The sequence below is a fragment of the Malaclemys terrapin genome, chromosome 3 (genome assembly GCF_027887155.1).
Source record: "Malaclemys terrapin pileata isolate rMalTer1 chromosome 3, rMalTer1.hap1, whole genome shotgun sequence".
NCBI classification, from domain to species: Eukaryota; Metazoa; Chordata; order Testudines; family Emydidae; genus Malaclemys; species Malaclemys terrapin.
In genome coordinates this window covers 108,736,154-108,848,499 of record NC_071507.1, presented here as the reverse complement: position 1 = coordinate 108,848,499, position 112,346 = coordinate 108,736,154, and the positions used below count along the sequence as shown (strand labels likewise).

Sequence of the window (112,346 nt, the reverse complement as noted above, 5' to 3'; positions counted from 1 at the left end):
GACACCCAAAATTGGACACTATACTCCAGCTGAGCCCTCCCCAGTGCAGCTCAGAGTGGGACAATTACCTCCCATACCTTACTGACTCATTTTAATACTCATCAGAATAATACTCCTTTTTTGCAACTGCATCACATTTTTAACTGATATTCAGTTTGTGATCCGCTATAACCCCCAGCTCCTTTAAAGCAGTATTTCCACTTAGCTCGTTATTCCTCATTTTTTTAGTTGTGCCTTTGATTTTTTCTCTCCTAAGTGTAGCACTTTACACCTGTCTTTAATGAATTTAATTTTGTTGATTTCAGACAAATTCTCCAATTTGTCAAGGTCATTTTTAAATTCTAATCCTATCCTCCAAAGTGCTTGCAACCCTTCTCAGCTTGGTGTCACATACACATTTTATAAACACATTCTCCACTTCATTATCCAAGTAATTAATGAAAATAGTGTTAGACCCCAATGGATACGTCCCCATAGTTTGATAGCAAACCCTTAATAACTACTCTGAGTACAGTCTTTCAACCAGTTGTGCACTCACTTTATAGTAATTTAATTTAGACCACATTTCTCTAGTTTGTTTATGAGAATGTCATGTGGGACTGCATCAAAAGTCTTATTGAAATCAAGATACAATGTGTCTACTGCTTCCCTCCTCCCCGCCCCTCCCCAACCCCTCACTAGGCCAGTATCCCATCAAAGAAGGAAATTAGGTTGGTTTGGCATGATTTGTTGTCCAGCTGTACCGAAAGGACAGGCAACACTTGATATGGATTTAATCAGGCGGCAGCTTTATTATTAGATGTCTGGGATTACCTGGCAGATAAAAGTGTACAGTGTAGGCAGTGTCATGTTCATTTAAATAACTACCCAGGGCTTCCACCAGTCCCCCTCCCTTTTATTTTCCATCCAGGTCCCCCAGCCAACCTATGGCTTGGACCTTACCATCCACCCACCTCGTAGGAGGATTAAGGTGGGCTACAAGAAAGGTGGCATTGGTTGGCTCCCTGCCATACCAGTCACAGGAGCCCTGAACCTCTCCTTCCCCCACCCCATTCCTTTAAGGAGCACCTCCTTTTTAAGTCCTTTACCAGGCCATTTTTCCAGTCACTGGCTGCCTTCCCTATGGAGTAGCTGCACTGGACATCTGCCCCACACTTACAAAATGAGTTGCGACGTATGGCCTAACTCCCATTCCTCCTCACCATCATAGGTCCTCCCTGAAACCCCCACTTCACCTAAGCCAATATGGTGGTGAGGTAAAAATTCCCTTCCAGCCCCACTAAAAAGGAGCGACTAGCGCAATGCCCACAGCAGGGGCTAACTAAACCTGATATTCGCCACCTCAAGGGAAGGGAGCGTGGGTGCTGTCTTCCTTGTTGTCTGGAGAAAGGTCTTCTAACACCCAGACTTACAACTTTTAAAACCTTCTGCCCTTATATTCCCAGGGGATGAGTCAGAGTCACCAAGCTGACTCCCACCCATCTCTCTTTCTGGAGAAGGTAGCTGAGTCCAGGGAGTTCTGGCACTTCCAAAATCTGCATTAAAATTGGTAAAAAAAAAATGGCTTTTTTTTAAAACCCAGGGATTTTTCCATAAAAACTAGTTAAAACTGAAAACAAAGGGCCTTAAATATAGTGCAACAGTCCAGTGTGCCAAAGAGCATGAGGGTATGGCACACAGAAGGTCATGGAGAAACTGCGAAAGGAAGGGGCTGTGGTAAGCATGGCGAGTGTTGGACTCATAATAGGAAACACAGGAAGTGAACAGGCCACATATCCTTGGGCAGCATGCTGAGTAGGTTCTATTTCTTGCATTTGTGTGCCTTTCTATCTGGCATTTATTATGCAGGATCAGGCCTGTAGTTATTTTATTTATTAATCCCACAGTTATCTAAAATTATAAAATATGTAATAGTATTTTGATATGCAGTTAACGTCAGGTTCATAATGCTCAGTTTTTTGCATGCTAGAAAAAACAAATTCCAGAAGTCAGTGAGACAAAGGCAACTGCTATTCAACAGTGATAAAAGATAAGTAGTCATAAAATAGTAGTCACAGTTGATTTATTTCTCAATATGCGATAATAATGAAATAGGCTGCTGTATATTTACTAAACAAAGCACAATTATAACAGGAAACAACACATCAGTTATTGTTTAGGTGGATGATGTTTCAGATGTTATTCTGAAATAACAATATCTAGTGTGGTTATGGTGGGTCCTTCTCATACCACCTCCCAAAAAGCGTCACTGTTAAAACTGGTTTAGATGTAGCATTCTGACTGATCAAACGTCCATCACTTAATACCTAGTTGAAGAAGAGGATAATAAAATGACACCATTAACAAAGCAGCAATATTACATGGTGCACAAGTGACATGCATTTATAAGGTAAATGTTAAATAGTTTGAAGAAATAGTTTAATTAAGTAAAGTCTTGGAACCATAACATACAAAGCTAAATTGCTTTCTGAGGTCAATTGCTAAACCGAAAGGGCACCCAATACATGTCCCCCTTCCGCCCCCACTATTGAAAAGTTTGTCTTAGCTTTGTTGCAATATTTTGTTACTTTCCCCTATGAGCCCCCTGAAAAGCTACTTTGAAGCAGCTCAAAGACATTCTCCTACCTGAAATTCGCCAGGCGCCAGCTGAACCCCAGTGAGCAAGACTTCTGGGAAGACGTAACTAGTGCCAAATGTACCACTGAGAGAGAATGTGTCAAACCTGGTGTGAGCAGTAGCCACTGGCTCCCCACAGGTTTTCAAGTCTGTGCTTTTACACTTCAGTAGCGTGCATATCTATGGGAAAGAAAAAAGGAACACATTTAGGAGAATCATTTTACTAATGATAAAATTTGACTTTATTTTCCTCAAGACCAGATGGTACCAATTCAGCTCAATTCTTATGCCAACGATGCACTAAGTTAGTACATCAGAAACAACTTTTTGGATCAAAGAGTTTCCAACTCTCCAGCTCCTCTCCCCAGTATGGCTCTCCATACTGCTCTCCGCTCCCTCAAGTACTGCATACAAAGGCAGCGGTTTCTCTCTACCAGCTGGGTTTGGCCTTGTAGCCTTTCCAGATCCACCCACCCACTGGAAACCTCTGCTCCTACTTGACACTTTGTCCCCTTTCCTTTGTCCTATTCCACCCTAGACTGTTCCAGTTTTCTAGACCTTAGGCACTGACTCTATGGATGCTCCGGGGCTGGAGCACCCACGGAAAAAAATAGTGGGTGCTTCGTACCCACCAGCCACAGCTGTTTGGTGGCTGGGAGATGGACTTGGGGAGGGTGGAGAGCAGTGGGCAGGGAAGGGTCCGGGGAGGGGGCAGAGCAGAGGTGGGAACAGGCAGAGTAAGGGCGGGACCTATGGGGAGGGGACAGAGCAAGGGCAGGGCCTCGGGAGAGGAGGGCAAAGCGGGGGCAGGAAGAGGCAGAGTGAGGGCCAGACCTCGGGGAAAGGGGCGGAGTGGGGGCCGGACCTCGGGGAAGAGGGAAGGTGGAGCACCCCAGGGAAAACTAAAAGTCAGCACCTTTGGCCTGGACCCTTTTTTATGCTCTCCCTAAGAGCCACCTCTAGAGTTTCCACTTGTTCTTCCCACTCCTCCATCGAAAAGTTGACTTTTTACCAATAAAACTAAGACAAGTTCTTTGATGGAAAGCTCAGGCAATCTTATACACATTATTAGCAACAAAATCACTTAGTGGCCTGGCTGGTGGTCTATCAGAAGTTAATTTGGATGTCTCCATCCAATCCTTGGTGGATAGGTGTCTACATAATAAAGCCAGTACCTCAGAAGAGATGCCAAGGTTGGAATAGGTACAGAGACTGACTTAGCCTTTTATTCCCAGAGACAATCCCTCCAGGTTGGGGTTGATGTGTATCAGAGGGTAACGTGAGGCAGCATAAACTGCTGTAGCTTGTTTTATGGAGAAATAAAAGACTTGGTCCACAGCACTGGACATTCGGCAAGAACTAAAATAATTTTATCAGCGGACCAAACATCAAAGTGACTTTTTGAAAATGTATCAAAGGAGATATAGGGTGGCTAAAACATCGAGACACATAATGGGATTATCATCTGTGACAACTGGTAAGGAAAGTGGTTGGTGATAGGTAGACTAAAGTAAATCTAAAAAGGACCTGTCAGTAATTAGCCAATGCAATAGATTTGCTCAAAAAACAAAGGATGGCCCGTATTATGTAATGTGACTAAACAAATTAATATTTCCAGCAAGATAGCATTTAATGGTCAATCACAGTCTTTCCCAAATGTTTGGTTAACAGAGCAAAACCTTGGACATTTCCAATAAAACTTTATGCTTTACATATACTTCATTGACATGACATGGCAAATAAGAAAAAACTCAATCTTTGTGAATTCAACTGAGTAAAATGTCTTGTACAGTTGAATGCAATCAACTGATATTTTAAAAATAATCATCAGATAAAGATCAACTCTGATGAAAGAGACAGAAAAAGATTGTTGCGTTCTAATTTTCAAAGTCTCTAACAGCATCTCAAAGACATCTTTCTGCTACTTACCATCCTGAAGTCTGTCTCTAAGACAACATAGTGAACAATGCAAATGGTGAAGTGAATGGGGGGCGGGGGAGGGAAGAGAGAGAAAGGGGCAGAGAATATAAAGATCCATTATATTGTGGAATAATTTATTACCATACAAGATCAATTCCCTCTTGTCACATGAACTCTGAGTTTGTACCCAGGGCCATTCCAAGACTTGCTACTTTTGGCATGAAGGGCAAGCAGACTCATTAGAAATTACAGGATCAACTCATCACTAGCAACCAAAGGGCTATGCACGGGAACATGAGAAAACACCATTGTCCCTTTTTTCCTCCCAGGAACCAAAAGCATCTCCCATGCAAAGATGTCTCATAAACATATATATGAAGTATTCCACATGTCCCCAAAAATAAGCTTTACCTGTAAATAGTATTCTCCTTCAACAACATGAAGGCCATCAAAAGCACCCAGCACATAAACTTCATCTTCTTGCTTCTCCACCATCCTGTAGCTCAAATGACAGCAAAGATCTTTCTGGCAAACTGTATGATTTCCTTCAGGCTTAGTGAGTTCAGTGAAGGTGAAGTTATCAAAGAAAATGACTCCACTGAAATTACGGTCATCTGGTGAGAATCGTTTGACACTTGTGGCATACGCGCTCCAGTTAACAGTAGAAGGGTAGGTGGGAGAAAGACGAGGTTGTGAACGCAGTTCCGCAACCAAGAGGTGACCGTTCTCTGTTTCCATATTGTAATGATATGCCCTGGGTCCTTCAGGTGCATAGATACCACTCCCTGTGAGTGACAGACAGAATTTTCAGTCCAAAAGAATCAGCTATTTGAATGATATTGTCCTTTTCATTTTTCCCAATGCTGTTTTGTTCTATTATGATGTTTAGAACATTACCAAAAATTAACCTCCCAAATTAAACCTTTAAGAACTCAAGTCTTTTCTTACAATTCCTAGAGAAGGGACAGGGTGCATTAGGGTGACCAGATAGCAAGTGTGAAAAATTGGGACAGGGTTAATAGGTGCCTATACAAGACAAAGCCCCAATATTGGGATTGTCCCTATAAAATTGGGACATCTGGTCATCCTAGGGTGCATGGTTTTCTTATTGAGGGAGGGGGCCAGATTCTCCACTGTGGCTGAGATCTCCTCAGCACAACAGAAGGGGGATGGGCATGGCAGCATGGAATGCTGTCTGGCTCTCTGATTCTCTGCTCAGCTTGACCCCACTGCAGAACAAAGCAGCTTGAGGGCTGCTCTGACCTATGCTAGCTGACAACAGACCCAAAAGGGCCAACCACCAGCCTAGAACAGCCAGAGCCCAAAGCACTCACCCTGCAGCCCTACCCCAGGGCTGGCAGGGGGATGGCATAGGAGCTGGCTATGCTGGCTTTACCCCAGTTGAGAACTCCACATTAGGGGAATCTGGCTGACCAGATAAAGCCAAATCCAGGAGAGAAACTGGACCATTTATTAGAGTATTGGATTCCATGCCACACCTATATACTTTCCTGAAGCTCTTCACCTCTGCCAATCAGAATGGATCATGAGGGACAAAATATCAGATGTTCTCAGCATGACACTCCAGTCAGCACTATGTAAGAGTTTCTATGCAAGGGATGAATCCTATGACAGGCATCCCATATTCATTCATTCATAGAATTTAAGACCAGAAGGCACTATTATTATCACCATCTAGTCTGAGGTCCTTCAAAGCATAGGCCTTAGGACTTCCATTCTTTAATTCCTGCTTCAAGTCCATCAGCTGGGGATGAAGAAGAGCATATCTTCTTGAATCATCCAATCTTGATTTAAAGATTTCCAGTGATGGAGAATCCATCAGAATCCTTGGTAAATTGTTCCAATGGTTAATCACCCTCATGGTTAAAAAACTGTCCTCGTTCCTAGCCTGAATTTGTCAAGCTTCAACTTCCACCCATTGGATCTGGTTACCTTTATCTGCTAGATTGATAAGCCCTCATATCACAGATGAGGGCTAGACTGGGAGACATCCCTTCTATTTCAGACAATGTGAATATGATCAGTGACCCAACCCTGAAATCGTGCAAGCATGAGATCTAATAGGTTTCAAAATGTAAACGTGGCCCTTGGCTAAAAGATCATATTCCATCTGCTTAGTTCTCAGTAAACACAAAGTCACATTGTTTTAAAAGAAGTGGGTGAAGAACAGTGCTCCTGTGACAGCCCTGACAACTTGGTTTGAAGGGTCTGAACATTACTGAATGGTGCTACAAACCTAGTCTTGCATTTGGTTAGTATAAATGGAATCTTGCATGCTGGTTTTCATTTATTACCCAGTGTTACGACTGTATTTTATAGTAATCCAGAATGAGTCTTGTTCTTTAGCTGTTGAAAACTTTGTATGAACTAGCTGAACTAGAGAGCATTTGAGGGTGACTTATTGAGAAAGGAGATTGAAGAGGACTGTTTATCAGCAAAAAGCAAGATTTAATAGTTCAGGGAAGCCAAGCAAAGAAGCTGCAAGATTTTGTTCATGCATAGCAAGTCAGTAAAAAGAACTAAGGAAGTTCCTGAGAAGCTAGGAAGGAGAGAAGAAAAAAAAAAAAAAAAACACAGTGAGTTTTGCTGTGCCCTCATTTGGCATCAGGAATATTGAGGCTAGGAATAAGGCTACCACAGGGGTTTTTGGCTTCAGAAGAAATACATTGTGCAGCATAAAACAATCTCAAAGAAGAGATAGAGACTAAAGATCCAGTATTACAAAGATAATTTACCTTACCCCAAACAGCAAATTACCTGTCATAGCCAGGCTGGTGTTGTGTGTATCAGCCGCAAGGAAATTGACACCCATCCCCATAGCCCAGGCAGAGTGGAATTCAATAGCAGTCAAATGTGGTAGGACATTCATCCAAGCAGTGGGAAACAGCACAGTATCCACATGTAATTTGCTCACCAGAGTCACAGCTGGGTCATGAAAAAGTATGTCAAAGCAAGTGAAAATGCCAAACTTTCCAAAGGATGTGTTGAAAGTGACAATCTCTGGCTCCTTGGGGGAATCAAACTGAGTTTCTGACATAAAGAGATTATACTGACAAAACAAACCATAGGGGAAAAAACTGTTAAAAGGCACCTAATGCAATAGCCTGGAAACATTTTATAAAACTGCTAAAGGCAACCTGCATTATTTAAAAAAAAAAAAAAAAAATCTAAAAGCCTTCATATTGAACATGTAAAAGTACATCTACAATGCAACAAAAAACCCATGGCACCAAGTCTCAAAGGCTGGGTCAGCTGGCTTGGGGTCACGGAGTTTGGGCTGTGGGACAAAAATGGCAGCATAGACATTTGAGCCTGGGCCTGAAACCCCACAAGGGGGTGGATCTCTGAGCCTGATCTGAATGTCTGCAATTTTTGGCCTCACAGCCCGAGTCCGAGTCAGCTGGTTTGGTCCAGCCCTGCGGCCGTGATGCAGGTCTTTTATTGCAGTGTAAACATACCCCAAGTTTCCAAGTCCATCCCAATAACTGGTTGAGTGAAGCCTGATCTAACATTCTACTCAACGGTATTTCTCTGTCTGTTATGCGATAACTTTTGAACACCACACTAGATCCACTCCAAAATTTCAGGGGATGTTCTAAGCATCAGTGGTCAGAACCCTATTGATTTTGCTAAAAATCAGGAAAGCCAGAAGGGGGGTAAAGGGAGATATAGGGTTAGTAAAGCTAGCAGCTTTAACCACGTTTGCAATTGTTTGTAAATCAAAGAACTGGTTGATGACAGCCATTAACACCTTCCAGACTAGCAGCACTCTCCTGCCCCCATCCCATTTCAACTAATCCTCCCAATGCAGTTTAAAAATGAAGTAAAGTTTTTTTACCCACGAAAGTTTATGCCCAAATAAATCTGTTAGTTTTTAAGGTGCCACCGGACTCCTTGTTGTTTTTGTGGATATAGACTAACATGGCTACCCCCTGATATTTAAAAATGTTGATACCTTGCGAGATTTCCCTCCCAGACTGACAGAAAAGAACAGTGTCATGTTATTTCTTACCTTATGGTAGCGTGCCACCAATTTCCCTTCTGAGTCAAAGACAACATTAGTATTGTATTGGTAGTGTCCATTGCTGGGGCACTTGGGATCACTGGAATTACATGGCTTCTTGTCTCCAATATTGGCAACCACATAGATAGAGTTGTTTCTTGCCATGCAGCTGAGCCTTTCCTGCACTGCCGCCGGAGCAAATCTAGTTCATTTTTGGCAAAAGGAAAATACACAAAACAAAAAATAGACCAGATCAAACTAAATTCAAAGCTGAAAAAAAATGAGAAAATAGACTTCAAAGTTATTTTAATGGAACACTGGCGTTTAGAGCAGCAGCTGTTACGGAGCAGCTGAGTACTAGGAGGCCTTTCGACAGATAGTGCTTATTTTTTAATTCTGCAATTGGAGCTGTGCAGGTATGCTATCAGAATTCAGGACAGCTCCTTGACCTCAGTGGACTTCTGCAGGGGTGGAAGGGTCTGCCCTCAACAATCCTATAACAGGATTGAGGCCTTAGAATGTCAGCTGCGTGGAACATGGTGTGCATCTCCCTAGGTATTTGTACAGACAGGGGCTATTACTGTACAGCTGAATGTAGCATGGATTTTTCAGGTCAATTTGAAACAAAATAAATTTTTTCCTAAATTTGTCATCAAATTGAAAAAACTAAAACCAGTTTTCAAATATATTATGTTTTTGATTCATTTTGAATGGACTCAAAATTAATTTTTAATTTTATATTTTGATTCAGACATGTTGGGGTGTTTTCATCGTGTATGCATGTATGTGTGTGTGTGCTTTAAATTGGCCAAATTTTAATTTATTTTGAAATGAAAAGTAGGAATGAAGCATTTTGACTTTATCAAAAAAAAATTTGTTTTTCTTAGCTGTAACTATTTGTCAAGTTTGTGAATAGTTTCAGAGTACCAAAAAATGCATTTTTCAATGAAAAATCTACTTGTAGAAAAAATTTCTCTCAACTTTGTATTACAGTATAAATATTTAACCTTAAGAAATGCATTTTGAATCCCTCTCCTTGATGTGCTTTTTGTTTAATGGGAAGGAATGGAGGAACAGGGCCGGCTTTATTTATTCTTCATGGCTCCCCCAGATAGTGCGTCTCTCTTCACATGTATGATCATAGGCTGGTTTTTACAATGATCTTCAAAACATCAGCAGCAAACTTTACCTGTCACTATAAATATAATGCATTATAAAAAAAACAATTAAAACTATAGCCAAGATGATGGCTCATGGGGCAGAGTTCAAGTGTGTCCAAAATATACTTCATCTCAAACTACTAAAATTGGTTCATCTGTCCCTTTAAATGAAAAAGAATGGAGAGAGACTTCTGTGGTGCTACTTACTAGCAAATTGTTAAACACACACAACATTTTCCCTTTAGAAATTCATGGAAATGTTCAATTACACATTCAAAATTCTAGATACAGATTCATGTGCTACTCTGTGTCAGCAGGGCCAGTAGGAGAGAGCTGTAGTAGTAGCATGAAGAGGCTGATCCTCAGCACAGATGCCCTAGAACTGTGCAAATGCTCTGAGAATTCCTCATGAATCTTGGGACACATGCAGGATTGAAATATCATACCCTTGCCCCTTCAGCAGGCTGACAACAGACTTGAGAGTTCAATATCTGGGAACACGATGATCTATTACTTGGTGTCATTCCAGAGCCTAGGGGATGGCAGAATCCCATATAACCCTCATCTTTAAAAGTCTCGTCTTTCATGCAATGAGGACAGAAATGCATGTAAAATTATACACAAGGGCTATACGGTGCTATAAGGAGCCTATATTTTACAAATTGGATTTAAGTGAGAGCCTATGTAAACTAATACAAACGTTAATCCTTTCACAAATATTCTAATCCATTTAGAGGCATGGCTTACATACCAAAAGGCATACTGTCTGCTCCTACAAACAAAAAAATTAGTTAAAAACCAATTAAAGATAGTTAAGCCCAATACCAGCCATGCAAAACCTTGGAAGCAATGAAAGCTTCATTTAAGGTGTATTTAATATACTATACCCCCCCACCACACAGACAGGACATTCACTGGTAATGTCAATCAGCTGCCAGGGGTACAATCATACCCAACCCCGGCAACGTACGTGGATGGCTAGTATGAGCCACTGCCCATGCCACTGCGGCCACTCTGCTACTTTTAGATCATGAGCTCAAGCCGAGCTTTTGTACATACCTCTAAAGCTCTTCATAGCTTCCCTCCTCCCCAAGCTCCCTATCTGCACTTGTATCTTATGTTATTCCTTTGCCTCTTCTGTTCCACCAACAATGCCAATTTTGATAACACAGGTTATCTACTTCTCCTACAAGCATTTTTCCATGCTGCCTCTAATGCCTAGTACCTTGGCTGAACTAGTTTGTAATGCCACTACCCTGTCTTCTTTGAAATCCCTCTTCAAGACCCTCTTCTACCAGAGTAAAGTGCCAAGAATACCTTTATAAACAAACAAACCCTGAAAATTGTACCTGCAGTTTGCCTATGCAGCCCTGTGTTCCCATCACAATTACAGTTATCCTTCCCCTCCTCCATTCCCTCAGCCTGTTACACACTTGTGCCTTGTCTTAACTTAGGGTGAAAAACCTGTTTGGGGCAGGGACAAGCTCTTACTAGGGGCCCTAATCTGATTGGTGCCTCTAGGTGCTATAAGTAATAATAAAGCTATCAACTCAACTTCCTGCAGCACTCTGATGTTCTTTAGACATCTCCCATCCAGCTACTCCCCACACCGCATCTCCATCATGTGGTAATCTCAGATAAACTCACATATAAATTGTGTTTGGAAAAATATACAAAAAGGAGATTAGAATGGGAATTGGCAAATTCTAGCAGCAGAATCTTCTCCAAACATAATAATGTTGTTATCTCATAACCTTTCACCCAGAGTTGTGAATTGCTGCTCAACTAAGGAGTTCATCTTGATAACTACCTGCATAGGTGCTGACTCTGTGGGTGTTCCATAGAAAAAAAAAATGGTGGGTGAAGCCCTCCATGATCAGCTCCTCCCTCAGCACCTCTTGCCAGCTGGCAGGCCCCACCAATCAGCTGCTTCCCACTCCCCGCCAGCGATCAGCTGTTCAGCGGCATGGAGGAAACACTGGGGGAGGGAGAGGACGAGGGCAGGGTGCACTCAGGGGAGGGGCAGAATAGGGCAGGAATTGGTGGGGTGATGGTGGAGCGGGGAAGGAAGAGGCGGAGTGGGAGGCTAGGGAAAGGGGTGGAGTGGGGGTGGGGCCTGGGGCGGAGCGGGGGTCGAGCACCTCGGGCAACTCAGAAAGATGGTGCCTCTGACTGCCTGGTTGATAAAGTGCTTATCATTAGCTGAATTGCCTGTTCAGTTAGTCAGGACATTTTAGACATTAGGTTATTTAACTGTTGTGTACAATAATGTTGGAGTCAAATTTAAAAGACCTCAAGTCTTTTGCATTTCTCATTAATCCACTCCTCTTCAGACCATTAACACAATATTTTAAAGCTATTTGGAAGACACCGCATAAGGGATACCTTTCAGGGTCAGTGCATGGAATCCAGTTCACCTGTGGATCTGGGATGTCTTCAAGATAGGAGAAAATGGTGTCTCTTTTGAAGACCCAGCCGTAAATGCCATCTTCAGGAGTCACAATGATGTGTGCACCCTGAAACAACAGCTAAATTAAGCACTTGCCACCAGGAACAAAACAAATAACTAAGAAAATCAAGAGTCAATACCTGTTGGGACGCTGCTTTGATGGCCCCTTCCAAAACATCCATATTTTTGTTCATTAGTGTCAAAGCATCCTCAGATGAAACAGGACTCCCAGTGACTTCTGGCAATATAACAGCGTGCTCATACACAGCTGCAATGTAGCTGTCCAAGGCAAAGGTCTGAAGGATTGAGAGTATAAAAACCGTAGCATATATGTAAGGCTGGAACATGATCATTGCTGAAGCTCAGTGGTAAATGGAAAACAGAGCAAGTTTCTGAAGGATAAAGGAGAAAAGAAGACAGGTGGCAAAGTCCAGCTTTCTTCTTAGTTTACTTTGGCAACAATTCTCTGTGAAATTATCTGGGAAAACACAGCATTGTGCAATAAGATTACCACAGCTAAAGAAACATATTGCAACAACAAACCATCTACACAGTTAAACAGGGAAGTGATATTCACTGAATCACTGACATGAGAATAACTGTGCCAAAGGAACACACTAAATGACATCTGTCTAGAAATAGTGGCCCAAATTTTGCTTTGCTATAACTTGCAATTCCATTGACTTCAGTAGACTTGTGCAGAGTAGAATTTGTACCAGGTTTGTACTTTGTGTCCACTCTCACTAAAGCTGATACTAGACAAACTTGTGCAATTCACACAGGTAGTAGTTTGAATTGTATATTGTCTTGTCTTTTGTAGCAGCTGCCCTCAGAATAATCATTAACACACAATTTTGTAAAGTGACAAGGAAGGCCACAGAATGTATCTCAGAACTGATCCAAGAACACAGAGCTGTCAGGAGCCCAAATTAACCAACATTTGGGCAATAATTTATGCTGCTCTTTTAAACATAGCTGGGGAACTTAAATACATCTTGAACCAAATCCAGCTCACCTCGCTCACATTCTCAGTGAGCAAAATGAAGACAGTTTGTCCTCTTTAGTTTTGTTTACACTAGGGCAGCTAAACCTACAGGGAATGACTGCAGAGACCAAAGTTCAGCCTCTACTTTGGCTAGAGCGGGTCAACACATTTTCTGACAAATAGTTTTCCTTTGGAAAATGCTATTTCAACAAAATCCCACTGGAATGTGTTGATTCCACTGAAACTAGCAACAAAATCACTCAGGCAAACTGACTGATTAGCTTGCCCTGCCTGGTTCCTTGATAGCCTGCCTGCCAGCTGGCCAGGCGTCTAGCAGGCTGCTCAATTCCCAGCATCCCCCTTTAATGGGTTGTCTGGGTGGCGAACTCCCTGGCTGGTTTTCTCCCTTCCCAGAATTTAAAAAAAAAAAAAAAAAAAAATATAAGCTCTCCGTACCTTATTCAGAACACTACAAAACCAGCATCGAACATGGTTTTAAAGCAGTGTCGAGCACAGTTTGTCTTTGGCTGTGCTTACAGTTAAAATGTTCAGCACTAATTTAGATACACTATTGTTAACAAGAGGTCTAGAGAAGGATGTCAGCTGTTCAGTTTTTGGCAGCAGATATGATCCTTTAAAAAGGAAGCAAAAAGGAAGCAACTAATATTTCATGACGTTTTTGGTAACTTGGAAGCCTCCCTGAAACGAGTTCATTTTTTTCCATTGGCATGGAAAACTAAGAACCCCAGCTGTAGCTCCTCACACTTGGTCAGGTGACAGGGTGGCCCAGCCTTAGGGCCACAGCAGGTGCAGGAAACCAAGCATCGGAACTAGGGACTAAGGGTGGAACCAGAGTCAGCAGTCAGAAACTAGAGCTGAAGGTCAAAGTGGAGGTGAGGAACTGAAACAAACAGTAACACAGGAGCAGTCACAGTGTTGGGCATGAGCACGGAGCAGGCAGCGAGGAGCTGCTGCTGCTGCTGGATTAAGAGCCAGCCTACTGGCCTCTCCAGCCAATCAGGCAGTCTGCTGCAGGCTGGCTGTACTGATGAGGCTGCCTGGAGACTAGCTGTGTTGTAGTGCCTGATTCCGGACACACATTCATATGTGGCCAAATATGAGTGTTTTAGTTGAACAAAAATAGACAGAATAAAAGGATAAATTGCCAAATATTTATAGAAATGATCATACTTTTCAAACTACTTGGTTACGCATACTGTCATGTTCTGGGGTGCCGTTCAGAGCAGTCAGAAGTTGTGTCACTGCGTGCCCTGCAGCTTTGGGTGCCTCACAATGCTTTGCTGTTGTTGCTTCCAACCAGCCTATGAGCATGCAGGTCACACCCTGAGTTTCTGTCTGTGTGCTAGACAGCTCTGGTTCAGTGGCTCTGAACCAATCATCCTGTCTTCAGTCCCACTGCCCCACTCTGGCTTCTACCAGCCTTGGTTACTACTTGCAGGGTGACCCCAATACACTCCCAATCCTGGACTTCCCCAAAATTGCATGTTCTGCAATGTCCAGTCCTCTCCTGGACAGTTCAGAGAAATACAATAGCTCGTTTGTATTTCTAAAGACACAAGTATCAGAGGGGTAGCCGTGTTAGTCTGTATCCACAAAAACAACAAGGAATCCAGTGGCACCTTAAAGACTAACAGATATATTTGGGCATAAGCTTTCATGGGTAAAAAACTCCTCACTTCTTCAGATGCAGGGAGCCATAACCCTCCCACTTTTTGAAAGTGGATGGGCCTGGCCCAGTCCACTTTTCACCAGAGCAGACCCTGCCCTCTTCCCCTCCTCTTCCGCCAAAGGCCCCACCCCCGGGCAGGTAGAGCGCTTGCTGCGGCTCCCCACAGCTTCTTGCCTGGCTCTTATCATGGCCGGGCTGCGGCTCTGAGGCCCCCTGGATGGAGCTGGGTTGGGGAGAGCTGCGTGGGCAGCTGTGGGGAGCCTGGGTCCCTCCACCTGCCCCAGGCAGGGGGCTGCCTTCACCTCCACCTTGGGTGGGGGCCCCTGGCCCTCCCCACTTTTGGGAGGGCTCCAGCATCTTGCCCTGGAGGGCTCCAGCATCTTGCCCTTGTCCAGCATCTTGCCCCTGCGCTGGGGCTAATGCGGGCCAGCCTACAGCCAGGGACTCCGGACAGCTGGGGGCCATGCTGCCTGCCCACCTAGCATGCTGGGGGCTGTGATCAGCTAGAGACTTCAACACACTTGCCTGCCCACCCATCTGCTGCTCCGGGCCACGCTGCCTGCCCATCTGGCACTCCAGGGCTGGGGGAGGGGTCTCTGGGCTCCGGCGGGGGGGGGAGGGGTGGGGCCCCAGGCAGAAGGGGCAGGCTGGTGGGAGCTAGCCTCCCCAAGCCCGTGGTTCACCCACTGCCCATGCCAGTAAGCCTTCAAAATGAATTATTCTGAAAATTAAAACCCAGACCACGCTTCTCTCTTCTGCTGGGTATACATGCCATGCTGTCTTCTCCCCCACTTGTTAATGTGAGGTTTACCTCCATCCCTTGTTAGCTTGATGAGTTTGTTTAATGCTTATATGTAAATTGAGGTAAACATTACTTTGTTTAGGATAGACCTATTTAACAAGTCCCCCTGCTATACCTGGTTTACACACACTTCAGGCATAATTCCAGCATATATTCATAACTCTTAATGCCCATCACATACATATATCACATGAATTAATGATCAGTGAGTTATTAGTTTTCAAATGATACTTCACAAGGCATATTTTGTACAAAGACCACCACAATAATGTCTAGGGTGTGAATACATAAGTGCCTAGCATCACCCATACTTCAGAAGCAATACACAGCACATACTGCACTGAGAAGAGAAGGACTGTCTTGTCGTTAAGAGATTGGAGTGGGGCTCAAGGATTTTGGTTCAATTCCTTGCTCTCCCATAGATACCCTACGTGATCTTGGGCAAGTCATTTAATATCTCTGCCCTCGGATGTGGAGATTATGACAGGTATCAGACAGTGCTTTTCCCAATTAAGAATGGTGCCTTAAAAGGTTGAGCAGCACATACAGTGCTGAGCTGAGCCCCTTCAAATCCTAGTAAGACAAAAGGGGCTCAGCACCCTGTATAAACTGGGCTTATGGAGTGATACGTTTGAAGATTTCTTCGGCATTGGCCTAAGAGCTTGACACTAATTTAGTTTGATTTAAAGTGAAGCAGGAAAACCTGATTAGTGTGGCATGCTAAGACCTGACTTGTCCTGGGGAAACAGAGGCTGTTGATAGTCTGGTGTCACAGAAAGAAACTGGGTTCAACTAGGCAAATTTCTCAGAGACAGAAGGAATCTTGGAATCCAGAATCACATGTCTTATTCAAGCCTTTCCTTACAGAGGAGGTTTCTTTGTCATGGTATGGGAAATCTCACCCTATCCTAAACTTGATGTTTTCCCCCCTCCCACTGATCCATATATCCTCCATTTTCCCTTTCTTCCTGTGATTTTTTCAAATCACTTATACTCCCATAGTGTGCAGTAACTGAGTTAAAAAGAGTTTTTCCCATTCTCTTTATTATGGCTGCCTTTGGGATTATGTAGGATGGTTGTATTTTAGTGACAACATACAGACTAAAATGTGATTCTATCTTATGATGTTTAACCTGGGTCACATGTGCAATAGTTGAATACCTGATTAAGTACATCTACAAAATAAAAACAGAAGTAAAAATTGCTGAAGACTACAATTTGAATGCAGGGTTTTTTAATCTTAAACAATTGCAGTTAATTATAATAAAAAAAATGGATACTGATATCTTAAATCACTTTGAAAAGTAACCGAATCAAAAACCAAACACCCCGTTTAAATCACTCCAGAAAGAGGAAGTTCACATGTCCTACTTGCAGTAAAGTATAGGCCCCACTCATGTGAACACTTACACATATGAAGTTACACACATGAGTATACCGACTACAACAGAACAACTAAAACAAGTTAAGTATATGTAGGACCCTAAAAAACACAGAACATTCAGCAGAACACACCCAAATCCTTTTTATATTGCTATTTTGATAGTGATGGGTGCATTAGAAATACTGAGGGTACATAGACTTGCATGTACATTATTGCACATTTCCTGGCATTTTCAGGACTTTTTGCATGGGTACAGATCGCTGTTTGAAAACTATAGCACAACTACAGTATTGCCATTTTAAAAATAAGCATATTTACCACATACTTAAAATATGCTCAATGTACAATGCTCAGGGAAAATGCATTGTATATGGAAAACAGAATCATTTGAAACTATAATTTGGTGTGATGGGATAGTCTATTAAAAGGAATGTTTATTTGAAAATGTAACGACATTATCTAATTGAAGGATTTCAATTTTTTCTCTTTTTCAAAATAATTACACTGGTCTACAATTTTTGAGAAGTCATCTGCTTCAGAAATAAAATGTGTTATTTATTATGTATTTTGATGTGCTGAATTCAAATATGACAATTAAACAACTGATTGGCTACTGTTTCTAAGATATTTAAGTTTTTACATTTTATGTCTATGTATATTGTGTAGATAGTAGAGTTTTAATCATAAATTGTAAACCTAGGTCTTTTCATGTGTTTATGGTTGCTTTACATGATAATATTTCACCTGTCCTGTTTATGTAACACTTTAAAAATCAGCAAAAGGGTTATATAAATAAAATTTATTATGAAACAAAAGGCAAAAAACTATTATGTACATAGTTTAGTCCTATTCAGTGTCTACACGACGCTTCTTGGCTTGTCTCTTGTATTCATTAAATGGAGCATCTCTTGTCACTGTCCAGAAATAGTCTGCAAGCATTAATGGGTTTCATTTGCCCTGATTGCAACAATGGAGAAATGCTATGTCCGGTGAAATCACTCGCCGTGCTTGTCGCTCACTGCTCCGCAGTTCAGTGGAAAAAAATCTAGATGAGAGTGCAAAAAATGTATCTTTAGTGACATGTTGCAACCAAGGCTTTTGTATGCCTTGAGGAGGTTTTCCACCAACAACCTGTAGTTGTCTGCCTTGTTGTTTCCGAGAAAATTTATTTCCACTAACTGGAAGGCTTTCCATGCCATCTTTTCCTTGCCACGCAGTGCATGGTCAAATGCATCATCTCGAAGAAGTTCACGAATCTGAGGACCAACAAAGACACCTTCCTTTATCTTAGCTTCACTTAACCTTGGAAATTTTCCACGGAGGTACTTGAAAGCTGCTTGTGTTTTGTCAATGGCCTTGACAAAGTTCTTCATCAGAAGTGTGGTAACAAAATCTTCCTTGATTCAACAAGTGGTGGATGCTGAACACTTTTCCTCCCAGGCTCCAATGACTGTCGGAGTGGCCAATCTTTCTTGATGTAGTGGGAATCTCTTGCACGACTATCCCATTCGCAGAGAAAACAGTAGTACTTTGTGTATCCAGTCTGCAGACCAAGCAAGAGAGCAACAACCTTCAAATCGCCACAAAGCTGCCACTGATGTTGGTCATAGTTTATGCACCTCAAACGTTGTTTCATGTTGTCATAGGTTTCCTTCATATGGACTGCATGACCAACTGGAATTGATGGCAAAACATTGCCATTATGCAGTAAAACAGCTTTAAGACTCGTCTTCGATGAATCAATGAACAGTCTCCACTCATCTGGATTGTGAACGATGTTGAGGGCTGCCATCACACCATCGATGTTGTTGCAGGCTACAAGATCACCTTCCATGAAGAAGAATGGGACAAGATCCTTTTGACGGTCACAGAACATGGAAACCCTAACATCACCTGCCAGGTGATTCCACTGCTGTAGTCTGGAGCCCAACAGCTCTGCCTTACTCTTGGGTAGTTCCAAATCCCTGACAAGGTCATTCAGTTCACCTTGTGTTAGGAGGTGTGGTTCAGAGGAGGAGGATGGGAGAAAATGTGGGTCCTGTGACATTGATGGTTCAGGACCAGAAGTTTCATCCTCTTCCTCGTCTGACTCAAGTGAGAATGATTCTGGTGCATCAGGAACTGGCAGTCCTTCTCCGTGGGGTACTGGGAGTATAGCTGATGGAATGTTTGGATAATGCACAGTCCACTCTTTCTTCTTTGACACACCTTTCCCAACTGGAGGCACCATGCAGAAGTAAGAATTGCTGTTATGATCTGTTGGCTCTCTCCAAATCATTGGCACTGCAAAAGGCATAGATTTCCTTTTCCTGTTCAACCACTAGCGAAGATTTGTTGCACAAGTGTTGCAGCATATGTGTGGGGCCCACCTCTTGTCCTGAGCTCCAATTTTGCAGCCAAAATAAAGGTGATAGGCTTTCTTAACCATAGTGGTTATACTGCGCTTTTGTGATGCAAAAGTCACTTCACCACAAACATAGCAGAAGTTATCTGCACTGTTCACACAAGTACGAGGCATCTCTGCTCACTTTGGCTAAACAGAAATGTGTCCCCTTGCAAAATCAAACACTGGCAAATAAGAGAGCACGACACTGTATGATTTCTAGAGTTGATATAGGGCAATTTGTTCAGCAGAGTGATGTAAGCTTCGTTATGATTGCATCATCCATGACTTCTAGGAATAACATGATGCAATTCATATCATGTATGATGCAATACCAGCTTCAGATTGCATCATTCATTGTTTTGCCTAAAAAGCAAGTACTGTCCAAACCCAGTCATAGATTTATTCATAGATCCAGTCAAAGATGTATTTTAGTCATTTCTGGTTTAAATTGAGATCCCTTCCCTTTATAACTCACTTATCCTCCGCCATTCCCAAGTCAAGGGTCGTATATACTGACCCAATAGCATATCTTGAAAACTAGAGCCAATCAACGATTTTAAGCATCATTTTCATTCTCAGTGACCCAGAATTAGTAAAGTTTGACTACATTTATTTCAGAAGCATTTTGGCTGTAGAGCAGTGTTACAGTACTCATGGAAGGTATTGGATTGACAACTCAGAAGAATGGATCTAATGAATAGTTTACATGAATCTCTGATTTATCAACAGTTTTGTTTAGATGTGGGCCTGAACAAAATCCCAGAGGTGACCTTTACCCCAACTCCTAAAGTAGAAGTTTTAAGGGGATAAAATTCCAGGTTCTAAAGTGAGTTTTGTTGCTCAGGCCAATATCTGCTGATAAAGAGCTGGATCCCGCCATATTAAAGTTAGTGGAAGTTTTTCTATGAGTTTGAACGGCAGCAAAATCAAGCCGGTAGCAAGCAGAGGCTAACAGTTAATAAAGATGCAGAGCTGCTGTCCAATTAATTGGTTTTGTAATGGAATCATGTCAATAATGTAACGTGCACTAACTAGACAGACTATATTTAGATTGCAGAATATGAAAAATAAGATACTAGATAATGACTGTAGTTAACACAGATTAACATCACAGGACGTTCCTATTCTGAGAAAAGCATCAATAGCCACATCATGGGAAAGCCTGTTGTGGGTGTTGGGGGTCCTTTTCATACCACCTTCCAAAGAGTGTCACTGACAGGACTGCTTTAGAAGTGCCATTCTGGTTTATCAGACGTCCATCACTTAATACCTAGTTTGAGAGAAGAAAGATAAATAGTACTATTAACCGAGCAGTGTGTGGGCAACATTAATATGTTCAAGTATTTCAGTTTAGCTTGGAAAAGGCATGCAATGTACAACCCAATCTCTGATTCAAGCCAATTACCAAGAGCAGAAGGCCTCTGAACATACCCAAGTTGTCACAGTTGGACAATTTTTATGTTTAGCACTGGCCTTTGTCATCTTAGAATAGGATCCTTCGAAATGCAAGTCTGAAACATCCTCTTACCTGAAATTCACCAGGCGCCAGCTGAACCCCAGTGAGCAAGACTTCTGGAAAGATGTAGCTAGTGCCAAATGTGCCACTGAGAGAGAATGTGTCAAAGCTGGTGTGAGCAGTGGCCACTGGCTCCCCACAGGTTTTCAAGTCTGTGCTTTTACACTTCAGTAGTGTGCATATCTATGGGGAAGAAACAGAGGGGATATATTTGGAGAGCTTACAGTAAACAAGAGCCAGGCTTAGACAGCAGGAAAAACCTCTCATTGTCAAGGCATTATAAAAATATTTACTCATATAATTAAGTCAGACCCATGGATGCTCTGATGCCTTATAATTCAACAGAATGCTTCACCTGTGCCACTGTGTGTGTGTGTGTGTGTGTGTGTGTGTGTGTGTGCCCACTCAATTATAGCTCTGCAATTGACACGATTTGTGGCCTGAACAAATCATTTAAGCTCTCTCTCAGTTTCGCAGTCAGTGAAATGGGGATATTTGCCTGTCCTACACAGAAGGATCCGTTTAGGCTTACACAATGCTGTAGAAATGGTACTACACTGGAAATAAGAACAAACTCAAAAGCTGTGTGAAAAGAGTGGATTATATCCCTGTTTCTTAGATACATTAGCTTGCAATCCCAGTAATACATTAAAGAGTCCTATCAGCATGAGCATCGCTTCAACCTGATGCTAAATGTTCAAAGTTGAAACAAGCTGTCCCACAGGATAAAGCATCTCTGCTGAGTCAGCAAGTGCTGCAACAGGCTGTCCTCCTAAAGTTAGTATTTCTAGGGAGGGCTGTGTGCCTTCCCTTCCAGATACAGACACCAACTTCTCTGAACCCTTATAATCAAAGATAAACCCAGACCTTAGGCTGGGAAAAGACATCACAGACCTCTGATCACTTACATCACAGACAGAACAGGAAGCATCAAGATCCTAAACTGGGTAAAGAAGACCTGTGGGGTTAATAGCATCCTATTTCTCAAACATTTGTTTTAAGAAAGCACTTTGTGATGAAGTATCTAACTATCCCTTGGGGCAGATGTGAAGGGCTCCAAATGGAAAAGGGATGTTCCAGCCCTCTGCCACCCTACCCCATCAGAAATAAAGAGAAAAAGCTTTACCTGCAAATAGTATTCTCCTTCAACAACATGAAGGCCATCAAAAGCACCTAGCACATATATTTCATCTTCTTGCTTCTCCACCATCCTGTAGCTCAAATGACAGCAAAGGTCTTTCTGGCAAACTGTACGATTTCCTTCAGGCTTAGTGAGTTCAGTGAAGGTGAACTTATCAAAGTAAATGACTCCGCTAAAATTACGGTCATCTGGTGAGAATCGTTTGATGCTTGTGGCATATGAGCTCCAGTTGACAGCAATAGGGTAAGTGGGAGAAAGACGAGGGTGTGAACTCAGCTCTGCAACCAGGAGGTGACCATTCTCTGTTTCTGTATTGTAATTAAATGCCCTGGGTCCATTTGGTGCATAGATGCCACTCCCTGTGTGTGACAGACAAGAGGGAGCTTTTAATCAGAAAGGAATTACCCATTTCATATTATGCACTTTATCATCACACGTTAAACATGTGCAGAGTTTTATTCCATTATTGTCAGAACTATTTTAAAATCAAAATTAAAGCTTTTACACACTATAAGCCTGGTCTAATGCTCATTGACGTCAATGGGAACTAGGCCAAACGCAAAGGTTTCACAGCATGTAAGTGACATGTAATGGGAGATAAATCACATGCTAGTAAGTGTGACTAAATTGGTGTAAGTTACAATGATTGGGAAGGAAGGTAGAAATTACACTCTTTTATATTCCTTGTTGGATTTGGTCTTGTCTCTCTTATTCAGTTTTTATTTGGCAGAGTGGCTGGTAACACTGTAAAGCAAATAAAACATTTTAGGGAAAACATGTGCCAAGAAATCCCTTACCTTTGCACCTCCATGTAGGTCTTAAATGTGTGGCTATCATTTTTATTTTACAATAGCAAAAAACAACCCACCTCCCACAAAAAACAATCTCTGAGGAAAGAATAGGGCCATCTAACTTTAGCATAGCAATGACTCAAAATCAGTGGAGATGGCTGTGAAGATGCCTAAATAAAGGGGCCCAAGAAGCAAAAAGTTTAGTGCTAGCTATCAACTGGAATTGCTCCCCCACAGTAATACTAAGCTATAAATTGGACAAGTCTCATATATGAAAAAGGAATGACAAGTCTGTTCATTTCAAATTAATAGTTATGCAAGTGTTAGGCCCATCCTTAACAGATATATGAGATTGTATACTATGCTATTGCTCTGTGACAATGAACACATACACAACTATAATGTATGAATCCTAGCAACAGTCTGAAAAAAAAAATTCAAGGAACACAAGTCTATAAAGAAAGTTTGATATTAGTTTATAAAGCAAACAGATATTGCATGAAAATCAGCCATCACAACTCAATTAAGAGTATTCATCAGTACTAAGTCTCTACCTAGTGGAGATACAAGTTTGTTACATCCGATTAACAAACGATAGTTATGTGGCATTGCTGAAAACCAAGGTCTGTGGTGAGACTACATTGAACCATAAAATCAAACTTCAGCAATTATTACTTAACAAGAAATTTAAGTTCTACAAGTTAACCTAAAAAATAACTTGGTTCTGAATTTAACATTTTATTTCTGCTCTATCTGTAAACATTCATTACTAAGACCCTGATCCTGCAAATACTTACACACATACATAAATTTAAGTATATGAGTAGCTCTACTGAAGTCAGCTGGACTATTCACATACTGAACTTGAAGCATGTGCATAAGAGTTTGCAGGATCAGGGCCTAAGATACCAAATCAGTTAACCCAAGATTGTAAATTACCTGTCATATCTAAACTGGAGTTGCGTGTATTTGCTGAAAGAAAATTGATGCCCATTCCCATAGCCCATGCAGAGTGGAACTGACTAGCAGACAAAAGTGGTAGAGTATTCACCCAAGCTGTTGGGAACAGCACAGTATCCACTTGTAACTTGCTCACCAGGACCACAGCAGGATCATGGAAAAGTATGTCAGCACAAGTGAAAATGCCAAACTTTCCAAAGGATGTATTGAAAGTGACAAACTCTGGCTCCTTAGGGTAATCAAACTGAGTTTCTGTCACAAAGAGGTTGTACTGTTTATGGGAAAGAGAGAAAGGAAATATATTAGGCCATATAAATCGGAACTCAGTGCAGTTAGATTGTTTACATAAATACAGGGAATACAGAGTCTATGTTTCTGTTAAATTCTATTTTTTTTCCACATCGAAAGAGGCTGGATTACAAAGACAAAAGAGAAGTCAGACAAAGTATACAGGCTTCCCTTTTCTTTTCCATGAATGGTATTTGAATTTATTCATTGGTAGGAAGTTTATGAAATATTGGATTTTTCATACTCCCAGAGAATGTCCCTTCATATTTATAAATGGTACCAAATGGCCTTTTGGGAGCTTAAATTAAATTTCAACAATAGCAGAAAAAGTGATACCGCAAGTTAGGGCCTAGCATTTCTAGTGTCCTTGCTTTTAAACCATGATTTCAGTTACACATAAATTTAAGTTTGGGGAACTTACTGTAGTTTCACAGTTTGTTCTCATAATTCCTTACTAGAGGGTGACATAATTTGTTGCATCTGTAGGCTGAGCATTGCACACTGAGCCAAGAGGCTCTTTGCACTCATCCTTGCATTCCTCCCCACCCAGCTCCTTCAGTACCATCTCCCTCCATTTCAGGGACACCCTAATGTCAGGGTTCTGTGTGTGTCCCATTCTCTCCTTTCCCCCCATACCAGGGGCTTTTGTGCACCCTCATGGCTCCTTATTTCCTCCTACCACCCTTCTTATTTTCATATTTTTCTTTCTTTTTCAGGGTATTAACACTTTAAACAACTGGGAGGATGGAGAGAGCTGAGATGGGGAAGCTGTTATGCTGGAAGGTGTTAATGGCTGCCATCAATTGGTTCTTTGTTCTACAGCCAATTACAAAAGTGGTTGCAGCTGCTGGCTCTGCCAATCAGATGCCTGGGGCTGCATGTGTCCCTCTTTATACCCTTCAGGTTTTCCCAGTTTTCACCAAAATCCATAGGGTTCTGTCCACTAGGGTTACCATATTTCAACACTGAAAAAAAGAGGACACTCCACGGGGGCCCCGGCCCCCCCCAACTCCGCCCCTTCCCTTCCCTGCCCCCGGCCCAACTCCGCCCCTTCCCTGCCCCAACTCCGCCCCCTCCCCTGACCACTCCACATTCCCCCTCCTACCTCCCGGCCCCAGGCTCCAGCTGCTGCTGCACTGGGGAAGTTGCTTCGCCCCCGCCGTGATGGAGAGCAGCGGGAGCCGGGAAAGTTGGAGCCCGGGGAGGAGGCGGCTGCGTGCTCGGATGCTGCCCGCCGCCTCTGTGCCCCAGCAGATCGGCAGATCGCAGGAGCTGTAAGTTTTGCTGCAGCCACTCGCACTCGGGGTCCCCTTACCATGCCTCCCTATTTTCCCGGACATGTTCGGCTTTTTGGAAATTCCTCCCGGACGGTGGATTTGAGGACCAAAAAGCCGGACATGTCCGGGAAAATCCAGATGTACGGTAACCCTATGTCCACTGATGCCTAGAACATTCCCTGTAACTTTGAAATTGATTGGATGTGGCATTCAGAAGCTATCGTATTACACCCAAACGAAGAAATGCCATCAAATTGAATGTAAGGCCTCACAAGCTCAGCTGACTACTTAAGTCACTAGCTACCTAAGTGCTAGTCTACACTGGCAACACTAAAGTGCTGCCGCGGCAGCGCTTTAACGTGACTTGTGTAGTCACGGCAGAGCGCTCTCTCCCAGCGCTGTAAAAAAAACTCTCCACAAGGGGCGCGGCTCCCAGCCCTGGTGCACTGTCTACACTGGCGCTTTACAGCGCTGAAACTTGCTGCGCTCAGGGGGGTGTTTTTTCACACCCCTGAGCGAAAAAGTTGCAGCGCTGTACAGTGCCAATGTAGACAAGCCCTAAGAGAGACCAAGTAGGCATTGCCTGGAGTTCACCAGTGGCATTAATTTTCTGCCCTTCATAAGGTTTGTGAAAGAGCAGTCAATTGTGGCTGCCCATTGAAGCAAGAACTAGATTGGACTGGAACATTTAAGGTTAATGTTTTGACAAATTGGGGCTAAAGCTTCCTCAGCTAGGATTCTGCAGCTGTGGCCTCTAACTACAGACACTGAAAATGTGACCTCTCCTGCTTTAACATGGCATCACACTCCGATCCTCTGCATGGCACTAAACATATTCCACAATAATTTTAGTTATAGAATTTTGGAAAAAAAGGATAGATATGATTAAAATGAGTGAATTACTGCATTGAACTGTGCAAAGTTGTTTATTTCTTACCTTATGGTAGCGTGCCACCAATTTCCCTTCTGAATCAAAGACAACATCAGTATTATACTGATAGTGACCATCGCTGGGGCACTTGGGATCACTGGAATTACATGGCTTCTTGTCCCCAATATTGGCAACCACATAGATCGCATTGCTCCTTGCCATGCAGCTGAGTCTTTCCTGCACTGGTGCAGGAGCAAATCTAATTGTCAGTGAGAAATTAAAAAAAAAATAAAAAATTCTAAGCTTAAGGCTTTGGAGCAGAAGAATGATGGATTTAAGTTAGAAGACTGCTATTGTAGGGTAACCAAATGAAAGTACAGAATAGACCATTGGTGAGTCTATAAAAGTGTTCAGAATAAAATCCAAAAGTCTCCCTTTGTGCCAGTATGGGTTATCCAAACTGGACAGAACAGTGTGATATTGGGCTTCCAGTCTCTCCCCACCCACTACACCTCATTTTCCTCCTAGACTACATTCCTCTCACCTACCCAAACCCAATTCCTTGTTCCACTGAAAAAAACCCCACACACTTGTGCGTGTGTATTTATGTATATTCACACACACACACACACACACACACACACACACACACAAAACAAGAAAAGAACACTATTATGGTTGCAAAATCAAGCCCTCAAAAATTAGGAAATGCCAGAACTAAGTGCCAGAAATGAGATTTGGGAAAGAGGAAAAGTGAAACAACAACATTACAACAAACCCACAAATATCGGCGGTTTGGATGTATGGGTTTTGTTTGTTTGTTTATGCTTGAAATCCAAATGTTTAACTAGTTACTAAAACATAATATAAGGACAATGTCACAACTCACTCTTCAATTTGAGTTCAGGAACCATTGCACACATTGTCTTATCTTTGAGCAGGTACCCCCTATCTTAATGCTGAACATTTCTTAGGCTCTGATCCTACAATAAGGTCCACACAAGCAGACCCTGGAACCTGCTTGGAGCTCATTGCAGAAGCAAGTTCTTATTCTGTACATGCACATCCCTTCATTCCTTTGCCCTGCCTCTATACCATGAGTGGGGAAAATGGGGTAAAACAACAACAACTTGTCCTTAAAAATCAATTTAATTTAATCTATGACCACAAACACTACAATGCCTTAGTCATAACTGTATGGTTATTGAATGGCACCATTACAGGTCAAGAATTAATATTGTTTGAGTGCTTAAATTGTACATTTTCACACCTTAACAGGTTTGAATTGCTTTGAAACTCTTGAGTTTCCCTGAGTTTATAATTAGACATGGGCAAAATCAGCAGACTATAGGAGTTGTCCTCTGGCCCAATGAGTATTCAAGTATTTTATACAAAGTTGAACATCTTCAACAGGAAAGGCTGATAGAGACCCACCTTAAGTAACCAATACCATATCTGGTGAATAACCTAACCCTTGAACTACAGGTTATTGGGGGGAGGAATGTGTACCAACATCACCAGCTTTCCTTCTCCCAAGCCCCAATTTTGTGAATCTAGCCCTTAAAATGCCCAGAAAAAAACCCTTCACGTCATGAAACATTTTGGTGAACTCGAAACAGACATTTTCCAGTAGTCAAAATTCCAAAAAAATTTGGAGTTTTACCTGAACTGAAGGGTTGGAGCTTTTTTGTTTTTGTTTTTTTAATTATTGCAAACTGCCAGCAAACCAACCAACCAAACAAAAAATCAGTTATTTTCCCAGCTCTGTTTATAATGATAGGTTTGGGGATAATTGAAACACCCCTGTAATGTTTTTTACACTTAAGTTTTCACGTGGTTTCTATCTTAACTGAGTTTTTTGTCTAGGCACTGCACACACACACACACACACACACACACACACGCATCCTGCTACCTCATATGGGGTAAGTGAGTTTTTAACTTATTTTAAAATTTGGGGCTGTTCCATAATAGTTTGCAGAGATTAGTGTACATGGAGCTTTTTTTAAATTTAAATTATTGAAAGATGCTCCAAGATGTATTAAACATGTTCTCTAGGAACCCATAGCTGTGTTTAAGCCTTTAAACAAGGTCCACTTCAACCTAAATCTCCAGCTCGAAAATATCTGAGGTTTTTTGTTTGTTTGTTTGTTTCTGCTCTGGATAGCAAATTCTTTGATGCAGGGAACTATGGGTGCAGGGGATGCTGCAGCACCCCCCGACTTGAAGTGGTTTCCATTATATACAGGATTTACAGTTTGGTTTAATGGCTCCCAGCACCCCCACTATATAAAATCTTGGCCCTCAGTGGAAATTTTTGCCATTGACTTCAATTGAGCCAGGACTGACTCCAAATCTCTACTTTCGTACAATATTGATTACCATGTCATTGCTGAAACAAGCACAACAATATTTTAAAGGGAAACACAGCGGAAATGCAAAGCCAGTATTTGCAGCATTTATAAATATTAGAATGGCTAAACTCTGGCTTTACTTAGCATCAAGTGATGGTGGAACGTTTGCATTCCAACAAGCTGGGGAAAAATCACCCTTGCATAGATGAAAAAACAAACTGACTCATTCTTCTAGAGCCACCTAGTGGCAAAACATTAACAAATATTTCTATGACTATATATTATTAATCATTAATTGTAGCCGAGCACAACTGCTTATCATGTATTGACATTACTGTGACAGAATGTACTCATGTCCACACTCTGCGCGCTACTGTAATAGTCTTTGCACAAAGTATGCCTTGGGAGGTATCATTTAAAAATTCATTTGCTGATCAATAATACCATGGCAAAATTCACATAGCAGCGTTATGTGTGAAGTTATAAACATAAGCTGAGATCATAATTAAAAGTATGTTTTCCAGAAAAGTCTGGGGAGTGGTCAAACCAGTTCCTCAGAGTGCCTCAGCTAGGTGTAAACAAGGTCAGTAGGTTATTACCCGCTAAGTGGCCATTCTTTGGCAGGAAAGGGAGAAGGGGGGAGGGGGAAATCTACATCTTAGCAAAGAAACAGTATGGAGTTCCCTTCCATACAGACTGCCTGTCGCCATGCTCCCAGCTGGGACTGCTCATCGAAGAGGGGACAGGATTATAAAAAGAAGGGGCAGACACCCCAGGGCATCCCACCTCCTTCCTCTTATTGTGTCCATTAATTCACTACATGAGAAGGGAAAAGGAAGCACCAATAACACAGAAGAAGGGGTCCTGGCCTAAGAAGTTTGGCCAGTAAGACTGCTGAGAACATGTGGTGAGAACAACTTTGCTTTGAATTTAACAGTTACATTTAACAAGCACTAGTTGTATTTTATGTTTATTTTTCTTGTAACCATGTCTGATTTTTATGCCTCAATACTTGTAGTCACTTAAAATCTCTAATTTTTTAGTTTATAAACTTGTTTTATTGTTTTAATCTAATCCAGTGTGTTTAAATTGAAGAATCTGGGAAACTCCATTTGGGGTAACAAAGTGTGTGCATATTATTTCTATTAAAGAAATAGACTTTTTATGACTTTATTTTGTCCAGGAGAGGGCTGGGCAGCACAGGACATACGTTTCTGGGTGGAAATATAGGAGAGGGTGTGTGTTCCAGGAGTCACCCTGGAATACAAATCAAGGTGTGGTTGGCAGGCTGCAGCACACACCCAGACATAGCTGGGAGTGACTTGATGTTGCTGTTTGTGAGCAGTCCAGATTATCTGGAGGCTACATCACAAAGCAGTGTAAAGGGCACCCCAAGTTAGAGGGCGGGGGTGACACAGGTACTCATTAGTCTGGATTGTACCCTGATATGTCACAATTACATCACTGCCTTTTATTAGACAAACACCTCTCAGGAGTGGTCTAGATAATACTTAGTCCTGCCATGAGTGCAGGGGACTGGACTAGCAGATCTCTAGAGGTCCTTCCCATCCTATGATTAGCTATTGATTGAGGAGATTCCTGTAACCCTGCCATATTAAAATACTAAAGACAATGTGATGTGTCTTAAGCGCATTGAAAAATAAATAATTTTAAAAGCTGCAATGTTATGACCTCAACTAATGTTACAGTTTACAAAAGGGAAAAAAAAAAAAAGGTTGACAGCTTCCATTATTTTATAATCATTTCCCAATTCTGCTTAACTGGATACTCAGATACAGAGATAGCAATTGCTTAAAAACAAAGATTTTAAATTATTAGGGTCTGAAAGTCCTTCTTTGAAGTAATTCAAGTTGAATTTTTATTTTTGTTTGTTCAGTAGTGTTTTTCTTTACACTATTAACATGTTAGTACTAAAATGCATAAAGTTATTGGGATTATTTTCCTTTAAATGCACCCTAAAACCTACTAAAATAATGTTATTCCTTCATCTTAGAAATATTTCTATTTCATATTTGCTCTTCATAAATTATTGCACTGTGACATCATGGAATAGCTCTTAGGACCTGATAGCAAGGGTTACCAGTGAACATTGACTGGATTTTGACTTTTACTTAATCACCAAAAATATGTTCAAGCACTAAAGAAAGATCACTATGTCATGTCTCATTGCTCAATTGGGGTTCAGATAAAAACACAGGATTATAGGATTTATTTTTTAAACCTTGGAGCAGGCTTCCCCCATTTCAGTAGTGAACATTACTTAGGCCCTGATCATGTCCCAGCACCCACATAGAGCTCATTGAAAAAGCAGAACCCTTATAAATTGCATTTCGTGTTTTTCTTTCAAAGAAGCATTGAACCCAACAAGTACATTAAATGAAACTGAGAAACTGTAATTAGATTATACTTTATGGGGAAAAAACAATCAATCAATCATGAAAAACTTGTCAGATAGTACGTTCTTGTGATTAGGCTACACAAGCCCCTATGAAGTCACTCATCGCCACCTCTGAATGGAGATTTTTGCCTCTCCCCTACCACCCACTGCCCCTTTTAGTAGCAAAGACAATACCTGTCAGGGTCAGTACATGGAATCCAGTTCACCTGTGGATCTGGGATGTCCTCAAGATAGGGGTAAATGGTTTCTCTTGTGAAAACCCAGCCATAAATACCATCTTCAGGAGTTACAATAATACGTGCACCCTGGCAAAACAGACTAAATTAAATAAGTCTCCACCTAAATAAATACATCTCAGTACAGAATAGCCAATGACAGTACCTGCAGGGCTGCTGCTTTGATGGCCCCTTCCAAAACATCCATATTTTTGTTCATCAGCATCAAAGCATCTTCAGGAGAAACAGGTATTTTGGTGTCCTCTGACAATATAACTGAGTGCTCATACACGGCTGCAATGTAGCTGTCCAAAGCACAGGCCTTAAGGACAGACAAAGCAAAAATTGTAGCGTAAACATGAGGCTGGGAATAGACCATGTTTGAAGCTTGTTAGTTGCTCAAATGACTGCAAGTCCAGGCAAGTCTAGAGGATTAAATCAGAAAACTGATTGCCTCACTTTGGAAACCTCCATTACCTATTTAATCAAGAGATTCTGTTACAGGAAGTCCACATTGTGCAACACAGTTACCACATCTAGAAAGTCTTATACCATAAAGGACATCTGAAGAAGTGGGTTTTTTACCCACGAAAGCTTATGCCCAAATAAATCTGTTAGTCTTTAAGGTGCCACCGGACTCCTTGTTGTTTTTGCCATAAAGGACAAAAGACCTGCAAAAGTAATGCTGTGCCATTTTAGTTACCGTTTAGTTGCCATAGAAGTCACTGTGAAAAAGCTGCAGAAAGACAGCACTGCTGATTTAGAAACACTGCATGTCTATGGCAGAGACGATGGTGTGAATTCAAGGCTAGCCAGCTCAGTAGAAAAACCAAGTAGGGTGAAATCACAGCAGGATCCAGTTACTTACACATGCTGGGCTAAACCCTTCTGCCTTAAATCACACAAATTTATTTAACTGCGTAGAACTGTTTGCACGAGTAAACCAAACAGGATTTCATGGGGGGGGTGTAAACGCTGAACAGCCCATTATGGCATTTTAATAAATAAAACTGATTTTAAAATTAACAGATCCAGTCAGACAACGTTGAGAATATTTTAGTAATGAGAACCAGTTAATAGCACACTGTCATTAACCTGTTCTGGTCCAGAGTCATTTTTAAAATGCCCAAGAACAGTCAGTTCCAAAGTTGGACAGCCAGCCAGAATCATACAAATAAGTGAGAATAACGTAGTACGAATGAACAACCCAGCCAAACTGAGCTTTAACCATTACAGGCAATAAATAGCTTTGTTACTAAAACTGCCCAGATGCTCTGTTCTAAAGTGGCACAAAGGATGATACATGTAATATAACAGAGAACATACTATGAAAAAACAGTCCAAACTGACCTTTAGCTGCCTGTTCCAGGCAATAAAAAAAAGTTAATTATTAATATAACAGAATATTCAGTTCCAAAGTAGCACAGAGAACAAAAATATTGCATATAATACAACTAAGTGAGAATAACATAATACTGCTGGAAAAAAACCAACCGAACCAGCCTTTAACTACTCATTCTGGTTCATTATGGATTAAAAATATCCAGAACTGCATATTCCTGAAGTGAAGGGAGAATAAAAATAATGCTTAGGCCTATATAATGGTCATTACCAACTTTTAATGCTATACAAACTTCTGTGCAATAAAACATTATGTTATTACTATTAGCCTATTTGTGTTGTTATTCTTGTTGTCAGTAGCAGATAGAGAGGAGTAGTGATAGCCTCTTTTACTGCTGGAACCATTTTTGTAGGGAACAGGTTATGTGCTACAATCTAAATTGTTTTGTGGGTTTTTTGTTTTTAATCAAAATAAATTTTCTAACAGGGCAGAGAATTGAACCTGGATCTCCAGAGTGCCAACCTAGCACCTTAACCATTGGACCACCCTTCCTCTTTAATGCAGCTGTGTAGTCTAGATGAAATTAGTGGGACTACCTGGGTGCACAAAGTTAACATGATTAAGCTTCTGTTCTGAAGATTTTACAAGGTAAGGCCCTCATCCTGCAGAATGCTTGGATGGTCTATAACACCGCTCTAAGTCTGACTAGTAGATGTACCTATAAACATGAACTCCTGTTCCACACAAAATTCTGACGTTTCAGAAAAATTTTCTTTCTAAAATGGAACAAGTAAAATTCCAGTTTCCTGTTCTAAAAGAAACCTCAAGATGACATTTGTGGGAGAGAGACCTCAATATTGATACAAAATATGATATTAATAAAATTACTATAACTGTGATAGGGTGTCCATCCCACACAGGACTGGAAGGGGTTAAGGTTGACAAGCAGGCCTATTAACTCCATAGGCTGCATCTAGAAGAAGAGCCAGGGAGCAGGGAATTGATTGCAAGCAGGTTCCACTGTGCAGGAACAGTGGGCCTCTAAAGCCAGGAAGCTGGTAACAGATGAGCTGCTGCTGGGAAACGGCAGTCACTCCCTGGGAAGAGGGTCTGGAACTGGTACATTCAGGACAAGGAGAAAAACCAGGAGTTGTAGGAAGCAGTCTAGGAAAGAAGCAGTAAGAGCTGTGAGAAGAAAGCCCAGAAATGCTTGGGTTGAGGGTCCCGGGACTGGAACTCAGAGTAGAGGGTGGCCCCAGGTTCCTATACCCACCACTGGGGAAGTGGCACCATCAGGGCAGTGCTGGAGAAGACTGCCTGGGACTTTTTGTGCAGAAGGACTTTGGGTAAAACCCTGGATGGCAGGGGGAACACTGAGTGATTTGGCTGGAGAGCTGAGTCATGAAGAGGCTGCAGCACCTCCTGGGGCAAGAGAGGGGCTGCAGACAAAGAGAGAGGTGGAGGGACAGCGAGCAACTGCAGGAAGGGGTGTTGAGCCAGTGAGGTATTCCCCAGAACCTCCAGGAGGAGTAGCCCTATCTACAGTGAGTAGAGCAAAGCCATCACAGTAACTTATTTTTAAAGTTATTTCAAACCTATTTGCACCTTTACTGAGTATTAAGATATAGCTACAAAAGTGTTATAGGAAGGATGCTCAGAAATATAATATACATATTTAGCTAATTATATTAAACAATGTTTAAAGCTAATCAAAGAAATTCCAGGTTTCTGCATCTATCAAGGAGATAAACCATGTTAAAGCTTGTAGGAATAAGCCTAACTGTGAAAGGAATGCAGGGTTGTGTTAGCAGAGCAATAAATCTAAAGCTAAAATGGGCCTATACATAGCACCCTGCAAATCTGTGGATATCCGCTTTATAGCTGTGGACAATGTTTGCGGATCGGACATGGATATAAATTTTATAGGTAGAGCCCTGCACGGATACACCAACCTCCTTCCCTCCCCCACCACCCAACCCCCCCTTTTTTTTTCTTCTTCTTCTTTTCAAAGAAATGACCACAGTTGTGGTCAGCTGGTGCTTGAAATCCTCTTGATATACGGCAAAAATGCTGTTGGCAGGTCGAGCTCCAGTTTGGCACTGACTCCCCCCACTCCTACTTGCCTTCCAAGCCCCTCTGTTCCTCCAGGATTTAGGGAAGGCTACAGTATGGGTGGGATTTATCATTAGAATGCTGCTGGCTGCTCTGAAGGGGTGAGGCTGAATGGATGTTCCGGATTATAAACTCAGAGCTTTTTGAGATGGGAATCTTGTATGTACTTTTTATATACTGAAGAAATAAACTCTGCTATAGTTGCAGAGGTAAGTGGCCAAACTTGCACCTGTAGCCTGATCTATGAATTGTATATTAATTATATGGATTACTTAAGAATTCCCAATTCACACACTGAGGTTGAACCACTCTGAGGTTTGACAGGTTCTTGTCCCAAGATCAGGTCCAGTATTATTAAGATTACTGTTTAGTTGAGAACCCTGATGTGCAGAGTTGCAACACTCACACTTTAGGAACCCTTCTGTATTTACAATAGTTGAATACATTTAGCAAAGTCACAAATACTCTAACCCAGCAATGTAGACAGAGATAATACAGAATGTACATCTGAACAGATCTCTCTCTGCCTGCCCACTGACTGGGATACTTTTATGTTAGCTGACACCACTATGTCTCATGCATATTCAGCAGAAGTTTCTCCCCTCTTCCTTATTTGTATCTCCTCACCCTACTAATGTTGGGCTGTCCTTCTCCTATAGGTTAGTATATTAATGATCTCAACCTATCATATACATCAATTCATTGCCATGGCACTCTTGTATTCCGACATCTGCAGATGTTCCCATCCTAAGATATCCACAAGCTGATAAAAGCAACAAAGGGTCCTGTGGCACCTTTAAGACTAACAGAAGTATTGGAGCGAAAGCTTATGCTCCAATACTTCTGTTAGTCTTAAAGGTGCCACAGGACCCTCTGTTGCTTTTAACAGATTCAGACTAACACGGCTACCCCTCTGATACTTGACCACAAGCTGATGTTAGCTCATGTTCCTGTGGTTGGTTGGTATTGTTGTGGACAAACTTCCCCCTTCTACACTATTCTCAGTTCCCCAAAACTTAGGGATGACCATTTGGCACAGATAAATGGCTTAAGTTCATAGACCTCAAGCCTTAAGTTAACTGCTGAAGCCAATGTCTTATAGGATACAGGCCTGTAGATTCCTTCCATTACTGCTGAATAAAATAAATACTAAAGCTTTAGCCCTATGGGCTACACATCCAGTAGAAATACAGACTCTAATTCTACCCAATTCCCTTTCCATCATGGGTCAAATTCAGTCCTTCTCTAAACAGGTGCAATGCTGTACTTACTGAATATAAATTCAGCTCTCCCATTCTCCAATATTTGCCTTTTCTTCCCACTCCTATGTTTAATAGGCAGACATGGGAGATGGCTGACTTCCTTTCCACCCTCACTTGTAATCTCATTTGGCTAAAGAAATTCACAGAATTTAGAAATAAGAAGTTACCTGGTTTTATTTAACAGAGTATTACACTCACTGTTTCACTATTTCAAATTCCCTTTGAACATCTAATGTTATCAGATATGATATTTTAACCATTCTTTTCCTTTTTTAAAAAGGAAAATGCACATTACAATAAAACACGGTAGTGACAGACAGTCTGGGATAGTCCCCAGCAGATTCAAGTACAAGAACAGAACATTCTGAAACAATTCTTTCACATTGTGCAAAATCTCTCTTCAGTGCACTGTACTGTGAACACAGATAAGTAGGCTGACATCTGATTTACCAGTTCAACCAATCCACAGCAGGAACATCCAAAAGAAAGGCATGCAGTATTTAAATAGGGCATCAGGACAGCAATGTGGCAATATGTTGCCATTACAAATAATCCACAATGTGTTATGCATTATGGGAAGTGGCTCCCCCAGCTCTAGAATTATGCAACACTGTTTGGATGTTAAGTCCACTCTTCTCATCACTAAGTTAACTAAAAAATCAAAAACAAAAAAGAAGAATGTTGATCCAGAAGTATTCCTGGCTATGTCTCACTAGCCAATAGGTGAGCTCTTTCTTCATTTGTGCCCAGAGGGATCTGCAAATTGGATCTGTTCGAGAAGGCAAGGAAGGAAAAAGGAAACAGTTTGATAGAGCTTCTGGATACTTTTGCATACATAATGCTAGCATTATTTAACAAAAACCAAAACCAACAACAACAACAAAAACACCCCAAAACAGAAGCAAGTGCATCTGTGCCCCCAGAAATGTTTCAAGTCTCTTTAATTACAAGGCTGATAGTGTGAAAAAACAGAAGTATGGTTGAAAAAAAATCTGTATTTTTCTTAATGAAAATCTTTAAAACCTGGTTTGAAATGGATGTAAATAAAAGTCTCACAGTACCTCCTTCTTCTTCGTAAGGCCTCTAGGATATAGAATATTCCAATAGCTAGTCCCTTTAAAGAAACGGCCATCAATTATTACAGTTGTAATAGTTGTGTAATATTTTACAGTTGCAGTCTGTAATAAAAGCAACAAGCAAGAATACTAGCTTTACTTACACTTAAGAACGCCCATCCTCCTTGTATGGCGGCAGCCCATTCAAACCCCAGCCTCTCATTTAGGTATCCACCTAATGTTGGTCCTACAAAAGCTCTAAATATATCAAAGAGAAGTAGTATGGGTACCTCAAAGAAGAGATTACAAAGGTCACAGATTTTTTATTACAATACTGTTGAGACAAGAGGTTTCAGATCTATAGCTAATGTACAGATGGCACAGGTTGCCCCGGTACAGGAGGTGACTGACACAGGGACTCTGTCACTGTAGTCCATGCACCAAACTCAGATTTAGTGGAGGGGGAAAAAAGCCTCAAAATAAAAACAAGCCTGTTTTCAAACTTGGGGCCCATTGACTCCTGAGCTCATGCAGAGTCCCACCGATTTCAATGGGACCATGCACAGGCCTGTGCTAGAACTCAATGCAGGAGTGGGGCCTTGTGTTTAAAATTAGCCTACTTATACAGGTGTCCAGTTTTCTGGGGTGCTGAGCATCTTACAAGGGTCATTGACTTCAATGTGAATAGAACAGTACTGAAAGTACGGTGCAGTGTCATTCTCATGCAGTAGCACACATTCCTGTCTGTTTACAATTGACTTCACTTCTTGTGAAGTTAATGGAAAACAGAGAGGGAGGTAACTCCGTGTGGTTTCACTGTCCAAGATTGAGTCAACACATTAATATTTTTTATTATTTGTATTGATGTAGTGCCTAGAGGTCCAGGCCCACTGTGTTAGGCCCCCTTGACAGATGGTCTCTGCACCAAAGACTCAGGGGTGCTGGAACTAGGGGTGCTTGCATGGCTGCACCTCTGGGCTTGAAATGGTTTCCATTATATACCGGGTTTAGAGTTTTGTTCAATGGCTCTCAACACCCCCACTGTACAAAGTGTTCCAATGCCACTGCCAACAGCTTAAAATGTAAATATAAGCTGAGAGAACAGATAGATACAAACAGATGGGGGAAGTACACTGTAGCATTGAAACAGTTATCATTTGTGTAGCCAACACTAGCCACAAAACACCAGCAGCCTAGTTCTTGTCAGTGGTTTGTAACCCACCCATGCCGTGAGGCCCATAATAGAACTGTGAAGCAGAGACCATTTTAAAAAGCTGCTTCAATTTACACAACTTAAAGACGCATTTAGTAACAGGAGAGGACTGGTGTGAGTGACCTTGAACTGCACGTATTTGTACTACGTCCACCAGGCTGTTGATGAACTCCCAGCATTGTTCTCAACTGTCCAGCACTAAGCAGGAAAGCCAGCATTTCAGTCACTTAGAAGAGAGAATCCCATCAGCTGCCAATACTGACGATAAAGTGGGACAGACTCAAATCCTGGTAAATGCTGCCCAAATGTGGCATTCTGAAGGGGTCCTGAGAGCTGAGGAAACTGAGGCAGGATATTGGAGAGCCATATTTAGCCAGTAGAGGGCATTACAGAGCAAGCAGGCCCTTTTACACACTTAAGCAGCCCAGCAACTTTATGACCGAAATACAAGAAGTTTAGAGACACTCACTGTGTACCTACCCAAGTGACCACATTGCACTGAAGAGCCCAGACACCAGTCCCAACACACTTAACCCCTCCTCGAATCCATTCTCACTGGAGAAAGACAGACAGGTTATTTCCACTAGGTACACGGCTTGCCTTTTAAAGTGCTCCCTGACTGGGAAATACATTAACACGCACATAAGTGCATCCAGCACAGAGAAGCCTCTCTGCAAAGAGAATCCACAGCTTTCTGCCCCTTGTCTTGCCTATTAAGCCACCTGGCACCACCTCCCTGGGAGAAGGAAGAGAAGGACAATGCTAAGTGGAATTCCCAGCACTACAGTGTCATCACCATTGGCAATGCGATAACTGGATTTCTCTGTCATACACAGTCAGTCTTGTGGGGCATAGGAGAAGGAAAGCTGACAGATGGGTCTGAAAAAGGATTCCAAGGAGAAATGCACTTTGGCTAAACATGGAACCAAGAGGATCTCAGCCCACTATGGCCAAGCAGCATGAGTGATGGGAAACTGTATTTAAAGTAATCCTGAATCCTGCTGATAGAACTGTTGCTGTAGGGTCTCTCAGAAAGCTAATTATATTTGCAGGATATTAACCTTTCCAGTGAGCTGAAATAAAGTCACTTTAATAGATATATACACATCAGTCTTGTGGCTTGCTATGCAAACCACCAAAACCAGCTGGACCCCATGACTCTAATGAGGTCATCAGACCCCCCCTTACCAATAAGTAAAATTCAAAAGTGCTTAGGTGATGTAGAAGCCCAGATCTCTCTTTAAAAAAAGAAAAAGAAAAGCAAAAAGAAAGAAAGAAAGGACACTTGAAAAAGTGACTTTGGCTCTTTTGAAAGTTTTACCCAACATTTCAGACTCAGATCAACAATTAATTACTCTCCCCCCATCAAAGAATGAAATGGTAGTTGAAAATTGTTTGACCAGCTTCTAAGTAGTAGTAGTAATTAAAGTTGTGATAGACAGGATTACTTACTAAGCACAATGCAGCATCTCAGGGAACAGTGGGATACCAGACATCCCAAGGGAAAAGCCAGTCAAAACCAGCATTAGGACAAACATCCAGAGTGTGCTGCAAAATAAGCATTTAAAGAAGTTTTACACCATTCCTTTCCAATAAAGCTTTATTTAGGACTGTTATACCGGCTCTCCATGATTCAGAGACTAGTTTTCCCTTCAAAGCATCATTAGCTGTAATATTCATTTTAAAATTACCTAGTAAATCGTTCTACGTTTCAACAGAAGAGATTTTTTTAATAGTGCAGCTCCAGTCTGAAAAATGGACTTTGTGAAAAAATAAAGAATTCTGTGATTCCATGTTCATTGCATCAAAGATTTCCTTATGCAAGGAAATATACAGAGAATGGTTTTACCAACTGTTGACCCTGCAAATTCATTCTGGGATTGTTAAGTTCAAGTTACACCAGTGTAGATATAGAAAAGGGAAAAAACCCTATGCGTGCAGGTCTACAGTACAGGGCTAAGTCAACCTAAGTTACGCAACTCCAGCTACATGAATAACATAGTTGGAATTGACGTACCTTAAGTCGACTTATTGCGGTGTCTACACCACGCTGGGTCAACAGGAGAAACTCTTCCATTGACTTATGCTTCTCATTCCGGTGGAGTACCGGAGTCGACGGGAGAGCAATTGGTTGTCGATTTAACCGGTCTTCACTAGACCCTCTAGGTCAACAACCCAGTGGATCAATCGCCACACGTCAATCCCCCAGTAAGTGGCGATAAGCCCCAAGTTAGTTTCCTGAAGTTTTTCCTCCACCCACCCCTCCTCCCACAAATGTTTGAAAATGGTTATGTTCTTCTTCAAAAGTTAGAAAAAGAAGGTTCTATACCTTAGCAACCCTTGCCATCAGTGTCATTTCACAAATGTAACAGAGTATATCATTTGAAGAAAACAGGGGTAGGACAGGTGGCTTTACAAAAAGAATGCAGACTGTCTTCACATTTTTTTGGCAATTATTTTCTATTGAGAGGCATTTCAATGTCATAAATATCCATGGAGAGACAGGCACTGTAGTTTTTTTATCTCAGCGTAGCTAGTTGAGGTAAACAGCAAACACAGGCTATAGCATTTACCTCACATAGCTACACTGAGATAAAAAAATACATTACCTGTCTCCCCTTGGATATTACATCAAGATGGCTCTCTCAATGGGATTCCCTCCCCCCATCCTGTGAAGACATAGCCGTAGTTAGTTCTTGGGATGCATAAGCCACAAAATAATTCACTTTGCTCTCCCACAGCTATGTTGGTCCTGGAGGACTTACCAGTAATAAGAAAACTAACCTTTATTATTCTCCACCCCACACACAGACTAAAGTGAGTAGATACAACTCTGAAAAGGCTCAGTTGACAAGTATTAGATAGAGATAAAAGGTGGTAAACTGTACCTTTCAATGTGCAAGATGGGAGCAGGTCCTAACAGGAAAAAGGACAGTGCGGTCAGTAAGCCCCCAAAGACCAACAACCATTTCCTTAGGTGCTGTGAAAGAGAAATCAATGGTCTGAAGAAATCCAAACTCAACCAAACTCTTATCTGTCAAACTAGCACAAACGCAAAAATAATGTGTTTAAGGTATTTCTGGACACCTCAAACCCACCAAGGAAAGGAAGATACTTGAGACTCATTCAGATGCATTTTCCTTCCTTCAGAAGCATCTCACACCTCACACGGTGAAGTGGAGAGAGGGATTTAGAATAACTGTCTGGAGAAAGTTAATATTCTCTCCCCATCATATCACAGTACAGGTCATTAAACTCAACATTAGTTATGGTGTCACAGTATTGCCTATTCCAAGTGTAAAAAGATGCTGTAGTTATGACAAGTACCAGAGGTGAATTTAGAGTTTAGCTTGACTGCCTCAGATCCCCTAAAATCAGCTGTTAGAAGTGGCCCCTGGGGAAAGCTGTTTTACATTATAACTGGGGCTCCACAGGACCTCTGCCAGAGGAGATGCATGGAGAAACAGTGATCAGTACCCTTCCTAGGTCATGCCCACTCGGTGGCAACTGCTCCATACTATGCCGATAGTATCGAGAGGCTTTCAGGAGGTGAGGGCATCTCAAGCCACTGTGCCCCCATTCGAAGCAGATTCTGCTACCAGGGGCCCAAAGCTTGGGTTCCACTAGCAGAATGATCCAAGTCCTACTTTTCTGCAGCATAAACAAAACAAGTAAGAGTGTACATATGATTCTGATGTGAGATTAATGGCTCTCACTGCTGTCAAGGAAAGTTGACAATGCACCCTCATTTTGGACATACGCCTCTGCTTTTCCAATTTTCCTCAGCCAATTAGTGACAGCCAAAAGTAGTAGAAAAGTGATATGCACTACATCAAAAAAACAGTGGACACATTTTCACTTGTGATCACATAAGGCTTGGATAAGGATCTCCAAAGATAAAAAGCTGTGTCACCAAAATCTCCGACACCATCCACATATCCTGAGCTCATTTGAAATATACTCATACAGTTAGACTGTTACTAAGAATGTGAAGATACAGTGGGCCAAAACATTTTTCTGATAGGAAAAAGACAACTTCATGATAGTTTGTTCACTGCCCCATAATCTCCTGCCACCAGCTCTACTTGAAGTAGTGAGTCAGAGGTATTCGCCCACCTAAAATCCTGCTCTATACCAGCAACATACATACATACACACACTTGTTCATTATGTTTACTGTATCTATTTATGGACTTATTGTAGCACCCAGTCCTTCAAAGGGATACATGCAGGTGGGCCCTTTTAGAGTTCTATTGACTTGAAGAAAATGGGACTTAGTGCAGGTGTAAGGGCCTGTGAAGAATGGGGGTCTGGGTCTATGACTTCAGAACAGAGACTTCTTTTTTTTTTACTTTGCATATTTAAATTAGCCATGAACATAGGACATTATACAAGCAATTAGAGATTGTACTTACTGGCATTTTATCACTTAGAAACCCAAGCAATGGTGAAGACAGGGAGTAGGAGAGTGCCAAACCTAGGAATACTAACCCCACATAACCAGCTGGTAATTTGAACTGTAAAATAAAATTTCACAAAAGCATGGAATTAGCAAAGTATTCCATTATCACTACATTTTAAATTAAGTGGCTGAAGTCAATATTTTTTTTTCTTATTTTTGTGTGAAGTGTATTTTTCAATACTTGGGATATCAGCTGTAGATTTTCAGTTCCTGCCCCTATCCCACATATCTTCAGTTCATCAAGTTCCATCACTCCACTGATATACACAGTTCAAGTCTAATCTCAAAAGGAAACAGATTTGCCCCCCAATCCAGAATGCTGAAACTTAATCTGGGGTGTTTGGTATTAAGTAACTCTTGTATTTACAGCTCCGATTTTTAGTTTTGTTAACAGTGAGTAGAATTCTATAGTATTTATAGCATTCCTATTTGGTGCATTTATTTTACAGCATAACTTGCCTTGAAAATACTTCTCCCCCTTCCCCCCACCCCGCAATTTAAAAGCCCAAGATTTGATTTTTCTAAACAGTCAAATGAAAAGATATTCAGCACAGTGAATGGAAAGAAGAGAGGAAAGGAGTCTCACTGCAGTTGAAACAGAATGAGAAGCATTCTGAGGGCAACAAAAATGATTAGGGGTATGGAACAGCTTCCATGTAAGGAGTGATTAATAAGACGAGGACTTTTTAGCTTGGAAAAGAGACGACTAAGGGGGGGGATATGATAGAGGTTTATAAAATCATGATTGGTATGGAGAAAGTAAATAAGGAAGTGTTATGAGAAGGAGTAAACACCACAAGAACTAGAGGTCACCAAATGAAATTAATAGGCAGCAGGTTTAAAAACAAACAAAAGGAAGTATTTCTTCACACAATGCACTGTCAACCTGTGGAACACTTTGCCAGAGGATGTTCTGAACGCCAAGACTATGACAGAGTTCAAAAAAAGAACTGGATAAACTCATGAAGGATAGGTCCATCAATATCTATTAGCCAGGATGGGCAGGGATGGTGTCCCTAGCCTCTGTTTGCCAGAAGCTGGGAATGGGCGACAGGTCATGGATCACTTGATGATTATCTGTTCTGTTCATTCCTTCTGGGGCAGCTGGCATTGACCCCTGTCAGAAGACAGGATAGTGGACTAGATGGACTTTTGGTCTGACCCAGTATGGCCATTCTTATGCAAGTTAGATTGTTGTAGCGTGAGCTTTGTTCACTTGCTATTTGACTTTCCCTAGTTTTATAGGCCAATGCTACAATGCCATCAACAATTCACAAATTTAGATTTAAAGAGCTCAGTTAATTCAAATATTCCAGACTGGCAGCTACTGCAAAGTCTGAAAATACTCTTCTTACCCAATGACATGCAAGTGAACCCCCTGACATTCACATGCATTATCTGTACATACCTAGCCAGAGACAGGAAATGGGTAAGAATCAGCAATACAATATCAGGCTCATATAACACGGACAATAAGCACATTTGATAGAAGAAGATTTATTAGAACATTGATTTTAAAATATTTGGATTAAAGTACTCCATATTGCTGAAGTCATTAACCCATCTCTTGCACATTAAGATGACTCACCTTCTCTGAAACGAACAGTGACATAGTGGGATCCAGAAAGCCTAAACACGCACTTAGTGAAAATATAGTAAAACAGAGAAATACAACTTTTGGCAGAGTAATGAGCATCCAGAATGATTCCTTGGTAGCGACTGCATCTGTTTTAAAAAAAGAAAAGAAACTGTGTTCTTTGGTACATGGGTTGTGTTTAATCCAATATGCTTATAACCCACTTCCTTGCTTCCAAGATTCAGTGTTCTCTCTCCCCCACTGCTTTGAAGGTAGTCATCTCATACACAAATTGAAGCAAAATTTAGAATGTTACAGGTCATCCTTAGACATTGTTACAAGATCAGATTTATTTACTTTTAAGCCTCCAGCTTGGAAACTAGACAAATGAAGAAAGCAATTGGAACTTAAATTTTCCTACTTAATACCTTCAGTTTAGAACAAAGTAATTGGGCAAATGCTTATTGAGTGACTAAGATGATAGACTAGACAAATATAAGAAATACAACCACTTTTCAGGTGCCATTGTGATGTTTTACATTTCTAAATTATGCTCCATGGGCCTGATCCTGCACACACTTCAATATGTGTATGGTCTCATTGTGCGTACAATGAGACTGCTATTTGCATGCATTATCATCTACAAGATCAGAGCCTACAGCTCTTTGTACAATGGACTTCCACATTGCAGAATTCCAAAGCTGCATAATTCAGAGTATTTTCATCCAAGCTATAAACATCTTCCGAAGACAGACAAATGGTTAACCAGCATATCTCATCTAACAGTAGTAAGCAGGATACAGACTCATATATATAGGTGGTGCTTCCTCTCCAATGATTTGTTATAATTGTCATCCTCTCCCTTTTGGGCTTCCTAAAAAGATGAGAGTCTTTAGCCATGCAGTTCCTCTCATCCTCCAATGTTAAATCACACCTGTACTCTTCTATTAGTTTCACCCTCCAGCAATATGACGACTATCTTTTAACAGAGGCTGTTTATGCTAGATCAACAGATACCTTTTTCTCCCCAAAACTGGGCCATCCAAACTTGATCTAATGAAATGCAATCACAACATGAGACTTCAAAGAACTGCATGCAGATGGATTCTTTTCCACGTGTGAAATATATCTTGCATCGTGGAATGCAATACATAGGAATCCCTTTGTCCTTGGTACTGTAAGCCTCCAACTTGCTCAATAGCATGGTGAGACAAAAGGTATATCTACGCTGCAAAAAGACCCACAACGGCGAGTCTCAGAGACTGGGTCAGCTACTTGGACTTGTGCTACTTGGCTAAAAATAGCAATGTAGACATTCCTGCTCAGGCAGGAGTGGGGGCTCTGAGACCCTTCAGAGCCAGTCTCCAGCCTAAGCAGGAACAGCTACACTGCTATTTTTAGCCCAGTAGCGCAAGCCCAAGTCACAGTTGATCCAGGCTCTGAGACTCACTGCTGTGGGGTTTGTTTGTTTTTCTGTATAGACGAACCCTAAGACAACTTATTGTTTAAAAGTCCCAAAGAGACACGTCATGTAGAAAAATCTCACTTCATTTCAATGCAACAGAGAAAGCTAGTGTTTACAGGGATGGACACAAGAGATGAGATTCATTCCAAGCCACGTGCATGCATGATTTTTAGTTATGTTCAACAAGGACCTGATCCTGCACCATTAAAATCAATTGCAGTTTTGCCACAGACTTCTTGTGCTTGATCCAGCTCCAGGGATCTCATAAGGATAGCTACATACATGAGAAATTAAAGGGTTTTACTAGAGTATGTATCTATCCATCCATCTCAAATTTGAAATATTGAACAAAGGAAGTGAAAGGAAAGGAGCCTACCGTATTTTGGTAAGAGGTACATGTTCAGAGGCACCAGGATCAGCACTAAGCATCCTAGCACTATGAAAGGGACTTCATAGCCAAAGGACTGATACAAAAAGCCACCTATAGGTGGGCCCAGCACTAGTCCAAGCCCTGTAAAAATTTCAAGACTGCCCTAAGGGGGGGAGGGAGCAAAGGGGGAGGAGGAGAGAAAGAGAACAAAGGTTAGTAGATCATTAGTAGGTCATTGATCAAGAGCTAGAACAAATCATAACCATAAACCAAAATCTTTACATGAAAGGACAGCAAAGGGAGACTGAAAAGTTGTCTGGTTAAAAGCTAAGTGAGCTTTTAAGAGGAAGACCTAATGTACTGCTTACTTTCTCAGTCTTAGCCACTCACATGATGCCTAATGTACTCAGTTCCTGGGGCAAAACATCTCCAATGCTGTTCCATATACCCAATACATCTGCAAAGAGGCCAGCAATGAAGTGACTACATTTCCCAAATACAAAATTACATTAGAACCTGAAGGGGAGAACTTATTAAGCATATTGCAATGAATCATCATTAAGTCACCTCTTTGGGGCTTGGGTGAAAGATGCCTTAAATTAAATAACTTTTCTACCTACATACAATTGGTCAAGTTTAGCCCCTTCAACTATCTAATGAAGTCTATCAAGCTACAACAGAGATATGTTTGCCCCATTAAGTTTGGTTTCTTTTATCGGATGCAACCTCAAAGAACAGGATGAAGGGGGACCTACATGGACTTCATCTCCTCCTGTTATAGTACCATTAGTCCCCATTGCCAACATATGTTACATCATTTGATCAGCTTATATTTAGAGCATGGATTTTTCCTGAAAAAGAGTATTTAGCCATAATATCCACTGGGAAGTGATAGAACAGTGACAAGAAAGCTCACATAAGGGTATGTCTACACTAGAAAGATGTACTGCTTGCACTATACGGGCAGTGCTTTCACCAATATAGTTATTCCTATGCAGGAAAGAGAATAACTACACTGGTAGAACTCACCTTTATACTAGTATACCTGTGTCCACATGAGGACTTTTATTAGTATAACTATTTTTGATGTAAAAAAGCTACTTATAATTAAAATACTGGTAAAACTTAAATGCATACCAGACTTAAGTCCCCCCCCCCCCCCATCTCTTTTGAGTTAATTTGTTTAGGGGGGGGTGTCTTTTGTTTTGTTTTTTATGTCACAATGCTATAATGTCTGTGTGGCAGTCTACTTCTGTGATTCTAGCTGCTAGCACAGGAAACGATGATTCTAGTTATTTTTCACAGACATCACATATGCCATTCTTGTGGCACCTTAGAGACTAACAAATCTATTAGAGCATAAGCTTTCGTGGACTACAGCCCACTTCTTCGGATGCATATGAAGAAGTGGGCTGTAATCCACGAAAGCTTATGCTCTAATAAATTTGTTAGTCTCTAAGGTGCCACAAGTACTCCTGTTCTTCTTTTTGCGGATACAGACTAACACGGCTGCTACTCTGAAACCTGTCATATGCCATTCTGTTATCTCTCATGGAGGAACAAGATTGACAGGTGCCAGAGACCCAAGTTCAACAAGTCCATCTTTAAGTACCTTCATGACCTGGGGCCTTGCATAGGGAAATGGAGGATTTGATCTTGTCAAAATGTTTTTTCCCCCCAATTAAAGTTTTATTTAGCCCTCCATCCTCCCCTGCGCTTCAGCTCTCCCCCACTTCCCCAAACAAAACAAAAAATATTACTTCTATCTAATTAAACAGCAGCACCAGTTCCTACTCCAAGTCTCCAGCCATATCCACTTCTTAGATTCCTCCTTCCATTGCTACTGGCTTGCTGTTTTTAAAGCTAGGGCACAGCATTAGTATCATGCAGAATTTGGTCAGCACTCCCTCCCTTCTATCTATTCCTAGTGAAACCATCACCAATGCAGCTGGACACAACAGCATAGGGCACTTTGTAACAGTCCCACTAGAATTGATGAACCTTAGAAGAAAAAAGCCCAGCTGTGATGGTTTAACTCTTCACTGAAGTCTCTGGTTAAACAGATTGATTCTTAATCAGAAAGCTGTATGACAAGCCAGGCCATTTCCTTTTGTCATGTTATGTCATATGGCATACGCCATGTCATAATGGAATTCAATTTTCATGAAGACTAGATTAAGTGATTGCATTTTTAAAAAGCTTTCAAGTTGTACATTGTCTGTCAGTATCCCACCCATGTTTCAAACAACACTGGCAAATGGATCACAACAAGAATATATTAAAAATCCCTCCTCAACTAATCCTTAGAAAGTCATAAAGACTTTTTATTTTCTTACACTCCTGCATAAGTTACTGACTGAGCTCAGTTTTACATCCTCATTCCTTCCATTGTTCCAGGACCTGCATAACTTTTGTTGCACCTGAATCATGTTTATTCCTTTAGGCATTTAGCATTTTAATTTAAATTAGAGATTGATTTATTTTTTTAAGCTGGAGGAGCATATGGTAGACACTTGACGCCAGCTGTAGGGTTACAGTGGCTCTTTGGTACACAAAATGCATAAAGATGTACGAGAGTCATTAAAACACTTATTCTGGACATTTGGCTATAATGTGTAGTTCTGTACATACCATTACTGTAGCTATATTATTGGGAAAAGCCTTTGCAAGAATAGAAAATGAAGCTGTCACTGCTGCAGCAAAGCCTATGGCATCCATCGCTCTAACCAGAAAACACAAACCAATGAATACTGGTCCATCAGGTGCTTTGTCCAACAAACTGAAAGAACAAGGAAATAAATGAAATTTAGCAAAATAAAAACCAAAATCCTTAAAATACAACTGTATGGTAAACTCCTGATGTCTTCTAGAGACAGCATGGTCCAGTGGTCAAAACACAGGGCAAGTCTCTTGCCTTCTGTGAAATGGGAATCTCTCTTACCTACCTATCACATATGTATAACATCATATAAAGAAAGAGTTTGACAAGTTTGGACACCTAGCAGCCAATGGTAAGAAGCTCACCTCCACTTTTATTCCCAGTTGCTGTGAAAGGTGCTGTCTCTAGACCTTGCTTAGGGACTCCAGCTTTTTGGTATGTGCTTATGACTAGTATATATTTGATATATTAGAAGCTCCAATATCTCTGGGTATGTCTAACTGCATTACAAACCCAGTCTCAGACCCAGGCTTGAGTCCTTACTCCATTCTTCTGTACCATCCACACAAAAATATTCTGACTTGAGTCAGTAAGCTCTCAAGACCTGGGTTTTAGGACCCACCAAGGGGGGCTGTGTGTGGTGGGGTATACGAGTAAGCCCAAGCCCTGCTGTGACTCAGGTCCAAGCCTTGTCTTTTGGCAGCATGGATACAGCTCAATCCTGGTCCCCTAACTTGTGGCCAAAGAGTCTGTCACCACTATACCATTATCCTCTGGACCTGTTTCTCTCAGACCTTCACGTCTGAAACTACCCACTCAGTTCCCAGGCATTGGAAGCAATCCTTCCTTTCCATGCTGACCGTTGAACTGGGTTCAACTATCTCCTGTGTTCACTATGCCCAGCAACAAGAAGCAGCCGGTTGCATTAATATACATGGAATAAATGGGTCAAAGGTGTTAGCATAACACCGTCATTGTTTAACAATTAAATAGCATAAAACAAGGTTCGGGACTTGGGATACAAAGACTTTAGCCTCCTTAGAACCATAGCAAACACATCATTAAATATCCTTTTAACCTTTTGTTAAAGATACAGAAAAGGAAAAACAGTTAAAGCATTTGAAATGTAAAGTATTAAATACGGCTTTCATTTTAACAACATCCCTTGTCCCCTTTCCCTGCAGAGAGTTTTCAGAAGAAAAAACAAAAAAAACCTACAAGTTTAACAGTCTCTTTGATGGTATTAAAGACAGGGGGGAAAGAGAAGAAGTTAGGAAATCTCCAGCCCTTCTTACCTAACTTCTTCTCTTTTCCCCCTAAAGGACAGTTATTGTGTCTTTGATACCATTGACGAGACTGTCAAACAAGAGGTCTTTTTCTTCTAAAATTGGACTTCAACAGCAGCAATGAGCTGAGATGGGCTGGAGATTTCCTCATTGCTGCTGCTGAAGTCCAATTTTAGAAGAAAAAGACCCCTTGTTTGACAGTCTCGTCAATGGTATCAAAGATGGTATAACAGTCATCCTAAGTGGCGTTTGGAATTCAGCTAGAGCTGGCAGGGATAGCAATGTCACCTGGATCCCCCTCTCTCAGGCCCATTCTAGTCAGGACACCTCTCAGGATCAGGAAGGCCAAGGGCTCTAGGAGATTATGGGGTGGGCAGCTACGATGGTGAAGCTCACTGCAATAGTGTCTGTCTATTCTTTGTCTGTATTTTTGTTGTTTCAGACTTTCCCCACACACACACACACACACACACAAAAAAAAAATTTAAGGACCCCAAAAAGAGTGATGGGTGGACTAGCCTCTACCCTTATTATTTTGTTCACCAATCAGGCCTAATATCTGAAATACCAATTTTGTTATATTAACTTCACATCTCCTGTTCATAAGCCAAGAATAATTTCAACAGTCTTTGAATTATATCAACGTGGCCTTTGTGGTTTAGGCTAATTGAGCTTGTCTGTCTGGTTCTCTTGCACTCGTTACAACATTTGTTAGAACAGGTTACCGTGACATCATATGAATTTACACTCACTTTTTACAGTTAAAACTCACAATTAGGGTAAATTTGTGGGCCCATTTATCACAACAAGCCCCACACTACGTGCACTGCTAGGTAGCCATGGGAACACAGCCAGATTCTGGTTAATCTCTGGTGTGAGGCGAACAAGATACGGTTCCAGGCACCAGCCGAGCAAACAAAATGTCTGACTTCAGCAAGAGTACCAGAAATGATCACGTGTCCCAGGAAATGTTCAGAAGTGTGCGGCGTTGGGGATCCACCAGACGTCTGGTCAATGCAGAGAGAGACTCAATCAGCTCAAGACCAGCCACTGCAAAGTCAGAGATGACAGCCCACCTCTGGGAACTCCCTGCCTCTTCTACGAGGCCTTTGGCAGGGTAAAGGGTGCTGAGCTGACCACTGAGCCCATGGTGGTGCATGACAATCTGCTTAACAGGGATGGCATCCTTATAACCCCCAACTCTCAGACAGCATCAAAGGAGAGCCAGCATCCACTAGATCAAGCTCAGGAAGTGACTCTCTGGTACTTACAATGGGTCCCTGAAGAGGCTTTGCTACCAGAGCAGACACAGCACATTCAGAGATGCCGTTTGAGGATAGCCCAGAGGAACACCCCGCAGCAGCAAAAGCAGAGAAGGTAGTAGTAGTGCCAGAGCCTGGTAAGTTTCTGACCCCATCTTTGTTATTAATATATGGATGGGATAGATTTTCAGCTTATGCCCCAATGAAAATTATTACAACAAGCCAGGGGTAGCAGCATATATATAATGGTAGAAGGCCTGCCAGAACCATTGTGTCACCCCACCACCTGGAATTCAAAATGAATACTGGGAAGCGAAGACAAACATTACACAAGCAGTTATGATTCAATTTTTACTTGATAATGATGCTGTCACAAAGATGTGTGGGTATGTTAAAATTAAAAGCCTTACACATAGACTTTTCTGGGGCTGCTAACAGGGAGTTTCGCAAGGGAGTTCTCCAGGTGAAGGAGGAGCAAATACAACACCCTTGGGGTAAGTGACAGTCTGTAGTGTGTGTTTGTTTGTGTTTGGGGGTTACTCGCTGTGTGCTGAGCTTGTGTTTGTCCATCTGTTTGTTTGTTTGAAGGACCGTGTGCTGTGGCTGGCAGTTGGAAGCTGTGAGCTTCAAAGGAAGGTTTGAAAGCTAGAAGCCTCTGTTAATTGGCTGAGCCTTACTCAGTGGGCGGGGCTATCAAGCAGGCCAGGGCTTTATAAAGCAGTGTGCAAGCGACCAGGGAGCTTTGCAAACGGGGGCTGCTAACAGGGAGTTTCGCAAGGGAGTTTGGAAGGGGAGCGGGAAGGGGGCAAGGGCCCCTTGCTATTGTTTTTGCTGTAAAACCTATAAACTAAACTACAATCCACACTTCTTGCTTTAAACAACCCCTTCATTAACTAGAAGACAATGCAGGCAGATACCCAGCAGCAGAGTGAGGGCTATCCAGTTTATTGCACTGAGTGCAGCATGTATGATTACCTGCCCTGTGGGCTAGTGGCGTATGTGTGCAAGCGGTGCAAGGAGCTCCTGGCTCTCAGAGACCGCGTATGGGCTTTGGAGGCCAGGGTGGTGGAACTGGAGGAGCTAAGGGAGGCAGAGAGGTATGTTGATGAGGCATTCTGGGACACTGTAGAATTGTCCCACTTCCGGTCAGACAGCCCCTGCGCTGTTGAGGAGGATGAAAGGCCCAGGGAAGCAGAGCAGTCTACGGGAGCAGAGGGAAACCTTCCCATAGTTGGGACCCTCCTTCCAGATGGTGTTGGGGTATCCTCTTGCACTGAGGTTACCTCTCTGTGGGAGGGAACTCCAGTTACTAGGAAAAGGTGGATGTTAGCAGGGCCGGCTCCAGGAACCAGCCGAGCAAGCTGGTGCTTGTGGCGGCAGCTTGTAGGAGGTGGCATTCCCCCTAATCCTAGGGCGGCACGGCCGCTTTTCCCCCCCCCCGTTCCGGCCGCCCTGTAGGGGGCAGTGGAGACGTGGAGGATGGGAGCGCCCTGCAGCAAGCCCGGCAGGGCAGCCCATGTCCTTCCCTCCCAGCCGACCGGAGCGGTGCGGAGCCCTCCCGGCAGGAGGGGCCACGTGGCAGCACCCCGCTGAAGCCCTGGCTGCCCCCCTTCTCTCTCTCCCTCCACTTCTCCCCCGCTAGCCGGGGCACATCTGCAAGGCAGGGAATGCCCCTGCACCCTGGCTCTGGCCACGCCACAGGGTTGTTTTTTTTTCCCTCCTTTGCTTTGCTGTTCTGGCCGCTGCAGTTTTTGTTTGTTTGGGGCGGCCAGAAAGCCAGAGCCAGCCCTGGGTGTTAGTAATGGGAGATTTGATCATTAGAAACATAGATAGCTGGGTTTGTGATGACCGGGAGAACCGTATAGTGACTTGTCTGCCTGGTGCGAAGGTTGCAGATCTCTCGAGGCATCTAGACAGACTTATGTGTAGTGCTGGGGAGGAGTCGGTGGTCATGGTACATGTAGGTACCAGTGACATAGGGAAGGGTAGGAGAGACATCCTGGAGACCAAATTTAGGCTGCTAGGGAAGAGACTGAAATCCAGGACCTCTATGGTGGCATTCTCAGAAATGCTCCCCGTTCCACATGCAGGGCCAGGTAGGCAGGCAGAGCTTCAGAGTCTCACTGCGTGGATGAGACGATGGTGTAGAGAGGAGGGGTTTAGATTCATTAAGAACTGGGGAAACTTTTGGGATGGGGGGAGCCTATACAGGAGAGATGGGCTCCACCTAAACCAAAGTGGAACCAGATTGCTGGCCCTAAACATTAAAAAGGTCGTAGAGCAGTTTTGAAACTAGGAGATAGGGGAAAGCCGATTGCTGCAGAGGAGCATGTGGATTGGACAGAGACTTCTCTTAGAGGAGAGTCTACTGATAGAGATTTTCTAGGTTATAGTCAGGAACAGAGGATGGAAGAGGATAATGTAAGGGCCAGATCAGATGAGAAACATTCACATAAAGAATCTGACACATCAGAAAAGGGCAGACAAATAAACAGTGACAAGTTTTTAAAGTGCTTACACACAAATGCTAGAAGTCTAAATAATAAGATGGGTGAACTAGAGTGCCTTGTGATAAAGGAGGATATTGATATAATAGGCATCACAAAAACCTGGTGGACTGAGGACAATCAATCAATGGGACCCAATCATTCCAGGGTACAAAAATATATCGGAAGGACAGAAAAGGTCGTGCGGGGGGTGAGGGAGGGGAGTGGCACTATATGTGAAAGAAAATGTAGAATCAAATGAAGTAAAAATCTTAAATGAATCCACATGTTCCATAGAATCTCTATGGATAGTAATTTCATGCTCTAATAAGAATATAACATTAGGGATCTATTATCAACCACCTGACCAGGACAATCATAGTGATGATGAAATGCGAAGGGAAATTAGAGAGGCTATCAAAATAAAGAACTCAATAACAGTGGGGGATTTCAATTATCCCCATATTGACTGGGTACATGTCACCTCCGGATGAAATGCAGAGACAAAATTTCTTGATACTTTAAATGACTGCTTCTTGGAGCAGCTGGTATGGGAACCCACAAGGGAAGAGGCAACTCTAGATTTAGTCCTGAGTGGAGCAAGGAGCTGGTCCAAGAGGTAATAACAACAGGACCGCTTGGAAATAGTGACCATAATATAATGACATTTAACATCCCTGTGGTAGGAAGAACATCTCAACAGCCCAACACTATGGCATTTAAATTTCAAAAAGGGGAACTATGCAAAAATGAGGGGGTTAGTTAAACAGAAATTAAAAGGTACAGTGACTAAAGTGAAATCCCTGCAAGCTGCATGGGCACTTTTTAAAGACACCATAATAGAGGCCCAACTTAAATGTATACTCCAAATTAAGAAACACAGTAAAAACATAAAAAAGAGCCACCGTGGCTTAAACAACCATGTAAAAGAAGCAGTAAGAGATAAAAAGACTTCCTTTAAAAAGTGGAAGTCAAATCCTAGTAAATAGAGGTAAATAGAAAGAAGCATAAAAACACTGCCAAATTACGTGTAAAAATGTAATCAGAAAAGCCAATGAGGAGTTTGAAGAACATCTAGCCAAAAACTCGAAAGGTAAAAACAAAATGTTTTTTAAGTACATCAGAAGCAGGAAGCCTGCTAAACAACCAGTGGGGCCCCTCGATGATAGAGATAGAAAAGGAGCGCTTAAAGATGATAAAGTCATTGCGGAGAAACTAAACGAATTCTTTGCTTCAGTCTTCACGGCTGAGGATGTTAGGGAGATTCCCAAACCTGAGCCTGCTTTTGTAGGTGACAAATCTGAGGAACTGTCACAGATTAAAGTGTCATGAGAGGAGGTTTTGGAATTAATTGATAAACTTAACAGTAACAAGTCACCGGGACCAGATGGCATCCAACAAGAGTTCTAAAAGAACTCAAATATGAAATTGCAGAACTATTAACTAGTGTTTGTAACCTGTCCTTTAAATCGGCTTCTGTACCCAATGACTGGAAGATAGCTAATGTAACGCCAATATTTAAAAAGAGCTCTAGAGGTGATCCAGGCAATTACAGACCGGTAAGTCTAACGTCGGTACCGGGCAAATTAGTCGAAACAATAGTAAAGAATAAAATTGTCAGACACATAGAAGAACATAAATTGTTGGGCAAAAGTCAACATGGTTTTTCTAAAGGGAAATTGTGTCTTACTAATCTATTAGAGTTCTTTGAAGGGGTCAACAAACATGTGGACAAGGGGGATCCAGTGGACATAGTGTACTTAGATTTCCAGAAAGCCTTTGACAAGGTCCCTCACCAAAGGCTCTTATGTAAATTAAGTTGTCATGGGATAAAAGGGAAGGTCCTTTCATGGATTGAGAACTGGTTAAAAGACAGGGAACAAAGGGTAGGAATTAATGGTAAATTCTCAGAATGGAGAGGGGTAACTAGTGGTGTTCCCCAAAGGTCAGTCATAGGACCAATCCTATTCAATTTATTCATAAATGATCTGGAGAAAGGGGTAAAAAGTGAGGTGGCAAAGTTTGCAGATACTAAACTGCTTAAGATAGTTAAGACCAAAGCAGCCTGTGAAGAACTTCAAAAAGATCTCACAAAACTATGTGATTGGGCAACAAAATGGCAAATGAAATTTAATGTGGATAAATGTAAAGTAATGCACATTGGAAAAAATAACCCCAACTATACATACAATATGATGGGTGCTAATTTAGCTACGACAAATCAGGAAAAAGATCTTGGAGTCATCGTGGATAGTTCTCTGAAGATGTCCATGCAGCGTGCAGAGGCGGTCAAAAAAGCAAACAGGATGTTAGGAATCATTAAAAAGGGGATAGAGAATAAGACAGAGAATATATTATTGCCCTTATATAAATCGATGGTACGCCCACATCTTGAATATTGCGTACAGATGTGGTCTCCTCATCTCAAAAAAGATATACTGACACTAGAAAAGGTTCAGAGAAGGGCAACTAAAATGATTAGGGGTTTGGAGAGGGTCCCATCTGAGGACAGATTAAAGAGGCTAGGACTTTTCAGCTTGGAAAAGAGGAGACTAAGGAGGGATATGATAGAGGTATATAAAATTATGAGTGATGTGGAGAAAGTAGATAACTTTTCCTTATTTACTTATTCCCATAATACAAGAACTAGGGGTCACCAAATGAAATTAATAGGCAGCAGGTTTAAAACAAATAAAAGGAAGTTCTTCTTCACACAGCGCACAGTCAACTTGTGGAACTCCTTACCTGAGGAGGTTGTGAACGCTAGGACTATAACAGCGTTTAAAAGAGAACTGGATAAATTCATGGAGGTTAAATCCATTAATGGCTATTAGCCACGATGGGTAAGGAATGGTGTCCCTAGACTCGGTTTGTCAGAAAGGGTGGAGATGGATGGCAGGAGAGAAATCACTTGATCATTACCTGTTAGGTTCACTCCCTCTGGGGCACCTGGCATTGGCCACTGTCGGTAGAAAGGATACTGGGCTAGATGGACCTTTGGTCTGACCCAGTACGGCTGTTCTTATGTTCACACCATACAAATCAGACCAGGATGAGCTGCATATCCAATTACTATAATAGGGGTATATAATCCATTGGTGCCATATTAACAGTCTGAAATACACTGGGGGAAGTTGTATGTAGTCCATGGCTGCCACATTAGGAGTCCAGAAATGCGGTGGAGAGGGGGACACTTTGAAGTCCCATATTATACAAGTATGATCCCAGGGGAACGGGGAGGGTGTTATTTAGGTGATGTATATCCTATAATAAGTCTGGCCTGTCCCTGGGGTCTCTCTACCCTCCATGGATGATGTATTAGGAGTCCAAGTTGTCCAGTATGTAGTCCATAGAGGCTGTATTGTAAGTCCAAGCTGCACCAGGGTCTCTGCCCAAACGCAGGGCACTTTCCGGGGGGGGGAGGGGGCTGCAATACATCTGCAGGATAACAGCATCCTGTTGATTTGCCCATGAATTTTCACCCAATCCCATTTGCTGAGGATTGCAAACTTTCCTGAAGCAGGAACTCCAAATGGGTGGTAACATTTCAGGGGAAAGGCTTATTAAATAGGGCTCCTCTGTAGATCACTAGACCCCTCCTCTTGTAGATTGCTGGTCAGTCACGATAAGCCTAAAAGCTCTTTAGCATACACAGCTGGCTTGTCCCCAGTACCTTGAAAGACAAGATAACACCTCTGGCAATTCCTGAATGTCAAAGGTATGTCCTACAGAAAATGGACAGCCTAAGAGGATTATAAAACCAGGCAGAGTAAGCCATGGTAAACTGTCTCCTCCCCCACACCCCATAAGGGGAAAATGGTCTGTTAATTTTATAATTTAAATTGATCTTGTAAATTGGACTTTGTTGTAATGTGACACTGCTTTCTACTCCGCTCTCAAGCGTGTCTGAGAACTGAATGTTATCCGAATATAATAAAGCCAGAGTATCATTTTTTGATCTTGAGATTCCAGATGAAGTCAAACTATTTTTTTTAATTACTCAGACAATAATGTGTTTTTTCATTTGGCTTGGCATGCCCTTCCACCTCTGCAGGGCTACCATACCCAACCATGAGTCTTGTGGAGGGGGCACACACTCCTATCGGTCAATGAAACAAGTACATAAAGAATGATGGACATCCTGAATAAGTTCAGTCAGCAACTTCAATACCAATGGTCAGGTTCAGACAAAAAGACGCCGCATCGGAGTGAGGAGAGATTGTGTTCCAGAAATTGCACTGCCAAACTGCACTTGAGAGAGGAAAATAGAAGTAACTGGTTGAGAGACTGCTTGTGTCCATGATGGTGAGACTGCAGCCTCCAACTCCAGCCCGTCCTGTTCCAACCCCATTCCATGAGTCCCCTCCATGGTGCAGTGTTCCCATGCCAGAGAACTGCACAATTCTGTGGTTGGTGGCCTATGCCACAAGGAATAAACATTATGTGGAGAGGACAAGTGTACCCTGTTCACTCCTCCACTCTGGTGCAGCAGGGGTCAGTGCACGCAGCACATACTAGAAGGGCTAAAGAGCAGAGGGACACAGGCCACTCAGAATTAGTGAAAGAGAGCTTGGAGTGTTTTATATGTAGTCCGTTATTAGATGCATGTCTAGAAATAAAGTGATTTTATTTCCACACAGATGTAGAGTCATGAGAACGGTTTATTATCTTTACTAAAGCTGACCTACGGGGCGATCCACAAACAGTAGGTTAAAACACATGCCTATTTTATACAATAAAGATAAAAATGTACAACAATATATTCCACTGCATCCATAAGTTCAAATTCATAAGAACCACCACCTCTGGTGGGATGTGTGAATAGAACTCATCTCCCAACAGATAGTATTTCACTCACCGTTTATATTGGAAAGCACTTACGTTCACACGAGTTATTCACCCTCATCGTTGGAGCTGTGCAAGCCCACAATGTGGTCACAAAAAACCATCCCTGATTTCCATTGCATATAGGGATCCTGCTCCAGTTAGGACAGGTGCACTTTTGGGGTCTGTGTACCAGTCAAGGAATCCAGCAGGATCCTGAGTCCACTGCTGTTGGAATGGCTCAACTTAGTCCTCACAGACATTATGCAGAATGCAGCAGGTCACAATAATATTGATAACTTTGGCATTCATATGGTTCTGCAAAGAGCACCAACAGGATTTCAATCCACCAAACACATTCAACTACACAGTCTACAGCTACTGAGAGTGTAATTAGCCTTCTTTTGCCAGACCCTCTGACATCAGGGTATGGTTTTAAATGTCATGGCAAAAGAGGGTCCCCCAGTGGGAACAGTTACCCATTTATAACATCACTTTGTGGGAAGAGTGTCCCAGACTGTCTATGAAGAAAAAGTCCCAATCTATGGAAAACCCTGGCATTACACACTTTGCCAGTACAGCCCATGTTAGAGTCCATCAATTGGTCATTGTGTTCAACCAGGTACTGCACAGTAACAGAGCAGAATTCTTTGTGGTTTGTGCGTTCAAAATGCTCCTTGAGGAGGGCTAACTAAAGGCACAAGTGCCATCTATGCCCACAGCACAGTTTTGAAAAGCCCATTTTCTCAACAGCAGCAATTATTTCAGGGACTTTGATTTATTCAGAGGTTAATGGGCATATAAACAGTTCTGATGGCAGCAGTTTGTGAGGCAAACACAAAACTGGATAGCTATAGACCTATAGCAGTCAGGGATAGCCAGCTACCAGATGGCTATAGGAACCTGCTTCTGGACTGGCATGGCCTCCCTCATGTATGCATCCGGACACTGCAGGGTCAAGACAAGCTGTTCACAAAGCTCCAGATACATCATCTGCTTCATGTGAAAGTTCTGGAGCCACTGCTGGGCATCCTAGGTCTGCATGATGATGTAATCCCACCAGTTTGGTGCTTCTGGAGCAGGGCCATGAGCATAAGCTACATATGGGGAAATCTGTGGCTATAGCAAGAGTCATGAGCAATGGTCACCAGTTGGGATCTGCTACATCTGTTTTTTATAAGTCCCTCTGGTAGGACAAAAATGGCTGCCAAGATGTCCACCAGTGTCTCATAGATGCTCTGCTCATGGTGTGAAAGTGCAAACTTGACAAGTTCTTCCAAAGGCGCTTCATCCATCTTGGTGGCTCCAGTTGCTAGGAGTGTGTAGACCCAAAGATGGCTCCACTGCGTGTGTTGGCAGGCTGAGACAACTTCTGGTCAAGTGCCATGGAATGGACAGTCAAGTTTTGATACTCCATGAACTAAGGCCTAGAGTGGCTACAGCTAGTGTTTTCCCCAGGAATTGAAATGGGGGGGGAAGGAGGGGAAGTGTTTGAATTTACAGGGTGGGTGAGGGCCGATGATGGTGGGTTGTATGGCATCATAGTAAAAATTGCAAAATATTTCGTGACCATTTTATTAGATTTAACTCATGTTTAAAAAAAAAAATCAATTAAAAATTGGCTACTCAAACCTTGTATGAAGCACTACATCTACATCCTTCTTGATTTCTTGTTGTAAGTTTTCACAACTCTGTTAATGAATGAATGCAGTGCATTTGAGAAGTTCACCTTTGGTGGACTCTCACAGGTCCAGTCCTTCTGTTGATATGCTCATTAGTTCATTCACATGATCAGATAGAAGGCGACTTCTTTCAGAACACAAAATTTCTATTCAATGAAGGAAAAAAAATCATTCAACTGTAGCTGTTGTGACTGGGAGTAGCAAGAGATGAATTCCTACTTTTTTCATCCCAGGAAACATAGCACAAAGATTGGGTCAAGCCACTAGCGATGATAAAGAAGTTGAAGTTAAATCTTCATTCATTCATCTTATGATATTCCACTCTAGGTTCAAATTCGCTATTCTGTCCTGATCACATGGCAGCCCCATTTCTGGTAGTGCCCCACTCCATTCAACTGTCTGTTTTATAAGACAGGCATCTGTAAAAAGCTACGTAGAGGCTGAGGACAATCCAGAAGTAGCTGTTGTAGATTTGTAAGAATCAAGTCTGTATACTTTTTCAGCTGGTTTAAACACATCTTGTCCTCTTCACTTAAGGATTCAATACAAGTGCCTTCATTAGTCAACTTCTGGAATGAAGTCTTTGCTTCTTCCAGTATGTTATCAATGTATCACTCTTATTGATCCAAATGTAGCTTCTATTGCTGGACAAAGGTCTACTATTGTTGTAGCAGATGCCCAGATGGCATTATTTAATGACCCAAGTGATTTCAATAGTAGACTTACAAAAGAGAGAATGGCGATAGTCTTCTCTGAACATAGTAGCAAAAGTAGTCCACCAGCCTCGCCATTTAGATCTGTCCTATCTTGCTAGATACTTTCCAAAGCCGGTAATAACCGTTGCAGTAATTTTAAGACAACAGCCAGGGTCATTGATGAGAAAGCCAGCGGGTATTCCCAGATTGGACTAATTTGAATCTCAGTCCCAGTGTATTTATTTTTCCCCCAAGACAGTCAGTCTTTCTGGACTTTAAAAAAAAAAAAGCAAAAAGTATAAAGAAGACATTAAATTTATGGCTTTTTAAATGTCTTTTGAAGATTCTACAGCTGGTACTAGTGCTTGGAGTAGATGGCCTCTGTAGTGTGCATAGGAGAGATTAGGGTTATACTTTTCTCTAAGCAAAGCTTGTACTCCACTATGTCTCCACAGAAGTTTGCAGCTCCATCAAATGCACAAGCAACCATCTGTTTGGGGTTCAATTTACAAGAATTTAACTCTAAGATGCAGATCGTCACAGATGCAGCTGATGTGTCTTCTATAACCTGAACATCTAGAAATGCATCTATTGACCTACCACTGACATCAACATACACAATGACTTAATACTTAACGCCCATTTGCATCAGTGCATTCATCAGCCATGTACACAAGTTGTTTGAATGTAGTGAGAGAGTTCTTCATTTTTTAAACTCAGACTCAAGGTCAGAAGGGACCATTATGCTCATCTAGTCTGACTTCCTGCACAATCCAGGCCAGAGAATCTCACCCACCCACTCCTGTAACAAAACCCCTAACCTATGTCTGAGTTATTGAAGTCCTGAGTCTTTCACTGTTGAACCCCATGTGTCTAATCCAGAGGTGGGCAAACTACAGCCTGCGGGCTGCATCCGGCCAGTCAGAGCTTTGGATCCAGCCTGCGGGATTGCCACCCCCATGGCGCCACAGGCCCCATGCCACTCCCAGAAGCGGCTGGCAACATGTCCCTGCAGCCCCTGGGGGAGGGAGGGAAGAGGGCTCCATGTGCTGCCCTTGCCTGCTGGCATCGTCCCCCACAGCTCCCATTGGCCAGGAACAGGGAACCGCAGCCAATGGGAGCTTCAGGGGAGGTATCCACAGGCTAGGGCAGCATGCAGAGCCCTCTGTCCCCCTGCCCCCAGGGGCTGCAGGGACATGGTGCCAGCCACTTCCAGGAGCGGCACAGGGCCAGGGCAGGCAGGGAGCCAGTCTTAGCACCATTGCCACCCCAGAGCTGCTCCAGGTTGGCCCAGCCTGCACCCTGAGCCCCAACCCCCTTCCCTAAGCCCCTGCTGCACCCTCCCACACTCCAACCCCCTGCCCTAAGCCTCTCCTGCACCCCAACCCTTTGCCCTGAGCCCCTTCCTGCACACCACACCCCCAGCCCTACATTCGATTTCCCCACCCACATGTGGCCCTCAGGCCAAAAAGTTTGCCCACCCCTGGTCTAACCAGTCAGTTGAATTTCTTGCAGAAAGATGGACTACAAGCTATCAGGAACAGTATCCCGGATAATGTCACAGCTAACCTGGTGGCTGAACTTTGTGACTTTGTCCTCACCCACAACTATTTCACATTTGGGGACAATATATACCTTCAAGTCAGCGGCACTGCTATGGGTACCCACATGGCCCCACAGTATGCCAACATTTTTATGGCTGACTTAGAACAACGCTTCCTTAGCTCTCGTCCCCTAAGGCCCCTACTCTACTTGCGCTACATTGATGACATCTTCATCTGGACCCATGGAAAAGAAGCCCCTGAGGAATTCCACCATGATTTCAATAATTTCCATCCCACCATCAACCTCAGCCTAGATCAATCCACACAAGCGGTCCATTTCCTGGACACTACTGTGCTAATAAGCGATGGTCACATAAATACCACCCTATACCGGAAACCTACTGACCGCTACACTTACCTACATGCCTCCAGCTTCCATCCAGGACACACCACACGATCCATTGTCTACAGCCAAGCTCTAAGATATAACCGCATTTGCTCCAATCCCTCAGATAGAGACAAGCACCTACAAGATCTCTATCAAGCATTCTTAAAACTACAATACCCACCTGCTGAAGTGAAAAAACAGATTGACAGAGCCAGACGAGTACCCAGAAGTCACCTCCTACAAGACAGGCCCAACAAAGAAAATAACAGAACACCACTAGCTGTCACCTTCAGCCCCCAACTAAAACCTCTCCAGCGCATCCTCAAAGATCTACAAGGTATCCTGAAAGATGATCCCTCACTCTCACAGATTATTGGGAGACAGATCTGTCCTCGCTTACAGACAACCCCCCAACCTAAAGCAAATACTCACCAGCAACCACACATCACTGAACAAAAACACTGACCCAGGAACCTATCCTTGTAACAAAGCCCGATGCCAACTCTGTCCACACATCTATTCAAGTGACATCATCATAGGACCTAATCACATCAGTCATACCATCAGGGGCTCGTTCACCTGCACATCTACCAATGTGATATATGCCATCATGTGCCAGCAATGCCCCTCTGCCATGTACATTGGCCAAACCGGACAGTCTCTCCGCAAAAGAATTAATGGACACAAATCTGACATCCGGAATCAGAATACTCAAAAACCAGTGGGAGAACACTTTAACCTGTCTGGTCATTCTATGACAGACCTGCGGGTGGCTATCTTACAACAGAAAAACTTCAAAAACAGACTCCAACGAGAGACTGCTGAGCTGGAATTGATATGCAAACTAGATACAATCAACTCAGGATTGAATAAGGACTGGGAATGGCTGAGCCATTACAAACATTGAATCTATCTCCCCTTGTAAGTATTCTCACACTTCTTATCAAACTGTCTGTACTGGGCTATCTTGATTATCACTTCAAAAGCTTTTTCTCTTACTTAATTGGCCTCTCAGAGTTGGTAAGACAACTCCCACCTGTTCATGCTCTCTGTATGTGTGTATATATATCTCCTCTATATATGTTTCACTCTATATGCATCCAAAGAAGTGGGCTGTAGTCCACGAAAGCTTATGCTCCAATAAATTTGTTAGTCTCTAAGGTGCCACAAGTACTCCTGTTCCTTTTGCGGATACAGACTAACACGGCTGCTACTCTGAAACCTTGCAGAAAGATAGTAAGCATTTGCCAAATTTTTTTTGGAACCAAGAACCAGTATCCAACTTCAGGATTAAACTAGTGACAATGCACTTAACGTTGGCCTCCAGTTTGTAGTGTGTGGTATCTCTTGCTTAAATAGAAGGTATGATGCAACAGCTATGTTTGTGTGCATAAACTGTTGTCTCTCCCACATTAACAGCCTCATCAAGTACTTCTAAAGTTGACTTTGACAGTGATAACATTTGAAGGCTTTCTTCATGTCGATGCAGTCCAAGGACTTGGTGTGTTGCAGCCTTTTCATGTAGTTTGTCAGCATTGGCTTTGCTGATCAGCCTGGCAAAACAAGCTCCTCCACATTTACTATATAAATCCATGAGACGCCCACGTCTTGAATACCATGGTGCAGATTTGGTCGCACCATCTCAAAGATATAATGGAATTAGAAAAGGTACATAGAAGGGCAACAAAAATGATTAGAGCTATGGAATAGCTTTCCATATGAAGAGCGATTAAAAAGACTGTGCTTTTCAGGTTGGAAAAGAGACGACTAAGGGGGGATATGATAGAGGCCCATAAAAATCTTGACGGGTGGGGAAAAAGGTGAATAAGGAAATGTTATTTACTCCATCACATAACACAAAATCCAGGATTCACCCAATGAAATTAATAGGCAGCAGGTTTAAAACAAAAGAAGTTCTTCCTCTCACAACACAGACAACCCATGGAACTTGTTGCCAGGGAATGTTGTGAAGGCCAAAACTATAACATGGCTCAAAAAAGAACTAGATAAGTTTATGGAGGATAAGTCCATCAATAGCTATTAGCCAGAATGGGCAGGGAGGCAACACTATGCTCTGAGTGTCCCTAGCCATTGTTCACCAGAAGTTGGGAGTGAACAAGGGATGGGTCCCTTGATTACCTGTTCTGTTTATTCCCTCTGAAGCACCTGGCATTGGCCACTGTCAGCAGACAGGGTACTGGGTTAGATGGACCATTAGTCTGGCCCAGTATGGCCATTCTTATGTAAAAAAGTAAAAAATGTTTAACACAAACTCCAAGATAACGGTCTCTCCAGATAGAGACAATGGGAGGTAACAACTTTGGAAAATAATGCATTTTAAAAATCTTGGCTACTAGGAAACATATAGTTAAGTTTCCCAGTCACAAATCTAGCATTCTGGAGCAAAACATAGTGCAACAAAGAAATGTTCCTGTAATTTTCCCCTCCCTTCTCCCTCCACTGCACCCGATTCATAGTTGTCCTTGAATTCAGAGGTGCTTTCACGTGAGCTAACCTCCCACCCTGGTGGGGATGGCAGGAGAGGCACCTTTCTCATTCCTCCAGCCTCTCACTCTGGGCACTGTTAGTTGTGCCACTGTTAACTCACCACTGGCCCTGCACTGTTACCTTCTGCTGCTATCTGCCACTGTGAGCTCTGTGAGTTGGTCTCTTGAAGTTCCACCAGCTCCCAGTAATTTCAGCTCTCAGTGGGGGAACCTCACTGCTAGTGCAGACTGGGCAGTCTCTTCCACATAAACACTGTCCTGCAGCAGGTCTAAGCACTTAGACCTGATTATCAGGGATTTCAACTCTAATGGTCATTAAAAAGAAAAAACCACAAAACACACACCACGACTCTCTATGGAGCCTAATCAACGCTATCTTTAAACTGGGGAGAGGGACAGGTCAAATAGTGCTTGTGACTCTTAGGCAGAGCCCACACCAAGCAAAACACCTATACCCACCCTCTCTCTCTCGTCACTGGGATCTGACATCCAAATCCCCTGCTTAGTGAGTGCAGTTCCTTGAGGGTGACCCCCCCCCCACCAAATCAAGACAGGCTAAGTACAGTTTTGCTGACCTTTCCTCATACAATAAGGAGAACATTTTGTTACCCCCACATTCAATACTAAACAGTGATTTGTAACCCAACATCAGCCAACACTGATCACTTGGGCAACACAGCCCTGTCTGCTGGATACCTAGGTAGAGTAGATGTGTTCATGTAAATACAGGCTGGTTCTGAAGCCTTCTCCTCCTATCCCCAGCTCATCACTAGCCGTCAGGGAAGAGCTCAATGAGACCTTGCCTACAAGCCATACTTTTGTTTTGGGGATGTTAGCTAACCTAGTAAATTCAATGTGCCGATATGATCATTAAAAAACACACACAGCTGTGTGAGGAAACTAGTCTTTGTTCATACTTTTCAAACCTATTATGCTTTTTTCAGGTACAAGTATTTTATCATATGCTGTATATGCTTTTAAAGGGTGTATTAATATTTCAATTTCAATTCAAATTTCCAAACAATTAAATTGGCAACACTGCATGTAACAAGTTGACCACTGGGGGGCAGGGGTGATGGGGAAATTCAGGGGGTGTAGGGAAATTCCTTCAGCTAGATAGTTCACTAAGAGGCCTGGTATATGCCCCCAGAATCAGAAGCTTTGACTTGGGTCTGTGTAGCGCAGTACAGATGCGTCAGCATGATTGTGAGACCCAGGTCCAGAAATTGTAAGTCCATGTTCACTATGCAGTGTGTATGCAAAAGTACAGGCTCAGAAATACCAAGTCTGGAGAATTGGGTTCCACAGTCCCAGGCGGACAATGCAGTGTAGACATACCCCTACTGCCTGAAAGGGAAAAGGAGAGTTTTATCTTCTACCACCTATTGCTGGGAAGGAGGGAAACTGTCTCTAGCCCTCCTCCAGCTTCCCCTGTCCTTTGGAGGCAGGGGGGAGGCAGGTGGCTAGAACAGGGTCCTTCTCCCCTGTGAAGAACTCCAGTGCCTTCGTCTGTTGCTCCTCATAGTTTTGCCAAGAAGCATTCCAACAAAGCAGACTTGATTTCACAGCTGCCCAATGGGGACTAGACACTTTTTTAAAAATAAAGCCTACATGTTGCACAAGTTAGTGCCTTAGCCCTTACACTTGCCAGGCAAAGCTTCTGATTTCCAAGTTGATTTAACACAATTAAAAATCCCATTTTGTGAGCTAGATTTTATATGCACTTATTAACATACTTACTTGAGGTTTTTCCCCCCAATAACTATAATAGCAAATTACATTTATGGTATCTTCCAGCCAAGGATCTCAGAGTACTAAACAAACCTTATAGCTCCATGAGTTAGGCAAGTATTAGTCACACTTTACAGAGAAGGAAAACTAAGGCAAAGAGGTTAGGTCACCAACCCAAGGTCAGAAACAGAGCTGAGGTCTTTTGACTCCTAGCTCTGAGTTTAAACAGCAAGACCATCTGTTTTTCATATGGATTAGAACACAATGCAAATTGCACACTAGAAATAAGATGCAAGAAAACACACTCACCCAAACAGAATTGTAACACATCCCGAGACAAACATCCCAGCCACAAACATGAATTTGGCTCCAATTTGTACTAGCTGCAATTGGTGAAGAATAAATATTACATTTTAATTACTTCAAGTCTGCTTTTATGAAGGAAACTTATTTGGGGAGTTTTGTTAAAAAAAAAATCAAACACACTGTGTGCACGCTCTAGGGAAAAAAAAAAAAAAAATCACTGACAGAACAAAGGCAGAGAATCAGAACTCTCCCCCCCACACACTCCAAGCTCGTAATCAAGCCTAAAAATATTCTAAATGGTTAAGTGACTTAACCTACTTTTCCCAACGGTAAGTCACTGGTAGCACTTACTCTCACTACCATTTGCTGTAGCCTCTGTACAGTGGCAGAATGCACCAGCATTCATAGATCGATTAGATGGAGTGACTTGCATACATCCAGCATTGCCTATAGCAGGCAGTAATGGTGCTATTAAGGTAGCCACTGGGGAGCTGACAAAAAAATAGAGGTTTCCATTTGCTCATCTATCTAACAGACTAGCAGCTAACTCAAGACAACAGGGTATGCAGCTCAGGGCATAAGCACCAGAAGGCAGTAAACACAGGATCTGTGGAAGGCTAATTATTCAGGGAAAAGATCATTCTGTCATGGAAGCCAGTTTAAAAGAAACCTGTAACCATCTCTGAGGTAGGGAATGCACTTCACTTCTCCCTATTCTCAGAAATGCCAGAGGCAAGATGCATGGCCTGCTTTCACTTGACTCTACCAGCTAGGAAATGGATGGCTGGGGGCACAGCCTATGGCCAGGTCACCTTCAACAATAAGTCTGTGGGGCTTCTTATTGCCTTCTACACCCTCCCTTAGCATGAGCACACATTTCAGTTTCTTTGGATTGTTCAGGGCTAGAGAAAGTCTCTGTACTGCAGCATGCTTTACTTAAGCCAGTGGTTTGTCCTGCTTTCAGTGAAACCCTGAGATGTCCAATCATTTCTATGGGCTACCTACTGGTCTATTGCATTAGTAATGAATTATGTGTTTCACACGGCAGCAACTCCAGTGGAGGCTTCAACTTCTCCACAGCTCCCACCTACTTCACAGGAGAAAGGTAAGCAGTCATATGTACTCCCGACTTCTGCCAAGATACACAAAAACTACAGCTCCAGCCACACCTAGCTCTGAGGCAGCCTCCTGGCTCAGCAAGAGGAATACCTTCAGTTCTGTGTTAACACACCAGGTGGAGTCTAACATGTGTGTGGGGGGGAGGGGGGGCAGGTAGCGGAGAGAGAGAAAAAATATGAAACAGGAAGAAAAGGGTGGTGGATGTAGACTGATGGAGGGGAGCAAGGAATAAGGTAAACTTAGGCCTGATCTACACTGGGGAGGTGGGGGAAGGGGGGTCGATGTAAGATACGCAACTTCAGCTACGGGAATAGCGTAGCTGAAGTCAACGTATCTTATTTCGACTTCCCTCCTGTCCTCACGGTGCGGGATCGACGGCTGTGGCTCCCCCCCCCCCCCCCCAATCGACTCCGCTTCCACCGCTCGCCCTGGTGGAGTTCTGGAGTCAACAGGAGTGCGTTCGGGGATCAATATATCGCGTCTAGACGAGACACAATATATCAATCCCCAATAGATCGATCGCTACCTGCCGATCCAGCGGGTAGTCTGGACGTACCCTTAGAACTTGCCACAGTTTGAGCAGAAGGAGTTAACAAGTGCAATAAGGTAAATATGCTAGACAGGACATCAGTGGTAAGAAGACAGTAGGGTGTCCCCCTTTTCCGTCCCCTATATCAGTGGTCTGTTGTAAGAGTCCTTTTTTTGTGAAGGTCGGGAGATCTAGTTAGAGGGAACAGTTCCTTGGGAGATACTAGAGGTCTAACTCCACTTTCCTTGAAAAGACTAGAGAACTTTTCTTCTTTCTTTGGATAAGTGAGGGGAGAAAAGTTAATCTTAAAATCCTAAAAAAGTCCAGATGTGGCCTTAAAGCTGTACACAGGCTTAAGAATTATATTTAATAGCCACATTTAGGGTAGGACCCTAGAAGATATTCTCTAGCCTTAAAATGTTTTCCTTGAATGATTTAGCTCCATCTCCACTGGTAGGCCTGACTGCAGTCAATACAGAGAGTGCCTAAGGAAGTGCCCCATTCATTCTTCCAAAATTGACATTTCTCAAAGCTTTAGGTACTATTAGCCAAAAGCCCGGCAAAAGTGCAATTTAAAAAAGGGTACTCCAAAAAGAATGGAGAGGAGAGCTTTGTTCAAAGTGTGTTCTGGTTGAGTGTTTGACCCCTTCTTGCTGGAGCTCTGCCTGCAACATCCCATTATTTTAAAAAACAGCACACGACTTCTATTGCTTCAAAATCAACAGTCAATGTTCAGTCAGAGAGAAATGTGCCTTCTGTTAGAAAAGCAGTTTCTCCTGGGGTCTGTGGAGCACTTGCTGAAGGTCAGCAGAGCAACTCGATCTCACGTTGCTGGATGTCTTCTTTGTTTCTAGTATCAGAGGGGTAGCCGTGTTAGTCTGAATCTGTAAAAAGCAACAGAGGGTCCTGTGGCACCTTTGAGACTAACAGAAGTACTGGGAGCATAAGCTTTCGTGGGTAAGAACCTCACTTCTTCGAAGAAGTGAGGTTCTTACCCACGAAAGCTTATGCTCCCAGTACTTCTGTTAGTCTCAAAGGTGCCACAGGACCCTCTGTTGCTTTCTTTGTTTCTAGTTGAACTTACAGGTGTCCGGGCTCTTTGTTACCAAGAGGATGTTGGATGTTCATAAAAGCAAATGAATTATAGGAAGACAACCTAACCACATTTACTAAAGGATGGAGTGAGTCTCGGAGTGCGTAAGTTAGCTTTCCCTAGCCACTAACCACCATCTCTTTTCCTCTGCTTAAAAAAGCAAGCCTATGAGCACTAGAAGTCATAAGCAGATTTGTCTGGAAGAGGCTCTAAGTGAGGTTGTTAGGTCCTATTCCATAATTAAGTCATTACTGAAAACTTTAAAGATACTTACATAATTGCCTAATATTAAAGAAGTCAAGAAATTAAATAAAGCAAAGCATCCAAAAATCAGTCCAACAACTGTATCACTGGCACCCTTTTTCTCTGCCTGTAAAAGGAAACACCAAGACAGCCAGTTTTAGAACATGGACAAGACAAAAAACAACAAAACAAACCACCATACACCATGTTAGCATTAGGTTAAAATACTTTCTAATCAAGTCTTCCATCGTACCTGCCAGTATGGTCATAAAGCATTTTCTCTTTTAAAGAGGAGTGGGAGATTCAGCAGTAACTCTACAGCAATTTAAAGTCACCGTGCACCACAATTCAGTATTTCTGTAGTCAGGAGCAGAAGCAGCATCTATTCCAAGTGGAAGCAGGTGTGAAGGATGGAAATTCTAAGTTGCTGTGTTGCACTACAGGTCAGCTAGTAGGACCTTACTCAAGGACAGAACGCATTCCCCAATCCGTACGCAGGTGGAACCTGGTGTGCACAGACCTCATCCCCCTGCAAGGAAGGGGCAAATGAAGGAATCTGTCTCCACAGCATGGTTCCTCTACCCCCATACCCCAGGATGCCACAGAGGACACCCTGCAAGTTTGGGATCCATGCAGGGGAGGGAGTGTGGACTGGGCAGGGGGAAAGATGACAACATCTCCCCACTGGCCTTCTAGAAATTACTTGGGAAGAGGTAATATGTTCTGTCACTGCAATTTTCCTTTCCACTGGAGCTGCACTGCCAGTGGAGCTCAGGGTGACTCCAGCATTGGAACAAGGCCTCTGTGCAGAGAGCGCGGTCCTCTCACAGATCCTGGTGACTATGCAGAATCTGGTGGCAAGCTTTGACGATCACGCTATGTGGCAGGTGGGTAGAACGCTAGAATGTTCAAGGCCTCTCTCTCCCCCCTCTCCCCAATGGATTTGTTCTAAAAGGATTACTCTGAAGTGTCATGGGGCTCTACATGCATTTTTTCCTCATCTTATTCAATTTAATGTGACAGTAAAGATGATTTTCCTATCTGCCAGCCTGGCAAATGTTTGCCTGGGAAAGGCTGAGGAGGAAGACATAAGTGGATGGGTTGGGGGTGGCAGGCGAGGAAAAAAAAAAAAAAAGAGTGATCTAGTGGATAGGGCACTGGAATAGAAGTCAAGAGACATGGGTTTTATTCCTGGTTCTCCTACTGACCTGCTACATGAGGTTGGGCAAATCACTTCACCTCTCTCTACAGTTTGTCTACCTCATCTAAAATAGGCTGCAAGTGCTTTGAGACAGGAACTGTCTCTTACAGCGCCTGGCACAATAGGAGCTTGAGCTCACATGTAGCCCCTAGGGGTGATGCCGCAATATAAATTATCGGATTTTAAAATTACTTCTCATTTTTTTAAACATCTGAATAATAGTCTGCAGAGCTGTACATTAATTTACCTCTCTTGGAAAAAAGGGTCCCAGGATTGAATAGCAAATCATTGAACTGAAGTTCAAACAAGCTGTTGCTACCATTGCGAAGAGCTGATCTCTGGTAAACCTACTTGACTCTTCACAGGGAACTTCTGGTCTGCCATTTTCTAGAACTAAAAATATTTGTATTAAGCTCTGATAAACTGGGACACAATTTCAAGCTGTCTGTTTACAAGAGATGGGCCCTCCAGGAATTAGTAACCTAAACCTATGGTTCAGGAAAAGGTAATTGATGTTCTGCCATTAAGAGCCCTAAACTCATCATTTTCTCAATATATTACTGTACCATAAGTGAAGATCCCCCAACCCTGCAAGCTAATCTGTACAGATAGCCAGCCCCTTGCACCCAGAGTCCCTTTGATTTCTAAGAGTCCCAGTGTCTTTCCATACTGAGCAGCTTGCAGCATCAATGACAAAAGGATCTGACACTGTGGCCCTGACTCACACATAGCTCCATTGAAGTGAATTGGATTATTTGTGGGACTATGTACTGCCCACCTGAGTACTGGGTGCCTGATCAGACCCCAGGGCACCTTTAAGTGAACTGACAGCTTCTAGCAAATAAAGTTGTAGTCTTTTGTCTACACAGTATTAATGATCATTAAATGTGCCATAAAAAGTCTGCACCTGACCCCCCACATACACTTTGTTTTACAGCCCAGAGACCCAGAAACAATCAATCAGTTTACAAATAAAGATGTAAGAGACTTTAAAAATACAGGTGTAGGCCACCTGCCAGCTCTTTGTATCCTTCAAAGAAAATTTTGTAATAGATAGTATTTAAATTTACTGTTCTCTATTGCCATGGTCCCAGGGCACAAGGATTAAGACCTGAATCTTCCTGTTTGCTACATACTTGGTAAAGTAATTTTTACATAAAGACAAAGGAGTGGGCAGAGGGAGAGGTCTCCTGCTGCATTCCAGGGTGAGGTTGAGGCCAGAAATGGTTACCAGGGAAAAAAAATGTTCTTTAACCAAAGTGCATTAGGATGGTTACTTAACAGGTTTGGCTTCAGGCCCCACTAGTAAGACTTTCCATTATTTGGCTAGGGTCGCAATTAGCTTCAGAGAGTTTTTAAATAGCCAGCAAGAACCTTTTGACATTATCGTTGTATAAACCTTTACTAAACAAACCAAGTTTCCGTTGCGCTTCAGTTAGCTGTCCCATAAAAAGAAATAGCTAATTGAACGCATTACCCCAGAACAGAATGCTATGGGTTAATTTCCACAGCGAGAGGTTGACACGTGAACGGCAAGACGTGCCAGTGATCTTAGTACGACAGTTCTAAGTTCTTCTGATGTGCAATTTAGTGGCAGAATAACAGGAAAATAAAATATTCTGGGGGCCATCCTCTCCCTCCCAAGTTGCAGTGATCACGAAAACTCTTTCAGCAACAAACACAACCCCACAACTGAACGAAACAAAAAGGAGCCAGCCCGGAGTCTCGAAAGGATTTGGAGACTGCTTGGGTGAGCTAAGCGATTGCCAAATTGCCTTGGGGGGCCGGAGTGGAGAAAACAACACCGCGGACACACTAAAGAAGGTTAAAGAGAGCAGAATCCGAAAGTACAAAAAAAACCCTCTTACGCCCACCTGGGGTTTGCAAAGCCTCCTGGGTCTCTGCTTCCTGGCTGCCCATAGCGACGGGTCCTGGATACCGCAGCCTAATGTAGCTTTAGACTAGTACGTCCCTCTGTCTATCCCGGTATTTTCCGTGAAGAGAAGAAAAAGATTGGAAGGAGAAGGAGGAGGAGCCTGGTTAGAGCAGCAGCTTCGGTTATTATTGAGCATGCTCCACTCACATTAAGCCCGCTCATTAGCCGCACGGGAGAAGCAGCTGATGCTACAGTTCCCTCCCAGTTTTTCCATTGACAGACACATGCTGCTTCACCATAATTGTTTAATCCGCAAATCAAAGGCATTAGTACATATTTGTCCTTTTTCTACCCTGAGAATTTGTGAAGGGTTACAAAGAACAGCTGCGAATTTAACGTCACAGCAACAGGGACATGACACCTGATCACTGGAATCACATCGGTGTAAATGACAGGTTTCAGAGTAGCAGCCTGTTTGTCTGTATCCACAAAAAGAACAGGAGTACTTGTGGCACCTTAGAGACTAACAAATTTGTTAGAGCATAAGCTTTCGTGGGCTACAGCCCACTTCTTCGGATGCATAGAATGGAACACACAGAAAGAAGATATTTATACATACAGAGAACATGAAAAGGTGGGAGTAGCCATACCAACTGTAAGAGGCCAATCAATTGAGATGAGCTATCATCAGCAGGAGAGAGAGAAAAACCTTTGAAGTGATAATCGAGATGACCCATAGAAGGTGTGAGGATATTTTAACATGGGGAAATAGATTCAATTAGTGTAATGACCCAACCATTCCCTGTCTCTGTTCAAATCTAAGTTAATTGTATCTAATTTGCATATTAATTCAAGTTCAGTAGTCTCTCTTTGGAGTCTGTTTTTGGAGTTTTTTTGTTGCAAAATTGCCACCTTCAAGTTTGTCACTGAGTGGTTAGAGAGGTTGAAGTGTTCTCCCACTGGTTTTTGAATGTTATGATTGCTGAGGTCAGATTTGTGTCCATTTATTCTTTTGCATAGAGACTGTCGGGTTTGGCCAATATATACGGCAGAGGGGCATTGCTGGCACATGATGGAATATATCACGTTGGTAGATATGCAGGTGAACGAGCCCTTGATGGCGTGGCTGATGTGATTAGGTCCTATGATGGTGTTATTTGAATAGATATGTGGACAGAGTTGGCATCGGGCTTTGTTGCAAGGATAGGTTCCTGGTTTAGGGTTTATGTTGTATGGTGTGCGGTTGCTGGTGAGTGAGTATTTGCTTCAGGTTGGGGGGCTGTCTGTAAGCGAGGACTGGTCTGTCTCCCAAGATCTGAGAGAGTGAGGGATCATCTTTCAGGATAGGTTGTAGATCTTTGAGGATGCGCTGCAGAGGTTTTAGTTGGGGGCTGAAGGTAACGGCTAGTGGTGTTCTGTTATTTTCTTTGTTGGGCCTGTCCTGTAGTAGGTGACTTCTGGGTACTCTTCTGGCTCTGTCAATCTGTTTTTTCACTTCAGCAGGTGAGTATTGTAGTTTTAAGAATGCTTGATAGAGATCTTTTAGGTTTTTGTCTCTGTCTGAGGGATTGGAGCAAATGTGGTTGTATCTTAGAGCTTGGCTGTAGACAATGGATATTGTGATGTGTCCTGGATGGAAGCTGGAGGCATGTAGATAAGTATAGCGGTCAGTAGGTTTCTGGTATAGGGTGGTGTTTATGTGACCATCACTTATTAGCACAGTAGTGTCTAGGAAATGGACCACTTGTGTGGATTGGTCTAGGCTGAGGTTGATGGTGGGAGAGAAATTGTTAAAATCATGGTGGAATTCCTCGAGGGCTTCTTTTCCATGGGTCTAGATTCATAGACTCTAGGACTGGAAGGGACCTCGAGAGATCATCGAGTCCAGTCCCCTGCCCTCATGGCAGGACCAAATACTGTCTAGACCATCCCTGATAGACATTTATCTAACCTACTCTTAAATATTTCCAGAGATGGAGATTCCACAACCTCCCTAGGCAATTTATTCCAGTGTTTAACCACCCTGACAGTTAGGAACTTTTTCCTAATGTCCAACCTCCCTTGCTGCAGTTTAAGCCCATTACTTCTTGTTCTATCCTTAGAGGCTAAGATGAACAAGTTTTCTCCCACCTCCTTATGACACCCTTTTAGATACCTGAAGACTGCTATCATGTCACCTCTCAGTCTTCTCTTTTCCAAACTAAACAAACCCAATTCTTTCAGCCTTCCTTCATAAGTTATGTTCTCTAGACCTTTAATCATTCTTGTTGCTCTCTCTGGAGCCTCTCCAATTTCTCCACATCTTTCTTGAAATGCGGTGCCCAGAACTGGACACAATACTCCAGTTGAGGCCTAACCAGCGCAGAGTAGAGAGGAAGAATGACTTCTCATGTCTTGCTCACAACACACCTATTAATGCATCCCAGAATCATGTTTGCTTTTTTTGCAACAGCATCACACTGTTGACTCATATTTAGCTTGTGGTCCACTATAACCCCTAGATCCCTTTCTGCCATACTCCTTCCTAGATGATGAAGATGTTAGTCTCCAAAGTGCCACAAGTTCTCCTGTTCTTTTATCAGTGTAAATGTTCTGTGGTTATTCTATCATTCAGTGCTCCAAGCCGACAGACAAACCTGTGGGAGCTGGGCTGGGGGTGCGCCTGTGCAGCATGTAAAAGTAGGAGTGACCATTACACAAGATTCATAGAGTTTATAACCTGAAGGACTATCATGATGGTCTGCTCTAACCTTCTGCATAACACAGGCCACAGAACTTCACCTGGTAATTTCTGCAGGACTTAAATTCAGCTGGAGCTGTCCAGAGCCAGCACCTGTAAATATGTTTAAGCCCCCTGCAGTTTTTATGGGAGGCCTCTGGGAAATAGTCTATAAGAATTGAAGCCCTAAATTTCTGCATCAAGACCATAACTTCCATTTGAGCTATAGCATATATTTTAGCAAGATATCCAATTCTGATTTAAAGACTAAGTGATGGAGATAAATAGTTATAATGGTTAATTACAATTTTTTACCAGGGAAGGTATCTTCTCTAGTTTCAGCTTCCAGCCATTAGCTCTCATTATGCTTCCCCTGCCCCCTTTTTTCTCTTTAAGATTACAAAGAAGTATCCCAACACTAAGCCATACCCATATGCTGCTGCTGCCTGCCAGCCCCCTGAAAAATTCCTATAGCAAAAAGCCCTCTGGACCTGAGTTGCTGGTAGGAGATAATAATGGCAATACCCTTCAGCAGCAAGTCCTTTACTAGATGTATAATTCTCTCAGTAAAGTTTTTGAAGTCAAAACAGGAGTACATCAGGGGTGTGTCATGTCTGCAATCCTCTTCAACATTGCCATCGACTGGGTAATGCGGTGTACAACAGAAGACCTGCCAAGAGGCATTAAATGGACACTCTTCTCATCCCTTGAAGACCTGAACTTCGCAGATGATGTCATTCTATCTTATACCTAACACCATATACAAGAAAAAACAACTTGACTCAACAATTCAGCCAGCAAATTGGACTGAAAACCAACTGCAATAAGAGACATATTATGACCTTTAATATTGCCACACTATCACCAGTACGGATAGAGGATTATGTTCTCACCAATGTAGAAACATTCACAAACTGTACTTGAGCAGCACCATGAGCCAGGATGGTGGAACAAGCCAGGACATCCAGAACAAAATCAATAAAGCCAGGAACATCTGCAGGAGCTTAAATACAACACCAAAACCAAACTTAAGATTTATCAGAGCTGCATACTTTCAACACTACTTTATAGTGCAGAATGCTGGGGAATGAAAAAGTATGACATGTCCAAACTGTCTTCATTCCATACAGCCTGCCTCAGAAAAATCCTCCATATCTTTTGTCCCAGAACAATCTCAAACCAAGATCTATTGACACAGTGCAGCCAGAGGATCTGAGCACCATCATTGCCAGGAGGCATTAGAGATGGATCGGTCACATGCTTCGGATGGAAACTGATTCCATCACCAGAGTAGCAATAAGATGGACACCTGAAGGCAAGCGAAAATGAGGCCACCCGAAAACAACATGGTGAAGAGCTATGGAAGCCCAGCTGAAAAACCTGGGGATCCATTGAAAGACTTGTCAGAAACAAACAGGAGTGGAGGAGCTTAGTCACTGCCATAAACGCCAGAGGCGTAATAGGAACACGATGATGATGATGATGATGATGAAGAAAAGGCAAACCAGCAACAAACTTCAGCCTATGTTCACAAAAAGGTTCTCTGAGGTTTAGACATTTCAGTGAGCTGGAACCTAGGGTCATAATGGAAAAATATAACTGGCGATGCACTTAAAAAAGCTGCCTATAAGTCAAACTTTACCCATAGGTGTTAGAAGTAGGGGTGCTGCCACACTCCCTGGCTTGTAGTGGTTTCCATCATATACAGCAGTGGTTCTCAAAGCTGGTCCACCGCTTGTTCAGGGGAAGCCCCTGGCGGGCCGGGCCGGTTTGTTTACCTGCCATGTCCGCAGGCTTGGCCGATCGCGGCTCCCACTGGCCACGGTTCGCCACTCCAGGCCAATGGGGAAGGGCAGCCAGCACATCCCTCAGCCTGCGCCACTTCCCGCAGACCCCTTTGGCCTGGAGCGGCAAACCGCGGCCAGCGGGAGCCGCGATCGACTGAACCTGCAGACACGGCAGGTAAACAAACCGGCCTGGCCTGCCAGGGGCTTTCCCTGAACAAGCAGCGGACCGGCTTTGAGAACCACTGATATACAGGGTTTACAGTCTGGTTCAATGTCTCTTAGCACCCCTTCTATATATATTGTTCCAGAACCCTGGGTTTACCCATTCACAATGCTGAGAAAAAAATGTCATTTTCAGTAGACTGTTTATAGCTCCAAACTATGATTCTACCTCTTTTTTGCTGTATGCTTTGATCAGCAGTGAAGTGGTTAACATTGAAGTTAACATTGTCATCATTAGGTTTCAGAGTCAACTTCCCATTAAGATAAACAATAGCAGTTCATACTCTCTGGGCCAAGATTTGGGTGGAAGATCTGGATTTTTCTTCTATGCGGTGGAATATAGAGCACCTTATGCCCAGTCTTGAACCCCTCTTCTGATCTACTGCTAAACAGAGGGGTCACACAGGCTGCCTAGTCTTCCAAAAGTTTCCAGCAGTATTTTGAAAAGCAGATCCTAAGTTATTCAGCTCATATGAAAACACAAATGAGGCAATAGGCCAGCTGGCTCCCTCTGCAAAAACAATGGCAGTGAGGAAGAATTTTAGAAGACATCCAAAGATGAGAGGAACCTGGGCATGTTGGGTGGGTATGGATGGATGCTGAGGTGTTACCTATGTAGCACTCCTATGCACCTGGTTACCTCCTTTAATGCCAATCTCCTTATGGATTTTGATAGACAGGCCTGGGTTTATCTGAATCCTGCCTCCAGCGCAGCAGGAATTAACTTCCTTATTCTCTTCCCATATAACATTAATTGGCAGGGCCTCCACTCCCCTCTCTCCTTCCTGGCAAGATCAGCAAGGCAGTTTGGAAGGAAAAGTTACCCTGTGGTTAGAATTTGAGTTACTTGCCAAATAGTTGGATACTCCCAAGGAATAACAGACACACACAGTATAGTCAAAAGAGTAACTGTTAAACAGGAAGTAAATACGACATAACACGGTAAACCAATACTGTCAGGGTGACCAGTCTTATTTTTCCCTCTTATTTGTTCATTTGCATTTGTGTGTAGATTTTTTTCTATCATTCACTGCACATTGTGATGGAAACTTTTTATGTATTGTGACTGACCCAGACCAGTGGGGTACAGGAGTCTGGTAGAGGGCAAATATACTGGTCACTGGAGGAGTAGTTTTCTGTTCCCTGAGTGACCAGAGCAGGATCTGCACTAGAGTAATCAGGAACCTGCTAGAACCAGTTAAGGCAGGCTGGCTAATTAGGACACCTGGAGCCAATTAAGAAGAAGCTGCTAGAATCAATTAAGGCAGGCTAATCAGGGCACCTGGGTTTTAAAAAGGAGCTCACACCAGTTTGTGGTGTGAGTGTGAAGAGCTGGGAGCAAGAGATGCAAGGAGCTGCCGGAGGACTGAGGAGCACAAGCGTTATCAGACATGAGGAGGAAGGTCCTGTGGTGAGAATAAGAAAGGTGTTTGGAGGAGGCCATGGGGAAGTAGCCCAGGGAGTTGTAGCTGTCATGCAGCTGTTACAGGAGGCACTATAAACAGCTGCAGTCCACAGGGCCCTGGGCTGGAACCCAGAGTAGAGGGTGGGCCTGGGTTCCCCCCCAAACCTCCCAATTGACCTGGACTGTGGGTTCTTCCAGAGGAGAAGGTCTCTGGGCTGTTCCCCAACTCACATGGTGAATCTCTGAGGCAAGAAAATCTGCCAAAAAGCACAGGACCCACCAAGATAGAGGAGGAACTTTGTCACAGTATGTATATAGGGGTAGATCACCCTATGCACTCCCTTGTAGCCAGGTGTGCTATTGCAGATGCACCTCACCCTACTTTCTTACCTTGGTATCAACAAGTGTGCTTGTTCAGATCAGACTAATGAAAAACCAAAACACTAACACAGGTCTGTCTCCCTCTTAATGAAGCCCCATGAATGGAGAAAGTAACATAAAAACATCCATACTGAGTCAGACCAATGGGCCATCCAACCCAGTATCCTGTCTTCCAACAGTGACCTGTGCCAGATGCTTCAGAGGTAATGAACAGAACAGGGCAATTTGGAGTGATCCATCCCCAGTTGTACAGGCCTAGTTTCTAGCAGTTGGAGGTTTAGGTAACTCCAGAGCATGGGGATGCACTCTGACCATCTTGGCTAATAGCCATTGATGGACCTATCCTCCATGAAATTACGTAATTCTTTTTTAACCCACTTATATGTTTGGTCTTTACAGCATCCCATGGCAACCAGTTCCACAGATTGACTGTGTGTTGTGTGAGGAAGTACTTCCTTATGGGTGTTTTAAACATCCTGCCTATTAATTTAATTAGGTGATCCCTGCTCAATAGAGTCCCATGTGTTATGTGAAAGGGTAAATAACACTTCCTTATTCACTTTCTCTACACAAGTCATGATTTTGTAGACCTCTATCATATCCCCACGTAGTCCTCTCTTTTCTAAAATGAGCCCCAGTCTTTTTAATTTCTCCTCATGTGGAAGCTGTTCCATACCCATAATTTTTGTTGCCCTTCTCTACAGCTTTTCCAATTCTAATATATCTTCTCTGAGATGGGGCAACCAGAACTGCACTCACCTAGAAAACTGGTTAAAGGCTCTTACCTCAGGACCCAGATTCAGAACTCCGAAACTTAAAAGTCCAAAACAAAACCCTATCTGGTCAGGGAGCCAGAGATAAAATAGTTCTTACTTTTTCCTGTGAAGATGGCTGCAGTCATAGATGGCGCAGCTGAAGGAGGCTTTTTCTTCCTCTTGTAGCCTTTTATTTTATTTAAAGTGAATTTGGTGATGTTGTATATTACACCACGTTGGGTTCAGCTCTGGTTGCTACAGTTTCAAGCTCAGAGTGAAATTGCCTCTGATGCTTCTCTCAAATTTAATGGCTCCAGGAACACGAAGTCCAAGGATAATGACTACAGACACAATCACAAGTACAAAGACTTATCTGTACTACAGGTGTTATTAAAGCAATAAGTAAGGCTAAGATTTTTGTATTGGTTATTTTTAGTAAAAGTCATGGACATGTATGTCACAGGCAATAAACATAAATTCACTGGAACTGTGACTTTTGCTGCTGTGGCTCCATGGTTTCCCCCACCACTGTGGTGGCTTGGAGCTGTGGGGTTCCCCACTCCACCCACAGCAGCTGGGAGCTGCAGAGTGACCATATTTCACGAAGAGAAAACGGGACACCCCCAGCCGCTCAGCCCGTCCCCCTGTACCCTCCCCACACAAGGCTGTTGCCCATCACTGGAATGCTAAGGAGGGCCCCCTCAGGAGTCAGTCACCTGTTGCTGGAACCTTGCAAGGAGCCCACCCATCACTTGTCACTACTATCACCTGTCACTGGAACTCTGCTAGGACCCTACTGGCTGCCAGCTCTAGAGTCCCGCAGCCCCTGGGGCTGAAGCAAAGAATGTCACAGAGGTCTCTGGATGTCAGAGTCCATGACTTCCATGACATAAATGTAATTTAGCAGTAAAGTGACAACTACCCATGCATATGGAAATCCTATAAAAATCTATGCAATAATTATAATTGTAGTCATACTCCCATCCTCAGTGATATTCTAGCATCTGATGGACCTCTCAATAGATGATCATTGCCAGAGGGATGGTTCCTGCTAGGGTTTCCTGTGGGATCATCCCTTGGATCTTCCCATTCTTACCCAGCCAGGGTAATTCTGTAATTGTAATTCTGACCACGCCTAACACCTTATGCATATGCATGAAGGTGTCAGCCTTCTGTCCCTTATCTGTGCTTTCACAATGCATGAATCCCAGGGGTGCCCTGTTTTTCATAGGCTGTTCATAGTTCCTCTTATTCTCAATAGCATTTATGCATGCCTTGTATCTTGCAGTCAGGACAGACATTTTAAGAAGTTACAATCAGGTGTCTCGTGGTCTCAGACAATATATTTGCAGTTTTTGCAATGTATTTTTCTGTAACCTCCCCTATTAGCACATCTTATGCAGTAAGCCTGTGACCTTACGGGCATGGGATTATTCCTATGTTACTCACTCATATTAAGCATTCTTAAACCTATGGCCTAGTATGGCTAAGCTAAAATCTTAAAGGTCTCCATCTGTAGGCATTGCATTTCATCCATGGGTTACTTATATACCTAACACACACTCATCACATAAGAACAGCCATACTGGGTAAGACCAAAGGTCCATCTAGCTCCGTATCCTGTATTCCAACAGTGGCCAATGCCAGGTGCCCCAGAGGGAATGAACAGAATAGTAACCATGAAGTGATCCATGCCCTGTCACCCATTCCCAGCTTCTGGCAAACATATAGCCATTGATGGACCTATTCCTCCATTAATTTATTTAGTTCTTCTTTGAACACTTATAATCTTGGCCTTCACAATATCCTCTGGCAAGGAGTTCCACAGGTTGCCTATGCGCATTGCATGAAGAAATGCTTCCTTTTGTTTGTTTTAAACCTGCTGCCTATTAATTTAATTTGGTATCCCCTAGTTCTTGTGTTATGAGAAGGAGTAAATAACACTTCCTTATTTACTTTTTCCACGCCAGTCATTATTTTATAGACCTCTCTCACATCCCCCTTTTGTGGCCTCTTTTCCAAGCTGAAAAGTCTCAGTCTTATTAATCTCTCTTCATACGGAAGCTGTTCCATAACCCTAATCATTTTTGTTGCCCTTTTCTGAAACTTTTTCCAATTCCAATATACCCTTTTTGAGATGGGGTGACCACATCTGCACACAGTATTCAAGATGTCGGTGTACAATGGATTTATATAGAGGCAATATGATATTTTGTCTTATCTATCCCTTTCTTAATGATGCCCAACATTGTGTTCGCTTTTTTGACTGCTGCTACACATTGAGTGGATGTTTTCAGAGAACTATCCACAATGACTCAAAGATCTTTCTTGAGTAGTAACAGCTAATTTAGACTCCATCATTTCATATGTATTGTTGGGATTATGTTTTCCAATGTGCATTACTTTGCATTTATCAACACTGAATTTCATACGTATCACTCCTATACTTCTATAATCCTACAACTTAAATCTATTTAGCATACACTGATTATATATGAAATAGCATATAAACTGACATAACATCACATAATACAATGATAAATGGATGATAAAGTTAACTAATTGGCTACACTCCCATAAGTTTTCTGGACATGATGCTGGAAGAGGCAGTTTGGAGACTGATGCAGAGGTTACTGTGCACAGACCAGTGAATCCTGTGATACTATCAGCTAATGTTATGAGCCATGTTCTTGATGGGGGTGGAGGGTTGTGCCCCCAGGCCAAAGGTGACCTGGGATCCGCAGTGCGGGGAGTGACGGGACAGGCAATAGGAGTTTATGTTCAAATGGAAAGAGAGCTTCCTTTGCAGCTCCATGCTGCTGGGAAGCAGCTGCCAAAAGGAGCCCTGGGTATGGGACTAGGTCCTCTTATTCAGGCAATAGTTTGCAGGGCATGACCTTGGAAAATGGGGTCTCAAGGAGGCCAGAGTACAGTGGAGCTTCGCCACAGTCAGGCTGCATCAGAAATGTAGAGCAAAAAGGCAGTTTAGCAGCCACACCTGAGGGTCCCCTTTCCCCTCTGATCTATAATCCTACAACTTGGATGGGGGTAGTACTGGGGTTGCTTCTGTTGGAGCTCCATTTGTGTTACCCTTAATAAGCTCTTGAGTAGAGTATGAGTGGACCAGAAGGGAAAGTGCTCCAAAAGAGGCATTTGTTTAAATTCTGAAGTGGGGTCTGTCACATTCCCAGGTGCAATCCAGACCAGGGAGGGGTTGTCACCTCCTGCCCCGCAATCTTGAGTGCCTCACAATGGTTTGCTGTCATAGCTCCCAACCTCACAAACAGCCTACCAGCATGCAGAATACACTCTGAGGCTAGGTCTACACTACCCGCCTGAATCGGCGGGTAGAAATCGACCTCTCGGGGATCGATTTATCGCGTCCCATTGGGACGCAACAATCAATCCCCGAATCGACGCTCTTACTCCACCAGCGGAGGTGGGAGTAAGCGCCGTCGACAGAAAGCCGCAGAAGTCTATTTTGCTGCCGTCCTCACAGCGGGGTAAGTCGGCTGCGATATGTCGAATTCAGCTACGCTATTCACGTAGCTGAATTTGCGTATCTTAAATCGACTCCACCCTGTAGTGTAGATGTACCCTGAGTGTCAGTGTATAGCTGCAACTCTGGTCGGGCAGCTCTGACCCCAGCAGCCTGCCAGCAACACACCAGTCTCCCACTGGCTTTCACCAGCTTTTGTTAAGATGATGTTAAAAAAAAAAAAGTGAACAGTTTGCGCATAGAAGTTTCTGGTTATCAGGGAATATTATTGAGGGTGCAAAGTTTGGTTTAAGATCACATGGCATAAGGAATACATAATCTGCAATATCCCCGATTGGGGGTAAAAGGTTGATGGGTTAAAGTACAGACATTGAGATATGAGGGTATGAAGTTCATAGAGTGGCTATGTTGCAGAGTGATCCCAACTCACTTCCAGTCCTGAATTTTGCCAAAAAGGTGTGTTCTACATTGCCCTCTCCTGGACAGTTCAGATATTAAAGGTTTGTTGCTCTACACAGAGGTAATAGTCAACTGTTTGATACCTTAATTGGCATTACCAAATGGTTCAATTTAAACAAAGCACTGGATTGGTTTAGATTAAAATATAAAACAAGTTTATTAACAAAATAAGATAGGGTTTTAAGTGAATTAAGGATAAGAAATGAAGTTGGAAATGGTTACAAGGCAAATAAGAGTGACAACATGCATCTAAAAGTCTAAAACTTAATCTAGCCAGTTTTGGTTCAAGGCTTTGTTTAAGATACCGATCTCAGTTTTCCAGCAAGATGTTGACTGACCTGAAAGGTATGATACCTGCCAGGCAGCAGAGAATCGATATCAGCATTTGCTTCAAGTTCTTTGGGAGCAGTTTGGAATTAGGAAGGGGACTAGAGATTGATATAGTATCTGTTTCTTTATGCCAATCTCACTGAAAGGGAGTGACTTGTGTGTGGAGATGGGTCACCATCCTTGCCAAAGATTCCACAATGCCACTTCAGCAGTATGAACTCAATGCAGGTTGTCAAATATAGCAGAGAAGGCTTGTAAGAAAGCATCCCAGTTGGTCAAAACAGGGCTGCCCTGCTCCAAGAGAGGGGAAGTGTTGGACTGGGCTTTACCCAAAAGTAGGCTTACCACCAGTACTACCTTCTCCTGGTCCACGGGATATGTGTGAAGATTAAGTAAGAAAAGCAAAAAGAACTGGTTCCAAAATTCCTGAAACTTCTGGTGATCACCGAAGTATTCAGGTAGGGAGACTGCAGGAACCAGCTCGGATGAGGAAGGTCCTCCAGGAGCCTGGAGCATGTCCACTTGTCTCGGGAAGAGAGCAAGTTGTTCAAGGAACGACTGCTACCACCTGAGTCACTTGGGTCTTAATGCTAAAATTCTTGGTCCAGAGTTGATTAACTTGTTACTGTGATTCTAGTGCTAAGGGAAGACCATTGGAAAGTGGCAAGCCCACCTACTCCATTCCAATACTACATAGGGGGGCCCCACTTGGTTCCAAGTAACTTGTTAAGAACCAAGACTTAGGTGGTCTGGCCTGGTGGTCAGAGCAGCAGTCAGGTCTAGTGGACAAAGCGGGCATCTGTATCAGTGAACAGAAGTGGGGGGGTCAGAAACAATCAGCTGCCAAATACCAGAGGTGGGGTACAGCCGGAGTCAGAACCAAGAATCAAAGCCAGGGTCAGATACCAAATGCCACAGCCAAGAATTGAGCCAGGGGCAGAAGTCAGAGCCAGGAATGGTAGGCAGTGGTCAGGAGCAAGGCCTAAGGGCAGGAACCAGAGGAGAGGCAAGGATCAGGCTTGAAGCAGAAGCACGGTGGAGCGAGGAGTGAGGGCAGGGGCAAGGCAAGAACCAGGAGCACAGCAAGAATCAGAAACAGGGTTGGATGTGGATTGCAGGAGGCAGGCAAGAGCAGGGTCCAATGTGGCAGCAGCAGGTAGTCTGCACAGTTGCTTGGACAGCCCAGTGAGGTCACTTCCTGGCTTAAGCAGCAAAAGCAAGCCAATCAGGCAGCCGCAGGCCTTGGTTGTGCTGATAGGACTTCCTGTGGGTTGGCAAGATTTTGCTGCGTTCGTCTCCCATGGGGGCAACAAAGGAATGTCAGAGATCCAGGGTGCCCTCAGGCTCAGGTTCTAGACCTGCACCTTTGGATCCTGGCACCAGAGATCAAGATCATGGGAGAACTAACGGACATTGTCCTCAAGCAATATCTGCTTATCCTCCCAGCTGTGATAGAAGCTTGGGTCTGGGAGGACAGACAGTATTGTCCTTAAGCAATACCAGTACATTAGTTCCTCATACTCTTGGTTTCTAATGCTTAATAGGCAGCAGGTTTAAAACAAATACAAGGAAGTTCTTCTTCATGCAGCGCACAGTCAACTTGTGGAACTCCTTACCTGAAGAGATTGTGAAGGGTAGGACTATAACAGCATTTAAAAGAGAACTGGGTAAATTCATGGTGGTTGAGTCCATTAATGGCTATTAGCCAAGATGGGTAAGGAATGATGTCCCTAGCCTCTGTTTGTCAGAGGATGGAGATGGATGGCAGGAGAGAGATCACTTGATCATTGCCTGTTGGTCCACTCCCTCTGGGGCACCTGGCATTGGCCACTGTCAGTAGACATGATACTGGGCTAGATGGACCTTTGGTCTGACCCGGTACAGCCATTCTTATGTAGTCAATGAGAAGCCAGATCCTGGAGTCACTGGACTATCACACGTGGGTGGATATACATAGGAAAGGGTTCTGCCTGAAACCTCGGTCAATATGCTTCTCGGGAGAGGCCAACCTGGTCCATTACAGATGTCTTCAGTGCCTTATATGATTTGGTTTTATCCTGGAAGCTGCTTACATCTCACCATTGGTAGAGGGACCAGTAGCACTGCCCAGGAATTTCTCTCCCAGCTGATGGTGGTAGCAATCCACTCAAACACTGTCAAATAGGCCTCCGGGTCATCATAACTGGTCAAAATGGGTCTCTGGTAGATGCCATCCAGGCTGGTCCCTAATCCAGCAGTCCGCTGGATAAATAGGGCCATTTCTAGCTGGAGCTGTCGGTTCCACTCCTGCTCTGCCAGCTGTGCTTCTTGCAGGAGTTGAATGGTGCCTCCTGCACCTGGTGGTTTCCATCATTATCTGCTTGCTGTTCCTTCTAGGATGTCCTCCATGACCCGTCTTGACAGAAGGGGGCTCCCAAGGGAACAGTACTACGCCACCATAGCAAGGTGAGCCACAGAATGCCTTGCCTCATGTCCAGGTGCGGTACTGCAGGTACACCTCATCCAACTTTATCCTACTTGGGTGCCAACAAGTATGCTTGCTCAGAACACCCTAATTAACATAAGTATGTCCCCCTTTTAAATTAAGCCCCATGAAAGGAACACTTGGAAAACAGTTTAAAAGGCCCTTACCTCAGGATTAAGGTTCAGAACTCCCAAACCTTAAAAGCCCAAAACAAGAGTCTCCAGGTCTGATCAGACCAGCCCTCAGGAAGTTGGAGAGACATCAACACCTCTTCCTAGTAGTGCAACATCTGGTCTCTGCCCCCTGACTCAGGTTCCTCTTCCTGTTTAAATAGGTCACTAAGGCAGAACAGGGAATTTTCATTGCACTCAGACTACTCTTTTTATGAGCGCCAGACTGGTCCTTAAAGGGGCAGTACACGCCTTCACAGTATTTTTGTAATTTTGTGATTTGAAAAGGTGTTAACTTGGGGGACCGATTAAATATATTAAAATATAAATGTGATTGTTCCAACATTTGAATCATGTTTTTGATTATCCAGTATTTAATCAGTTGTAGTGAGCAATTGTAGCTTTATTTATTGGAAACAGTATTTGTATTAAATGCACACCAAAGTAGAGAATTTACCATACGGGAGATTCTGTGGTAAATTTGTGGTAACATTCTTATACATGATTCCTATGAAACTGACAGTAGGAAAAAAAATCTATTACGCCTACTGACTTGAAGGTGTGAAGCTGGGGGTTTGTCTACACAGCAATTTTGCTATGTTTATAACCAATTCATAGTCTGTTTTCAGCCAAACACACAGTTTAAACATGGCTTGCTTTCCACCATGTGTGGACAAACCCACTCAATCTTGTCAGAATAACTGAGCTAGCTGGTCATCCAACTCTTTGTTCTTCCTATGGGATGCAACTACTGAGTATGTACCACAAACTCTGCAGCCGACTTCTCCCACATTCTTTGCTCCAGCCATTCGACAAGGCAATGTGGTCAGCATAAACAAAAAGTGCCAGGTTCATGTTGCCTGGTCTTAACTGCAGCCAGCCTGCCACCTCATTGTTAGCATCCATATTGTCCCTCATAATCAAATAGAAACTCTGCATTCATCTATGTCTGAGTAATTAAATCAATTTATAATTCATCCAGTTTTACCAGTGCAACCCCCTGGATTAAACCTTACTTACATTAAATTTAGAATGTCAGTAATTTATGGGGTTTGCACCAATAACTAAATCAGTGCTAAATCAGTTTAGTTACACTAGTGCAACTTTTCTCATATAGATAAGGCATTTGTGAGCTTGCAGGTGGTCAGATGTCATTTTATAATCTGAGATGAGGAGACCATCCAATCTGCTCTATATACTGCTAAATAGAACCAGTCTGCGTGCATAAACACATTTCTGCTATATTCTGGTGCTATTAACCAGTCAAATAAAGTGCATAAGAAAACAAACACATCACAGGTCCACTTTCAGGTCAATAATTGAAAGTCTGGCAGGATATTATCAACTCCTACAACAAGTTGTGTGTAATTCACTGTGCCATTCCAACATTCTCTGGTTGGTTAAGATCTTTTTTCCTACCACTTCCTGTAACAATATGGCACATCAGTGATGTGCATGTGTGATAAATGAAGGGGGAGGGGATAGTTCCCTTTTACAGACATCCAACCAGCCAGTTAGCTATAAAATCCCTCTTAAGTGCTGTTCTCTACTTGCTTTACCTGTAAATGGTTTAAAAATCTCATTGCTATGCATAGATAAAGGAAATGAGTGGGCACCTGACCAAAAGAGCCAATGGGAAGGCTAGAACTTTTTAAAATTGAGGAAAAAACTTCCCCTTTGTCTGTCTGTCTGTGGTTCTCCTGGGGAGAGGGGGACAGGACAGCAGTTACGTTGTAAGAAGCTTGGGCCAGGTATGAAAAATCATTAGTATCATACCTAGAAACTACTCATTTGAAACCCCAGATATGAAAGTAGATTTGGAAATGTCTAGGAAGACGCAATTAGGTTTCTCTCATTTCTTTATGGCTTGTGGATTCCTTTATGCTAACCCCAGGTGCTTTAGTTTTGTTTGTACCCTTTAAGATGGACCTCAAGAAGGCTATTCTTGGTGCTTAATCCTTGTATTTGCTCTTTAAAAATCTAGCAATAGCCTGAGTTCTCAGATGTATTTTCTTTTTTATTTTTAATAAAATTTACCTTTAAGAACAGAATTGGATTTGTCTTAAGAGGTTTGTGCACTTTTTTAATTAGCTGATGGCAACAGCTGATTTCTTCCCCCCCCCCCCCCCCACCTTTCTCAGATCTTCCCTGGAAGGGGGATGAAAGAGCTTAAGGATACCCTACAGGAAGGAATTCCCAAGTGCGCCTTCCTGGTCTCTCAGAGGGGTTCTGCACTTGGGTGGTGGCAACATCTACCAATCCAAAGTCAGAGAAGCTGTAACCTTGGGAGTTTAATACAAGCCTGGAGTGGCAAGTATTAAATTTTAGAGTTCTTGCGGGCCCCCACCTTCTGCACTTGAAGTGCCAGAGTGGGGAATCAGCTCTGACATGGTGGCAGAGTGGTGGGATCATTTTGAACCAGAAGCACAGACCAAGATTTTAGAAGAACACATTTTTCCTTTTGGCAGCCTGCAAAGCTAGGGAGTTGGTTTCTCCCCCCCACTTTCTTTCTTTGCTGCCTGAGGGGGAACAGGCACGCAAAGGGTTCAGCCTGCAAAGCCAGGGAGTCCAACAAGTAAAGTTTTTTCAGTTTCTTTTCAAGCTATGTGGCAATGAAATAGCTAGGCTAGAGTAGGGCAGTCCTGTGCATGAGGTTGGTTGCTTTAGGGTTTTGGTGCCTGACCGCAGTCTTCCCAAAGCAGCACACCACGGAGAAGACAGACCCAGATCAAGCCCAGACATCCAGCTCCATGACAAATTCAGGGAGGGGTTGGGGGACCTGAGATTCCCCCAAAAGGAATGGACTTCGCTTAGAAGTGGAGATAGAGCTGAAACGCTTAGAGCTGGAAAGGGCTAAGCTGGGTCAATGAGGTAGCCCCAGTAGTCCTCCTCCAGGTACTGCTCCCCATTCCAAGAAATTCCCCACATATAAGGGAGGTGATGATACAGAGGCCTTCTTAGAAAAATTTGAAAGGGCCTGCTTTGGGTACAACATCCCTACAGAGCAGTATATGGTGGCGCTGAGGCCACATCTCTTAAACGGTAGCTCTAAGCAACACCAGGACTAAAAGCATGAGCTGGGCATTGGCAGACACTTTTGCCAGGGTAGGTTGGCCCACCGACATCCTTACGGAGTCAGGAACTAACTTCCTGGCACTTTCCAGCCCCACTACCTTTTTGGCCTTTTAGCAAGGCCTGCAGCCTGGGGTTTTACCAGGCTAGAGCTCCCTAACTCCCTCTGCCCTTCCCCAGCACTGCTCCACCTCAGGTACCCTTCTCAACTCCCAGCCAGCCCAGTCCTTCTCTCTCAGAAGCCGGAAAGAATCTGTGTTTGAGCTCCTGGCTCACAGCCCTTTTGTAGGGCCAGCTGTGGCCTGATTGGGGCATGGCCCCAGATGTGGCTCCTCCCCCAATCATCCTAGCCTTTCCCTGCTGCAGCCCTCTCCAGGGTTGCCTTTTAACCCCTCTTCTGTGGGAGTGGGTTCAGCTGCCCCACTACAGGGCCATTATAGTTGGTGAAGCAGCAATGGGAGGGAGTTACATCTTCTCTAGGAACTAACATTTTGGACTTTGTAACCAATTTGCAAAATACCCTCAGACTCTCTAGCCCTTGCTCTAGAAAACCTACAGGATGCTTAAGAAGAGCAAGAGGCCTGGGAACCGCGGTAAGCGCCACTGAGACCCGGCACCCCAATCCCCTGCCCCAGCCCTGAGCCCCCTCATTCACTCCAAATCCCCATCCTCAACCCAGAGGCCCCCCCCCCCCCCACACACACACACACTCCAAATCCCTTGGCCCCAGCCTGGAGCCCCACCTGCACCCTAAACCCCTCATCCCACCCCAGATCCTGCACCCCCAGCCAGAGTCTTCACCCCCCACACCGTAACTCCCTGCCCCAGCCCGGAGCCCTCTCCCACATCCCAAACCCTTCATCCCTGGCCCCACCCCAGAGCTTACATCCCAATCCCCTGCCCAGCCTGGTGAAAGTGAGTGAGGGTGAGATTTCAAGCAAGGACACTCCACCTGCCACAATAAATATTAAATAGATAAGAACCTAAGAACAACCAGACTGGGTCAGACTTATGGTCCATCTAGCCCAGTATCCTGTCTTCTGACAGTGCCAATGCCAGGTGCCCCAGAGGGAATGAATAGAACAAGTAATAGTCAAGTGAGCCATCCTGTCGCCCATTCCCAGCTTCTGGCAAACAGAGCGCAGGGACAGCATCCCTGCCCATCCTAGCCAATAGCCATTGATAGACCTATCCCCCATGAGCTTATCTAGTTTTTTTTTTTTTAACCCTATTATAGTCTTGGCCTTCACAATATCCTCTGGCAAGGAGTTCCACTGGTTGACTGTGCATTGTGTGAAGAAATACTTCCTTTTGTTTTAAACTTGTTGCCTATTAATTTCATTTGCTGACCCCTAGTTCTTGTGTTATGAGGAGTAAATAACACTTCCTTATTTACTTTCTCCACACAAGTCATGATTTTATAGCCCTCTAGCATATCCCCCCCCCCTTAGTCGTCTCTTTACCAAGCTGAAAAGTCCCAGTGTTATTAATTTTTCCTCATATGGAAGGTGTTCCATACCCCAGTCATTTTTGTTGCCCTTTTCTGAACCATTTCCAATATATCTTTGAGATGGGGTGACCACATCTTCACCCAGTATTCAAAATGTGGGCGTACCATGGATTTATATAGAGGCATTATGATATTTTCTGTCTTCTTATCTATCCCTTTCCTAATGAGTCCCAAAATTCTGTTTGTTTTTTTAACAACATCTGCTCAATGTGCAGTGGCATTCAGAGAACTATCCAATGTCTCCAAGATCATAGAATATCATGGCTGGAAGGGACCTCAGGAGGTCATCTAATCCAATCCCCTGTTCAAAGCAGGACCAATCCCCAACTAAATCATTCCAGCCAGGGTTTTGTCAAGCCTGACTTTAAAAACCTCTATGGAAGGAGATTCCACCACCTCCCTACGTAACCCATTCCAGTGCTTCACCACCCTCCTAGTGAAATAGTGTTTCCTAATATCCAACCTAAGCCTCCCCCACTGCAACTTGAGACCATTACTCCTTGTTCTGTCATCTGCTACCACTGAGAACAGTCTAGATCCATCTTCTTTGGAACCCCCTTTCAGGTAGTTGAAAGCAGCTATCAAATCCCCCCTCATTCTTCTCTTCTGCAGACTAAATAATCCCTGTTCCCTCAGCCTCTCCTCATAAATCATGTGCTCCAGCCCTCTAATCATTTTTGTTACCCTCCAATGGACTCATTAAAATTTTTCCACATCCTCCTTGTAGTGTGGGGCCCAAAACTGGACACAGTACTCCAGATGAGGCCTCACCAATGCCAAACAGGGGGGAATGATCACGTCCCTCGATCTGCTGGCAATGCTCCTACTTATACAGCTCAAAATGCTGTTAGCCTTCTTGGCAACAAGGGCACACTGACTCATATCCAGCTTCTTGTCCACTGTAACCCCTGGGTCCTTTTCTGCAGAACTGCTGCCTAGCCACTCAGTTCCTGGTCTGTAGCAGTGCATGGGATTCTTCTGTCCTAAGTGCAGGACTCTGCACTTGTGCATGTTGAATCTCAGATTTCTTTTTGCCCAATCCTTTAATTTGTCTAGGTCCCTCTGTATGCTATTCCTATCCTCCAGCATATCTACCACTCATCCCAGTTTAGTGTCATCTGCAAACTTGCTGAGGGTGGTGTTACCACTCAAGATCTTTCTTGCATGGTAAGAGCTAATTTAGACCCCATCATTTTATATGTATAGTTGGGATTATGTTTTCCAATGTGCATTACTTTGCATTTATCAACACTGAATTTCATCTGCCATTATTTTGCCCAGTCACCCAGTTTTGTGAGATCCCTTTGTAGCTCTTCACAGTCTGCCTGGGACTTAACTATCTTGAGTAGTTTTGTATGCTCTGCAAATTTTGTCACCTCACTGGGAAGAGCAAGGTGACAGAGGGAGGGGGGATGGAGCAAGCAGGTGCATGGCCTCAGAAGAGGCAGGGAAGGGGTGTTCAGTTTTGTGCAATTAGAAAGTTGGCAACCCTAACATCATATGACAGAATAGAATGATTTTCTTATAGTGAGATTAAGAAACTTTAAAATCCTTTCCCAGTCAAAGAACAAAAAAGTCAACATCCTCCCTGCAGCTATGTATTTGGATAGCCTATCATATGCCGCACACCGTGACTGAGCAGTGATATTATTTTCCCCTTATCGCATTCCTCCTACAGAATTGGAGCAGCCTAAAACTGAGTTTAGAAGGTTCCTCTGCATATCTGCCTCCAGCAAAACAAAATACAAGAACAAAAACTCTGTTGCAGAAGCTGCCCCTCCAACAACCACATGACAACAACATGGGAAGAGGCAGTGATGGTGATCCTCAGTTCAGCAGAGGGACAAGGATAGAATGTTGGCGTAGGTGAAGCAAGAGGCACAAATAAGGAAAAGCTGCACAGAGACAGATTAGAGCTGTGAAAGGAAGAAACAGTAAACCAAGCCTCCATTTTTAAGGCAGAGAGGAACAATCAAAACAATCTGTTCAGGGAGATGAACGCTTTCTATATACCATCACTGCCACCCTTATAGCTGTAGGTTCCTTACATCAAAAGGCCCTTCATGACTACAATTCAGCCCTCTTCCCATTTCTTGCCCATCTCAGTCTAGTGATCTTTCTCAGACAACAGCTTCTTTGCATCCATCCTCCACTTTTAGGACCCGATTCTCTTCTCACTTTTTCTGAGAAATCAGGATTAATTCCCCTGAAGCCCATGGAGTTACTCACGTAAAACCAGCATAGGTCAGAGAAGAATCGAACCTGCAGTTCCTAGAAACTACCCTGAGCACTACCCACACAGGGTTTGTAGGCAGCTCACAAGAGTCAACCATCTGCTCCCATTATGGACCCTTTTTAGTAATTCTAAAAAGTCAGTCAGCTGGTAGAATTGGCTATGAACTTTCTATGCTGATATATAACTTTAAGAAGTTAAGCATGTACTGTTATAGAAAATATGGATTCACTACACTAGCATGTGGACTCATCATTAAAAAGGAAAATGATCAAAACTGTTACAAATATTTATAAATTGTAATTTGGGATTGGCACTTGACACTGACATGTGACAAGATGAATAACCACAATCTTTTATTCCCTTTCAGGCCTAAACAGGGGTGGGGGTGGGAGGGCGGAAGAGACCACAAAGGGGCTTTCTTGCTTTTATTATGCCCACAGCAACTTTTCAAAAGTCACCCTCTGGTTCAGGATCCAAATCACATGGTATGTCAAACTCATGCCTTGATGCCCCAGGCTCTTTATAAATACTGTCACTCCTTTTAACCTTAGCGGCTAGCCAAAAATTAGTAAATTGTTTCAGTTAGGAGGAAAAATTGGTGATAGGGAATTTTTTTATGCAGTTTTGTTCATTTACAAAGATGTACACATATCTGTGTCTCTCTGAACGCAGAAAGAATCAAATAGCAGGAAACAGCGTCTTTCGCTCATGGCTCTTTTCAGCCTGTCTCCCAACCCAAAAACTTTTCTAAGTTTTCTTCCAGGGCCCTACGCTATGCTTCCAGTTGCTTGTTCAGGTTCTCTGTGTGGCTTTGACCTCTCTTTTCTGCCTACACCCAGGCACCTTTATTTAATCAATACTCAGCAAAACCTCTCCTACCACTAAGCCCAAAACTCCCAGGCAGGTTCACAACCCCTTTTGGCTTGTGATTAACTTATCCTTACTCTAATTGAAGGGTACATTCATATCCAGTCTCAAAGGTTTGTGATTCAGGCAGTCACCATATCTCTCAGTATAACCATGCCCTCTGTTAGAACGCCACCCATCAGCCTGATGGTGTTTAAAATGGTGACACTTTATATGACCCAAACAGAAAAAAACAATTTAACAAATGAAAAATTATATTGGGTTAACTATCTACAAGTATGTACAGCGTGTTTCTGTCAGGCTTGTTTCACATCCCCCGCTCAAAAGAATTTTATTCCCACCCAAATCTCTTGGGACTTTTCTCTACCTGGACTTCCTTACAGAATGTTCTTAAGGTGTGTTATTTGTTTCTGTGGAACTGGCTGGCTAGGACAGCCCCCTCACAACTTTCCCAACCTCAACTTCTACACATACATTCTCAGTTTCAGGGGGCAGTCATGCTGATATCCTGTCCCCCGATACCTCTTTAGATGGTTTTTATGGATAACTTTGGGTTTCATCCTGGGACACAACTGTTCCTTTACACTACTTTGTGTATTCAGGACACTACTGTACAGGGTCCCTCCCACTGTTTATCCAGTTTAGGGCTCCTACCCTTGGCTCTTGTAGGATTATGGAACAAGACCAGGTTCCATCTTAAGTTTCCCCACATGACCTTACATCATAGAACCTTTCCATTTTGTCAGAGGCGATCTTCAAATTTTTCCTAGCAAAAGTGATTATTTTTTTCAGTTTGGGATTGTAGGGTTTCTACATAGTCCAGATCTTTGTTCCTCTTCAGGAGCTCCATACAAGAGGTTTGCTGGGTCCTTAGCTCATACCCAACCATGAGTGCTACACACTTTGAACTCATTGACAGCTGTTCGATAAGCAGCCCAAAGGAATGGGATACCCTGGTCCCAATTCCTTTGATTCTGTTCCACAAAGTAGCCAACTGAACTCCCGAAGTCCTAATGAACCTTTCTACCATCCCATCAGACTTTGGGTCTGTTAGGATGGTGAGTTTTATGGATCCCTAGAAGCTCACAGACCTGTTGAAACACTTTGGATTCAAAGTATCTCCTTTAACTCACCCAGGGCTCCAAATCGGGTGAAGGATTCATTCACGAGGGCCCCTGCTATTGTCTTGGCCATTTTGTGAAGTTGTCCATAGCTACTAGCAATTATTGATTGCTAGTCTCTGAATCAGGCAAGGGCCCAAAAATGGCAATGGCAATGCTCACTATTGCTGCCCTCACAAGATACTGCTGCAAAGGGGCTCTCCCAGTTTTAGGGGGACCCTTCTTTGCAATACAAGCATCACATTTCCTGCACCAATTTTCTATATCCTGCCTGTATTTTACCCAATAGAAGTTCTCCCTTAGCTTGGGTAAGATATTTGCAACCCCAGATGTCCAGCAGTTTTAAGATCATAACTAGTATTCCATGTTTTCAGATTTTATTTTTCAGGTGGTTTTTTTTGGAAAATTAACACCAGGATGAAAGAAAGAAAGGACTTTAGTAAAATATGGTGTATATTATGATAGTATAATTGAAACTTTTTAAATTTACAAAGGTATCTGTGTCTTTCACAGTTGTTTTTCCAGAAATTCTGGTTTGTGTATACTCACGTAATTTTCTTCAGGGTGTCCTCACTCATGTTGAGCTTGCTGTCTTGAAGGTAGTCCAACTTTGAAAATAAGTGTTCTGCAGCAATAGATACAGGGTGCTTTCTTTTCCACTTGGCTGAAGTTGAGAAGTATGTCTTGATGACTGTTCCAAAAAGCCAACATATCCAGTTTCACATTGTCAGGGTTAGGTATATTTGTAAGTAGTAAATTCCCCTTTCAGATTTGGAATTTCATCTTTAGGGGCAAACGGTTGAAACACTCTGGCATAATAGTAGAAGTCTGCTGCAAAAAATTCACCTTGAGAAAGTGGTGCTACACCTGGATGACATTCCAAACAGCAACAAACACTTTGGTGTTCAGGTTACAGGTCACAGTCATCTCCCATTTCTTGCAGAGCATTGTGTTGAAGGTTTTGAACACTTTTTTTGGTTTTTCTCATGTTCCAGGGTCCGAAGGATTTTCAGATACAGCAGGTTCTCTCGCTGTATGTTTCTTCTTCAGCTTTTGTACTCTATTCAATTGAGATTTTGGTTGTTAGGATCCGGTAAATGTCAGTATTGGCAAACCTGTTGGCAGTAGTCAGAGAAAACTCAAGTGTTTTCTGGGTGTCACACAGTGATTCCAAGCTTTCAACAATGAACATTACCTTAGTGAACAAAATCTAGCAGTCATTTTGGTTATTGGCCAGTCTATTCAGAGTTTCTGCTTTAGAACCAAACAACTCTGGGTGATCTAGAATATGCATTAGCACCACCCACACATCATTTACATGACAGACAGCGAAGGGCAAGCTCATCCACCCATGTAGAACTACTGGGCTAGGTAATCAGCAGTCAGCTTGTCTTGCACTGTGTAAAACAAAGCCTTCAGCTTGTTTGCATGCTTGAAAATGGCCCCCAATCCAGTGATGTAAGATTTCACATCTTTCATTTCTTTTGTAGCAGTAGCTGCTGACAACACAACATTAATTAGATGAGCAAGACAGGTAATATGTAGCAACTCTGGTTTCTGATGGAGTTTAATCTCCTGTGCAAACTTAGCCATGTAGGAAGCAGAATCTGTTAGTTGTGGCCACATTTTCCCAAGTTACATGGTACATATCAAACATGTCAGTTGTTGCTGCATTGACAAAATGGCTATCAGCAGAGGGGGGATGAACGTCACATCAACACAAAACAATGCAGGTTTATTCTCTTTGAAATAATAATTAAAAAAAAAGGCCAAGAGTCAGACAGTCCAAAGCATCTGGAGACTAGTCAAAAAAAAAAAACCCACCAAACTAGACGTCACAGTTCTATCAATTCATTCCATCTGTTTAGATACTAAAACATCAGTTTTCTTTCAGATACTTACGAGTGAGGTTGTCTGCATTAGGAAGGGTTTTTGCTGCTGGACAGTATTGCCACACAATGTCATCAATAGGTCCCTCTGCAATTAACAGCGGTTGTCCAGTGAAATAAAGAGCAAGCACAAACTCATTTAAACAATAGTGTTGTATCCTCTCTTTCAGTAAAGTTTTAGTGAAAGCTCCTGATAACTGTTTATCCCAAAGCTCACTTTCTTCTTCACATTTCTTGTATCCTTTGTGCAGTGGTTTCTCCCACCTCCTATATAATATTTCAACTTTAAACCTCTTTGTGTAGCAAAATCAGAGCTGGGTCACTGTGACATACAGGCTCATTTGGGATTCACTACTCTGTCTCAGCAATTCTTGTCAGGCCTGACACTCACTACACCTCACACACTGGTGTCATGATATTTATCTAAAAGGTGACAGGTAGTATATCATTTGAAAGCTAACCCCACACTTGTCATCAATGTCACTGAAATGTTTAATAACTCTGTAGATGAAGAGCAACAGAGGGTCCTGTGGCACCTTTAAGACTAACAGAAGTATTGGGAGCATAAGCTTTCGTGGGTAAGGGCTTATGCTCCCAATACTTCTGTTAGTCTTAAAGGAGCCACAGGACCCTCTGTTGCTCTTTACAGATTCAGACTAACACCGCTACCCCTCTGATATCTGTAGATGAAATTATAGATTCTCTGATATTATGGACTGGAGACTGACAAAAGGTGACAAAAATAGGTTTCTTCTATATAAAGGTGAAAAAATATGGTAGCAGATGCCCTGGTCAGGTAAGACAGTTCTGACCTGCCTCCAGTTCAGTCATTGGCTAATTCTCCTGCAGCTTTGTAAGGGGGAAGATGTGACCCTAAGAGAAACCTAGAGCCAGAGGTTCATTGGTATCAGGTAATGAGTTTTAGCTGGCTTGACCAATTCAGTGTACCTTAATTCAGTGTGGTTATATAATCTGTATCTAAAAGGTGTCATGTAATAGGTCACTGGAAAACTAATAACTCACTGATCATTAATATTCTTGCATTATGTATATATGTGGTATGTATTAAGCGTTTTGGTTTTTATGGGAATGACAACTAAGATGTGTTTAAACCACTCAAGTCAAGGGGAGGTGGTAGACAGGTCTGCCCTAGACAAAGGAATGAGAATTTCCTCTTCTGACCAACCCAGTCATCAGGCAGAGACAATGAAGGACCATTTACATAAGGTAAACAAATCAAATCAATCTAACAAGTGGGGGAAGAGACAGCATGGGCTCCACATCCCAGCAGGATAGAGAAGCTTGGTCTGGGTTTTGCTTTTCAAAAAAATACATTTCAAAGATTTACTGGTCTATAAAATGCAGGCGGGGGGGGGGGGGGGGGGACACGGGGGGAGAAGAGAGAACTGAACCTAAAGTGATAATCAGCTGATTAATACACTAAAATAGTATACAAAGTATTGGAATGAGGCTTTATGGAAGCCTATGGCACACTAGTGATTAATAGCATTGTAAAATGGATGTATTAACTCTATTGGGAATCATGAATATTCATTAGTTTTAGATGTTACAGTCTGTGTCTAAACAGAGGGAGACAGGTCTCTCCCAGACATCAGGGAACATTAGTTATTTACCTGTCATATGTAAATTAGGCATGGTGGAATTAAAACAATGGAAGCCTTATTTATATACAGGAGGATGGGAAGCCTACAGGAAGGGAAGAACAATGTGAGACCATCCTGTCTCTTGAAATAAAATCATTGAACTTTGAGAGAGATAAGAACATCAGAACAACCACACTGGGTCAGACCAAAGGTCCATGTAGCCCAGTATGCTGTCTTTAGACAGCAACCAATGCCAGGTGCCCCAGAGGGAATGAACAGAACAGGTAATCACTGAAGTGATCAACCCCCTGTTGCCTATTCCCAGCTTCTGGCAAACAGAAGCTAGGGACACCATCCCTGCCCATCCTGGCTAATAGCCATTGATGCACCTATCCTCCATGATATTATCTAGTTTATAAAAAAAAAAACACCAAAAACAAAACAACCCTTTATAGTCTTACCTTCACAACATCCTCTGGCAAGGAGTTCCACTGGTTGACTGTGCATTGTGTGAAGAAATACTTCCTTTTGTTTTAAACTTGCTGCCTATTAATTTCGTTTGCTGACCCCTAGTTCTTGTGTTATGTGAAGAAGTAAATAACACATCCTTATTTAATTTCTCCACACCAGTCATGATTTTATAGACCTCAAATCATACCCCTCCTTAGACATCTCTTTTCCAAGCTGAAAAGTCCCAGTCTAATTAATCTCTCCTCGGATAGAAGCTGTTTCATACCCCAATCATTGTTGTTTTCTGAACCCTTTCCAATTCCAATATATCTTTTTTGAGCGAGGATGACCACATCTGCACACAGTATTCAAGATGTGGGCATACTATGGATTTATATAGGGGCAATATATTTTGTCGTATTAGCTATCCCTTTCTTAATGATTCCCAACATTCTGTTAGCAAAGACAGAAAGCCAATTATGCATCCATCACTAGACAAACTTAACAGGCCAGAGCTCTTGCAAGCTGAAAAGATGGGTACTTCAACCCCCTTGCTGGTTGAAGTCTCTGGAAACTGAATGTAGGTGAGAAATCTGCTCAGTCAAAGATCTTCCACCTAGGGAAGGGAAGCCAGCAGCTTGTACTGCTGTGCAAGGTCCTGAGGGGAAAAAAAAGCCATTTTGAACAAGGTTTGCACCTCGCTAGATTAAGTTTTAGATTTTAAGATGCATGTTTTCACTTTTATTTGCTTATAACCATCTCCAGTTTTATATCTTTTACTTGGCATCACTTAACTTATGTCCTATCGTTAATCAATGTGTTTTATGGTTATTATAAACCAACTCAGTACTGTGGTTGTAGGGAAGGGCATATTTACACCAGTTATTTAATAAGCTGCAACATGTTTTTGTCACTTTAAACAAGCAATGAAACTTATTTCTCTGAGTAGTCCAAGTGAGGAGTGGATGCTTCAGGGCACACAGCTTGGGGAAATTTGGGACTAGGAGTGTGTGGGGGTCATTTTGCTAGTTGTAACCAAGGCTGGTGGAAGCCGCAGTGGGGTTGTAGACAGGCTACTGAAGTCTGAGCTGCTAAACCAGGGCTGTCTAGCACCCAGACACTTAAGAAGTGACCTACATGCTTGAAGGCTAGTTATGAGCATCCCAGGCTGGGAGCTACAGCAGCAGGGTGTTACAGGTCAGATGGTGATACAACCCTTCCTTGGTCTGGCTTGCATGCAAGAATGCCATGACCGGTCACCCAAGTTGGCTGCTCGTAATCCCCCTTTCAGTCCCTTCCAGCCATCAATTTGAGCTACAATGTCTAATTGAGCCAAATAAGCCTCCCAGGAGTTCTTCCCTCAGAGATAGCTCTTGCCTTATTCGAGCTGACACAGCCCAATCTCTCCCCTCTGGGCCTTTGTGGGTTACAAATGGGGTAAAAAGCTATTGTAAGTGTCAAGTCTTGAGCCAGCCAAAAGAGTTGAATAAGTCCTCATCCTGGTGGCTGCCTTCCCCTGTGGTCTGTGATCCTTTGATTTCCTTCAGGATCTAAATTTTCAGCTCCTTAAGTCCTTGCTTCAACTCTTCTCGGTTAGCAGGTTCCAAATTGGCTAAAGCCTGGTTTGGTCACCACTATTTCTTGGTAAAACTTCTTGTTGGTGGCCATCCATTCTACTATTCCAGCCTGAGTGTGTTGCAGTTGTGTTTCCCAGTCTGTCCAAGCACTTCGTAATTGCTGCTCCAACAGGGATTTCAGTTCAGCCCGCAAGTCCCTCTGAGGCTTTTCTGGGAAACCTCCAGATCTTGTTTTAGGTCTTGCTTTAATTCATTTTGGCCATCTTTAATTTCTGTGAGTGCTGCCGTCATTTGCTTCAACTTGGTTCAACAGTTATACTAGTTCACAATCTCACTCCTTGGAAACTGGATCCCACTCTGAACACTTACCTATTTTGATTCAAACAGCTAGCCAAAAAGTTAGGGTCTAGTGGATGATTCTGGTTAGGAGTAGAAATTGGGGATAGTCAGGTGTTTCTCTGATACAGTTTTGATAATTTCTAAAGAAAGTCCAAAGTCCTGTGTCTCTGAACACAGAAGGAATCAAACAGGAAACCGCTTCTTTGCTCACAGCATCAAAACAAACCATACTTTTCAACCTTCTCCCTGACCCACAAACTTCTTCCAAGGTCAGACACCAGACTTGGAGCAGCTCCTTCTGGCTGTTCATGTGGCTTGCACCGATCCTCTGTTCTGCCAATTTCTCTCTCTCTCTCTCTCTCTCACACACACACCCACCCACCCACCCACCCTGCAAAAGTTCCTGGGCAGGTTCAAATATTCCTTTTGTTTTAGGTGGGGACTTTTCCTTACAGTTACATTAACTGAAGGGTGCCTTCACACCAATCAAATCTTAAATGAGGCTTTAGCTTAACCCATAACCAGATTTCGCTCAGGACATAATATTGGAAAAAAAAGTCTGCATGCATTTTTAATTTTCATGTCCGCTAACATGAAAAAACAACAACAACTTGCTCTAAGTATATATAATCTCATGGACAATACCCGGAAATGCTCAGAACACCCTGGGAATACTCATTCCTCACTGTACATTTGTACAAGCATGTGAAATATTTTTGGCCCTTCCTTCAAGAGACATCACTGTTTCCTGTCCATTGTGATCACATCTCTTTGAACTGGGCCAGCCCAAAGATTTTAGAAACATTTTTACACAACATGATGCTTTGATGGGCCTCCAAATCCAAATGACTCATTTTATGATACAAGACAGAGGCAAATCTTCCACTTGTGCTGGGACAGGTGTAATTATCAATGTTTAAAAATGTTTTCAAGAGTCATTTGTCAAAATAAGCTGGGAATTTGGGAGGCAATGGATTGCCAAGTTGTTAGAGGTTTTGGGTGCATTTTGGTGAATGTTAGCACTTTATAAGCCAAAATTAATCATTTCTACACTCCTGTGATGTAGCATTATCTTCCTCCTTTTACAGATAGGAAACTAAGGCTATGTCTACTGTACCAAGTTTCACTGATGTACTGCCAACATTTGTATATCCCTTGGATGTATGCACGCTTGGCTGCTTGCAATGGCCCTGCACATACCAACCAAGAGCAGTGGCGGCTATGGAAAAAGTGGTGCACTATAGAGAGGTATCCCAGTGTGTCCTGTGTCACCATTTGGTGCAATGCCTTATGCAACATTTTCACAGTGCTTTGTGGGATACCAATGATTTGCCCATGGATTCCTAGGAACTAGGAGTCAAGTTCACAAGCCTCTTTACCTTCCTAAAAAGGAACAGAGGGTCCTGTGGCACCTTTGAGACTAACAGAAGTACTGGGAGCATAAGCTTTCATGGGTAAGAACCTCACTTCTTCAGATTACTTTCCTGGGTTACTCGGGAGCAGGCAACTCACACCTGTTGCCTGGGTGCCTTATGTCATTAAGGATAATGGAGATTCAAGGGGGGTCCCAGCTGAGATGGGGAATTAGGTGGAAATCCTCTAGTCACCCCTCTGCAGAAGTCCTCTTACTCATATGAATATTTATAGTTGGTGGTGCCTCCAAAGAAACAGATACTGTATACCCCTACAGGTATGCCTCAGTTGTCTCCAGGAACAAAAAGAATAAATATTTATACAGGCAATAAACACCCAAAATAGAAAATTTTATTTAAAAGTTATCTGAGCAACATACAATGGCAAATGGAGTAGATTAAAGCAGGATTAGTTATTATAACTTTAAGAGGTCAGTAGGTAGCACTTCTATAGTTTAGCGAATGGCTGCAGATTTCAACAGCAACATAAACCTAACCAACAAACATCTTAGCATTATACACAGATCCACCCCATTCCTGAGTGTAGAGTCTCCCTTAAGTTTATAGTCCTGGGCTCTCTTTCGTGCATTGGCGTGCTGGAATTCAGGCCAGTGCTCTAAGTCTGGCAAAGGCGATCCAGTTGAAATAAAAAGGAGTGAGGTGATTTTGAACTGTGATCAGTTTAGATTGCACAGTAATAGCTAGTAATATAGATTGTTGTATGAGAGGAATAGCCTGTGAATCTGATCATACAATGAATCCCTCCCTCTTTTCTTCTTAGACTTAAATGTAGCCACATAGCCTTAACACTGCATCTTCAACACAGAGCATGGCCTCAGGGCAACTCTCTCTTTCCTCAAATCATCTGAGCGTCAAATTTAGTTTTTCCTGTGCAACCAACAATCTCCAGCTTCTGCTCTTAATGCCTAGCTGGAAGAAAGTCTGTGAGCTGGGGCCCAGCACTAGCATGTTGTCAACAGTAGCTCAGTCTTAACCCTGGTCGCGTATCTTCAACCCCTGCAATTCAACAAAAGGGCTCCATCACAGCTTTTCTTTGCCCAAACCCCAAAAAGGAGCAGCAACTCTCAGTTTGAGGTGGGAAGCCCAGTCCAGTTCCAGAGGACACCCACCATGGGATCTATAGTCCTTGAAAGTCAGTGTCTAATACATAGAGGTCCATCTAAGAAGAATGCCTCTGATAAGAGTTCAGAGGCTCCTCAAATAGAGGCCTACACCATTTTCTCCATCCCATAATGCTTGTTCCATCCCATAATTTTTGCGTTGTTTTTATAACTCCCATAGTCCTGTGCTCTGCTTTTTAGTCTCCGCCATATCTCTGGAAGAAGCATGGATCTTGCAGAGCTCAATGCAGTTCTAGTGACCATTTCCAATACAGAACGCACAATTCTCATGTGTTTGTGGGACTTCAAGTGCTATAATAACAGAAAACAATTTGACAGCTTCCTTTTCTTTATCATCCTTTCCCAATTCTAGTAACCTGTGCAATGGGACAAAGACAGGAATGGCTTTAAAAGCAAGGATTTGAAATTAGAAGGTCTGAAAGTCCTTCTTTGAAGTCTTTCAAGTTCAACTTTGATATTTTTTCTTATGGGTTTGTTTGTTCAGTAGTTTTATTTTTTTTAAACAGTTATTGTTTTAACACTAAGATTTATAAAGTTATTGGAACTATTTCCCCTTAAATGCAGCCTAATATCTATTAGAATGAAGCTACTCCCTCATCTTAGAAATATTTCTATTTCATATTTGCACTACATAAATTACACTGTGACATCACAGAATCTGTTACAACCTGATAACAAGGAATGCCAGTTTACACTTACTGGACTTTTGACTTTTACCTAATTACCAAAAATGTATTACTAGCACTGAATAAAGATGACTATTGTAATAACTCACTCAATTAGAGTTCAAATAAAAACAAATGATAAATAAATAATAATAATCCTATTTATTTTACCCTTTGAGCAGGTTTCCTGCATTGTAATAGTGAATATTTCTTAGGTCCTGGTTTTGCCATAGAACCTAAATAGAACTTATTGAAAAAGCAGAGCCCTTATATTTTGTTTCAAATAAGCTTCGGACCCAACAAGTACATTAGTTACTCCATTTTATTTAATTAGACTATACTTTGTTTGATTTCCCCCCCCCCCCCCAATCATGAAAGCAACTAGTCACAAGAGACTTAAAATATTACATGTTCATTATTAGCCTATACTTTTTAGAGCTATACAACCACTATGAAGTTATTGGTCTTCACTGCCGAATAGAGATTTTTACCCCTTTCCCACCAGACCATTGCCCCTTTTAGTAGCAAAGACAATATCTTTCAGGGTCTCTAGGTGGAATCCAGTTCACCTGTGGATCTGGGATGTCTTCAAGATAGGAGTAAACTGTTTCCCTCGTGAAGACCCAGCTGTAAATACCATCTTCAGGAGGCACAATGATACATGCACCCTGACAAGACAGGCTAAAACAAAAAAGTCTCCACCTAAATAAATACATCTCAGTACAGAATAGCCAATGACAGTACCTGCAGGGCTGCTGTTCTGATGGCCCCTTTCAACACATCCATATTTTTATTCATCAGCATCAAAGCATCTTCAGGAGAAAGATATTTTGGGGTCCTCTGACAATATAATCAAGTGCTTGTATACTGCTGCAATGTAACTGTCCAAGGCACAGGCCTTAAGGACAGACAGAATAAAAGCTGCAGTGTAAACATAAGGCTGGGAATAGACCATGTTTGAAGCTTGGGAGTTGCTCAAAATGACCGCAAGAGCAGGCAAGGGTAGGGGACTAAATCAGAAAACTGATTGCCTCACTTTGGAAACCTCCATTACCTATTTAATCAAGGGATTCTGTTACACGAAGTCCACATTGTGCAACACAGTTACCACATCTAGAAAGTCTTACACCATAGGGTAATCCCAAAAAGCCGAACATGTCCGGGAAAATAGGGAGGTGCTAGGCCGGGGGTGCTCGGCCGGGGGCTGGCCCGGGGGTGCGGGGCCGGGCCCGGTGGAGCTGGGCCGGCAGTGCTGGGCCGGCACCCCAGGGCCCGAGCCGAGCCAGGCTGGGGCCAGCCGCCGGAAGGAGCTGCTCGGTTGGGGGGGGAGGGGGGAGACTTTTGGGAAGGGGTGGAGTTGGGGCATGGGCGGGGCTGGGGGCAGGGCCGGGGCCCTGTGGAGTGTCCTCTTTTTGGACACTCAAAATATGGTAACCCTATACACCATAAAGGACAAAAGGCCTGCACAAGTAATGTTGTACCATTTTAATTACCTTTTTGTTGACATAGAAGTCACTGGGCAAAAGCTGCAGAAACACTGCAGTGCTGATTTAGAAACAGAGCAAGTCTATGGCAGAGCCAATAGTGTGAATTCACTCACAGCTAGCTAGCCATCCCAGTAGAAAAACAAGTAGGGGGAAATTATAGCAGGATCTGGTTACTCTTTACCTTGTTACTTTACTTTACTTGTTACTTTATACATGCCGGGCTAAATTCTTCTGCCTTAGATCAGTGTATTTAAGGAAGTAGGATCGTTTGCATGAGTAAACCAAATAGGATTTAACGGCAGGAGATAAAAGCTGAAAGCTGGAACACCTAGGAACAACATTTTAATAAATAAAACCGATTTTAAAAATATTGTAGCTAATACAGTTAGACAGCCTTGAGAACAATATTTCAGTAAAGAGATCTGTTTAACCTGTTTGGGCCCAGAACCTTTTTTAAGACCAAAAAAAGCCCCAGAACATTAGGTTCTAAAGTTGGACAGATGACCAAAATTATACAAAATAGGTGAGAATCTAATACTAATGAAAAACCCATGCAAACCAAGCTTTCACTGGCCATTCCAGATAATAAATAGCTTTATTACTAAAACCACCCAGAAAACACTGCTCCAAAGTAGTACAGAGAATGAAAAGGATACATACACTACAGCTAACTGAGAGCAACATAATACTTATGAAAAAAACAGGCCAAACTGACCTTTAGCTGCCCATTCTGGGCAACAAAGTAGTTTTGTATTAATAAAGCCACTAGGGCTGTTGATTAATCATAGTTCACTCATGTGATTAATAAAGTTAGTTAGTATTCTATTGTTTAACAGTGCAATTAAAACTGATTAATTGCGATTAATTTTGTTTTAGTTAAATATTTTGGATGTTTTTCTACATTTTATACACACACACACACTTCTATGTTGTAATTTAAATCAAAGTGTATATTTTTTATTACAAATATTTGCTCTGTAAAAATGATATAGTATTTTTCAATTCACCTCATACAAGTACTATAGTGCAACCTCTGTTGTGAAACTAACTTACAAAGTCGATGTTTTTGTTATATAACTGCACTCAAAAGGCAATGTAAAACTTCAGAGCCTACACGTCCCCACAGTCCTACTTCTTGTTCAGCCAATCGCTAAGACAAGCAAGTTTGTTTACATTTACAGGAGCTAATGCTGCCCTCTTATTTACCATGTCACTAGAAAGCGAGAACAGGTATTTGCATGGCACTTTTGTAGTCAGCATTGCAAGGTATTCATATGCCAGATATGCTCAATGTTCGTATGCCCCTTCATGCTTTGGCCATCATTCTAGAGGACATGCTTCCATGCTAATGACGCTTGTTAAAAACACCCACCCACCCACACACCCCATTAGTAAAATTTGTGACTGAACTCCTTGGGGGAGAATTGTATGTCCCCTGCTCTGTTTTACCTACATTCTGCCATATATTTAATGTTATAGCAGTCTCTGATGCTGACCCAGCACATGTTCATTTTAAGAACACTTTCACTGCAGATTTGACAAAACACAAAGAAGGTACCAATGTGAGATTTCTAAAGATAGCTACAGCTACACTATTGGTCCCAAGGTTTAAGAATCTTAAGTGCCTTCCAAAAATCTGAGGGATGAGGTGTAGAGCATGCTTTCAGACGTTTTAAAAGAGCAACACTTCAATGTGGAAACTACAGAACCCGAACCACCAAAAAAGAAAATCAACTTTGTGCTGGTAGCATCTGACTCAGATAATGAAAACAAACATTTGTCGGTCTGCACTGCTTTGGATTCTTATCGAGCAGAACCTGTCATCAGCATGGATGCATGTCCCCTGGAATGGTGGTTGAACCATGAAGGGACAGATGAATCTTTAGTGCATGTGGCATGTAAATATCTTGCAATTCTGGCAATATCTTGAAAACGCCTGTTCACACGGTCAGGTGATATTGGAAACAAGAACCGGGCAGTATTATCTCCTGCAAATGTAAACAAACTTGTTTGTCTGAGCGATTGGCTTAACAAGAAGTAGGTCTGAGTGGACTTGCAGGCTCTAAAATTTTAGATTGTTTTGTTTTTGAATGCAGTTTTTTTGTACATAATTCTACATTTGTCAGTTCAACTTTCATGATAAAGAGATTGCACTACATTACTAGTATTAGGTTAATTGAAAAATACTATTTCTATTTTTTTACAGTGCAAATACTTGTAATCAAAAATAAATATAAAGTGAGCACTGTACACTTTGTATTGTGTTGTAATTGAAATCAATATATTTGAAAATGTAGAAAACATCCAAAAAAGTTAATAGAATCCCATTTATTTAGTTGTTTAATCTTGCAGTTAATTTTTTTTAATCTCTTGACAGCTCTAAAAGCCACCAAAAATACTCAGTTTCAACATTCAAACTAATCTTCAGTTTCCCATTCCAGTCAGTATATCAGGGTATCTAGAACTGCATATTGTCATCAGAGCAATAAAGCTAAAGTGGGCCTATACCAAGAAAAAGAATTCTAGAAGTGGCCCTATACCTACACAAAGAATTCTAGAAGTATCTTTACTGAAATTTATTTCTTTGTAAGTATACTAAAATCTTCATTCTTTAAACTTGGAGAACTTTTATGGTGGGAAATATTTTAAAGATGATACTGGTTACTTCCAATCCATGTTTTACACCCAAAGGTGTAAACCCTTTGTTGTTTCTCAAATCCTTAAGATAGTTTAAGCTTCTTCCATACATTTGCAAATATTTTGTACCTAAATGCAAGGCTTCATATAACCACTGCCTGATATAGTTTTATGAATAGCAAGATGTTTTATGTACAAATATTGCAACACAAGGTAATTTGATGTTAGACCTGGTGAAGTGAAGGAACAGATTGACAGAGCCAGAAGGGTACTGAGAAGTCACCTATTACAAGACAAGCCCAACAAAGAAAGTAACAGAACGCCACTAGCCATCATCTACAGCCCCCAACTAAAACCTCTCCAGTGCATCATCAAGGATCTACAACCTATCCTGAAGGACAATCCCTCACTCTCATAGATCTTGGGAGACAGGCCAGTCCTCACTTATAGACAGCCCCCCAACTTGAAGCAAATACTCACCAGCAGCTACACACCACACAACAAAAACACCAACCCGAGAACCAAACCCTGCAGCCAACTCTGTCCACATTTCTATTCAAAGGAAACAATCATAGTACCTAACCACATCAGCCACACCATCAGAGGCTTGTTCAACTGCACATCTACCAATGTGATATATGCCATGTGCCAGCAATGCCCCTCTGCCATGTACATTGGCCAAGCTTTACTGCCTAGGGGAAGCAAAGATGAAAATTACAAATCTCAGAAAAACCCAACATCCTTTCAGCCAAGCTTCTCAGTGTACTGTGAAGAGCTGTCTCGTGCAAGCATATCCGGGCTGGAAAATTAAGTCAAGTTTTGGAAGCAGCTGGTGGGTTTTAAAATTATACCCACAGCCTCTACAAAAATTTCTGTGTACAGATATGAGTTGTCCTGCACCAAAGTGTCTCATTCAGAACATTTAGGTTGAAAAATCATTGTTTGCGATGGGCACCTAGAAACAGGAAGAGCTATATGATGCCAAGATGGAGAAAGAGACCTGATGGCCTATCAAACAGGGTTATCACGGGCAAGTGGTCAGAGAAGGGCGTGAGAGAGAGTATGCTTAAGCAGCCAGAGCAATGGTGAACAAAACATCCTAATTTTCTGTGGTGATCCAGTAGATAATACTGAAAACAAGGTATCACTGGTTTCATTATAATGAGCCAGCTGACCAACCTGCCACTGGCCCCACAATCCACCATCCTACAATCATTTTCTAGCATTTAGATTCAACTTGGGATTCAGCTTCTGCTGACTTCAATCTTGGTACCTCCCCCTCAAATTCTTGCAAAGACATGCAAGGGATTTGAGCTACCCCAGATCCCAAACTACATAAACCAGAGATTTGGTGTGATTCATAGTCTGGCATGCACAATGGGGACAGGGCCAGCTCCAGGGTTTTGGCCGCCCCAAGCAGCCAAAAAACAAACAAACAAAAAAAAGCCGCTATCATGATCTGCAGCGGCAATTCGGCTGGAGGTCCTTTGCTCTGAGCAGGAGTGAGGGACCATCCGCCGAATTGCCGCCGAACAGCTGGACGTGCCGCCTCTCTCCGAAGTGGCCGCTCCAAGCACCTGCTTGGTAAGCTGGTGCCTGGAGCCAGCTCTGAATGGGGAATCACTGCAAGTGTGCCTTTGAAGGGAGGCAGAGAGCACTGCATTGGAGCAGATGGAGAGAGCTCCCCCACCCTTCCCATAGGGAGAGTAAGGCATAAATAGGAACTACGTGGGAAGAAGCAAAGCTGGTCAAACTTGGAATTTCTGTTCCATAGAATATTACAACATATTGGAAAAAATTCATTCTGTTGAAAAGCTCTAGTTTCTTGGTAAGGAACCTCTCACAAGATAATACAAGTAGCTATTTGGCACCCTCTCGACTACAAAGCAATATTCAAACCAAGATGAAACATGCTTTAGTTATTGCTGCATGTTGATAGTACAGCTTGGGACAGGGAGTCTAAGGCTACAAAGGTGCCACTCCAGAGATCATGTGTGTCCACGTCACTAGAAGTCCTCAGGGTAGAAGCTAGAGAACCACCAAAACCACTCTTCTCAAGTAAGTGTGCCAAAATCTCTCCTAAAGAGACAGGAAACCTCCACAGCTTCTATAATACCAAAATCCTTAGCCAAGAGAAAGGGCCACCTGTCCCAGTTCAATATTGCAACAGTTGTGATCAGCCAAAGTGCTTAAAATCCTCTTGGTATACAAAATGCAAAAATGCTGCTGGCAGGTCAATCTTAACAGCAGCCCCTTGAGTTTGGGGCTCCCTCTCCTCTCACTCCTAATTGCCTTCAGAGCCTATCTGTTTCTCCAAGACTTTGCGGAAGACTGTGGTAGGGGTGGGGTTTATCATGAGAGCAGCCAGCAGCACTCTAAAGAGGTGAGGCTCACTGGGTGCTCCTGATACAAGCTATGGTGCTTTACCGTGATGGCAGAGTGCTCAGAGCTTTTTGAGATGGGAATCTTTCATGTATTTTTTATATATTGAAGAAATAAACTCCGCTATAATTGAAGAGGTAAGTGGCCCAACTGGCATCCACTAATAATACAGACCCTAAGTCCACCCAACTCCATCAGGAGCCAAATTCAGTCCTGGTCTAAACAGGCC

The 112,346-nt window shown here is 42.7% G+C and overlaps 3 protein-coding genes and 1 long non-coding RNA gene across 5 annotated transcripts; 1 reads left to right on the top strand and 3 right to left on the bottom strand.

Annotated features, from left to right (window-relative positions):
• Positions 1-2,045: 2,045 nt before the first annotated feature.
• Positions 2,046-12,622, bottom strand: LOC128834598 (pantetheinase-like). The gene is made up of 7 exons (XM_054023515.1): positions 12,310-12,622; positions 12,106-12,236; positions 8,570-8,762; positions 7,315-7,606; positions 4,948-5,321; positions 2,626-2,796; positions 2,046-2,306 (listed from the first exon to the last, which is right to left on the bottom strand). The coding sequence occupies exons 1-7, from the start codon at positions 12,520-12,522 to the stop codon at positions 2,208-2,210; spliced, it is 1,473 nt and encodes a 490-aa protein (XP_053879490.1). The 5' UTR covers positions 12,523-12,622; the 3' UTR covers positions 2,046-2,207.
• A 4,236-nt stretch (positions 12,623-16,858) lies between these two features.
• On the bottom strand, positions 16,859-32,488 carry LOC128833836 (pantetheinase-like). Of its 2 annotated transcripts, none has more exons than XM_054022018.1 (8): positions 32,344-32,488; positions 31,415-31,570; positions 31,208-31,338; positions 26,327-26,519; positions 23,804-24,095; positions 22,059-22,432; positions 20,945-21,115; positions 16,859-20,686 (listed from the first exon to the last, which is right to left on the bottom strand). In XM_054022018.1, the coding sequence occupies exons 1-8, from the start codon at positions 32,416-32,418 to the stop codon at positions 20,567-20,569; spliced, it is 1,512 nt and encodes a 503-aa protein (XP_053877993.1). In that variant the 5' UTR covers positions 32,419-32,488; the 3' UTR covers positions 16,859-20,566. The 2 variants fall into 2 exon arrangements, with proteins under 2 accessions (XP_053877993.1, XP_053877994.1); XM_054022019.1 differs by lacking the exon at positions 32,344-32,488 and adding an exon at positions 31,952-32,131.
• Positions 28,941-62,902, top strand: LOC128833838 (uncharacterized). Its single transcript, XR_008444339.1, has 3 exons — positions 28,941-29,521; positions 33,077-33,238; positions 62,515-62,902. It is a non-coding gene; the product is annotated as an uncharacterized LOC128833838 (long non-coding RNA).
• LOC128833837 (MFS-type transporter SLC18B1-like) lies at positions 36,121-73,696 on the bottom strand. The gene is made up of 14 exons (XM_054022021.1): positions 73,535-73,696; positions 71,908-72,053; positions 70,491-70,586; positions 67,479-67,552; positions 48,737-48,884; positions 46,112-46,268; positions 44,283-44,419; positions 42,648-42,749; positions 41,121-41,212; positions 39,685-39,780; positions 38,713-38,787; positions 37,184-37,277; positions 37,026-37,078; positions 36,121-36,733 (listed from the first exon to the last, which is right to left on the bottom strand). Exons 1-14 carry the CDS (start codon positions 73,578-73,580, stop codon positions 36,667-36,669), a joined length of 1,383 nt encoding a protein of 460 aa, XP_053877996.1. The 5' UTR covers positions 73,581-73,696; the 3' UTR covers positions 36,121-36,666.
• Between the last annotated feature and the right edge of the window lie 38,650 nt (positions 73,697-112,346).

Bases quoted from the DNA above. Each gene is read 5' to 3' on its own strand.
- LOC128834598 (XM_054023515.1), bottom strand. From the start codon at position 12,522: ATGATCATGTTCCAGCCTTACATATATGCTACGGTTTTTATACTCTCA. The intron at 7,607-8,569 runs GTAAGAAATAAC...TTGTTTTGTCAG, and splicing joins TGGTGGCACGCTACCATAAG to TATAATCTCTTTATGTCAGA. The intron at 2,307-2,625 runs GTAGGAGAATGT...TTCTTCAACTAG, and splicing joins TGGCGCCTGGCGAATTTCAG to GTATTAAGTGATGGACGTTT.
- LOC128833836 (XM_054022018.1), bottom strand. From the start codon at position 32,418: ATGATTCTGGCTGGCTGTCCAACTTTGGAACTGACTGTTCTTGGGCAT. The intron at 31,339-31,414 runs GTACTGTCATTG...CTGTTTTGCCAG, and splicing joins TCAAAGCAGCAGCCCTGCAG to GGTGCACGTATTATTGTAAC. The intron at 20,687-20,944 runs GTAAGAGGATGT...CTCTCAAACTAG, and splicing joins TGGCGCCTGGTGAATTTCAG to GTATTAAGTGATGGACGTCT.
- LOC128833837 (XM_054022021.1), bottom strand. From the start codon at position 73,580: ATGGGCAGCCAGGAAGCAGAGACCCAGGAGGCTTTGCAAACCCCAG. The intron at 48,885-67,478 runs GTGAGTGTGTTT...TTGTTCTTTCAG, and splicing joins TGTGTTACAATTCTGTTTGG to TTTGTTGGACAAAGCACCTG. The intron at 37,079-37,183 runs GTAAGTAAAGCT...GTTTCTTTAAAG, and splicing joins GAGGATGGGCGTTCTTAAGT to GGACTAGCTATTGGAATATT.